At 40.6% G+C, this 121,896-nt stretch overlaps 1 protein-coding gene and 1 long non-coding RNA gene across 9 annotated transcripts; both read left to right on the top strand.

Moving 5' to 3' along the window:
* The first annotated feature begins 282 nt into the window (after positions 1-282).
* Positions 283-94,464, top strand: OMA1 (OMA1 zinc metallopeptidase). 8 transcript variants are annotated; one of them, XM_090146768.1, is made up of 12 exons: positions 284-441; positions 1,010-1,409; positions 1,830-2,058; positions 3,157-3,330; positions 3,418-3,525; positions 4,818-4,946; positions 8,680-8,754; positions 10,303-10,452; positions 63,542-63,601; positions 70,398-70,480; positions 78,953-79,141; positions 91,400-94,464. In XM_090146768.1, the coding sequence occupies exons 2-10, from the start codon at positions 1,030-1,032 to the stop codon at positions 70,431-70,433; spliced, it is 1,341 nt and encodes a 446-aa protein (XP_090002894.1). In that variant the 5' UTR covers positions 284-441; positions 1,010-1,029; the 3' UTR covers positions 70,434-70,480; positions 78,953-79,141; positions 91,400-94,464. The 8 variants fall into 8 exon arrangements, with proteins under 8 accessions (XP_090002893.1, XP_090002892.1, XP_090002894.1 ...); XM_090146771.1 differs by lacking the exon at positions 63,542-63,601; XM_090146773.1 differs by lacking the exons at positions 63,542-63,601; positions 78,953-79,141; positions 91,400-94,464 and adding an exon at positions 61,681-61,804 and having other exon boundaries at positions 70,398-70,456.
* Positions 94,465-113,227: 18,763 nt separating this feature from the next.
* Positions 113,228-116,585, top strand: LOC149916902 (uncharacterized). Its single transcript, XR_016468983.1, has 4 exons — positions 113,228-113,994; positions 114,319-114,407; positions 114,910-114,976; positions 115,188-116,585. It is a non-coding gene; the product is annotated as an uncharacterized LOC149916902 (long non-coding RNA).
* The last annotated feature ends 5,311 nt before the right edge of the window (positions 116,586-121,896 follow it).

The following is a 121,896-nucleotide window of genomic DNA, read 5'->3' as shown; positions in this document are numbered from 1 at the left end:
CCGAAGGCGAGATCTGCGCTCCTTCACCTTTCCCGCGAGAGGAAACGCTTTGAACACGCAGAGCCCCAGGGCCCGTATTAAGCGCCGGTGCCCTACTCTTAGCACACACACTCGTTCCTCACCCTTTCATTTGTAAAGAACGCGTTCATTGTTCTTCACGTCATCTACCCAATGCATGACACATCGTTATCAGTTAGAATTGAGGCCCCGCCGCCGAGCTGGGAGGGACAACCCCGGGGCTCTGTGACGCACTAACGGTCGACACAAAATGGCGGCGCCCGCCCTCAGCGTCCCGCCCAGCGCCCGCCCTGCTGGTGGGGGGAGGGGCGGAGCGGCGGCACCGCGTCCGACCCGTCTCATCTCATCCCGTCTCCCGGTGCCCGCCCTCAGCCGCGGCTCAGCACCGGCCCGACCCCTCCTCCTCCTCCGCCTGCTGGCGAGGTGAGTAGGGGCGGCGGCTGAGGAGGTGTATCCTGGAGCAGGTGGCAAAATAGTCTCGCCGTGATGGCGGAACAGAGCTGATCCGGGAGCCTTACAGTCACACGTCCTCACATCACCCTCCTCGCGTCTGCCAGTATCACGATAGGGCTGGCAGCTCGGGGGGCGCGGGGCTTCTCTCTGAGGGGAGCCCACGGGCGGGAATAGCCGCCGCGCGCGGGGCGGGAGGTCCGCTGGGCTGGGGCTCCTCAGGGAGGGCGGGATTCCTCCACAGCCCTCCTGCCCCCGTTGTCGTTAAAGAGCGAGGGAAAACACCCGAAGCTGTTTTGCTCTCGCTGATAATATAAGGCACGAGTTTTGGTTTTGCAGCTGGCAGCAGCGTCCTGCCCTTGGTTTGCAACAGGATGCACTTATAACTGCGTGTGGGCAAAGAAATACGTAGTAATCTGTTCAGGTGAAATATGGTATCTGTTCAGATGAAGTCATGTTTCCCAGTTTCCTGTTGGGGAGTTTCCTGTTTCTTAATACTTATTTCCCCCTTTTATTTTTCTCCCCTCCTCCTTTGTTTCAGGCGAGCCAACCAAAGAGGTTATGAACATCACGCGTGGTTTAAAGCTTCTCAGAAGGAACTGTCTTTTCTTTCGTTTGGCTTTGACCCCAACAAAAAACTGCAACAGAACCTGTCTTGGTAAAGGACAGAGATGTGTTTCAAATGTCCCAAATACAGAAGTATGGAAGAGTGCACGCCACATTTCCAGAAGGTTTTACTCCCAGTCTCCTCGGTTGCTGAAGGAGAAGATTACATCCCTCCAAATCAGTCCTGTAGGGTTAATCCCAAATCATTTTTCTGCTGGGAGCACTCAGCTCATCAGGTCTTTTCACACATCGCCATCACTTCGGGCTGCACCATTTCCTTTTTTCTGGATAATCATTAAACCTGTTCAGAAGCTGTTTGCTATCCTTGTTGGCAGGTAAAACATGATCTTGCTTTTTCTCTCTCAGAGTAAGGCCCTGTTGTGCAAAGCCATGTGCGTGCGTTCAATCTCTTTATAAAGAACAGTAGGTGTTATTTATTTATAGGGTTTTAACTGTGGTAGATTTGCAAAGCTTTGAAGGGCTGAGGCTTGGGCTAAGGTTTTGTTTAATAAGGAATCGTTTCTTATGTATCTTTTTCCCTTCTACTCCTACACATGCAGAGGGAGATGGACCAAGACACTAAAAGGCATTTCCTCCTCTTCCTCTGAGAAGGAGGAAAGGGAGATAGGTAGGGACCCAAGTGCAACAAAACTTCCTTAAGCTCACACCAGCTGAGAATGTAGGATGGATCAGAGCAGCAGCAGACTCTAACTCTGTTAGCTATGTCCTAAGTTGCCAGTGTTTGTGTCTTACAGGAGCATAAGAAAATGGTGGAAGGCACTTCCTCCTAATAAACGGGAGCTCTTTAAAGAAAGTGTGAGGACAAATAAATGGAAGATACTCCTGGGTGTCAGTAGCTTAGGAGTTTTATTTGTCATGTTTTATTTTACTCACTTGGAAGAGACACCCATCACTGGACGTGCCAGACTGTTGGTGTTCGGAAAGGAGCATTTGAGACAGCTGTCACAGATGGAATATTCTATGGTAAGATTCTGAAGAAAAAAATCAAAATACTCAGAAAGTGCTATGCTTTATTTATTTATTTATTTTATTTATTTATTTTAATGGTGAGATGGACAAACACACCTAGCTGTGTTTAATTTGTAGGAAAAGACTATAGCTGTGTTCTCTGGCACACTTCTTGACAATCAGATTCTCTTAATCCCTTAATGAGTGAAAATTACATGGTATTTTCCTGCACTTTGTGCTCAGAAGCCCTTAGAGCACATCCAAGAGTTATCTTATAGTCTTATCCATTTTTAAGAGTTCCCTTCCCATTAGCAAATCATTCAGGCATCATTTGCCTACAAAATGATGGCTAAAAGCACATAATAGGTAGGTAGCAAACATTTCTAGCAGTGTTATTGTAGTATGCTAATTACAGAAATCCAATAGAGAAGAGAAAAACATAGCTAATAAGCACGTGCTCAGATCTGTCCTTTTTTCTGGATTGATCATTTCCTGGTATTTCTTCAAGGTCCTTTCTTCTATAAGTTGTTACTCCACCCCTGAGAATTTGTTCAGTTCTTTTTTTTTTTTTCTTTTTTTTAATCAGCTCATTTTTCTTTAATTGTTTTCTTTTACTTTGCCCATTGTTCTAATTTCTGAGACTTTGAGTTCTGTAACTTGCTATCCTAATGTCAGTGAAACCTGGTAATCCAGTCATATACAAGTGTCCCTCTATTCCTGTTTCATAGAGAATGTGAGATAACAGAATTAGTACAAGGATATATTCTGATATCTTTTGTATGAATTTGTCTAACTTACAAGTTATGATAAAAATATGGAGATATAGAGGAATTATAAATTCTAATGGGAATTCAGGAAGATACAGAAGTCTGCTCAATTTTGATGCCAAGCTTAGCTGTATGTATGAGGAAACACTAAATATAGGAACAAGGCATAGTATCTTATTTTTAGTTTGTGGGTCTGAAAGCATGATCAGTTAGCTTGAGTTGTATGAAAGAAAAATGTATAAAAAATTAGCTATAATGAAATTGTATGTGGCCACTAAACTAATTTACCAAGTAGTCATTTACTGTGTGTTTGTTCCACATGGCAATCTATCAATTCTTGTTTCAGTGGATGGACAAGTACGAAAGCAAAATGTTGCCTGAGACAGATGCACGCTATCAGGTTGTGAAGAGAGTTGTTGGACATTTGTCTGAGAGCAATAAGGACATCCCACAGGTCTCAGCACTCACCTGGGCTATCCACGTGGTAGATGAACCAGAAGTAAATGCTTTTGTGCTTCCAGTGAGTTGAACCTAAATACAAAAATTATTAGCAATATTGAAACTGCATTTTATTGACCTGCCTTCTGCTTAATTTTCTTATTCACAGAATGGTGAAGTGTTTGTTTTCACTGGATTACTAAATGCAGTTTCTGATATCCATCAGCTGTCTTTCATTTTGGGACATGAAATAGCTCATGCTGTGCTGGAACATGCAGTAAGTAATTAAGAATTTTAGAATTCTTAATTCTTAAATTTAAAATTCTTTCATTATATTAACTAAGATATTTCCTATCACTACAAAGCAAAATTTTGGTATGGCTTTCTAGTTAATGAGAACTTGAGGTTGAAAGGAGAGTAGTCTGATACAGTATATTCTTATTACTCACCTAGTGTTTAGCTGCCAGAAGTCCTATCAGTGTGACTTGTGTTTGGGTTTGTTTGCTGGTTTTATAGCTGTATGGATGGATTATGTCTCACTATTAGGAGTCATTTAGAACTTGGTCTGTAGATGTCTCTCCTCCTATAGCAGAGATAAGGAAGCATCAGCAAGTCAATTTGTTGCTCCTAGACTTGTTCATATCCACATGATATACTTTCATGTATTTTTTGTACACACATGGTACTTTTATTGTACCATGTGTGTACAAAACTATAACAAAGTTATAGGATGCAAAGCTCAAGAATGTCTGGAGCTTGAATCTGCATTTAGAGAGAATTTCACAACCTTGATTATTCTGTATTCTTCATGCGTTGAAATGAATAGTTCTTTTCCCTCTAAACATTAAAGAATGAAAGTAATCATTTTGTTGTGCTCTGTAGGTACAACTATGAAGAAAGAGCATGGTATAGAATTATGGTTCATACTGTTCTGGATTGGGTTGATTCGGTAAAAGGTGCTGTTTTGCCTCCAAAATGATTTCTGTCTCTAAATGTAGTTTTAAAAAAATTGCATCCATTATGTGCACATCAGTTTGAGAAGACATAACGAGAACCTCTTAATCATACTTGCCCTGATAAAGTTGCAAAAGTAGTCTGTAAGTCAGTAAATATGTTTTGAAAATCAGTGAAAATCCAGGAGAACTTCTTTACTGCACATTGTATCATTTGGGGTGATCAAGAATGCTTACATCATAGTTGAGTTTGGTTGAGCTGTTAGACTTGTTAAACCTATTAGAAATAGCTTACCTTGCAATTTGTGTCACTGACCTGACAGAAAGAATGACACAACCTGTCTTGTCAGTGCTCAGATCAATTTGTTGCATGTCGAATGGAAAGCTGAAAAATGGCAGAATTTCAGTTTTATTCTTCACCTTCTGAAGTTGGGAAACACAACAGAAAATAATTTTTAAAAAATGTATTAAGTAGAGTTGCTTATTGTCCCCTGTCTAAATAATGCCTATCTCTTTTTTTGTGTGAACATAGGATTTTCCATTTACCCTGTTCATGTGCCTGTGTAGAAAAAAAATCCAGTAAGGAATGAAAACTGGACCATTTTTTTTCTTTCAGATAGAGAAAGCCAGTCTGGTTCACTTCTTGGATTTCCTATCACTCATCTTTCTCACTATGATTTGGGCCATCTGTCCTCACGATATATTGGCGGTTGTTGGCCAGCGGATCCAGAGCAAGTTGCAGGAGGTAAGAATGACTATGGAATACTTCACACAGCTTAATTGAATACATCTGTTTCTGACATTTATTGCAAATGTGTTGAAATATTTCTTGTTATCCTTCACGGGAGAGCACTGACAGTTTTGGGGGGTTAGTATCTCTAAATAGTACAAATGGGAAAAAAGCAAGAAGAGAAAGACTATAAACAAAAATAAACATGTCTTTGGATGTTTTTGGAGGAAATATGTTTTTATAAATAAGCTTCTGCTTTAGTTGATATATATTCTCATTTGTCACTTTGAAAAACTGTAGATCTCCCTAAATAATGATTGGATTTAGTTGGATGGGCTTTTAGCACTTGCTTGCCAATTAAGTTAAATGAAGGTCTTTTTGAAATGTGCCTCATGTTTTATAGATGCTGAAGTTTTTATTTGAATTGTTGCTAATTTGTTTCTAAACAAACTGAAATATATGGGAAAAGTATCTTTAAATTCATTGCTAATGGTTTTCAAGATAAGGAAGTCGAGAGTCTAAATGTTTTTGAAAGTAGAAACTATACTATAATAAAACATAGTGAAATAAACTTTTCAGGCAGCTTATTTCCAATAATGTAAAATTCAGGGGTTTTTGGTGCTGTTTTTTTTTCCTGCTGCCTAATTTTCTGTCTTATTCTATATAGTTACTCATAAAAATTTTTTTTTCTTCATTTAAAAAAACAATAAAGCCCTTTTTAATAATTTCCTTAAAGGAAATCTTGCTTATTTCATAAAAGTTGAGTCTGGAATGCAATGAAAGTGCTGTTTGGCTTTGACTTGTCTTGATGATTTTCCTATTTCACCCAGTTCTTCAAAAACTGACATGTAGCCAATCTGTTTGCTAGTTCATATGCTAAAGGGTAGATACGTGGGTTATGAACATAAATTACATCCAAAGAGCTTGGATATCTGTACAAGTGGCTAAGAAAGTAATGTACTGATGATTGCTAGTCATCATTTTGAACAGCTGAATTTGGAAAAAGCAAAGTGTGAACCAATCCTCAGACTGCTCATAATAGCAAGATTTAATTTCCTGTCAGGGTTAGGATTGCATTGCATTGGATTTCATTTCTTTTCATTAGGTTGCCTTGCGTTGTGTTCAGTTGCATTTCACTTCATTGTGTTGCATTCCACTGTATTGCATTTCCATTTGGGTAGGGTTGTACTGCATTGGGTCTTTACTGTTAGGTTACTGCAACTGATATTTTGTTATTGTAGATTGGAGTTGTTGCCGGGGTAATTTGGGTTGAAGCTCACAGTTCTACCCTTCTAGATCTGCTGCATGCAGGATATAGTCCAGTAGTGTCCTGGATTAAAGCATTGGTCAGAATTACCTTGAAATAAAATAGAATTAAATGTATCCACATGTAATAATGAATAAATAAGTGGTTAATATTGGCAATGCTCTATCCCATGCACAAAATATGCTGAATAGGAATTCTTGTTTGCTACTCACCCATAAGTGCCATGTCTGCTTTTTTTTTTCCTCGTCACAAATCGGTTTTTACTGTACTTTGGTTTAGCAGCACTTTGAATTTATTAATACTTTTGTTGTAAATTACACTAGTAGATCATATGATTTTTAACGGCACCTAACCATCACTTAATAATCAAATCAGCATTTAATCATCACTTAGTCATTGGTGAATCTAATATGATGATTCAATGAAATTTGCTGCAATCAGAACAGCACTTTAGATAAGTATTTGAGAATGGCAAGTTTCACAGAAGACTTATTACAGAGAATAGGAGTTTCCTAAACTAGCTGTGTGCCTTAAAGACTTTTCCATTTAGGTGAACTACTCACCCCTCCCTTATGCCTGTATGTGCAGCCGAGAGTTTCTGAACCTTGAGGAGCCTGGCCTTTAGTGAGTCACTCACTCTTCTCTTCCATCAGCATATGTGGCAGATGATCTTTGATTTCCAGATACAGTTAGACAGTACCAGATCAGCCCTACTCATGTACTTGTAGCAGAGATGGAAACACAATGCTGGCTTATACTGAAATCATAGAATGGCCTCATCAGGTGTCATCCATGCTCCCATGGACTGTAGTGTAGGTAACTCCTGCAACATAGGTAATCCCTTAACCAGGAATTGCACTAGCACTGGATTTATTTTTCAGAATATAACCATATTTTTGTGCACATTTATAGGGATGCAGATAAAGAGCAATATCCTGCTGCTTAAACATAAGCACAAATAAATCTAAGGGCTAAGAGTTAAAATCGTGATCTTATGATCATCTTCGTGCTGTCCAAAATCTCTGTCTAGGTTACACGTGTATTCAGACCACCAGTTTCTTAGTTCTTCAGCTTCTTACTTTAAATTCTCCTAAATCTCCTGGAGAAGAAAAATCTCAAGTGGTTGTAATTGAAGAAGTAGAAAACTTTCTGCTTGAGCAGATCTGTTTTGGTTGGTGATTTGGGTAGTCATCTTGCCTATTACCAGTCTCTGTTCCTCCCTGTGGAATTATTAACAATTAAAACTGAAATAGTTATTTAGCTAACTGGGAAATAGTCCTTGAGGATTACATGAGACACTAACCAGGGACATCTTTGCCTCTGTAGACTTGCAGGGCAGTAAAAGTATATATTACACTTCAAACTTTACCTACTGAAGATTTTAAAAATACATTTATAACTGCAGTGTTCAAGGTCTGCAAGAAAAAGAGTTTCTGGTATCTTTATTGCACCACTGCTTTGGTGCCCTTTGTATCTACCTGTTTTTCTTTTTCCTGGAACATGTGAGGAGGATCTGCTTCTTTGGCTAAATAAAGAGCAGATGCAACCTTTTCTTCTTCATTAGCCTTGCACATCCTTACTCTCCTCTTTGTTTTTTTCCTAGTTGATGCATAGATCAGAATGCTTTGAGTTATCTCTGCAGGAGAAGGCTGCTTTTCGAGCCCTAATTTGCCTTTACTATAACCTGATAAACTAGGACAGGGTAACCCAAATCTACACAAGCCAGAAGATGTTGGGTTATATGAATTAATAAGAATCTGTCCAAGCTACCACTGTCTTTTTGTGCCTATTAATAAATTGTCATAACCACAAAAAAAGGAAAGTAGCTGGTTGTGTCTTTTCTTCTAATCAAGTTTCTCAAGTGCAGTTTGCAACTTCTGTTGAGAGATAATTGTGGCAAAGGAGTGATTTCTTTTTGAAAATGTTTGATTGCTGATTCATACAGTGGGCTTTTACCACGTAATGTACATAATAATAAACCATAATTTAAAAAGCCTCCGGATTTTTTTTAATTCATTGTTGCTACATCTAAAATTTTAATGTCAGTAAAGGTGAAGAGAGAAAATTCCATTTTGTGCATAATCAGTTTATTTGTCCTGACTCTGAATCTTTAGTGCAACCCTGGTCAGTAATATATTTCTGCTTATAATATCTTAAAGCAACTAATTTAACTTAAGTTGATGTTAACCCTTTGGTCACAGCAAAATGCAGTGACACTGGCTGATGAGAAGAACCATGAGAGTATGTATAATCTGAGTTAATTTCAACTGAAAATAGGAATGTTGAATTATCAATCTACCTACAGATAGATGGATGTAGTGTAATTAAAGATTATATTAGGAAAAATCAATACTGATCACATGCAATGCAAAAATGCTAGATAAAACACTTGTTATGGGAAGGTTAGAAAAATTGCTATAACATTTCAGCTTGTATACATTCAAAAACATGGCACACAGCTCCAATGTGCTTTTTTTGCAGTTTATTTTTGATAGGCCATACAGCAGAACGTTGGAGGCTGAAGCTGATAAAGTGGGACTTCAGTTTGCAGCAAAGGTAACTACAACTGGTTTGTTTTATTACCAACTGAACAGACACTTTTCATTTTCCATTATAACTAGCGGGAGCTTTGCATTTTATACAGAGGTAAACTGTTTGGTTGTTTGTTCTCCAGTTGGCACAGAGAAAGCCAAACAGTGAGTTTACATAAGTAGGCCATATTAAATTGTTTATTGAAGTAGAAACTGCCCTTTAAGCTTTTCCCTTTCACTTAGCGTCCATCTTTTGCAAGAGCTTCTGAGGAATGCTTTGCTATGTTTTAGTGCAATTAAAAATATTCTGATCTGTAAAATCTATTTTCATAAGAATACAGGAAAATTTCAGATCTTGAAATGCCCATGGTTGCTGTTGATTAATGAAGTATATCAATACTTTTCAGGTATTTAAAGTTTTAATCCAAATACAGCCGTGAAAGTAATTTCTTTGCTAAAGTAAGGCAAATTTTGAAGAAATGACTCTTCTTTCATAATTCATTTTCCAGTTACTTTTTTCATCCCTGTGAGTTGTAATTCTAAATTAAACAAAACAGTCAGTTCTAGCAAAGCTACCTGTTGTGTTAGATATCTATGAGAGCAGCACCATCTAGTGTTAATATTTCATAAGTTTAATTTCCCTTTCTTATTAGTTATTAATGTTTCTTCAAGGCAGGATTTTAAAAATGAACTTCGATTCTGAAACTGAAACTTGGGACTGAAACTTCATTTGGAGTTGAAAGTCACCCAGGGGAACTAATACCATCCATGAAAAAACAAAATTGCTGTGTGGGTAACTTGCTGCTTTCTAATAGCAGTGATGCTATAGGATTGTACCAGAAAGAAACAAGCAAAGTGCTTTCACAGCACTTTTCTATTTTTGCAGCTACATTTTTTGTAATAATTGAAAAGAAATAAAATTCAAAGGACAAAGCACCACTCATTTTTATTTTTGAGTGTGGGAGGAGTAATTTTCTTACCATGTAAGTGGTCATCTTTTTCTCTTAAAGAAATGGAAACTGTTGTAAGAAATCCTGTTCTTTTTTCCACTCTACTTAAAGTCAAGTATAAAGGAGTTTATCGGTGATACACAAATGCTGTTTGTATTATAGGTCCATGCCCATCTATAGTTAAATATGGAGGAGATGGGAAAGTTCTTGTTCTCCAGAACTGCTACTTTTGCCTGTTGTGAATTACACCCTTAAAAGATAGTTTAAATCACCCTTTATAAAGGTAATTTAATCACATACAGAACAGCCTTTGCAGCTTGTTTTCAGAGATATTTACATGAGAAGTGATAATAATTCATATTTTAGACTCCTTCATGTATATTTTCTGAACTCTGTGGAAATGGATAACTTGTGCTGTATTGAGCCTAGAAAATATAGTGTGGAATAAAAACGTGATTCAGGTTTATTGAGGTATTTCAGAACAGTCTTTTGTCTGAGATAAACTATTCTAAATAGTCATTGAGTTTTGTAGTTCATGATGTCTGTTGAGGTTCAATATCCATTAGAACGTGTGTTGTATTACCTTAAAAACAGTGGTGTAAACATTTTCTTTCTCCTTTCAGGCTTGTGTTGATGTAAGAGCAAGCAGTGTATTTTGGCAACGAATGGAATTAGTAGAAACCATGAAAGGGGAGCCCAGGTTGCCAGAATGGCTCTCCACACACCCTTCTCATGAGAATAGAGCTGAGCACTTGGACCGCCTTATTCCAGAGGTGAGCAGAGCTGAAGGAAGTGGACCTTTCCCTCTGAGGAAAATTACCAGAATTAGTTTGGTATTAATTGACATGCTATTATTTTTTTAATATCATAGTTAGCTCTCTCTTTATCCATACTGAAATTTTCTATCATAAAAATCTTTCTTGATAATTGTATTAAATGAATAAAAATCAGGATAACACAGGTAAAATGTAATTCCATCTAATGACTTTTGTTCCTGATTTCTAATCAAATTGTAATAATTGTGGTTTTTAATGGCATTTATAATATAGATGTGATAATGACACAGGTTGCATTCTTTTTCCTTTTAAGCAAATTTGGAAGGCAGATTTTAAGCTGGTTTCCTAAACTGTCTCTGAACTGTCTTATCTACCACTACATTGGTAGCTAGCCAAAGACTATCAGATAGAGAACACTCCATTCTATGCTTTCTCTCCCACCAATGTGGAATTGGACACCTTGCATAACAGTGCCTCAAAAAAAAATTAGATCCCCAATAGGAGATTTCTTAATGGCCCTAATTATGATAGGTCTCTGTATAATTTTCAGCCAACTCTTTTTTCTTTTTTCTTCCACTCTGCACATCTCATCTCTATTTGTACCATCACACTGGGGAGCAAACTTTCCCCCACTCTGAGGGACATAGAGCTAATTCACACAATTGCCTGCCGGTCTGCAGTCTGTTCTGTTATTTCTTTCAGATTTCATCCCAAAGGATGCCAAGTACATGGCTGTTTAGAGATGTCCTTAATTTGGTGTGTTACTCACTGGTAGCTTAAGCAAAAATTCTGCTATTAGCCAAGTGCTAGTTTTATATGTGAGGACTGTTCCAAGTTTAGTGATCTTAGCTTGTTTACTGTTTCTTTATTTTTTACACCAGTAAAATAACATGGATTTCTTGCCTAGCGTGTTTTTTTTGTTCTTTGGTTTTGTTAGTCTGTATTTGTACACTTCACAACAGCATTGTTTTTCAACAATCTAAATGGTAACTGGAAATTCCCCTTATAACCAAGCAACTTCTTCTTTCTTCCTCTTTTTTTTTGTTCTCCCATTCCCAGCCACTTAATGTCTTTCTTAACTCCAAGCTGCAGAAACAGCTGCAGATTTATTGGTAGAGAGAGCACTAAAATGCTGAGGTGTTTACTGATTTCAAAGGAGAAGAGATTTTCTTCAACCTTTTGATGAGAATGAATGCAGTAAATAATCTAAATGATGGCATAAATCAAAACAGAGATAAAGTGTAGGATGTTGGAGAATGGCCAAACTGAGTATTTCAAATTAACATACACAAATTCTGTGCTTTACAAAAGTGGGTTGTGAGAATATTTTTGTGAATTCTGTACCACTGAAGAGCAGCTGAATGAAAAATGATCTACATTTTTATGGAGCCTTCGCTTTGGTTAGATGTAACATAGAAGGTTTGAGAGGCTTTGTTTTTGTACAGTTATTGACTGGCTTCTAAAGTGGTGATGAAATAAATTCTTTTCTACACAGAAATTGAGTGAAGAATTTATAGAAATGAACAATAGTGTAGTCTTAGCAGTTGTGTTATTATTTGTTTTATCCCTTCTAGTTTAGCAGGTGCAGCAACTTCTTGTCTATTTGTTACTGCTCTTCCTTGCAAAAGCAGTGGAGGCTAGGAAGTCTTCCACTGTAGTTGAGAATGTGATGTTTTCGTTTGCTTTTTACCTTGTGAGTTTTTTGGAGTAGGATAATAAAGGCAGAGAAGAAGGCTTCCTGTTTTTAACAGAAGTTGACTAGGTAAGTGAAGCTGATACTGCAAAAGTGAAATAAAAATAAAGAAGGTATGTGGAAGTGTTGTTGGAAGCTTCTTGTCTGAAGTAGTGACTCCTTGTTTCTTTGAAAGCTGCCTTCCTGAAGCTGGATTTCAAGCATTTAAAGAGAAATCCAGGGCTTTATTGTTCAATGCCAGTATCTTTTTGCGTACCATATATTGATAGCCAGTAGTGTTCAGAGCCCAGGAGGAGAAGCTGGATATCTGAATGGACCTCTTAAATCTCTTTATGGAGAAACTACTACTTAGACTCAACATCAGATCCATCATAAAATTTGAATCCTAAAATAAAAAAAAATAAACAAAGCAATCTGTTAGTTTTACATTTGTATTTGGTTTTAATATTCCTTCAGTTGAAATTGCCTTTCCTCTGAAGATGTAAATAAGTAGAGCAGCTTTTTGTTGAAGATACTGATATTGTGATTTGTATACTGAATGGCTTTGAGGCTGAAATGCTTTTTTTGGACAATGTTATATGTATTCTTAAACAAGTTACCAGAGCTGAAGGAAACAGAGGCAAGTTTTTGGTCTTATCAGACCATGCAGTTGTTTCTCTGCAGATTTGAAGCTCACAATAAACTGCAATTATATAAACTGAAAAGTTTTTCTTCAGGTAATGAAATGGCTTGTCTCAGTGAGGCAACTTAACAGTCTCAGGAAATGTAAATTAAAGCAGCAATATCACAAGGATTCTCTTTTCACGTAATTAAAAGGCAGGGAGCAATCAAATGGGTTTTAAAGATCTTGCATCTGGATTTCTGAGCAAGTTGCAAGCTACAGCCAAACAGAGGAATTAGTAAATAGAGAACTATAAACAGCTGCAAAGTGGCTGTCTCCTGGAAAGGAATTCGAGAAAATGAAAAAGATTTACCAGAGTTGGAAGGGATTTCCCCCTCCCTTAGGGAGCAATTTTGGTTTTACACTAGGAGGAAAAAATATACCAGCCAAATAAGAACCTTCTTAAAAAGGAAACTGGAATCTCTTAGAATTCCTACATGGAAAGTGGTGAAATACTCAGCAAAGAGTTATTTTCTTTTTAAATAATAAAATCCATAATTTTGTAGTAGTGGGAAGGATGCTTATCGTTGTCCTAGAGAGAAAAATCATGAAATCATAGAGCCAGAGAGCAACTAAAAGGATCTTGTGGTTCATCATTAAACCTTTTATTTTAATGTTCTCTGACTCACTGCAGCTTGCCTACCCTTTTCCTGCTCTGCTATCCAAATAGAACGCCGTACATCAGCTGAAAACTCAGCTATACTGAATAAAGCAGAAGTTGATCAACTTAGCCTTGACTGTGACAAAAAAATTCATCTTGACATTTGCTTTTTTGGCATTGTGTTGTTTGTTCACATTCCATTTTTGATTCACTTAAGCTTCTCTTTCCAACACCTTTTCTTGGAAGTACCACACTGAGATCATTTCAATTTCTTAGTAAGTTGGGACATATCATTTCTACTGCTTCTCTTCTGTTTGTAAGGCAACAAACTTGCCAAAAAGAAACTAAATTAATTTACTTTGGCAAGGTTTGTTGTTATCAAATCCATGTTGATTGTTTATCATTTATTCCTATTGTGTAGTTACTTACTTTATTGCCCATTCTGGTGTCTTCTGGAGTACTGAAGATGTATTTATTTTGTTTTCTTGTCAGGATGGCATATTTACCCTTTGCTAATGATGTGCAGAATACCTCAGGTAGTTCTAATACTAGAATATATTAAGTCAATCAACTTAAAAAACCTGAAGGAAAACAGAAAATGAAAAGTGCTGTCCTGTGTTTCAGTCATCTCCATAAATCTGTTAAATATTTTGTCAGAATTTTTCTTTGCTGTTCCAGAAGAAGCGATGAAAGATTTGCAGTATTAGCATTATGGACCTGTTGCTTTTTTTCCCATCAAGTAACAAATCTATCCATTCTTTTCTTTTAATAATCTTTTTAATGCTGCTTTATTTGTAGAACCTGTTATCTTTTCTATGCCTGCTAATTGTAACTCATTTTGCAACTCTGCTTTTCTGACTTATTTATTTCTTCACATGCTTGTGGTATTCTTTAGCTTTTGTCAGAATTGCAAGATCAGAGCAGAATTCAGCCCCACTAAGGTAATCACCAATAAGAGAAAGAGATTTTAAGCCTTAGCCTGGCTTGTGGACAAGAGAGTGATGCGAGTGCTGAGAGTTGATGGACTGTGAGAGATAGGATGAACTCGAAAAGTGTTCAAAAGATCAAGGAGCAGTTAGCCTGGTTACCTGTGACAGTGGTGTAGGACTAGTACTAAGAGCTAAAAATTCTTTTTCTCTTCTCCTGCAGTGCATTTCAGGAGGTGACTTCAGTTGTATTGATAAGAAAAACAGAATCATCTTTACTTCTTACAGGCAGCAATTTTGATATTTTGGTATCTTCTGAGGCAGTAAGCATGCAAGTGATCTTCATTCTGAACACCAGTGTAGCTTTCTTAATGTTAATCTGAGAATAGAATTACAGTGCTTTTAATTCTCGGGTGCATCTGTGTATTCTCTACTTCATTTCAGTTCTTTCTGTGTTGTTCAGAACACTTGTCAGTATACAGTCAACAAAGCATTTTCTTATTATAATCGATACGCGTATGCTTCATTAAGAATGCTTTTATTTCTCCACTTGCCCAAACTGACAGAGAAAACAGATTATTTGGGGATGTGAAGTTACTAGTGATTTTGAAAATACAGCATAGCTGATAATGTTGGGCTGTTTTGTCTTTTAGAAAATATGTGCTGCAAGCTCCTCAGCCAGGTATTGGTACATCAGTGATGCTATATTGTTACTGGCATAAAGCAAAATAGGCATCAGAGCCAGGGAAAGAATGCCTAAATAAGGTTGAATATTTCATGGCACAAATATACATAAGAAGATTGTTTTCATTAGAATGTGTCCTCATAAGTGTGCTTAACAGTAAGATGATGTGTCAGCAGAACTTTTCCTTCTCATAACTGTAGCCTTTTAATGGCATTTGGGTTGATGGTGGTGTGATAGCTGCCTTCTTTCTCATTTGACAGCCATATATATAGCAAGAAAACAGACTTCCACAGACTAAAAGTGTTAACTCTGAAGAATTGTTTTGGACCTTTGCTGCTGTGACTTTGGTATTTTAGATAAGTGAAACCATGGAAATAAGCCAGGCACTATATAGTGACAACAGCAAAAAAAACCGTAGAGGTTTACAATTGCTAAATTAGTTTAAAAGAAGATTATGTTGCCCTTTTCCAGGATACAGCCTAAATCTTTATATTTCCATTTGCCTTGAATAATGCTGTCTGACATTAATGCAGTCTTGCAGCATTTTATGTTCTGGAAGAGAACAAGAGAAAACTCTTGGTTTGTCAAAAACATCAGTTTGGAAATTAATTGGTCAGCGAGGCAGAAGAGTGCTCAGTGATAGAGTTACACTTGGTGCCTACATGGACAATCACCCTCTAGAAAAACAAATACTGAAAGCTTTATTTGTGGTTTTTATATTCCTCTTGTTAAATTCCTCTTATTTGCATGCCTAATCCAGATTTATGCATTCAGTAACTTACACTTCAGCAAGATGCACTCCTGGAATGCATCTTTTTCCCAAACTGGTTTTTGCCTTTATATTCTTTGTTTCTAGCCATTTCAGTCGAACTCTTATTAGTTCACTATACTAAAGTTAGGGAGAAATATGTTTTGGTACCTCTCCATACAAAGAAATTTAAGAGCTCTGCTCTTCAATTTAATAATCTGCTGTAGTAAGCTATTCCCGGTGTTTCCTGTGGAAGAGTACCAAATTGGTTCATAATGATGCATAAATTCTTAGACACAGGTGGTATCTCAACTGAATCTGGTGTAGATAAAGTAGATTACAATTTTCCTTTTCTTTTTTTCAGCATATCATTCGAACTCCTATGTAAACTCTTAGTTACTTCTTCCTCTTTAATCCTTTTAGGATGAATGAATAACTGATAACTGTCCATAGAAGTGTCAGGAGACATCTGGCTATGACTCAGGGCAGATATCACCATTACTTTTCAAGAACTGTATGGTTATGAACAGATGTAGAATGAAATACACATTTGAACTTTTTCCATGAAAGGATTAAAAATAAAGTTGGATGTTACTCTGTCAATAGGTTATGCTGTTGACTGAGGCTAAGATACAGTTAACCTTGTATAAAAACTACTGTCCCATAGGTGATCATTGAATGATGGTTAATAGCAGACTAATTATTGACTTGGTGTTTTATTTGAAAATCTTGAAGAATAGTTCTTTGCTGAAATGCAGACCCTTCTGAAGTTCTACATATAATGATGTTATATGTAATATACAGAAACTTACTTGGTTAGTTGATATGGTTGTTGTGGGAGAATCCATGGATACTGAAATGTTGATGTACAACCAATTGGAAAGACTGCATCAAAGTGGTTTGTTTGGTACCTATTGTCATCTTAAAAACAAGTTGCCTGTTTGAATGGACTTGTTAAAGCAAGCTTAACTTCACTAGAATGAGCACCAAATTAAGCATCTTTTAAAACAGCTATCTTTATACTGTTTTATACCAATTCTGCAGGATTCCTCTGAGAGATGATTCATCCATTGATTGTCATTACCTTTCTCATATTGCCTCTAAGGCAAAATGATCTGTGGGCCAGAACACAGAGCTGGAGGAAATGTGGCTGCACTAATGGATTTTGATTCTCTGGGAAATCCTTTAAATCCTTTGTGCCTTCACTTTCTAATCTGTCAAATGGAAGCTGTATCACTTTCATTATTTAGCAAGCAGGAGTAATTAGAGTTTGGTCTCGAAGTACTTCTTTTAATCCAGTTAAATTTGGACATTTCAGAGACATTCTTTTCTGAGAATACATGGCAGAAGTATTCAAATGCTTCTTGAAGACAAGATCACTTTTTGTCACTGGACCTTTACTACACTAATCAGCCATCTTGGATCTTTCTGTCAAACAGTTAAATGTCCATTATATTATTGGAGACTTTTCCCTGTTTTTTTTCCAGTCAGATACCTATATATGTCATTCCTTCAATAATGAAACACATTTAATGAAATATGCAGTAATTTCAATTTACATATGAATGTAAATTAGAAAGTAAAAATTACTGATGTGCACAAATATCACACAGAGCACGCTGAGAACTTTGTGCTTATTTACGAAGTATGTTTTAGGACATCTGTTCCTTTGGAGACTGTGAGAAAACATTTTTCATTCTTGATTCTTTTTTTCCCCCCCACATTGTTTTACAATATTAAAAGGTACATCTCTTCCCAGGAAATCTTGGTTTCTGCTGAAAAGTAACAATTTTGACTATTTTATACTTGCTAAGCTTTATATGAAAACGCAGACTTTGCTGGAAAGCCAAATTGCTGACTGAAACCTTTTTTTTGTTTGTTTATCTTACTTAAATGAGCTTGATTTGTTTTCCTATGTATCCACAGGCTCTTAAAATAAGAGAGCGCTGCAATTGCCCATCTCTTTCTGGACCTGACCCTCGCCTCATTTTCAGACTTAACAGGCAGCATCTCCTGGAGTCGTATAAAGCTCAAGAATCACAAAATTCTACAAATCAAGATCTCTCAAAAACAGAAGTGGATTTTTCTCACACTTAAAAAACAAAAACAAAAAGAACCAGAAGACATGCCAGTAACTTTTGCAGTTAAACCTACAAACTAATTATGATCATTTTTCCATTTTATGAAACTTGTGGTTCCTGTAGGTCTATCTTTTAGGGCGCATTTGTCTTTGAACCATAAAGATGATCTAACTGCTCATATTCTATGTTTCTTTTATGTGATCTCTCACTCAAAGCAATAAAGGAGCCATGCCCACACAAGAAGCATCGGTTGGAGCAGAAAGTTTCTTATTCATCAAGGGTTACTAAAATAAATCACTTCTCAGGGGAAAGATAATCTCATACAATCCAGTTGCACAGTATAATTTTCAGCTTTATCAGACTCACCTTGATCAGAGGACAGATGAGCCAGAAGTGTCCCTAAAGCAGAGGAAAATGTGCAATTTTCATCACTTAAGTTGTCTGGTTTATCTTGCCTTAATTTGCGTTAGATCTGTTCAGCTTCGTTTGAGAAATAATGATGAGAGCTTACTGCCTGTTCCACATATAGAATGTTTAAAAATGTTAAGCTGAGATACAGTAATAGCCTATGGGCTAGATACACCTCCACTTTAATTAGGTGGATTTACTGCTGGGATTTTGTTTCTTTCTAAGGCGTTTTAGGATATGGATTAATTCAACATTTTTCTTCAAAGCAAACCTGAAAGGGTTGCAAAAATTTCAATTTAAAAATGAAGCTAAATAATTTTCAAGGAAGTCTTTCTTCTAAAATACTATGTATAACATCTACATGTTTGTAGCCCCTATAATGCTTTGCAGGGATGATTGTGTTATCATTTAAATTATCAGGGTGCCTCATCAGAGGCCAGTTTTACTGCAACTATATTTGATCAGGATATATCACTTTGTACAGAAGTAGTAGCTGATGTGGAATTATGTTAGGTAGTAGACAAATAAATGACTTCTTGACTCTACAGCTTTAGCAGTTGTACCTTGTTCTAGAAGGTGACTGATCCTCAGGAACCAGCATCTGATGCTGGGCATCTAAAAAAATGAAAGAACAAAAATGCAAAAAACCACAACTACACAAGAAGGAAACCCTCCTGCCTCTCCTGAAGCTCACCTTGTATGTTGTGGTGACCAATATATACAATATAGGTAAAGTTCTATCTTTTGTGATCGACTGCTCCATATAGCTTGCATGTTAGTATTCATTTGCAACTGATTGAGTTGCCCTTGGTGAAAATATCAAATGTCGTCTTATGGGAAGATGCAGAAAGAAGCAGCAGAAAAATAAAGCAAAAAAAGGAAAATCCCTTTCCCTTATTCCCTCACACATATTTGCTGTTGTTGTTATTCATTTTGTACTGAAAGAAAAATCAGTCTCATTTATGGTAGGGTTTTACATGGAGGGGACATTCAAAATGTTTTACAATGTATAGTATTTTGAAGTATTCTTTTTTTATGTATGACAGGGGTGAACTTTGTCGTATTTCTTGAATTTGATCAGAATGCAATTTTTTTAAAAAGGAAATAAACAATGTATTCGTTGCTTTCTGTGAATATAGTTGGATAAAATATAGTTGGATAAAATATAGTTGGATAAAATGTTGTGAAACAAGTAATTTCTTTTCTGACTTCACTTGATGATTCCGAGTCCTTTGAGAAATGCCAGCAGCTGCCTGACACATCTCTAGGCAGAGGTAAGATGATACATCTGTAATGTTGACTGCTGATGATTCTAGGCCTGATTATATAGGTCTGGATTGGTGGCATATTGCTTACAAGCTGTTTTAAAATCTTTGCCCAGTCGTACTGGCAAGAGACGGAAGGTCCAGCCTAGCCGTTATTCATCCATCCATTTTTATTCTTAGTGACAGGAGTTTTTGTAACAGACGTTTGGTGATGTGTTAAAGCATTTGGACGTTGTCACCTGAAGGTAAACAGAAAAATACACCATTTAGATTTCCCTGTGGACCTTATAGTTTATTCTGCAACACCAAGACCCCATTGCTGCTGCCTCTCTCTCGCTCCTGTGTCAAATCTTGTTGTGTTATCCAGGGCTCTTGGATGACATCCAAACTGATGTTTATGTCTGCTTGGAGTAAGGAGAGCATAGAAGGGTTTTTATAGCATTCAAGATGAAGCATGAAACTACACACATTTTATATTTCTGCTGTCTTTTTAAAGCTAAAATACATATAAAATCTTAAAGTTCACCAAGGGAGATTTTTTAGAATTTGGATGTAAATGGTCTTGTAGCCACAGTTGTGATGAGAGAGAGAAGTTTTTGAGAGAGAGTAACAAAGGACCTGTGTGCTTTTTTTAATGATACTGGTCTAACAAAAAGTGTCTTTCTTCTTCCTAGCCTTACATTCATTTTTCTTAAACTCTTATTAAATACCGTATGTTGCGTCTGCCTGTGTTGTTTAAGTATTTTCTTTTTTTCTTACTTGAACAGATAAAACTTAATCAAAACGTTGCTTTCCAAAAGTTTGAGAAGTCATAGTAAAAGTTGCACTTTTAAAATTGGAGTTCATACAATGCCTTTAAGTTGTTACAGAGATCATTTCAGAATATATACCTTAAGAAACATTGTGATTGCCAGAGTCTGGTAATCTGTAGGAATTTTGCATTGCAGTTATGAAACATAGTGTGTTACAGGAACACTAGCCCTAGGAGTGTATTTTAAGGAATACAGTAACTGAAGGATGCATTTCATACAAGAAGAACAATAGTAGCTAACATGACAGAAGATAAGATGGATCAGTAAAAATGTGTCTGCGCTACGACTGCCATTACTGCATTCTGTGCTTCACTAGCTTCCTGTAGAAAGAGAAAGTATGTAGTATAAATTGTACTGAATTTCTTAATGTACTGACTGTAGTGGGAGCGTAATGAGCTAGGGATGGACATACAAGACAGTCCTGTAATAAAAAATGGCTTCTTAAAGCTTTTGGACTGTCATACTTACTTTATTAGTATTAGCACTTGAAATACACAAGTGCCAGAAAAGCAAACAGCTGTTAGATGCTCTTTGTTCTTGAATTCTGTTTGTAGTCACTAAAAGAGAACAATCTTGCAAGCTTTACACTTTTCCCATATGTTATGTAGGCTGCCACCGTGGTGGTGGTGGTGGTATCTCAGTACTTCTGGCTGACAAAGTATTTCCAATGTAGTAGTCTGTTAGCTATTTCTCTGCCATTAAAATACTCTCTACTAAAAATCTTTCTTAGTTTTTTTCCAGACCTTGGGGGGGGGGGGGGAGATGCAGAATGATGACAAAATGTGGTTGAAAATAGAATAAGAGAATTCTGTAACCAATTATGCTGTGGCTTTAGAATTGCAATCCATTATTTGAAGTGTGGCTTAGTAGCCCTCTGTGAGGAATAATATTTATAACTCGCATTTTTAGATCACTTGAAGCACATCATAAATGCTATTTAAATTTTTCATAATACCTGCATCATTGAACTTTCTAGCACTTACACTGAGGATACTGAAGCTCAATAAGGTAATGATTTTAGGAAGGTTAGAACTGTGATTCTGAATCATTCCTTAGCTTACTGTAGCATGTCTCACAATGTTGTTGTGTCCAAAGCCAATTTTCTCATAGCTAAGTAAATTGGTAGGCTTTGGAAGGAAGATTGTTATGTTTATGCTGTTTGTCATCTTTCAGTTTGTATCTGCAGAAATTGGATGGGCCTTTTAGGCATACTTAGCTAAGATACTGCATCAGGAACAAATAACTGTTACTTCTTGACTTCTTTCTCTTATGTATATGTTTGTTTTCTGCCTATCATCACTCAGAAGCTGATGCCTAAACCTTTTGACATTTGCCTATTTAATTTTAATATAGTTGAGAATTTCAAATTCTTAGTTCCTCCAAAAAATAAAGGTTTGCTCTATGCCTGCTACCACATTAGCTGTTAAGATAACTGCATAAAAGTTTACTATAAGCCTTTCTTCCTCTATCTTTTTCTTGTGCTGCATGTGCCTCTGCTAGAAGCAGTGTGGGATTCTAAGAGAGGAACCTGTCAGCAGTCAGACTCTGAGGCCAAATAAAAGAGAGGGAGTAGAATATTCTGCCTGCCGTAAGTTTATTGATAGGGTTGGTGATTGTTGGCAGATCTGTAAAGAGAACTGAGCATCTCTGTGTCCCTTGTTGCTGCCCAGCTCTTTTGTAGGCATCCACTAAACTTGTTACCTGATCTCATGGAGCCTAAGTTTCCATGCCAAATACAGGCTAAGCATATTCTTTCTGACTATGTTATTCTGCTAAAGGCTGCTGTTCTTGTTATGAGCCAGGGGCTCTTACACAGATTCATGAATGGATGCAGAGAATTGTTATCTCCAGCAATAAATTCATTATAACTATTAAACTAGGCTGAAATTGAACCTGTTGACCTGGAAGTGAATGGCTCCATAACATTTCATTAATCCTTTGAGATGTTTAATTCTTGCTAATTTGATATTTCAGATACGATCTTCTCTACAGATATAATGGCTTAATTAGTATACATTACATGATGTCTCTTTGCAGTACAGCATGTACAGTAGTTATCCACTAGGAAAGTAATTCAGTAGAGCTCAATTATAATACATTGACTAGAGCATAACTACTGAAAAGGATATGCACAATATTCATTGTATTTTAAGCATAAATATTTTTCAGCCTTTTATAATTTGGTTGGAAATAAATGATCTTAAAGGTCCTTTTCAACCCAAACCATCCCATGGTTTTATGATTTGTTGATATCTATCCCCTTCTCAAAATGGTATTTCTAAATCTTCTGGTACATCCCACAGTATATTTCAATTTAACAACTTCACCCAGTCTGGAGCAGCAGTTCCAGTTTGGTCTGTATGGAAACGAATGATAAAAGGTGGTAGTTTCCATGAGTGGCATCATGGTCAAGGCTCTCCTGTCTCCCTTAGGCTTTTGTCATGCTGAACTTTTCTGCACAGTCTTACGTAGAGAACTCACCCAAGGCCATGAAAGCAGGGCTAGCAAGCTAGCACAGCAACTGGAAAAAGAGTGTAAGGTGATAGGTAATCACTAACAGAAGTTGCTGAAAATCCTAAATGCAGTGAACTTACAGGAAGCTCCAAATTTTTCCTTGCATTTTCTTCATACTGTCAAAGACAACACTCAATATTCTCAAGTCATTTAGGTTAACAAGAGGGCCACAATTAATGAAAAAATCTGCTGAAAAATTAGTAGTTTTCTTTCTCTCCCCCTTCCCTTCCCCCTTCCCTTCCCTCTTCCCTTCCCTCTCTCTTTTTTTTTCTTCATAAATCTTTAGAATTGCATAGAGAATTGGTTATTTGACCCAACTGTCACATGAAATATTTTGTTGAAGTTGGTTTCCTTTGTCAGATCAGCTTGTATAGAATAGTACAAGAATTTAGCTGACTGCTGCCCCAACCCAGATGTTTCCCCACGTGCTGCTCTCTGCAATATAAGGCTTGAGGTAATTGAATTTATCTCTTTTTCCCTTCTAACAACATTGATCTATATTGGATATTTGGACTCTAGAGAATCAGAGCTCTTTATTCCTGCCTAGGATGTGTTGTCTTGAGATTTATTCTGAATGTGTATGGAATAAATAATGAAGAAGTAAATGATGAAGGAATAATGTAGCAAAGTTGCAGCAGAATGATTTGTTAGCCACAAGATGGCAGTTGGGCTGCCTGAGTGAATCCTGAAACTGATGCATCACAATACCTTCATTTTCAGTCTGGCTTTGGTAAATTACCAACGTGATTTTTCCCTTTCAGTGTTAACTGCAATGACTCTTCTCTAGAGTAAACTTGAAACATCGACCTTGTGAGCTAGTGAGTCTCACATGGTTCAGTTGAAGGCTTCCAATTGTTCTTTACCTGGACACTAGAAAACTTTACAGAAAGCTGCTGTCTGTCAATCCTTGCTTCCCTTTAGTAGAAATAATTGGAAAAGAACGGCTGAGTGAAGAATTGTACCATGCAAAAATTAAATATGCACCACAGGATTTTCAGTTGGAGGAGCTGAACACGTGTTTGCTGGATTTTGGAGAATGCCAGGTAGAAAGTTGTCTTCAAATTCTCAGTCTGGGGAAGATCCATATGTATTCTTTAATTACTTTAACAAAATAGCTGAGGTCCTGTCTGCTTTAAGAATAGTTTGCTAGCACTGTGTTTGGTGGGTTATTTTCTTCACTCTGTTGCCATAATATCCTCAGCTGTATCACCTCCATATTGCACTGTTGATACAGTTGAGGGTACATGGTCTGTGTTTCACTGTTGTTGCTTTTTTTTTTTCAGTGTGCTAGAAAGAAACAAAATCCTTAACAAACAGCAAGGTCCAATTTTCCTTGTCAACAGTAAGGCCTGTATTCTGTTTGCGTTGAAATCCCTGGCAAAGGTCCCAATAGTCAGATCTGGATTTCTCCCTCCTTAAAACAATATTCTTCCTTTTGTGCTTTATCCTCTGCTTGTCAGAATCAGCTGATTATGAGCTCCTGCACAGATGACATTTTAGCTTCAGTAAGCAGGAAGGAGGCATGAATTAGGGCTTAGGAAAAAAAAAAGAAAAGTTCAATAATTAGCCACAGAGGAAGGAAAACATCCAAAAGAAAAAAAAAAAAAGCACGCAGAAGGAGTTGACTGACTTCATTTGGCTGGGCTGCAAAGTTCAGCTGTAATGATGGTAGTTAAATTAATTATGATGATTTGGTGACAAGGAAGCTAGTTTGTCTTCAAATGCTGTGCATTATTTTTTAACCAAGAAGTAACTTTGCACGTTGCTGCTGCTCTGGTCGAATAATAGATATCAGATATTCCTCAAGACTTGTAAACTGTGCTTTCATTCAGGGTATGATGCATGATGGCACAACTTGATCCCAAACTAACCCTTAGGCCAGGGTTCAGATAAGCCTGCAGAAGACTTTAAGGCTTTCTCTCTTTTCATTATTTGCTAGACACTGACTTGAACAACACAGTGCGTTGTGACCTTGTGGCATTAAAGTGACAAGTTGTAGGTAGGAGAGGTGTACTCAGGGCCAGGAGTGTCAGGAGTACACCTTATCTTTACCACAGTCTGCAATTGTGAATGCTGCTGATCCTGCAGCTTTTTGTACACTCACACCTCAATTGGAATTCCATCTTGCCTTAGCTACAGCTTTAATCACTGTGGGTGTTTGTGGGCATTGCTATTGTAATATACATGTTGCATATGCCCCTGTATGATACTGGATAATTTCTCAGGGATTTTTCAGTGCAGTACTTAAACGTGCCCCACATTCATTTCCTCATGGCTGTTTGGTCTCTTTGCATTCTAGCAAACAACTTTATTTTTGATGCTAGCTTCCTTTTGACATGCAGATATCTCCTTTTTGTAATCAGTATTGCAAGCAGTGTGGCTGTGGAAGCCACTGAGACTTCTGGCTGTCTCATTTTTCTCTGTGAGCACATCCGAAGCCGTCAGTCTATCCCTGAAGAAATCTTTCTCTCTTCACTTTGGACTTTCAGTTTTATTGTTTAATGTCTCATAGTTCCTGTGGGATTTGTCTGCCAAGAGGCATGTCTGTCACTTAGAAGATGTTTCCTAACTGCTCTGATAAGCTGATACATATATGACTTTAAGGTGGGCTTTGAATTTATTGGGAAAGATAAGGTGAATTAATAAAATGAGCACAACACAGCAAGTGTTCATAAAGTAAAATGCACTGATCATTTCCAGGGGTCTTGGAGCAATTTTGCCTTTTATTGCCACTGATTTGAGATTCAGGGGTCTTTAGGCAATTTTGTCTTTTATTGCCACAGATTTGGATCAGGCTGTAACTCATTACCAGCATCTGTCTGCACAGCTGTTGGGCACGGGTGTGAAGGGCTTCTGATGGTCTGAGTGGTCACACCAAGATCCTTTAATAAAAGCATAGCTATTTTAGAAGAAAAAAGAAAAAAATCTGGCTTTGATTGCTTTTGGTACACCAATAAAAGTGCATCTTAACCATTTGTAACTGTATCTGCATAGGAACACTTCACCATAATGATTTACAAGTTCTTCTATATCAGTAAGGTGTTCCTTACAACATGTGGAGTGGTTTTTGTTTAAGACTGCATATTCAGTTCTGCTGCCTGGAACAACAGTAGTAAAACACACGCATGCAAACAACTTCTACAGAGGCAAATAAGCGGAGTTCTTCCTCTAACACTAGGCAGAGCTGCTTTGTGATCTCTGTCTTCCTCTAAGGCTTCACAGAAGCTTCTTCTAGCCTTCTCTTTGCTTCTTCTTTGCATTTCTGCTTTAAACTTGGTTGCTTGTGGAAGAAAGTAGGGATAAATTTAGATGGCCACTAAAGGAGTAGTAACTTCTACTCCTTTCTGTCAAAGAAAAGCTATGATAGGTCAGAGCCTAGGTGAGATGAAGTGGCTTAACCCACGGGGTACAGCTGTGGCTGCAAGTAATGCATGGCATCTTGAACTCTTCCTATAGAGACTTTCACCCTAGGTGCTGATACATCAATGGCTCTTAATGTGCAAGCTATTAGCATGTTTCAGTGTAACCCTCTAATGAGTTGCAGTAATCCAGCCTGGAGGTCAGAGATGAAAGGGTTGCTGTTGAAGCTGCTTATTCAACTTGATTCACCCATCTTTAGAAGGTCAGGACACTTATCCACCAAGAGAATGACCTTTGCCAGGTCGTGGAGTCTGATGGGCAGGTTGGTGTGTAAGAATCTGAATTTTTAAAACCACTCTTGGAAGCAGATTGGAGTGCTTTCAGTAAGGCAACACTATTTGATATCTTTGTTGGTTTAAAATGCAAATATATATAAGAAACATATATATTTTAAAATAGAATTGAATATAAAATAGAATATTTTCAGACTAGTATACTGATAGTATCTCATTTGAGCTCAACGAGCTGATGTTTTCATGTCTACTCCCATCCATCAAGCTGACCAAGTAAAAAGTTATTACAAAGGAAGCAACACACAAACTGCTGATATTGAGACAATTAGCTTTTTTTTTTTTTTTTTTTTTTTGCTTCTAAGAAAGTATATTAATACATTAAATAGAAAATATCTAAGAAGACTGTCAAAACTACAACTTGCTTGAGCTTTCTAATATCTTAGAGAATATGATGTTATCTCGAAAGGCACCCAGAATTGGTTGAAAAGAAAGTTCAGAAAAAGGGACTCTCCATCTGCACCTCACATTCCCCACAGTTGAGTTTCAGAGATCGAGCAGCAATGACCTTGGAAACTTAATTGTGTATAATTTTCTCCTTTAGTACAAATAATACTTTTAAAACCTCAGTATTGTGGCTAGTTTTGTCATAAAAATGTGGGCTTGCACACTGTGGAACGTGAAGTATCTGAAAGTCCCTGAATGTAGGAAATTTTATTTTTTTGTTCTTTCAAAGCCAATTAGATCTTCGCCAAAGTTTTGTGGGAGAAACACCTTCTTCACCTCATAGACTTCTGCGTTTGTTCTTTCTACTTCCTTTGATTTACACTGTCACATAGACAAATCAAAGCCTATTCTTTATTTATTGTAGCTAGCACAAGTGTGCTGCAGACTTAATTCAGGATATGGACTCAAATCCTTCCCTGGAGCAGAGTACAGTACTTTGTCATTTGCAAACACTTGGAAGCACGGTGCTTCAGAGTTCCTGTAAACATGAATAAATTCAAGGAAAATTTTGAATTACATGTGTAGTTTGAATGAATACATAGGGATCAGAGTAGCACACAGCAAGATGAATCTATCCATCATAGGCATTTAGTGTAAAGCTTGTATTTGCTTTTCTTTACGATCCACATAGATTCGATCAACATAGCAGTTCTGTCATTTGCTAAATACATGGGCTCTGCTCTCTGGGACACCAGCTCATCAGTTACCAAGTGAGCAGCCTGTCATAGGGCCTGCACAGACCATTTGTAACTGTCACGTACCCAGAGATCAGAATCTTCCCATAGTCTGATCCTTTGATGGCTTGGAAATAGGCTAGCTGTACTGATAACCAGCCTTGCTGGTTAGAAGTAGAGATGCCAGACCTGAAACCTAGGCAAGCATGGAATTGGAAAGTTTGGGTCTTTTAAAGTTACAAACTAGGCATCAGCCTGCAGCACGTTAACTTAAAATTTTAGTATCCATTTTGCATTGCTCTCTGAAAACACACACAATCACTTCAGCTCATTCTTTTTGGAATTGTCTCTGGCTTGCTGTGTTTCTTTATAAAGGCTGCAGTAAAATCAGAGAAATAAAAGAATGAGGATGACCACAAGGCATCTTTCCATCTATTCTCTAGTGCACGATTTTGTCAATAGCCGGTAGATAAGGCATTTTAACATCTGTTGTTCATGTGGGGCTTCTGATAACCCTCAGCTGTCTCCAAAAAAGTGAGACATTATTAAATGTCCAGTAAAAGTGAGCTATGGATATGCTGCAGCAGGAGGATGACCGTACCTCTGGGCCTATGTGCATCTTTTTCTAAATGGATATTTTGTTTAGGCAGATCCTGAGTCCTTAAGGTGCCTGGTGAGCTGTGCATGATAATGTTTTCAGCAGGGCTGTAAAAAATCCAGTTTTCTCCTTGTTTTTTTTTTTTTTTCTTCTATTTTTTAGGTCAACTGCAACATATGTTTCATGAGTATGTCACTGCTGTTATGCTAAGCAGCCCCTGGACATTTATTTCTCTACCAGGAATCCCACCATACATAGCATAGATCCAACTGAAACCTCCTTTTTCAAGGAAGACCCTGTCACAGCCCAGCAGATCTCACTAACACAAAACTGTTTCTGATATTCAGATTGATAGTTCTTGTTCTCAAATTTGTGCCATTACACCCAGATCGCTGCCCTAAGGGATAAAACAAGCATTCTACTTGTTTGCACCCTTCAAACACTTGATGGTGACACTGCATTTTCACCTCCCTGTCCCTATCCACACATAGCCTCTATTCATACTGGATGCCTACATTACTGTATTTCAATGCAAAAACATTGATGTTTCCAATGAGTAAGCCAAGTCTCTATGAGTATCCTGGACCTCTCTTAATTGTGTGATTCTGTAACACTGAATTGTTCCAGTAACATTTCCCACTTGGGACTGAAACACCAGACTTCCACAGTGTCTTTGATTTTTGCAGCTTAGGTCAAACCCTGCCTGAACGCTAACATACTTCCTTGCATGTTAATTTTAGTTAATAGCTGTTCAGTAAAACAATGCATCCACCTCAAGATATATGGCACAAATTAAGCTGAACGCCCAAACAAATTTCAGCAACAGACCATGGCCTCAGTGGGCTCTTTAAGTCCAACATAACACGCATTTACATTATTTTATTTCTCTCCAGCACCATAACTTGTTCCCTATGGGTTACATTGAGTTAGTTTCATTTTCACATTGTACTGGCACCACTAGAGTCTTGCATTTAAATAGTCTCATTTCATTTTGATATCGTGACGTCATCCCCACAGAGGTACACTGATACTGTCTGGAGAATTTAGTGCTAATGGCAAGGCAGAGTGAAGCAGCACTTCTCAAGCTAGCCAGTTGGCTAGATGCATTGCTGTGCTCTATACTAAGTCAGCTTCAGCTCCTGAGACCAGCCTTGTTCTCTACACTGATGTGGTTTTATATCACCTGAGTCCAGTTCATTCCAATCTATATGGGACATAAAATCTCTGGGAAAGTTCATAGTGTTGATCAGCAGTAGCTGAGAAAAAGACAGAGACAAGACTGGGTCTCTTGCTTTAGTGTTTTGCCGTGGCTGTAGCCAGTGGAGACTCCTGTATGGTGTTCATACTGATGATTATAGCTACCTGCTGGAGAATGCCATGGGGCAGCAGGGAGGGCTGAGCCCACTGTTCAGGTGCCAGAGGATACGGGTGGCTCTAACCTGTCATCTGGCTGTTCTGGAGCCAAGAACAACTCGACATTAATGCACAGATGCCACCAGAGTCCTCTCACAAACATGCATACATACATCCACTGCCCACTGCAATGCCCCCAGGTACCACGGTAACACAAAGAACTTCCAGCAGTAAATGTTAATATCCTAGTAGCAATCTCAGTGCTTCTGCCTGCATTTTATAAGTGACTCACAACTGGTGTCCTGCCTCATGAGATATATGCTATTCTCCCTCTCCCAACTCAACATAAGCCACTTAGGTAAGAAAGAACCTAAGTTTTACCTGTTAACAATTTGCATCTTATACAAGGACACAGCCCTGCGACTTTGTCCTTCACCCTCAGCTCTAACAAGCATTTTGACTTCACATGGGCAACAGAGCCAATACTTCAGGTCAATGCACTTTTTACAATTTATTTATGGAGTTGTCATTAAATAAGTCTAGCACAGTCATACAATATTTATGGTAAGATTAGACACATGACTGCATCCAAAGCAAATAAAGAGATTCCCGCTTCTCAGTGGAACATTCATTTAGCAGGGAAACCTTAGCTTTAATGGGTGTTTTTCTTCCTACTACTGTAATATTTCCAGGGACAAATTAAATCAGGCTGTTTGACTTTAAAGAAGAATTCTTTGTGGTTAGTATCTTTCTTTTCTTTTAATTATTTTGTTTAAAAAACGAATGAGCTCTGCAGCTGCTGATCTTGAGGGTTAGTGGATTTTTAAATTCTTCTCTCCCAAAGCAGTGAGGTTACTTACTGCAAAGCTACAAAAGTAATTCTATGAAGCTACTGGTTCTAGCCATTTTCAGAACGATGCAAGAATAAAACTATTTGTTAGAGCTACCTCTGGGATCCAGTGCCTATATACATTTGTCAAAGGATGCATTATTGAATGCTTCGTTGTCCAAACACGAGGCCAAGATAAATTGTACCTGGGTGTTGAGACTTCCTTATATAAATCAGTGGCATATCAATAATAGGATTCAGCTTCTCCCTGAAATTTTAAAGTGAATATATTAGGATCCTTGTGGGAAATATTAGGTTTCATTTCATGGACTGCTGCAAGGGGTGTTGTCAGTGGATCCTGCTTTTTAATGTGGTCTATAGAAAAATGGGAAAGTAAATATAAGAAGGCACAAACTAAAAAAGATTGGGATGATGCTTTGGAACAGGTCTTTATGATTGATAAAGCAGTGAGGACATTCAGATTCCCATATAGAACTAATGTAGGTTCTTCAGGATTAGAGATGAGGAAATGAACACTCTTTGAAGATCAGATGAGACTTGGAAATTGAAGTGGGGAAGGAAGACAGTGTATGGAACTGAGTGTTTATCATACTAGTTTGACTTGAGAGGGTTGGGGCCAAATCTACTCCAAAGTCTTAAATAACAATTAATTCGGTGTTTTAATTCCAGTGTTCTCTTTTCACATCAGACAAGTGCGGTTCTGAAATCCATTTTTATGGTTGACATTTTATATTGATTTTAAAGTACTTTTGCTAACATATAAGGTCCTCAGTAGTGTTTTCATGGACTATCTTTCAAGGCTGGCTCTTCACTTATGCTCTCCAAAGAGAATCTGGTAGTTTGCTGTGGCATTCATCTTCATCACAACCTGGAAATGATTAAGACCTGAGCTTTATGCCCCATGGCTTTAAAGCAGTCATTCTCCTATTAGACAGAATGCTGAGCATTTTTTTTTTCCTCCTTAAAGCAAATTTTACAATAACTCAGATCTTCTCAGGACTTTAAACCCAGGTAGGATCACAAGTACCAGTTAGCTATCTACAGGAGGAAGTGTTGCTACTATCCTTATTTATCCCTTACTCAGAAACTCAAGACACAAAGGAGAATTGAGTTGATCTTATCCTTTGTGCATTTTACACATCAACAGTAGGTACCCAGTTGTATATTTCACACGTCAGCCATTGGCACCCAGTTTCTGCACTTGCTTCTGCTGCAGTGAGGCACCATGTAAAGATGTGGTAAGAATGAAGAAAAAGAGAAAATAAAGGAAATGGAATAAAACAGGAAGTCATCCAAAAAGTGGAAGTAGTGATGACAGGTACTAGTGGAGAAAAAAATGTGTTGGAACAGAAGAAATGGAGAACTGGAACAAAGATTGAAAATGTGACAGACTAAGATACTCACTGCATGGTGGATAAACCACCCAATAATACAGATAGCACAATAGGAAAAAAGGAAAAAAGAAACCTCATGAACTGAGTTCAGTTCTCCTCTACAGACTGTCCAGAGGGTGGATGACCAAATAGTTCAGATGCCAGAGACTACACCTGAGAGTCCTAGGTTAATTTAATTGCTTCATCATGGACTCTGTACATAACTCAAAAATAGTCTTTCAGTTGTGCTCCAGTTCAGCAGCAGTGAAATGATATAATTGCCTCTTTGCCTACAAGAACATGAAAATGCACGTGTTACAACTGCAGAGCTGACTGATGACAATAAGAACCAAAGTGCATTTGATGATATTATGGTATTGATCTTTTACTATTTGAATGCAACTTTTTGTTTTTGTTGATTAAAACATGAGAAGGTGATATTGTGGAAGGAAGTTGCTGGGATGCTTAATTTTTTAAATACTGTGATTGGGACCTCCTCTCAAGTCATACTTGAGAAACTTCTTCCATCAGTTCTGTGCAGATATACAGACTGGACCAACTAATTCCTACATACTGTTTGATTCTAAGGTGGTGTTTTACCTGTAGCTGCCTGTCAAACGATGTGGTTTAATGCTTGCCCTCAGTGATTCTACTTACATCACTCTCAAGGGTGGCTTGTAAGATCATAGAGCTGAATGCAACTAAGGAAAGAGAAATCATTCTTTTTCTAATGCTGGGAAATGTTTAGCTGCATGTTTCTACTTTTACAGTAAACATTGTTTTATTCATGCTTATTATAATATTTTTCCCTGGGTAATATCTCATACAATACAATACATCTTCCTTCTCTTTTGTCTTTAATTATATTTATATTATTTGCTTACTGATGGCAAATACTTTCATAGATGAAAGTAGATGAAAGGAATAGATGAATCAATCATAGAAGACAGGAAAATTATGCATTAGCAACAATCTGTTTTTGAAAAACTAGGGCAGGCAAGAACTGAATACATTCTGGTCACACATACTGCTGTTACTGTACAAGAAAGTAGCATAGCACTCTGCACTCATCTTTGCCTCCAAAACTTAAAAGAAGAACTAAATCTATTAGTTGGAAGAAGGTCAGGCTGGTAGGGGAAAGGATACACAGTCCTACAATCATAGCTTTTACTTCAAATACTTCAACAGTTGCAGCAAGAACATGGTGTCTGAACCCTTCTTTGTTTCCTATGTGTCTCAGAGCCAAAAACAAGTGCCAGTAATAGCTATGGAAATTCATTTACCATCAGATGTATTAATTCATCCAAGGGACCAGATGTGGCTTTTGTGTGATCAGCTCCGTATGCTACAGTCGTGAAGCAGCAAACTTGGAATAGTAAAAGCAGAATGCCCACTGTGAAAATCACTAGTCCATACCACATATGTTCCAGTATCACCAGCTTAAGGTTCCTGTAATCAGCCACTACCAAAACTATGTTCCCATAGAGGAACAGATTAATTACCTTCTAATTACATACACAGATTCTTCTGCTATTGTGCATTTGCTTTTCAAATCTGTAATTTCTATTTTATTCTATTTTTTAATCTTGACACTTGATATGTTTAAACATTAGTCATGTAAACATCATTGTTACAGCATTTTGACCTTAATGGTCACGTTATGGCCTGTAAGGCTTTCATATATCTGTAATTTGCTTTATTGTATAAAACTGTTAAATACAACCCATTCCATATATTTCTTGTAAGGTAAGATCTGCTTCACTGAATCCAATACCAAAATTTAAGTCATTGCCAATTTAAAGGACATGATACGTAAATTCTCAAAAGTTTGATTATAGGGATGAATATTGTACCAAATGTGTTCATCACTTTGATGCCTTGCTGCACTGGAGTACAACTCAGTAAGCTTTAACTGTCTTCAGATCACTTTCCCGCTGTTTGTCAATTATCCACTTGCCAGTTAGTAGTACTATATGCAAAAGGGAAGCTGTAGAAACTGACCAGCTTCAATTTCCATGTTTGTCATTTACGTGTAGATACACATGAGCATCCAGGCTGCAAAACAGTCTGGAAATATGTTGTTTTACATGTTTAAGGCTACATATGTAATAAATTTAGTGTTTCCTAAAGTATCCTTAACAGGATTAAAAAAAAATTCTTTCATTTCTCCTTCCACCCAGCATTACTGTTATTGATTGGTCCTTACTGGTGAATAATGGCTTTCTTAGAGTGGAAACAGATTACAAAGTCAAATCCAAGAGCATTCAGGTCAGATCCTGCTTTCACTGACACCAATATAAATCCGGAGGCACTCAAATGGATTACAGATTTACACTGGAGTAAGTGAAAGCAGAATTTTCCCCTCAGTCTTTAACAACTCATTAGGGATAAATAGCCTTTTAGCTAATGAAAATGTAGCATTTTTGTTAACAGCTTCATAATGATATACGCCAAGTGCTGCATTGCCTTGATAATTGGAAAATTTACTTGCCTTTTTTCTTTGGTAAAATACTGATGCTGTTGTAGTTGTTTCTTAGTAAAATAATTGAGCCATAAAGCCCAAACACTCAAAATATGCTCATAGCATTTAGGGATAAGCAAAATGCACCTACACGCAACAAAGCCTTGCTCAAAACTGACTGAAATCATAAATATGACAAATATGACCATATTGAGTTCCCCAAGACATGTATGTGCTCATAATTTTTCCAAAACTCTTTCTGTCCTCAACTGGAATCTTGTTTTGTGTCAGCAAACATGTAATGGACCTTGAAAAGCAAACCACCATGAAAAGAGTGCAAATATTGAGTTAGAGGCAGATTGATCTTTTGTTTGTTTATATTCAATGATTAATTTATTCTCCCACCAACTCTTTTTGAATTATGAGACTTCAGTTGAGACTGGAACCTTTTCCAGAAAATTTCAGCCTCGCTCATGGGACAGCTGTGCAATTATTTGTTTTCCTGTTCTCTGGGATATGACAGATCTTCAGATATGCCCAGATACATCCATCCTTCAAACAGTTTATCTCAGAGATAGAGAAAAGCATAGCTGCTCCTGACAAAGCCATTTCACAGCTGCTCATGGACATGATTAAGCAGAAGGTTGTTAGGGTAGTATGGTTAAGTTGTGGTTGGACTCGATGATCTTTAAGGTCTTTTCCAACCTGAGCAATTCTATGATTCTATGATTCTCATGATCCTCAACTCATTACCCAGCAACAAAGGTAAAGGTGTGTTGAGGGGCGTGGTTTAGTGAGTACTATTGGTGATAGGTGGATTGTTGGACTGGATGACCTTGAAGGTCTTTTCCAACCTTGGTGATTCTGTGATTCCTCTAAAGGAGTTAAGAGCTACTAGAACCATCTCTGGTCTAAAAGTTTGACTGTGTTTCTATTGCTGCCTGGACATTAGAGATGCAAAACCGCTGGGGAGAAGTGAATCAGAGAAGAAACAAAGGGTACAACTGAGGCTTCAAATCAGTATTGCAAAGGGTACAAATCAACGGTTTGTAGATAGACTGGATGAAGAAAAGCAGAGCAAATGCTTCTTCTGGGAAATAAAACTGACTCAGGAGTTGATGAGAAGGGATGAGGACGAACATGAGAACTATCAAAATAAAGAGGTAAAAGCCAGGTCCAATTACAATGAGCCAGTACAGTGACAAAGCAGGTCTGAAGACAAGGCAGGAGGTCAATCCACCGGTGAGGATTGGGCATATAGCGATGAGGCAGGGCCAACATTAAATCTGGAAGCCAGTTTGCAGATTGATATCTGGCATAAGGAGCAGCAAGGTTAGAAACAGGCTGGCTCAGGTTATACCAGAGTGCAGTGCTCCTGATCTGGAGCTCAGAAATTGTGTGGCCAAGACTCCTGATCTCATGGTGTGGGTAGAGGTCCCAGTGAGGCTGGACAGGGCCATTAAAGCTTGTTAGTGCTCTCAGAGGTCTGACACTCTGGCAGCTGTATGATAAGGTCTCTGCTAGGTAAATTTCACTAGGAAATGCTGTATCAGTTCATTGTGGTGTACCATGGTACAATAAATTTGTAACAGTTTTAGATTGTTAAGTACTATTCAGAAGTTGTATTTTGATTCTCACAAGTTGTCACAACCAGTGCACAAAACTGGATAGAAAAAATCACATTACCTTTATGTTTCTTTGATTTCTCCTTTCTTGTCTTTCTTTTTGCTTCAAGGTTTGTTGCTTTGGGGATTTGTTCTTGCTGCATATTTGAACTGTTTTGCCAGAAATTTTATGTGAAAATATGATGTGCTCCTCTACTACAAATCATAATTTGATAATACTTTGGGTAAAACTTGCTAATATGCTTCTGTAGGGAAAAGAATTTCCTGGTGCTTTGATTAACTGGCTATTCCAATTAACTTCTGTGTGTTTGTTTAGGTCTGGGTAACTGAGCTACACATTTATACTGGAATCAAAACCTGTGTGCTTGGCCTTTAGACCAAGCACATTTCATGCTACTGTGAAATACTTCCTCCAAGTATTTGAAGGCTGTAGCAGTTAAATGATATACATACATCTGCCAGTATGTTCATAGAACAAGGTGAACATGTGTTACACTAAGTGCCTTAAAAATGCTTTTTAATCAACCATTTAATACTTACCAATGGCAGCAGAATTGATGCTAAAACTCTGCAAATTCTTTGCACGTTTCTCTGTGGGTTTTCAATCTCTGTGAGTTTTGCTTTCCCATTGTTGGTGTATTATTAGATGTGGAGACAGATAATTCAAAGAGCAGAAAAGTGATTTTGTTGTCCATTTCTCAAAATCTGCTTATTAGTTTGAAGTCAAACATTTCTGCTTTCTATTATATTTACAAAAGCAAAAGAAATAAATGTTGACAGTGCTAAACAGCCTCTGGGAAGAAGCAGCCTACAATTGCTATGCAAACATGCTTTAGAAATTACCTACAGACAATACTGCTGTATTAAAATAATAATCCAAATGAGAGTACTTGCTTGAATACTACTTGTTTTGCTTCCGTTTACATTGAGGAATAATGACAGATCTTGTGCTAGTTTGAATGAAAATATCAATTGGGGAGTGGATTTACATAATAAAATTAATAGAGCATGGAAAGCTTTCAGCATCACTTTCTGATTTTCATCTGTGTGTCACAGAAGTTATATTTAAAAAGACAGATGACTGCAAGTTTGTTTAGGAAAACAAATCCACTAGGCTGGCTTGTATGAAATCTTTGCATATGACAGCAGCTGCTGCAACTCACAAAACACTCCTTTTTCTGTTTCTGTAATGAAAACCTCTGATTGTGCAGGGTGCCACATATGGGTCAAAATATCATGATTTGCTCACTCATTAACACTCACTAGCCTGCTTCTCTCCATATAGAGATACTCTTCTTAGTTGTGCTCTCTGCAGTGCACCTCTCATAGAAGAGAGGGAATCAGACTTCTGTTTTCGGTGCAACGCAAATATGGATTTCTTTGTGCTCATTCACAATGAGATGATTTTGCAAATGATAATTTACCATCAGGCTGGTTAATCATTTCATGGCTATCAGTGCCCGGCCTTCCTGTTACTGCAGATTAAATCTAGCAGTCTTTTTTCCAGTGGAATATCAGCAAACCAAGATATCTTCCTCTGGAATGTGATGGGAAAGAGGTTAACGTTAGAGTCGAAGGGCATAGATCTGGAAATCCTGCTCTCCCATGGATCATTATGGATATATTGCAACTGCAGATTCATTACTTCTCAGAGCTCCAACTGTCCAACTTTACAGCGAATGACAATGGTTCCTTTTTCACTACTTTTGAATATCTTCATATCCAGAAATCTCTGGCTGTCCATAAGATGGAAAGAAGATCTGTTTTGTTGAACCACCTGGCAAAATGATGAACTGGCTAAGCCTCTGCACAGAAAAGCCAAGGGAAGGGTGGTGAGAAGACCAATTTCAACATCCAAGCAGCTGGTTTGTTACATACAGACCCCTTCATTTATTCACCCCTTCCTTTATTCACCCACAATCCTTCTGGAAAAAGATATAAAAGTGTTGTCTAGTTCATTAGCCAAAATGTGTCTTAAACACATGGATGATGCCTGTTTGACACTCCTTTTTCAGTCTACTGTAGTACTGCTGGCTTTGGATTGGTGTTGCTATTTATGACTTGCATCTGGCTCTCTATCTGGGAATCTTAGATGAGATTTTTGTGCTTGTTTGAAACAGAGCTCCTATAGGTGGCACTCAGTTCACTGTCTGCTTTATGAATCCTATTTTAAGGTTCGTGTTGAGCTAAGAATGAATGCTGAGCAATTTGTTAATTTTGAGATAGGGACAAGATTGCAAATAGCTACTAATAGAAACCTTATAGTGCCATGGAGGTGATGAATCAAGGCAGATTTAAGTTTAAAAACAGAAATATGTATTTTTTAATGCTCGGTGGTAGAAAGTAAAAATGTTTTCCTAAATCCCACTCTCTTTCATGATAAACCAGACAGGAAATTTTTGGTTCGTTTCCACTAACATTGTTGAAAACCTACTTAATCCTCAAATTTAACTGCTTTGTTATTCTTACATATAAATTCCATTTCATATCAACATTATTACTTTCCAGGTAGCTCATTTGAGGATGATTTCTGTACATCATAGGTAGTAAAACTCAGTTGGTTTTGTTATGCAATTCAAGGTATGTGAAGCAGACAATTGCCTATAAATCTGATGCATGATGGGTGTTAATGCTTCATTATATTTACTGTTTTCTTTTCATTGCTTCAGGTAGCATGACAAGCTTTTTCCCCAGGAATAAGATTTGCAGAATCTTACACTTTCTCTTTGCAGGATGTTCTTCCTAATCTGACAATGAACATGCCTCACTATTCTCTATACATTAAAGAGAATATCCTCATCATTACACTTTGGCTGAAGGTTTTATGGTGCTAAAAAAATAAAATCTCATTTGTTTATGTGAGAGTATAGAGTATCTTAACAGAAAAATCCAGTTTACATCAGGATTTAGGGATGTGCTGAAATCTCTTCTTGAAAAGATAAGCAATTTTTAAGTTCTTCATAAACAAGGTGAATCCTTGCATAAACCAGTCCCTTATGAGCCAGAGCTGCTCAGCTAAAGGAGTTCCCTGCTAATCTGGCTGGAATTGAATTTAGATGCTGGGATTAAAACAGCCAAGATATTCACCTGTGGATTTCTTGTTTTCAGGGCTTTTCAGTCACAGTTTTAATTACTGTAATTATTAATACAAAAATCGAATACATGGCGACTTCTTCCCTACTACATTGTGATTGTCAAGAGGCTCAGCACATTTGTACTCATTTAAAAATGGAAGGATTACTCAGTGAAAATTAAAAACATCGTAGGATTTATTCCTCTTTAGAGGTTCTACCTCATCCTGTCTATCTATTGCAAAAAGTAAAAACAAGAAATAAGGAGATAAATGTTGCTGACTTTCTGCAACAGTGAGCATTTACACTAAGGATCTAAATTGACTGAAGCAGGTTCATATGATGATACACACCCAGTGGTTTTGAGATTGCGTGGTCAGGGCCTGCTGTCTCATAAATTCCATCCAGGATGCAGATGCTCCCACACAGAACATTGTGTAAACTGAGATATCCTGTAATAATTTCAACTAGTAGTAATCTAAGGCTTTTATCTTAGCTCTTACTTTATTACAGACTTTTATATCTTACACTTTCGTAATGGGAATATGACACTGGGGGAACAAAGCTAGGAGAGATTTCTCCAGTGATAGAGTCCTGAGATAATTTTGGCTTGCTATAAATCCATTCATAAATTGTTTTTTTTTTTTTTTTTTTTTTTGTCTCCACTGGAATTCTTCCAAAGCCCTGGTCCTCTCCTGATTAGAAATCTTCTAGCTGGCTTCCTCATTTTGCTGGTAGCTGATTTATGCCAATAGTTTGGGAACTGATCCTTGCCTTTCTTGCTTGCTGCTAATACCCTGAGGTATTTAGAAAAAGCCTCTGTATCACTTCAACTGTTTTATAAAGCACTTTTGGATCTATCCCACTGATGAGTCTATCCAGATTGCCTACCTCTTCCCTTCAGCTATGATCCATAGTCAACTGAGTTACCCCTCACCCATTCTTTTCATCTGCTCCCTACTGGCAGAACTTTTTGTGAGGAAGATCATACAATCTAAACCTCATCTGGTCACTTTCTACCAAAGCTTAAATAATTGAAATGTCAATAACATCCCATTTAAAATCTATTCTACTTAATCTCCCAGAGTGGTGTGTTGGCAGATAGTGAATGTCACACCACTGATGAGCAAAGGACTTGGATAACTACGAGCTTCTAATCAAGAAATTCATCTAAAATTATATATCTGCGTAAGAAAAGCTGGCACAGAAGGGTGAAATACTCACTAAAAGCAGTTGGGTATAAAGTGATTACTAAAGCAATTCAGGGCACCAGGAACTTTACAGAATATTGGTCTCTGCAGTGATTCAGCTTTCATAAGTCTGTCTTATTCTTTGCTGCTGCAATGCTCCATGAGAGAGGCACTGCTGCAGCATTGGCCTCCAGCTTTGTGCTCACAGATCTGACTTCAGGAGCAGCAGGGAGACCCAGAACTTGTTCCATGCAGGTTGGGCTCAGTGCCATGTTGTCATTGGGCTCTCCCATGGGTGTGCACATCTTCTTGATGAACCTTTGAAGCAATGAATCTTCAAGCCATGAATATTCCCATCTTTCAGAATTACTGTCTCACAGTATCTGCAACTTCAGGCAGGCATCACAGTATCAGCTGCATTTAGAATTTATTTTCAGGATTTTATTTTAAGTGGTAAAAGATATTAGATTCCAGCCAGACATTCACTAATGCTATTTTGGGATTTTACAGTTTATTTAAGTGATTTGAATAATGACTAGGATAACAGTTTATTCTAACCATTTGAAATGCACATCAGCATGGTAACTGAGAATTTATTAATAATGTTTAGAGCTTCAACATTGCATTTCAAAGAGACTTACAAACAGTAGGTAATTAATAGCCTGATGCCACCGATCTGTCTATAAACTTCAGTTGCTATCACAGGTCTTATTTTCTGTGAAGTACAGTTATGATGGCTGAGATCTAAAGCACAGCTTTACAGTAGATCTCAGACATTTCTGTGGGTAAACAGAAAACTTCAACTGTGGACTTATAAGATATGAGAAAACACATCCAGCTTTCATCCCAGTCATTAGCCTGTGCCTGGCCAGCCACAAAAGGGAGTGCTTCATAGTAGTTTTTCTGGCTCTAAGTGCTACCTGACATAAGCAGTTTCTTCTTGATTCTTGGAGACAACCAGGCCCCTACAAAACCCAGCATGGGACTGCAGCATTACTGCTTGGAAGCTGAGTGTTCAAAGGCCTAAACGTGGATGACAACTGTTTTTCAGCACATGCTTTTCAGCACCCTGAAGATGTTCTCAGAAAGGCTGCTGCCTTTTCTACAGCAATATTGCTTAGGGCAGAGGTATGCCTGCCATAGAGTGGATAGAGCCCTAAGCAGCCCCATGTTTCTGCTGCAGGGCTGGAGTCAATGCCACAGCCAGACAGACCTGCTGAGTTGGGTGTGGGTGATGCTGTAGGAACATTTCACCATGTGATGCAAGTTTAGTAGTATAATACAGACAACAATTAGAGGAGAATGTGATGGAAGGAGAGGAAACAACATAACTATAGAACTATCAAGCTGAACAACAATATCTTCTCTTGCATTTCAGAGGGAGGATTGGAGAGAAGTTGACATTTTAATATTTTCTGAATTACTCTGCAGCATGTTTTCTGATGAATCTAATCTGGCACCTCTCCCAAATTGATATTTCATCCAAGAATGTTTAGGTAAATACGTTATTAAACTGGTAATTTAGATTTAGCAAGTTTTATATTTCAGTACATTTAAAAGAAAGACAACCTAATTTCCACAGTTAAAGGAATAGGGCTCATTATTTCCCCATGCATAAAGTTAAATAGTTTTACCAGCAAATCTGTGTTGATTTTCATTCCGTATCTCAATATTGAGTGTTGTTTACACTAAAAAATGCAAGAGAAAGAGTAGGTGTTGAGGAGGCAGGCAATATATGAAAAGAGCATTTAGATTGTGGGAATAAATTTCTCTCTTTCCTGGTGTCACTGATGGTCATTCACAGTTGTGGGGTCACAAGAAAAATTAGGAAAAATCATTTGTTTCAAATGGTCTTGGTAATTCTCAGTAATGAATGAAACCAACAGCTCTTCAGTTTTCATCTGAAGCTCTTTTTTTTTGGCATTGTTTACCAGACCACTCTGAGAAAAGTGACTAACAAAAAGTTAACTGCATACTTCCTTCCCATCTATAAACTCCAGATTACTTTGATGAAGAGGAGAAATATCTCCTCAAAAGTAACTAAATATCGATATTCATCCCTTCATGCACTGCAGTAAGCAATCAGGTGACCTTCAGCAAATTGCTCATCTTGAGGTCTGTTGGTAGGACCCACACACTTAGTAGTCAAGACAGTTGTCTTGAGCCTACTCAGATCTGTGAGCACTCTGTATGGCTGCTGAAAAGTGTAAGGAAGTGGGTGATTACTTCTGCTCTTCCTGGCAATTTACAAGTGTTGATGAATAATACTTGAAGCCATAATGATTGTTGGAGTCTGTTGCTTTTGATTGAAGTTTAAAATAAACTATGTCTGCTGGAATAAGTATTGTCTTACTTTTCTATCAACTGCAAGTTTAGAATTTGTTTATAAACATCCTTTCCATATACTGACAAGAATTACTTCTAAACAATTTGTCACCCTTACAATCTCACCAGCTTTATTTGAATACTTCTTGAAGCTAGGACTAAACTTATTCACACAGTTTTTCTACATGAAGAGTTGTGGCCTCTGCTGCTCATGGGCAGCACCACTGCCTTCCCAACATTGGTGTTGATGCAAGAAGTAGAAAGTCAGCTTACTTGGCACTTGTTGAACTATTGTGGTATGGTTCTTCAGGACAGCTGAAGAAATGGTCAGGTCGGAAGGGAAAAAGAAATTTTGTTTTCAGTAAATGGGATTTTTATACACATTATCTTAGGGTGTTTCATATGTCAGTTGCTGGCAGCTGAATCTAAGGCTGTGAAAATGGTAGGTAATTTAATGTCTGATTTAGACTTACCAACATGCTGGCCTCTAAAAACATCCATAATAATTGTTCATCAAAAGAAATTTTATGACTGTATAATCAGTGAAAATTATATAAAGGAATATTATATAATCAAATAATATTAAGATGCTATAATAATGAAATAAGCAAGAAACTTAGGCACAGCAAGACAAAGAGAATAAATAGGATGCTTACCTGTGTCATAGGCTCGCTCAGGAAAGACCAGTGGAGTTGATCCTCTAAAGAAAGAAAGAGATCCTTCCCCTGGTAGTCAGTCTTAAATGGGTCTAGGAGAGATGGAGCCAGGCTCCACCCCTTCCTGCAGCACAGGTGAATTGCTTTCACCTGTGCTCCCAGGGCTGACTCATTGCTCACCTCAGGTGATCAATCAGAGGTTCAGGCCGTGACTCAGCAGTTCCCATACAATGACAAAGGGGAAAACATTTTAAAGAATTGCTGAATTGTTGAAAGAATGAAGGCCAGTCTGCTCACCAAGTTGAGTTGTTAGTGAAGCTGTCCTTGTTTAGTTATGGAGCAAGCTAAAATTTTTGAAGATCCACCCATTGATTTGTCTACATCCGATGGAAGGAAGGATTTAATAGGCACTGGCAGAGAGGACTGAGGAATTTTCCCTGGCAGTGGTCTTAGCTTGGCATCATGTAACATCAGGTTTTGTGTATCCAAAGACAAACACATTTACTGTTACAAAGCAATCAGTCATTTAATTACTGAGGAAAGGGAACAGAAAGCTCTTCAATGTATCCATAGCACATTAATCTTTTCTTCTGTCAGTTCACTGTTTCGTCTTTGAGCCAGATGCACTGTGTGTCTCCTTTGTCTACTGCATACCCTTTATTTATATTGTAGTCCTAACACTGTTAATCTGCTCAATAATTTATAAGACAGCTGACCTCAACATTAGGTGAGCTATTGAACAAACATCAGGGAGCGTTAAATTCAGTTTAGGTACTGTAGTCTGAAAACCCCTCAGAGTCCACAGGCTCCACCGAGCACACAAAAGGCATGGAACAAATAGACCTACCTGTGCTTGTGCACATCCTTGTCTTCAGTCATTACCCAGCTGATAAATATTTAAATCACAGACTTCAGTGGGTGGACCACTTTTTGTCCTATTGTCTCTTCTTTCACTTCTGTGGCTAAAGGTATAATCTTTGCACACAGACCCTGTTTAAGTACTCTGTTACTAAGGAAACAAACTTGTCAAGCATGGACCATGTGGGAATAATGGTGATTTATTTAGAAAAGGAAAGGTTTGTCATTTTAAGCTCACTACTACAAAATTGCTTTTTGATTACCTTCAAGCTTATTGCATTGTCTTGTCACAATAAACTATGAGAACAAGTGGAAAGGTTAATAATTGTGGGCTTTGTTCTTGTCAGATTTTCTGCAAAAGATCATGCTGGAGACCTGTACCCGTAGCTCAGAGGGACAAATTTCAGTAGAACTGAAGCAGGATCCTGGGCTCTGTTTAATTTCCTAGCTGCCTCCAAAGGCAGCATGGCTGAGATGCACAGATTTGCAGACTGGCTCCAAGGATGGATTCTGTGATACACTGCAAAGGGTAGGCAAGGTTGTAACCACATATTTTTCAGAGAGAAGAAAGACCTCAGTAGGATAGGCAAAGGACCAGGAAATTTATATTTCCTCAGCCCTCTCACTAAGGATTCCTTGTTTGTTGGAAGCAGCATTTTTTTTTTTCTTTTTCATGTAGTCTATTTAGATTTTGATAATCAGGTTGAAAAACAATTCTAAATAACATCAGTGTGCTTTGAGCTCAGTCTGAGCGATATGGTCTCAACAGAAATTATTATGAAGTAAAGAACTTTCTGCTCTAGAAAGTGGATCACCTTATTGCCCTACAGTGTGTTCCCCAGGAAATATTGTTCTGCTGTGAGCTGCCTAAAGGATAAAGCATTAGAATATTTGATGAAGAAAAGAGTGAAAGATTTGTGATTTTGCTCAGTTTGCGAGCAATTTAAGGAACCTTTGGAATTAATAAATCACACTAAAGACTTCTGTGTTTTCAGATTATGACAAACATTTAGGATTTTTAGGAGGATTTTTGAAGTGGAAGTTTGTTAGAGCACAATTGTTGTTATGATTTGGAGTAGTGAACAAAAACAGTACATCGTTTGGAAAATGAAAAGGCTTTGTGTTGGCTTTTCTTCATGTGAAGTGATGAATCCTTTTGGAAGTTTTATTGGAGAGATTTTAAGAATATGTGAAATCTAAATCCTTCACAGGACTGAATTTTTATACGCAGTTCACATTTTGACTTTTTATTCTTATTTGGAGTGACAACACAAAATGATCTTGAAGTACATCACAGTTGAGGAAAAATATTTCCTACATACCTCTTGGAGATCTTGCCACTGTCTCTCAGTAACAGCAGGCTTCCCTGCTTTCCAGAAACCCCTGAGGACTGATGGAAAGAGGGAAAAAAAAGCCTTGTTAATATCTTTTCACAGTCTTTTCCCATGTGAGACTACTTGCCTCACATTTTGCTAGAAAATGAATAATACAGTAGTAAAGGATGCAGCATTAAGTATTTATGGCAAATTAAAACTCATCTGCAGGACAATTTAGATAATAGGAACGTGGACCACACCTGTTCTATTCTTCATGGGAGCAAAGTTTTGAGGAATTATTTATCAGCCTAAGTTATTTTCGTTAGCTACAAATACGAGTAAAAAATAAATTAGTCATTACATAATGGTAGTTATATGTTGTAATTATGAGCAATTCAGAATTATTTGCTATATTAAAGTCAGGCTGGATGGCACTTATAGTTAATGAATGAGTTCCTGCCGTTGTACTACAGAATCTATATTGAGACATCGCATTGAAGCTATGTAATTGAATTCACTGAAATTTGGTCAGTAGTTTTTCTGCAATAATATGTCAGGCAGTAGCAGATCTGTCTGTAAGCTGGGAATGAGCAAAGACATTGTAGGATGTTCTGTAGTATATCAGCTGCTGTGTTCTTCAGTTACTGTTCTGGATCCAGGTTCCTAAATAGGACTTCAAAAACATGAGAATTTGACTCAAGCTTTTGAATTTTTATGTCTCTGTTCTGATGCTGGGCTCCAGATTAAAGCCCATGAGTGATGAGCTTTTTTCTTACTTGATGGAAGCTGCTGTTCTGAAAACTAGGACTAGATGAATGATTGAATTTTTGAGTTTTTCCTTAAGAAATGTAAAATGAATTAAAATCCATTGTCAAGTTAGCCAAATGATTTGCATTTTTTTAAATTAAACATAGATAAATATGTTCTTGAAAATTCAGTTTTAAAACGAAAAGCCAAGAAAGTCATTTGGAGGGGAATGATTAGTATAATCTACGATTTATTCTTGGATCTGGTGTTTGCAATGTCTCTGCATTATGAGAAGAACAGAGACAAAAAGGATGTGAGGGGTTTGTGGAGTGAGCCTACAGCTCCTATTGCCTCATACCATGGCTGAGTGCTGATAAATTTTTTAATTTTCATATTTGTAAGGTATGGTTGACAGCTGATCACAAAAGTAAGCGACTGTCATACTATCAAAGCTCTTCCAAGCACTGCAGCCTTTATCTCTGGCTTCCATTGCTAACAAGAATCAGTTTCTTAGCTCTAGCACATGCTCTTTTCCAAAGGTTTCTTTTCTACACATACAGGGAGAAAATGTTATCTTCCCTCAAGAAGTGGCTAAAATAATCCTCTTGGGAATGAGAAGCTGTCTTCAGAAATGTTGCTGTTATGAGAAGATTTTTCTGTGGTGTTTCTCCTTCGCTTCTGGAGATAATACCTCCCTTCCATTTTTTTTTCCTGTCTCCAAGGATGTATGTCTGACTCTGCTTCATAGCCATGGGCAAACAATGAAATCACTCTTTTTCAGACTTCTGGTTTGGCCTGGATGTGAGAATGTGTGAGCATTCAATTCTAAACAAAGGGCTTTAGGTGGAAGCCTTAGAAAAAAGCCTTTTCCTCTCAAAAACAGCATCCTTCATTTGTTAGCCCCACACTCAATGTAGGACTGACAGCACTTTCCAGAGAGGAGTCTCCAGCCTTTGGCCACGCTTCCAGCCTGGGAAGAACTGCTCAGCCATGAAATGGGCTTCCACTTAAGATGAATTCTAAGCAAAAGGTACTGTGGGCTTGTTAAGTGGATACCAATGGATGATTAAATAACTTGATTTTGTCTGTAGTTTTGTTCAGTCTAAACGTTTTGCGTATATTCTTGTTATGATACATAGATGTTAGACGCAGTTGTGGCAATCATGTCTCAACCTTGTAACTATGCTTTAAAATGCACTGACAGAAGTGATAAGAAATAAAAAAAAAAAATCACTGTTAGGCTTATGAGACACAGAAGCAGTCAGCTATCAGTCTGCCTGCCTTTCAGTCTGCCCAGCCAGTACTTGTACAAATACCTCTTCCCAAGAGATGAACACAACACACTGCCTTGCTTGTTGCTGGAAGCAGAGCCAGAGAGCCACGGCAGCATGGTGAGGACAGTTGCCCTCAGACAGTCACCAAAGCAGAGATTCTTCACCAAAAAGTACTTCTTTGTGCCTTGAAAAAACTGCAGTGTCTACCAGTATTAAAAAAAAACAGAGCACATTGCAATAAAAGAACACAATAAAAAGGATGAACGTCACTTGTGTTAATGGAGGAAGAAACCTCTATTTTCAGTCTTTACTTTGTGACACCGTAATTGATTTATTCACTCAGTGGTGTGGGACTGGCATTGCTCCTGGATTCTCCTCTATTGCCTACAGCTCCTACTGCTCTAATCTCTTCAAGTTACTTTGCAGCTTGATTAGGTCCTGCTGTGTGTGTGTTAGACCTCCTCAGTAGAGCTGCCACCCTTACATTTGATCACGGTTGAATTCCAGCTGTAAGAAACACCCAACAAAGTTGTGTCATGTAGGGAACAGAGTTGTTTGGGTTCCTGTTGCTATAGCTACGATGTCTAAAAAGCCTTGGGAAACCCTGGCTGGAGTTTAGTAGGATGTGACATTACTTAAAAACTACTTCATTGTAAAGATGAAAGTAGACCTGTGAACCCCTAGTGATCCCATCAGACTTAGTCTGAGAGCAACTGCTGAAAGGGACAAATGTCCATATCTGAGAATTCTGTGTGTTTCATGTATGTCATTTAAATTTTTATGTTGAATTCATTATGCAGTAAAGAGTAGAAAGGCAGTATTTTCTACTGATATTTTCCTGTTTCATCTTCAATAGGATATCTTTTATATGGGAGCAGGGATGTGCTGTTCTCCAACTTGTCATTGTCTTCATTCCCCTTTTTGAATTCCCTCTAAAGACAGTGGAAAGAAAAAGACAGCTATGTAGAGAGACTCATTCCATTCGTTTTAAGATTATGTAGTGTTTTAGGGGTTGGCCTATCCTTTCCTCACTGAGTACAGTGAGAACTTAATTTAGAATTGACACCTTACTGAAATGAGACTGAAAATATTAGGTGAGATAAATCCCACTAAGTGCCCATGCTTCCTCACCTTGTCAGCAGCTCCATCTTCGGGGCCAAATGCTGCACTCTGCTGCTCGTGGCATGGCTTTGCTCAGAGGGGAGGCTTGTGGCTTTAGCAGCCTGCTTCTTACTTTTCTCACTGACAGCAATGATACCATTTGCACTCAAGCAGTTCAGTTTAAAGAGCCAAGGATTAATTTTATTTTTTTTTCTCCATAATGGGAAATTTCAGTTTCCTGTTCATGCATTACAGCTTTGTGCTTGAACTCTGTACAGTTTTAGAAGCTGATGCAACATTGCACTGCAAATAAAGTCACAGAAAACATACAGTCGTAGAAGAATATAGTTGGAAGGAATCATGAAAGCTGTTTTTCCTGTTCCAAGAAAATTCTGTACTTAGAATTATGCAGATGCTATCAGCCAAGCTCGAGTTAGAATACTATCACTTTGCAGGGTCTCAGATACCACAGTCATACAAAAGCTTTGTGACTGAATACCCAGGGGAGTCTGGCTGGGAACTCAGACATATTGGCTCCACATGTCTATAGCTCACCTTCTTCTTTAAAAACATACGTTTTCTTTCCGAGTTTTTCTGATATCCAGAACCATAAACTACTTTTCAGGTCTTTCTAACATTATAATTGTTACCTGCAGACGAGAAATGATTTACTGGAGAATAAAAAATTCATCTTCATGAGGTGAGCCTCTGTAAATAACTTAGATGTAATTTCATAAAGGTAGATGGCATCATTTCAATTTTTCTATGCTCCAGTGGCAGTTGGCCCAGCAGAGTGAATTAAAGGGAGGAGATAGGATGTCTTACAAATAAATCCACTTACATTTCTATATGTGAATTGATTGTATTCTATTTACCTAGCCGTAATCCAGATCCTAGATAATCAAGGCTTTGGCTTGCTGCGCTACGTTCAGTTATTCTCAACAAGTTGTAAGGAAGGCATGCAGTATGCTGGCTTATTTTATAGACCTCCGAAGTTAAGAGAGTAAATAGCAAAAGTTTGCTGTTGCTGAAAGACACCCTGCCAGGATTGCAAGTCCTAGAAAACATCATTATAACTACCACGTAGGGAATACCAGGGATCACAGAACGTATGGTTCATGTTAGGAAGTCACTGTTGAATGCCAAATTCAATCTCCTTTAGGTAAGAGTGTTATCAAGGAGATGAAACAAGAAACTTTTCTGGTTTTAAAATAACATGTGTAGTGGTAGAGGGGAAGAGGGCAGAGGCTAGGAGTGTTGGCAAGGCTGGAAATGGATTGGTTCTGATATTTAGTTCTAAATCATTTCTGATAGCCTGAATGGACAGATCATAAAGATCTTAATTTCCAGATGAGTTCATACGATGTCTTTTGTGATGACTCAGCTGATTAACAGGATCACATAGATTGATACCAACTTGACTGCTAATTCATGTACAATTTCTCTGAAATTTTAACCCTATTGCTGCTGACAGTCAGTCTTCATTTTAATACTTTCTACTTTCAAGAAGACTTGAAATGGCCTTTATCTCACATTTCTCCTGTCCCCTCCAGTACCTCCTTACTTACAATATTAGCTTATCTTAAGCGGTGCCATTTTTCCTTGAATATACACAGGGAATTCTCATTTTGAAAATAAGTCCTTCTTACATTGCTTTAATATCTCCTTTTCAAGCTCCCAGAAAAGGTCCTTCACTCTTTTGTGCAAAGTAGTGAGCATTTCCTACTTTGTAAGCGGGCTCGGCACATAAATAAATAGAGCAGCCTCATTAGTGTGTATTCTCTGCTGTCAGTAATGGCTGACAGTTGCAGCTTTGTATATTATAACCTACTTTATTCAGCAAGGGTGAGTTAGGATGCAAAGGCTATTCCCTGCGCTGCTTGAAAAGTGCCAGAACACCTTTAGCTTCCAGCTGGAAGAACCACCAGAGAATAGCAGGAGGAATCTTAGTTTAAACACCTCATTTGAAGGTCAGAACCTCTAACAGTGTAGCAAAAGTACATTGCAGTGTCAGCATTGGTTATGAGCTCAGAGCCTGATGTAGGGCTCAAAACCATGACCTTCTACACCAGAGGCAAGAATGCTACCAGCTGAGCCAATCTGACATTAATTAAACCCTCATTAAAAGTGAGGGCTTTTTTCCTGGTTAGAAATGTGATTTCCACTGCAAGGTTTTATCATGCATATTTTATTACAGATTTTAGCATGTGGACTGTAGACCCTGTACTGATCTCTTGGAACCACTGTACATGGCATATGTTTCATGCAGATGGGAAATAGAAAAGAAAGAGTAATATACATATTCATCTGTTCTAGTTTGTAAGATAGGTGGCTATGTTATGGCAGACGGGGCAGCTTAAAGGTTAAAGTTTATTGTCTATTATCATATGCTGATATGGGGAAATATTCCATATAGTGCTAACAGGGCATAAACATACAAACCTCAAGATTTAAGTTCTTCTGTAGGTGAGTTTGCAGTATTACCAGTGTTTGGCCTTTGGATCTGGGAAAACTCATGAGCCCTTTCTGCTTATTCTCAGTTGCATTTCTGAGAAGGCTGTTTACCCATAAGCCTGATTCACCTGCAGTTTAACAGACATTTTCTTTAAACCAACCAAGACTTAACAGAAAGTAAAGGAAAGCAGCAAGGCAAAGTTCAATATTAACAGTGTCTTCATTTCTATCAGTATCTGAGTGATTTATCATATTCATTTCAGGTGCTGCAGGGATTGGCAATGTCTGGCTATCTGGGTAATGTCTAAGAGCATTCATGCCTGGGTCAGCTTTCATTTTGTCCTTTATTTCCTGTTTAAACTCTGAACTTCATCCAGTTTCCCCACTGGGAAGGTCTTGAAACAACATTATAGCTACATACTGCTTCACATCATATAGCATACATACATAGAGCTCAGTATCAAAGTGCTGCCTGACAGAGCACCCTTCCCTCCTGCTCTGGCACTAAGCTACATGTCCCTAAGTGAAAGGACCTTCAAATTTGAAAGCGGGGAATATGAATTACTTTCAGTAAAGGACAGCACTTCTTCCAGCTCTGATCACTGGTTTACTGTCAGCTGGGCAAGGAAACTTGCACATGTGATGTTTTGGTGTCCACAGAAAGCACCTAACGTAACTAACAATGCCCTAAATAAACAACAAACCTTCACTTTATCAAATAATACTCTTTTAAACAACAATGACTTCAACAATCTATTTTCCTTTGTTTGGATATTTTGATGTTCTCTTCCATCTGAATCACAGCTCTTCAGTTTCAGTTTTACGTTTTCCTCCCTTTAAGGATGCACTTTCCTTTCTTCCTTTCTAGCAGGCAACTCAGAGCCAAACCTCTGCTCCTGTCTTCTTTTCTGCGAAGACAAGACTCATCACCTGGGATTTGTTGACCTGCAGAGGAAAGAAGCTGATCTTTCTTCTCAGCTCTGTGGGAATCCCTAATGCCAAGACACACTTCACTGGGAAATCAATATAAATAAAAAGCAGTGAAATGTCTTTGTTGTGAAGCAACCTCTTTGCATCGCTTGTGAGCTCATGCAGACGGCACATCCCAATCGCCAGCCTAACTGAGCAAGTAGCAACACCATCGATTCAGAGTCCATCTTACTTCACATCCTCTCCTGCACATCGATTCAGCCTTATTCCCCATCTCAGCTTGTCCCCTATGGTCAATTGATTAATCATCAATATTACTCACCAAAGGCAGCTACAATTAAACAGACATTAGATGACTTCCCCTCACATTTAATAACAGTGAGCTCAATCAGATACCTAACACTTTGCCTTCCTCAGAAAATTTTAACCGATATCCAGTTGAAATCAAATTCTGTAAATTTGGCAGGGCAATTGATCACAGTGCACAAAGATTCAGACTACTGAATTTCCAGAACGTGATCCTGTAAGTTAGGTTTCTGTGTAGAGCAGCATTTCAGTTCTTGGAACCTCTATTTGTTTAATATTGTAATGAGATGTACTGTGGCACCGTATAATACAATAATGATGTTGATCACATTACTCACAGCCTTTGTATTTCATATTATTTCTGCAGGTCACATTGTCAGCACGCACAACAGCAAATATTTTAATATCAAAAACTGATGTAACAGTGACTTCAACTCATAAAGGCATACCTGAGCTAGCTGTAAACTAACTAGTCCTCTCCAATTAGCAAAATGCTCTAGTGGCAAAGGCAGCACCTGCTGCAAACCCTGCTGCAAGGCTGGATGGCTGGGCATCTTGTTAAGCAACGGCCTTGATCATCTTGTACCTTCTTGCTATTGACAGTTCATCTGTGAGTTGCTATAACTGAGTTGTGGATGTATCTGGGATCAATTCAAAATAAATGTCTTATGATATAAAAGAATATAGATAAGTGTTGTATGGAACAGGATGAGGAGGACGTGCACGTGAAGGCTTAAAATCTCACAGAGGGGTGGCTGCCTGTCTTCCCCCATGGGTACCAACCATGTGAGACTCTCTAGAGGGTGGCACTGACCACTTCAGCCACTGGCTAACAGTGCTCTGGGAGGGGAGGCCCCCATCCTACATTTGCATAGAAATAAGTATGATATCTCAGGCTTTGACTTTGCATTAATTCATACGTAGATAATAAAAAGCCACTGAACTTCCACCCTCTGCTCTCTGTTAAATGGAGGTATTTCATGTTGCCTTTGGCTAGGTGCAAATGGATGTGTAAGGCAAAGGCTGTGCAAGCTGAGAGCTGTTTTCTTCACAGAGTATTTCGTACCCTCTGTCACTTCCACAAGACTGTTGCAGCTACGTGGCTCGATGTAAAACAGTAAACCCACTCATTTTCTGCAGATGCTGAAATTGTTCCTGTTTTACCAATGGGAGGGTAGGAATTTTTCTGTTAAACTCTGTAGTCAATTGATTTTAATGTTTTTGAAAAAACTCAGAGAAATGGAGAAAAGTATTTTTAGATGGGAAGCGACAAAGCAAATTGTCTTTATCAGAGCCTGGTGAAAGTTTCTTTTCTTGTACGCATTCATCATCCAAAGGCTCACTGTTTTTATAAATTTCCTGCTTGGCAAGTTTTCTATCCACAGATTTCTAAGGGGTTGAAGCCCTAGAACATATATTTAGTGCCTGCCGACAGGTCCCTAATTATGGCTTGATTAATCACAGCAGTGCCTGCACCTGTCTGTGCAAAACATCTTCATTTTTGCTTTGTGACCCGTGCAGGATCTGGGAACACATCTAACAATGGCTGCGGAAACACCCAGCTTTGTTTTCTTCCCTGCTGTTAGTTCTGCTTCTGCTCAGACCAGAACAATTATTTCTGTTTTGAGGGGTGGGAGGGATTCTTCCTTTGCTGCAGTTTCTGGAGAAGCTGGAGTGCACTTGGAAGCATTTCTTAGGAACTGAAAAGGGCTAAAACCTGATTGCCTTCACAGACAATTTTTGTACACCCTTCCACAGAAATGAGCTCCCATCAACCCCAATGACATTGATGGGAAAGCTCACAATTTCCCCTAGATATGGACAAAATATCTCAGTCTTTTGAAAGCCATTAAGCGCATCAGGAAACCTCATAGGTCTTGAATTGCTGCAGGCTTATAGGGATATGCAGAACTCTGGTTTGGCTTTGTTTTCTTTTTTGAGCAAATGCAATGGATTTTCTTTTCCTTTTTGCTTTATTTTGAAAAAGGCCCAGGGAATTGTTAAGGGTAAAGGAGGACATTTTCTATGGTGTAGGACTGGGTAGTTTGCACAGACCTCAGTTCAGTGCCTTGAATAAGGGAAGAAATTCATAGGGCACTTGAGGGGAACGTGAGACTTCAAGCCATTTCCTACTGAGAAATACAAAGACCAGAGAACCCAGTGAACGGACTATGTCAGGAAGGGACTCAAAGAAGAGGTTAGAGAATAGGTTTCTGCAGAGAGCCCTTTTCTTACTTTTTGGAGAAAGACTGAAAAGCAAGAGACACTTGGAAGGTTTCCAGAGAAAAATGAGGAATAAATGTCTTTTTATACCATTGAGATGAAAAGACTCAGCTGAAACTACCCTAAGCAAAGAGTGAGAGCAAAACACGTAAGATTTCACTTTTTTGTTTGGCAGTCAAAGAGTAAACCTGGAGGAAATATACATGGTGTGTATCATACCAAAGTAGATCTGATGTTTTTCATCCTGAAACGAAAACCAGGAAGTTAATTAGTACAAAGCAGAACATTTTTTTGTCTTTGGATTGAAATATTTTCTTTTCAGGGTCTTGTAAAAATAGCTGAGGAAATGAAAGGTTTCATTGACCACACTGAAGGAACTTTGGAACGTCCTTATTTTTAAGACCCAATCTTTTGTCTGCCTGCTCCAAATGAGGAAGGGATGTAATTCTGCCCACATTTCCTCATGTTAGCAATCTGCTCTTGGAAAGAATACTTGGTGAGTCCTTAGTTGGTACTAACATTCCCAGGGAAGGTGCTGGAGCCCGTCTTTAGACTCAGATGCACTCTGAATGTTTCATTTCCTCTTACTTTCCTGACAGAACACTCATGTTTAAACACAAATTCAGATATATTTGGAATTATTCTGAACACCTGCAGCTCTACCACTACAAAAATCTCAGTGCTCTGTTACCTTCATTTTGCAAACTAGAAGACTAGTTTTGCAGTAGAACTTACTTGCTAATATTACATTTCCTTTCAAACAATATGGGCAGTCATACTCCACAAAAGGACTTATGAAGAAAGTAAATTGCTCTACCTGTCACAACACACACTCAAAAAATAAAGCAAAATTTTTCTTACGGCAGCTTTTCTATTTCAGACAGACGAAGGCACTTTGTTACTTGAAATTTGTACAGCACAGAGAATTTGATCTGTATAGGGTGAAGTATGGATGCCAGGACTATTTTGGGTGGCAAACTGAAGGAGTAAAAATAAATATAAGAGAAGACTCTCATCTCTTTGTAGACTGGGATAGAGCTGCAGACACACCACTTGTTAAAGCTGTTGAAGAGAAAATCAATGAAACAACACACGGAAGGAGCACCAAGTTCTGGCTGTTGGGCAAAAAGGGATTGGAGTACTGATATCCTGGATCTTCAACAGCCCGTAGGGAAGGAAGAGGTAGTAGAAGAATAAAGTTATGGAGCTGTGAAGATGAAAAGGGCATGAGCAAAGTTTGAGTTGATGGGACTGAACGAAAGGGTCAAATATTATGGAGAAATGAATTCACTAAATCTTGTCAGCCTGCATGTGAGAAGGAGGTAGAAGAAAAATAAAAAGTAGTGCTGACATTGCTGGCCTGGGAGAAGGGGAGGAAGAGGGAGGGAGGAGAAATTAAGAAAATAATGGAGAAAGGCAGGAAGGGGGAGGGTAGAGGATGTAAGAAATAAGGTGCTCAATTTTGTCCAAGTTGCCCTTGAGCTGGCAGGGGGGTTATGCAGGATGATGTGCTGAAGAGATTTATGGGCATGAGGTAGGGTTGGAAAGGCAGATTTGTGAGTTGTCAGCATAGAGGTGACAGCAGAACAGCAAGAGAGAACCATGAGACCAAGCACAGAAGAAAGAGAGAAGTGAGACCACGCCAGGACCTGGGGGCTTATGAGGAGGACTAAGAAGCAACATCAGCAGGAGAGTCACCAAAGTGCAGGGTGCTCACCAGGGAGCAAGCAGCAGGAGGGACTGAGAACTTAGGTAAGAAATGACCAGAGTTTGGTGTATGGAGGGAGCATGAGCATTTAGATGTGAATTTTGAGAGAATCCATCAGTGTTGTCATTAAAGCTGATTAGTTTTGTAACTCCTAGTGAGGGGTTTGAGAGAAAAACTGATTTTGGGTACCGTCATGGGCTGCTGTTCAGGCTGTCTATCCCATCTGAGGGTGTGAAAAGGCAGATTTTCAGGAGCAGTCTGTCCTTCACATGTTCCACAAGGAAACATACACCCAGGTCTTTGTGAATGCTGGAAAAGGGAACTTTTGGGGAACCCCATTAACAAGGCCTGGTTTTAAGATGTGCTGGGCGATGCAAATGCCCTGCATGCAGTCAGAAGAGTGTGTGGAAGTCACTTAACTGAGAACTTCATGTCTAGGAAGAGCAAAAAATCTCAATAGGTGCTTCTCTGCATCTGTAGGTACCTGAATGCCTTTACCCATCAGGCCCTAGGTAGTAAGATCTAATAAAAGTCAGGCACACGTAGATAGACAACTTGAACTTGGCTACCATACAGACAAAGTGATTTCAGATCATGTATTTTTTAGCTATTTTCAGTAGGTCTTTTTTTTATTTGACTTTTATTTTGAAGGATCTGATTTTAGGCTGTTATTCTAAACCTCACTCAGCTGGGGATTCTGATTGCTTTTCAAACCTTCTATTTTATAACCTTTGTACTCTTATGCATGAATCTAGGCCAAATTACCACCTTCTGTTCGCTTTCCAGTGTCTTTGAGCTTTAAAAAAAATAAAATGCAATTTCAGATTCCGAGGCTGGGATCCTTAGGAGACACCATTGTTGCTGGTTCTTTTTTAACTGGCTGGGACACCTTTGGATGAGTCACCATCCATATGAGTTGTTCCCTACACCACATCTTGTTTAGTTAAACCCAGCTACAATAACATTTGTGTGCTTTTTGGCCTCCTTTGGAGCAGAGCTTGTTCTTAAATGACAGCAGAAAGCAAAGGTGGATGCTGTCACATAGCAAGAAGAAATTTAAACAGGAGCAAGTTATACAGCTCTCCTGTGGTCATTGTTCAAGGAAGAACTCGAGGAGAATTCTCATGAAGTGAAAATGAAACTTTAATTGATGGTCTGATTCTCCATGGCTGTTCAGCCATCCTTTCCTTCTCTGCTTCTAATAAATGTTCTCTGATTTCACCCCACATATGCAAGAAAAATCCATGTGACCAGATAGAGAGACCTTTAAGAAAAGACCAATATTTGCATATCTATTATGGCTATACTCAGTGTTATACTTGTTTCATTAAAATTTCTATTTGGATAATATGTAAGGTCAATACTGTCACTGTTCTGGAAAATTCATTTACTTTAAAATTAAAGCTAAATACAGCAAGTATGGTTCTCCCTCTGCCTCCACCTGTATCAGTCCACTGAGCTTGACAGATTAAGTAACTGAAAGCAGAATTGGGCCCACTGTATGGATGGAGGTCTGCTGTATGGGGACAAAAAAACATGCTAATTACACGAATCCTTATTTTCAAGGTAAATCACTTGTTATAGATGCTCTGAGTTACTCCTTTTTACATTCAAGGGATGGTTGTTATTTCAGCTGGCTGCCTACTGAAGTCCATTAGCTTTTACATACCAGTTGCAGTTGTCAGTTGCTGGGATTAAAAACACATGAAGAAATTTTTAGGAGTCCCACACTACCCTTACCAGCTCTCAAACCTCAAGCAACCATTTTCAATTTTTCTTGTTTGGAAGGCTGAAAATGGGAGTTCTTGTGTCAGAGGAGAGGAAAGATCTGGCTGTCGGATATTGGTAGGGTCTGTGTCTGGTCTAAGTTTTTCTAGAGTGTGGAAAAGGGTCTTTTGTGTGATCTGTTTGTTGGTTTTTGTGAGTGTTGCTTAACAGTCCTTTCTTAGCATGGCATCTGCTTCAATTCTCAGAAATCACAAAAGGGGAAGAAGGGATCTAGGGCAGCGACTGTGGAAGTCACCTTTACAGCCTTCCAAAAATGTATTAAAAGCAAAAGCTATTTTCGATACGCATCAAGGGAAAATGTCTATTAAGATGGATCTGTTCTAACTCTACCATTGCTGCTGTAAAATCGCAGCGTTTTGAAGACTTCATTTTTTATGCAGGAAACTTTGTGTGTCTGTTCAGTCCTGCTGCAATTACAAACCTGTTTGTTAAACCACCACGTTTGTGAAAACATCATAAGCAGATCACACTAGCTTTCCCCCTAAAGGCAGCTGGCTTGAAAGCAATCAGATGGTGTCTGTTACCATTTTCCAAGGTGGTAGTGGTCTCTTGTATGTCAAATGAGCTCAGTGACTTTAATCCCTGTCCCATATGTCCACACCACAAAGGGCAGGATCTCAAGTAATAATCTTTTTTTGTCAGTCTCAACAGACAGAGCCAGAACTACATTCACCCAGGAAAGTAGGTGGCTTTATTGTCAGCAAACAATCTTCTCCAGCAGAATAGAAGGAACATTTAAACCGATGCTTACAGCGCTCAGTCTTTTCTTCAGTGCTATTTCTGAACATTATTTTCATTTGTTGATGGAGTAGGATGTCCGCAGTAAAGAAATGTCTAAACCCACCCTTTTCATTAAGCTTTGGATCCTTTGCGAGTGCTGGTAGTAAGCCAACATTACTGTTAGCAGAGGAGGCTGGTGTGTGAAGGTGGGATTCATCCCACTGGATCTAAGCATCTACCAGTTTAAATCACTCCAAGACCTGCAAGTGCCCCTTATTGTTAATGAGAAGGAATTGGCTTCTCCACAGGGAGAATCAGTGGCAAATAAATTTCACAGGCTGTGGCAGCTAACTCCTGGGTACCTGAAGCTAGGGCAGGGGAATGTTTCTCTGCCCAAATTTGGCAAGGCCAAACAGAAATCTTTAGCAAGGGAAAGACAGGAACTCAACAATCCCAAGCCCGTCTCAGCTCAATTCTGGGCAGCCTTCTTTTACTTAAATTCCTGCTCTATTATTGAAACAAATATGTACAAAGGTTTCATGCACATTAGTGATCTGGGGGACCTGAGAATAAAGAGAGTGCTGAACCAGGTAACCCACATTGGATCTAGCTGTTATGTTCAGGAAATCCAGCAGTGCAGCACTCATCACCCTGTGTATATTCTGCAACCTGGAAGGAGCCCAGAGCAGCAGAAGCTTGCACCTTGCCCATTTTTCTGTCCTGGTGGGAGCAGGGAATTGCTTTCTTTACACAAGGTTGTGCTGGAGATGGGCTGAGCTATAATTTGGAAGGTGGAGGTCTTTGAAAAAAATTCAGATCTCTGTTCAAATCTTGTAATTTGAACTCAGTATCTGTGAAATGTAAAGCCAGAAGTGATCACTTCAAATACACTTTACAGTGCTGTTTAATGATGGTTGAATGTAACTGGCAAAAACATTTAAATAAAACCAAATTCAAACAAGTTCTACTAAGCTGGAATCATGCAATGCTTCTATTAGGGATGTGGAAATTTTCCCTGTAAGCATTTTAAAGGATTTCTATCAGCAAAAAGGTTAAATCTGAGAACAATAGAGCAAAACATTTATTAATGTCATGCAAATAAATGGATTTTGCATCCACCTGTGTATATATGTATTTAGTAACTAGTTAGAACTGATTAAAAGGTTTTTTGTTAAGCTTGATAAATGCCAACCTCTAAAGAGTCCTAAATGGTGGTAAAATGATATCATCACTTTAACATCAGTGAGCAGTAGTTATTAAAATGGTCATTTCTTTTCAATGCTTCGCCCACGAGTTGAGAAATCCAATCTCATCCTTGTAGTAACCAGCCTTAGCCCAGGGGAATAGAAAGGAACATCTGGAAGCAGAAAATCCATAGCATTGACCTGGGGAGGTTGAACTGTGATCCTAGCCAGGACTAGAGGAGAGGGGGTGTATGAGGTCAGAGGCCAGATGTGAATCCTGACAGATTAAATGAAGCTCAGAGAGGGGCTCAGAGAGCAATAAAGGCTTCCTAGCCCTGCAAGCCAAGGCTTTCTGTAAGCCTGCGGCTTGATCGCTCTTCTGGGCTGGGAGACGAAGACTTTGCTGATTAGCATGCAAATGCAACAGCAGTGTAAGAAGTTCCAGATGAATTTATGACTAAGCTTTGCTGCAGGGTAAAACATGTTTGACAATGTGCATTAGAAAAAGAGAGTTGAATGAAATTAGGTGTCAGCCCACTATCAGCCAAATTGAGAAGGTGCATGGCAAGAGGTGCAAGGACACGGGTCATGAGAAGGAGAATCCTGCAAGCAGAAATGCAGGCTGGAGAGGGGAAGCTCTTGCTGTTTTAAAATAAGAATTCCAGCCTAACAAATGCGACTTTCTGTTTGGTACTAATGAAGTAGATTAATAAGGCTGTTGGAGCCCATATGGCCACAGAGATTTCCTAAGACTAAGCACTGCTAATGAATGTTTTCAGAAAGTAGTGTTTACTTTCAGGCATATTTCGTCCTTGGAGTGGCCTGGCATGTAAAGTGGCCATGGTGTTGGTCTTTGTGCATTAGATGCATCATCTCCCTGCAGAACAAATGTTATTTCCATTTTGCAGATGGCAGAGTTGAACAGGGAGAGCAAAGTTCAACATCTGCAAAAGCCATCTTTGATTTCACACAGGAAGCACCACTTAAACAGGCATTCTTCTTCCTCTAAAAATACAGAACTTATAATTACCAGAAGTGGTTTGGTGATAGGACTCCAGCACAGGTTGTCTAAGTCACATATCTGTTAACTCCAGGAGCTCTGTGGGTTTGGCCTCCTGACACACCAGCTATCTTCCTTGTCCAGCACTTCAGAAATCCTGAAGACAGGCCAGTCTTATTTAAGTTCAAAATTAGAGTCTGGCTGCTTGGGTAGCGGCAATCAGATGTGAAAACATGTTGATTTCATTCTTAAATGGAGATTCAGTTGGCTGCTTATTTGCTGAACAAACATATCTGCGAAGATAAGAGGAACAGCAGTGAGAGTCAGCACACAGAGCTCCCTGGTCTGCTTTTTCCTCTCGGAGCTCTCTTGGCTTCCTGTCTTTACACACTTCCCTGTCATTTTGATCTCTGCGTCCCTATGTAGTCCTGGCCAGCCAGGATAAATGGTTTTTCTTTTTTTTCTCTCTAGAAACAGGGAGCTCTAAGCCCTAAATCTCCCTGAAGATAATCCAGTTGTAATCTTTTCTTAAAGATTTCTAAAAGTTCTTGGTCCTGGCTATGCAATTTAGATCAAGCATGTGATGCATGTCCAGACTCTCGTTTTCGTTTAGCTGATTTCATGTGGACTGCTTTGTTTGACAGTGAAACATCAACTGAGCCTGGTTCCCAGTTACACTATTAGGGAACAAGTCTGGTGATGTGGCTGTAAGCACAGACATCAGAATTTTGTGTTTAATTGTTCATAAATACAAATGCATCTTTAGAGAAAAGTTACCTTTGAAAGTCAGACTCAAAGCTTACATTTATCCAGGATAATTAAGGAGAATTTAGGTCAATAAATAAACAGCAGGTGTGTGTTTATGTTTTTGTGTGTGCACCCTTTCCAGAGATAACTCAGAAACACACCCAAGATCGTACACCATTGATGTGAAGGACAAGGGAAGAGCAAAATAGATGCATCAGCTGTCCCCAAGGCGTTACGCTGTGGAAGGAGGGAGACCAACACAGCAGGTATCAAATGTCTTTTTCCAGAGCTTGGAAGAGACTGGTGTGTAGGCAGGCATGAAAAACCCTGCATTACTTTTTTGTCAGTCTGCCTGTCAAACTACCTTGCTAGGCAGGGATAACAGGATAGAAAATAGACTGATATTTGTCTGTGTACGTGTGTGTGAAGGCAACAGTTCTTAGAAGTTTATTATAAAAATGTACTTGGTAGCGCCAAGAATCAAAAGCAAAGGCTCAGACAGACAACCATACATGTGGCAATGCAAAGAGCAACAAAGCTGTTGTCCTTCTTCTTAAACCAGAGCTGCTGATCCTGGGAGATTCGTTCATTCCATTCTAAGCTTTACTTGAACCCTTCCATGGGAGTCCTTTATTTCCTCATGGAGGAGAATGTCCTCCATGCTCACCTCCATGCTGAACTCCTCGCTCTCAGTGCAGGACAGCAGAAGGCAAAAGATGAAGTAACAGGTGAGTGAGAAGAGAGCTAGAGCAGGGCACTTCGTGTATCTTCTGTCTACCATCCCATTGCTAAAGGACAAGAGACTGTCAGGAAAGGGGAGTTCCCTGATAGCAGCTTTGGGCCAGAGATCTCTTGCTTTTCCTTGCTGCATGTGAATGGCAGAGGTTAAAAAAATGGGCCACATTCAGGGAGGTTCTGAAATCAGCTACTGTTTGCTACCCTCTTGCATACCTTCACTTTTCAGTACTGTTGATCATCACAATGCTTGATTTCTTCTCAGGCATTTATAAGTTTATTCTTTCTATTATTCTGAGATAGCGTATTTTTTTTCTAGTAGGGTGAGGTTTTATCACAAAGAGATCAAAGAGCAGATGCTTCAAAAGAGTAAAGGTTGGAAGACTGATTAAGACTTCTGAAATAAAGTTTGTGGTTGTGCATCTAGAGCTGGGTGAGATTGACATGTCTGTATCCTGCAAGTCCTCTTACAGCTTCCAAACCACATTCTCAATCTCTTTTCTTTGGGAAAGGACAATGTTCTCTTTGGGAAGCATTCAGCATCCTCTTCCCTGACATCAATCTAGTAGAGTTTCTATTCCAGTTCTGCCAGCGAGGAGTCAGTAATATGTGACTGAAGTGAAAATATGTTGAGAATAAACAGAAGAGGTCTCTTTTATCAATTTCCTCTGCGTCTTAGGAAGAATTAATATCAATCTGTCTCTTTGAGGCAGGATTGCAGGAACAGTAGGTTTATTTGCATTTAACATTTTGCTGTTGGCAGGAAGTGGTTTTGCATTAAGCATTTGACCATTTGACCAGAAGATTTTGCTAGCAGCATTTAGAAGGAGGTAAACGTTATTACAAACCCTCCTAAGTTAAAATGAACAATAAATATAGGTAAGAATTTGCACAGAGGAATCATGCTGCCCAGCACACATGTCTGCAGCTGGGTGCCCCTGTCACAGGTACTGGTTTTCTATCTGGTTCCCCAGTGTGCTGTGGAATTTGCTTTCTTTCCTACACACAGCATGGTCAAGCTCTCACACTCATTTTACTTTAGGCTCTTTTGAAAAGGCAAATGGCACTGCTGGAAACTAATCAACATAATTTTTTACTCTTCACAGAAGCCTATTAGCAATCATTGCTGCAATCTTGGGCTGAAAATAGGGACGGTCGATTCCTAAATAGAAAACCAGAAATGTTTTGTATTTTCTATATATTTTCTGCTTTGTCCTGTCTCTGAACAGCCTCTTCTGGGGCTTTTTGCTTATTCCCCTTTTCCCTAGATGCTACAGCAGGCTGTCAGAGAAGCAGATGCTTCTGAGGATACTGGAAAAGCTCAAAAGGTAATAAATAGCAAAAAGCTAGCTCTAACATCACTGTTGTTGTGGGAGCCTTGCACAACCTCTTCCTGTGCTCGTATACAGGAAAAGTGAAAATACTGGCTTTATGAAATGAGACACAGACACTTAGTTTTTGTCCTATCTGACAAAGGAGATGGAAATTGGCATTTTCTCCATACAAAGGCAGAGACACAGCTTTCATGGACTAATCTCCCAACTGAGATAAAGTGCTGCAGAATTATCACAGCTAAGTTAAGGAAAGCTGTCCTTGGGGTAGACTTCCTTCAGTTGTATTTCTGTAGAAAATTTGTTGGCCCCAATTTTACATCCGAGGATGTAAAACAAACAATTTGTTCATGGTGTGAGAATGCAACCGAGGTTGATCTGCCAAATCCCATGAAGGTGACTACAGTAATCACTGAATCAAATTTCCTTTTCCTATTGAGTATTTATATTAAAAGTAGTTAACTTAACTAAAGAACACAGATTGGATTAAAAGTTTCTCTGGAACTCAAAGGGAAGCCATTTGATTTCTTTCTTGCCCAGGTTTCTCCGAGAGCCCAGGGATGAAGGCAGTGGTTTCTTTTATACATGCAGCAATGCTGCTTCTCTGTGCTCATTTGGAAGGATTTAAGCCTAAAATGAATGTGAAAACTGAAATTTTCATGTATTACAAGAGCTCATCCATTTATCAGAATAAAAATTATAAGGGTCATTAATCTGTGCATATGTAAATTAGGAACTGTAGAGAGTTTCCTGAGAACCAGTGGCAGCGTGTGATGTACTCTACTGCAGCCGTGCCAGGGATGAAATGTGTTGATTGCCTCCAGAGTTAACCCTGCAGCTTTCATGCAGCGCAAGAGCAGCTTGTTCTGCTCACCATGTGGCACCAGAGCAGGCAGAAAGGTCACACGAGCAATCAAGACCTGCATATCCCTACTCAGGTAGGGACCCCTGTGGCTCTAGGATTAGCTGCAGAGCCTGAGCTGACTTTGAATACATATTGGCTGCTAACTGTCCCAACTCCCTTATATATATATTTTTTTTTTGATTCATTAATCTATATCCATATTTGCCATGAATGTGGACACACGATGGAACAATGCTTGCCATTTCTTGCTTGTTTGTCTGCTTTTCTTCTTTCCTGAGTTTTTGAAATGTGAAAACAAGAGGAATTAAAAGGTTAGATTGTTTTCTTAATGTGACTCCCTGCAGGAGCGAGCTGTAATCTGACAGGCTGCTTTAAGGCCTTTGATGGTGTCACTTTAATGAGGATTCTGCAAAAAAAGGAACAGTAAGCATTTGCAATTATCAGATAATATACATTTTTAAAATATGACTGGAATTTTCTAGAATAGCTGGGGGTTTTAGAGTAATGGATTTGATCAGGGTGAAGAGGAGCTGCACATCTAACACCGTAGCATCACATGTAGAATCTCAGCACATGAATTTCAGACTGAAACAGAATTTACTCTTCCCTTTTCTCTTTACCATTCCCACATTGTTTAGGAAAACAGTAAATGCACATTTGCTTCAGCACCTCCACTGTCAGAGCAATTCTGGGACAAGGGGCAGCAGTCCATCCATGTCGGGCTGTCTCCAAGGCAGAGATTTGTCAGGGAGAAGTCAGTGACCTCCTTGTTTCCTTAGCCCTGGAGATCCTTGCACTCTCATTGCCTATTCTCCCTGGGGAGATGGGGGTTCATATGCCTACCCTGGGAGGAAGATAGCATTTAATCTTATCAGCCGTGTCGGCTGACATCCCTGATGCTGCTGTAGGAGAGCTCTGGGGGCAACCTCCAGCCAGCAGCAAGAGAGACGTCCGTTCCAGAGGATCCTCTAAATGAATCCTCAGCATTTTCATTAAAAAGAGCTGCCCCTGCTGGACAATTATGGATTGTGGCTCCCTCATTTTTCCACAGACAGAGAGCTTATGTAAAAACTGACTGACATTTAAAAATGCCAGCAATCTTATTAATCCTGCAGTTCAAGAAGGGTTTCTTGGGGCTTCATATGCAGAGTGCCAGTCGGAGGGCAGAAGGGCGATGCAGCCGCACTGACAGGACCAAGCTCCTTACACAAATACCAGACTGCTTTAATTCTTCTTCAAAATTGGGTTTACCATGAAACTTCTGATTAACAGAGAAGTGCACCTGCGAAGGTTAAGGCACCTGGTGCCCTGAGAGCCACAGCTGTATGAATACAAAGCTATTTGTGCTCTTTCCCCATGGCTGACCTCTTTCCCATTTGGGAAGAACACCTTCTGCAGGAATTTAAGGCAATTGTTCTGTCTTCTGCTAGCTCAGAGATGTGCTGCTGCTCGTCCCTGTAAGCAGAGGGTACTCATGTGGGTGACTGTCCACCACCAATTTAAACAGAATTGCTGATGTATTGCCCTTATCCCAGGATCACAAGATAAACCAGAGGATGATAAGTGTCAGGACTGTCCTCCACTGGTCCCTGAAGGATGGAAAGGCTGAGCACAGTAACACCTTTGCTGCTTCTTCTTGCTTTGCAGTTTGTGGGAATTGGCATTCCAAAAATGCTTAGCAGTTGTCTGAGAAGAGCTGGGTTCAGTTCAGCATCTGCTAGAAGAAAATCCAATCTTTCCCCCACCTCACTTTCATTATTTGCTATGTGAAGTGGGGACAAAAGGAGCTGACTTCCAGTGCATGAATTACTCTGTGAGCTGCCTTTGCACAGCCTCCACTGCTTTCACTGAGAGCTAAATTCTGCCAAGCCAGATTTGGTCCCAGGCTGGACAGACAGTGCTGTTCAGAGAACAGAGTGTGTTCCCCTTCTAATAATAATTCTGCTTCACTAGTAACTCTGACAGACTGCTCTCTGCTTGGTGTTACTCCTTCATCTCAGAGAGCTCAGTGCTGGGGATGATGACTCAGACTGCTGTTTTTCCAGCACGACTGGGATCATGCATGTTTGCTCTTTGCCAGATGTATGTATATTTTGATGCCAGCTTTGTTATTCTATATTGGAAATCATTCTCACTGCTTGGTATATTGTTTACTTGGGTGTAAATCTAGCTGTGCTGCACATATAGAATCAGAGCCAAGGTTACTTCACTTCTAAATCTCCAGTGACTGTCCAGTAAATAACAGCTTTTGCTGTCCTGGCTGAGTCTATTGGCAGAAAATACAACTGTAGATCACTCTCAGAAGAGTGACTTGTTGCAGCAAGGTTAGGGAGAAGACTATGAAAAGGTTTCCCTGGTAATTTGGTCGGGTTTATTAACACAACAGCTATCACTGCATTAGCAATTATATGTAGTGTGTGTTGAATGAAAAAATCAGGTGCCTTCCAGTTCCTGCCATTGGTATGGAGCTGCTTTGTGTTGAAAATGGTTGAGATATGTGAAAATCATCTCAGGGCAAGAGGTTGTGTGTGCATTAAGGTGACAGCCAGCCTGACATGGTGAGCCATCTTTAAACCATGACTGCTGACTGCACATTGAGAAGACACTGACGATGGGTCAGCCCAAGGTCTTAAATCCTGCTTTTGAGAGCTTTTATTCTTTGACCCATTTCATTGCAGGAGAATGGGTTTCAATTTGGAATAAATTTTGACCCAAATAATTGAAAGTTAATCCCACTTTATTTTACATAATGTTCTATGATAATGCAATTGTAACGTATTTCGTATGGGGCATAAAGGGCAGCAATCTACAGTAGCTGACATTTTTGCATAAAAGGAACCAACAAGAGGTCCTGAGTTTATCTATTCAAACTGATAACAGCATTTGAGAAAATTAACCTTTTAATAATGACTTCCTCTCCTTTATTTACTTTTTTTTTGGGTGTCTCTTGTAGATATTCATTTGTGACACTCAACAATTACCTTATGTTCATAATGGTATAAGTGAACTGAATAGATTTCTAGGTTAAGTAATGCCAGTGAGTTCAAACCAAACCTGTTAAAAAAAATGGAACTGTAAGAGAGTAAGTGCAATGCAGGTCAGTGCTGCTTGAATGAAGCAGTGTATTGGTGTAAGTTGCTAGATACAAAATACTTTCCTTCTTGGGGAGTTATCAGAAAAAATGCACTCAGTGAACTGGAAAACTGTGAAATTGTTTAATAAAATTAATCCTCAGCTGTGATTAACAGAAATGTCAGCCTTATTTTGCATCTAGATTTCCATCCCAGCAAGTACACATTTATCTCTGAATTCTGTTGTCCTGATCTGAACGTTTGCTATATTATATTGAATGTAGTTTTTTACCCAGTCCATGTTATCTTAATGTGTCATGTTTGAATAAGAAATAAGAAAGCATGTTTCCAAATACAATTTATCCCCAAAATATTTGTGTTTAGATAGTGTTGGTTGAAAGTCATATCATTTCATTACATATCCTTATACATCTGTATTTTATTTCTTTTACTTCTCTACACAATCTTGCATTTTCCACAGGGCTACGTGTGTTGTGGAAGGAGCACTGTGGTAGGTAAGAAACAGAAGAGTTGAGGCTTGCAGGTTCTTGTTCTTTGTGCCCAAGCTACAGAACATCTGAGCCTTTTCAGCCTGTGAAAACCCAAACCTTTGAGCCCTAAGACTTTGGGGAAGACCACAGTTACAAGAAAGCTTGCTACTGATCCTCTTGGATCTATGGGTGTCCTCTGTAGCACTGAGAAAGGAAAGCAGTGTATCTCTATTATCATATCATGAGTGCATTGCTTACACACTGCCTCTTGGACACAGAGCTTTTCTAGCTCCTTGCTGCTTGTCAAAACTTCTGTCTGCAGGCTGTAGATTTGGAGCTGGACCTGAATCTTAAGGAGTAGGTTTATAGGTGTTTGTGCTTATAAGCTGCAAAAAACAATATAATGAAAATACTAATGCAAGCCTGCAAACAAAATAAGGAGATCCTGGAATTAATAATGAGTTATACTCATTTGCTCCTCTACAGCTGTGTCCATTCTTTCATCCAGAAGATAAACACATTAACTTCTCACTCCCCTACCAAGGTAATCTTAAGTATTTTCCCTGTCTCAATCTCCAGTTGTACTGGAAGTTGGAACTTTGCAAACCAGTTGATACAGCTTTTCTCAGCTCTGTCTTTGATTACCAGCCTCCATGCCAGCAGCCATAGCTTCTTCTGCTCCTGCCACAGACTGGCAAAGCAGCCCACCCTTCACCAGAGTGAACAATTCCATCGTCTGTATTGTTTATAATGCTATCTCCAGTTCCCACTGACTTGGCCTCCCCAGGCCATCACCTTTAAGAAACCAACCTCAGAATGTTCCATCACAGGGACCCAAAGTGCTGCTAGCCACACCTGCAGCGGCAGCACCCAGTTTGCAATACAGAGCAGATGAAATGGATGTTGGCACCTACTGTGTGCTTCTCCATCTCTACAAGACTCAGGAGTCTCTAGCTTGTGCTCCTTTGGCAGCTCAGAGACGGACAAAGTAAAGGAGTGTTTCTCCTTCACTGCAGCTTGTTTTCTCTTGAAGTCCCTGTAAGTAGCCAGAGCGATTGCAACAACCAGCACACGAAGGGATCTTGTTTCCCCATTGATAGAAAGCAGCGCTTCTGATAGCTTGCCCCTTCCTGGATCAGAGCTTGTTCTTCTTGTTAAACCATGGCTACCCGCTTAATGAGCTGCACACAACCTGCTTGACTTCACTCGCCTGGATCCAAAGGGGCACTCCTGCACTTGGTGCTAGCAGGACTGAAGGACTGGCAACTGCCAGCCCCATTAACTCCTCTCACAGCCCGTGTTGGAGCGGAGGTGACCCGTGTGCATGGCTGGATTCACAACTCCAGCAGCAGGAGCTGAAATCCTCAGCACTGCCCCTGTTGCAATGCTGGAGCTGTCACATTGGTGCTCACATTCTCTGTCCCAGACGGAACAGCTCCCTTTAAAAACTCTCCTTTGAACGCCCCTGTCTCTCATTTTCCCGAGATGAAGCCATTGCTCTGCTTCAGTCAATGTCAAAACACCCCTCAAATGAACAGAACTAGGGCAGAATGGGGAGGGTGCTATTTCCCTGCTTTCATGGGACTGATTTGGGACTGAAACCACCAGAGCTCTTTGAAAGCCGAGTTATTTCCATGCAGATGCCTTAGGAGTTCAAAATGGTATTAGAATATGCATTACTATTTTGATTTTCACCTGTCAGTGCTGACATCAGCGACAGAAAAGGGCACGATGCTGGAAATGTGATCTGCTCCCTTTTCCCCAACATGATGCAGCACAGAGATGGATGATTGTTACACTGCTTCTACTCAGCTCAGTCCCAAAGGGTATTGTATTGCTGGATGACATTGTGCTGGAGTCTCTGTGCTTGATTTTATTTTGAGTAAGTCATACCTCTTTATACATAGATAATGAAGCCCTGTGCACCTGGTAGAGGCTGCACAGCGTTATTTAAAACACAAGTGTTGGAGCATGCCTGAAAGTGAAGTTCCCTTGTAAGTATAAGCTGCAAACCCTTATTCAACATCAAATCAAATCAATGTTAATTTGTGAACTAATTAGCATTTCAGGCTTTTTTTTTTTTTTCCCCAACAGTGTGGTGATTTTGTATATAATGCTATGTGATTGTACCAAAGTACATAATTACAGAGCTGAATACATTGTCTCCTGCTGACATGTTGCAAAAAGAGTTTCTTTCAGCAAAGGATGCTGGCTACATCTAAATTAAAGACACACAGATAAGTCCATGCATCTAACCTGTAACTGAATTAAACTGATGCAGTGTCAAAATCCAGGCACCTTGATAATGAGTGGGCTGACTATATGTTAACTGAATTTACTCATTCTCATTCCTACTTTATTTTAAGGTGAGCTCACAGGATATCATTCGATGTGAGGCATAGGATGGGACATGTATTCTGAGTGGAGAAAAAGCATCGAGGAAAACCAAGTGAGTGTGAAGAGATTTTTTATTCATTTTTTTTAATAAAAGAAGCCTGAAATCTGAGTACTGAGGCATGGGAGCCCTTGGTGCTTGCTCAGCTTAGGGCTCGTTCTCACACAAAGCCCTCCCTCTGGCAGTGACCAACACCAGGCAGCTGTAATGGTGCAAATTCCATCAACTCTGCAGTAGCCACCTCTGTTATAGCAAAACTGATACAAGCCTCCTATATATACTTACCTAGCAGCAACCATTTTCATTTAAATACCACTACCCACATTACAGTTTTCTTTTAAAACGTACTTTTAATAATATTTATGTCCTTCATTATCTCTCTCTTGTCTTTGAAGACACCAATTTTTAGCAGTAACATGGTTAAGATAAAAGCCTCCATTCTACCATCACGCAGAATGCAGAATCTGCTCTGACAGGCTGAACACTACATCTGTCTAATACAAATATATGAAACAGTAATGCAGCCTCACTGCTCTGTACAGTCATCAACTTTGTTTAAAAAAACAAAAAACAAAAAAGCTGTAAAAACATATAGGGTGTACAAAACTTGTGCAAAATGGAAGGGGAGCATGTGCATATAGTTCCCTATAAGATTGCTGTGTCAATCAGGAAAATTTTATACCTCTTCCTAACCCTGTGAACGCCACCCACCTCCAGACCCCAACAAAACAATCATGCCAGCACACCACCTTGCTTTTCTTAGTGCTTCAGCCCAGCAAGTCGCACAGCTTCACATGGCTCATCTGTATTCATTGATTGCAGGAGCACTGGCCCTAGTGAGATCAAACCCTGTTTATTTATTAAACTTCCTCTCTTCCTCAATGAGTCAATCAAAGAAGAATCTCTATTAGAAGTTAATGAAATTAAAGAGTTGATTTTTTTACTTTAAAAGGCCAGGAGCTCTAGCAAAGGGCTAAAACAATGAGCCAAGGTTTAGTGGGCATTGCTCCCTTTGTGAATACCCAAGTCCTGTGCTCATTCTGGACATCCTGCATTATTAGATGCAAACTGTGTGGGAGGAGAATTGGCCTTGATTTTCAGCATTTACCACAACCTTCTTACATCTGTACACTTAGGGCGTTTGAAAGGTTTAACATTTCTTCCAGTTCCATTTTCTGGTTGACTGTACACAGTGCTACCTTTGTGCAAATGCCCCAGTAAACCATTATTTTCAATGCAAACAGCAGAAAGTTGAACTATTTGGAAAAAGAAATGCAATTTAGCCCGAGAACCATGCTAATTATATCCTTGGTTATTTTCACACAGACAAATATTTCAATCTGTGCTCTGTGTTTATATGCTAAAGATGTTTCTTCTTGTCTGAAGTAGCAAATATACCTCAGGGAGCTCTATTTTTGGTTACGCATTTAATGCAGAATATTATTTGCATCACAGGAAGATCACATCTTCCCCTTGCCCATTTCAGCTTTTCCACACCCAACCTCAGGCTTTCCTATTATTTGTAAAATTACTTTTGTTTCCAGTTGGGATCAGATTTAGAAATGGAAAGATGAGAGTATATTAGAATTTTTAGTAGAATGCTAAACCATGCTGGGGAGAATGGATGCACGAGACAAAGGAAAGGGCTTAGAACAAGGTTTTTTGTTATCTGATTGCTTTTACTCTGTAAGAGTGAGAGATTAGCAGAGAAAGAGTAAGGTGTAAAACCAGAGAAATGGAAATATGCACTTAAATGATGTAGATGATGATTTTATACTTGCTAAATTTTGAGGTAAGTGATCTTGCCTATTTGGGAAGAAAGCTGGCATTGGTTTCTTAATCACTTAGAAACCCTCAGGACATGTTTCAGGGAGAAGGTACAGAGAAAATGTTCACTTTTAAATATTCATGGAGAAATTGTAAGAGGGTTCCAATTTGTGTGGCCAGCACTATGTGCTTAACAATTTCCCTGTCATTTCCCTGTTTGCGCTGAATCTACAAACGATTTTTTAATTGGATTCTAATAGAAGTCTCTTTTCTCTGTCTATTTAAAAAAAAAAAAAATCCAGACAACTATTACAAAATAAGCAGCAACTCTGGAGATAAGATCTGCTCTACTTTCTAGCAGCAGCTGCAATATCGAAAGGGTTAACTTAGATCATCAAGGTCTCATCTTCTTGCCCTCTGAGATCAGATTCATAAAGCAGAGAAGATGAATTCAGAAATTTCCAGAGACAAATGGGGGAGACAATCAAGATATATGAAAAAGGGAGTTGGAAAATTAAGTTCTGTCTCAGTGTATGCAGTTACCAACCAGGGCTTGAAATTCACTTAGGTGCAGATAAGGTGTCGAGATGTTTCCCTCAGCCACAGGGCAGTCTTCATCTCCTGGGCCACATTTCAATACTGGTCTGTTCAGCCTCATTTAACAGTTTAATTCTACTGAGATGACATTCTAGCATACTAACATACAAATACTAATTGGTCACTGATACAGTACTGTTCTACCTCACATATTTGTATATGAAACTGACATTAAACCGCTAGCTGATCTAAGTGCCTTGCCCTACTCTCAACATCTCATAGGTTCAAATTGCTGGTTAATTAAGCACCAGTAAACTACCACTGTCTTTGATTAAGCACCATCTTTCTATTAATTTTAGTTTAATCTTACCCTAAATACCTGAAGGGGACCTGCAGGAAAGCTGTGGATGGACTTTTTATAAGGCTGCATAGAGACAGGATGTGGGAAAATGGCTTTAAACTGGAAGATGGTAGATTTAGACTGGATATTAGGAAGAATTCTTTACTGTGAGGGTGGTGAGACACTGGAACAAGTTGTCCAGAGAGGCTGTGGAAGCTCCCCCCCAGGAGGTGTTCCAGGCCAGGCTGGATGGAGCTGAGCAACCTGGTCCAGTGAGAGGAGTCCCTGCCTACAGCAGGGGGTTGGAACCACATGATCTTAAAGGTCCCTTCAAAATATGTATAGTTCTAAACCTTTCATGTCTTAACATGTGAGATGTGGCACTCAGTTATGCTTGAATCTTCCTCTTAACTCAAAAGAACTGAATACAAAGTTCTTGGTGTCCCTACTGGACAGTTATATTGGCAGCACCTGGTTTGCTTTCCAAATTCTGAAGAGAACAACTCCAAAATCTCTTGGTCACATTGCTAAAGCCTGGCGTGTTTGAGGCAGGTTGGAAAGCCTCACAGGGCTCACTGGTTCCTAACACCAGGCTGCAGTGTCCTGTAGTGAAGCTCACTGGAAGTAGTCATGCACCCTAAAGCTGTGGTTATAAAGATGGTCATGATAAACATTATTGCAGAGAGGCATATAATCAACTCTTCTGTGACTCTGGTGGAAGGAAAGGACACGGTGCTGAGCCTAGATTTCAGCAGTGAAGACCAAGTTTGGTATAAAGTACACTTTTAAAATGTAATATTAGTGAAGCACTGGAATAGATTTTCTGTGAGGCTTTGGAGTTTCTTAGGCCTTAATCTATGAGACACCCCTGCAGAAACCTCCAATGTAGAGGCATCTAAATGACTTTCTGCCTATGCCATTGCTTAGGTGTAAAAAAAATAAAATCACAACTGTAGTTTGAAAAGTATTCATGGAGGAATGCAGATACATAGAATCCACGATTAAATTCTGACAGCATCCAAATCTGTTGTCATTTCTGCATTTGCTTTTTATTGTGCTCATGTGAATCCACATGGTTTTGTAAATTTTCTCTCCCAGACACATATCTCTTGTTCTTGGAGGAAAAAGCAGCCAAGAATATCTGTATAGTTGAATTAATTTAATCACATCCAGTCCACAGCCCTCAGGAAGTTGAAACAAAACGTCGTGGAGCACCTGCACAGCTTCTTGTTTACTTAACACAATCTTTAAGATTTGATAGCAAACGTTCTATTTCTGAGCTTTCTGAAATCAACCTTGCCGAGAGAAGACTGCTCAATGCACTACTTTTTGAATTAACAAGTTAATCCATAGCTGCTTGATGAAAGAGGGTGGAAGCAATTACTGCTATGCACTAGATCACCTTAATTTCAAGTATGCATTCGGATATGTCTTCAATGGCCCAAAGAGGGAGTTGGGTTTGAACAGAGAGAGAACAGTGATTAGCCAAAGCAGCCCATGCTCCTTTCTGTCATGAAGTTTAATCAGTTACTTGCTTACATGACATTTTTCAAAAGCTATTCATTACTCACAAAAGGTGCTCGATTCTGTGACAGTGTCAGCTGTGCTGCCTACAGTTGCTGCTTTTCTGAACAGGGTGCTACATGTTTATGTTTCATATCCAAAAAGATACCATTAGCAGAAATCCCAGATTCAGTAGTTTGATGCCAACATGAAAATCACTGATGGTGGCCTAAGGAAATGCTACGAATTAATTACCAGTAGTTGTGCAGTCATTCTGGAAGCACGTGTTACCTGCCATAAGCAACTGCTTTGCCCTCTTATACTGAGCAGCATTTCTGTTTGTGTATTGTTTTTTCTTTTATTAATAGCAGAAATGTTGCTTCCCCAGAATTGCTCTAAATCAGGTATTCTCAATCACTGGGATGTGCACTGCCTGTGGGACTTGAGAGTGTAAAGGTAGGACAGAGGATCCTTCCTTCCCCTGGGACAGAAGCAGAGCATGTGCTATAGCTGGATCTCCCTCCTGCCTTTCTTCCACAGTGTCTGCAGAATTTCTCAGTGCTGCAGGGCTTTTCCAGCTGCATGACTGAGTGCTGCTGGAGCTGCTCCCTCATTTGCCAGGCTGGTGACCAGACCTACGACCCACTAACCCCCTGGTCCCTTCCCTCCCAGCAGCCTCAGAGCTCTGCAGTTTCTAATGGCCTCCTGCCTCTGTTCTCCTTTTGGCTCCGAGGGGCAGTGGAGAGGAAGGGAAATCAATACAAATGGAGCTCATTTTAAAGAGTGGGAACTGCTAATTTAGGTGTTGAATAGCAGTGTGTAATTCTCTAGGCATTATGCACAGAGAGGACAATTTATTTTATTTTGCTTTACTCTTTTTGCATCATGGACTTGTACTCTATGGGCTACATGGGATACAAGGTGTTCCCCGTGGTCACGCAGTGCTTTATCAGCACACATCCCACTCCCCAGACTCAGCATTGGATATAATTTATCTCACCATCCTGTGCCATTACAGAAACCCACTTACATGAGGTTGCATTTAGCCATTAATTTATACATTCCTGGGGTTTCTGGCTGGGTGAAGAGTCTAACATGAAAAATATGAACCATTGAAATGTGGCATTTAAAAAGAAAGGAGCTAGAAAGCACCTGTGGCTGCAAGAAAGGATGAGTGCTCTCCAGCTGCAGTGTTTGAATGGTGTTTATACTGCTCCTGCACGTGGGAATCACTTGGTCACTTTGAGGCAAGCAGCAGCACAGTTGTGCTGTGCCTGGGGATGTGAACAAGAGGGGAACAGGAGGACTGTGTGGTGTGGGTATGGCATAACAGGGCCAAGTGGACCACAGTGGGTTCTTTATATATACAGCCTCCTTTTCTTGCACATGCAACACTATTGCAGTTGACTTGCAGAAATGAAGCTAGGGCCATGAAATTGGATAATAGAGGAGCTGCTGGATAGTAAGTCAATGGAAACTCCTGGAGGTGACTGAACAGGTGTAGGAACAACAGGCTGAATAGTGATAAGGGAGTGCAAAGGCAGATTATTGCTAAAGCAGAAGCAGTCTTTTTCAGAGCTGCTTTTATATTCAGGTTACTTGACAATATGCTGACTAAAGAAGTTTGCTGAGTTATTCTTTTTTCATTGTATGAAACTAGCAGGTGATTCCTTTCCCTTCCCTTCCCTTCCCTTCCCTTCCCTTCCCTTCCCTTCCCTTCCCTTCCCTCCCCTTCCGTCCTTCCTTCCTCCCTCCTCCCTCCCTCCCTCCAACAGTTTCCAAAGGCTGGTTTTCTTTGCTTATAGCAACTGTCCTACCTTAAAATTCAGTTCTGTAAGGCATCCATCTCCATCTTTTGCCCCTGCCTGCACACTGATCTATGTGCTTTTTGATGTTGAAAAAGATATCTCACACAGATTGCTGCTCGCAGTTGGTAATGAGGAGGAGTTATCGTCACCACGCTATTCTAAGGTCTCAGTATGCCTTCTGTAATGTGAGAGGATTATTACTGATGCTCTGCTGGCTCTATTCATTGTTGTGAATGAATTATGCTTTTAAGCTTGGCATTAGCCTAAAAATACCTGCAGTAACTTAAGTGGGGATTATTATTCCTGATCATGTTTATGGTTGTTCTGAAGAGCCCAGCAAGAGCAGAACCTCATTGTGCCAAGCCCTGCATGCAGGATGCTCTCTTCCCCAGTGAGCATCTGCATGATATGATGGCAGGGCCAGGGATGAAGCCTACAAACAGGGTGATTTCACACTGTAGAAAGTTTTCTGCCACACAGAGTAAGGAAGACAGACATCTTTTCCTTCCTAATGCTCTAGCTAGTCTGAAGAAGGGAGAGGCTTTGTACCGTTTTCTGCTCTGGTTTGAGGGGTAAGGCAAAGCCTTCCCATCAGATATTGCAGTGCTCACTTGGTGTTTTCTGCTCCCAGGAGCTGCCAGTATGTTTGCTCACGTTGTGTTTGCCATTGAGGTGGCTCCCTGTTTTCCTTGGATGCCACAGCACTACTATGGGGCAAGGGAAGCTGGGGAAGAAGAGGGAGTGAGTAGGGCTGAGCAGATCCAGCTCTGCCTGTGTTTTTCTCTTTAAGTTTGTCATTGTTCTTTAATGCTGAATTATTGAGCTTTTGAATCCAGCCATATGTTTCACCATAAACAGAGCATTTTAGAGAAGAAAGTAAGGAGTTAGGACTAATCCAGACACTGCCAATAGACAGCTTATGGGGAAAAGTGTCAGTAGGAAACAACACAGACCAGTCCATGTGCTCTCCCATTTGCAAAAATACAGTTGCAGGCTTATTTCTCCCATCATAAAATTGTCTCTTTGAGTTTTCCAGGTGGGTGAATCACAGAGGTCAGAATATAGCCTGACAGGTAGAAATCAAAAGCAGCATGTCTTAGTGATGCTTTGTCAGCTGTGAATAACAAGCAATATTTGGGGGTTTGTTCTGAACATCCAGATGCCATCCATTGTCAGCTCTCAGCTTCTGCTGCCCTGGGCAAACCTGATAATATGTCACTGCAGAGTGTTTGCTGTGCCACGTATGTTGCTCCCATAGATATTTGCCTAATCTGTCTGCATGGCAACTCTAAATCAGGTGTCAAATCCTTTCTGGAATGAAATCTCTATTGCCCGTATAATTTGAAATCCAGAGGAAAAAAATGAATGTGTTCTGTGGCTACTAGGATGATTTATGCTTGATTCCTAACGACTTATATGGCTAATTGCAAGGCATTAAAAGGAGACACAGCATTATGGTTTTGCATAGGAATGCCAATATATAAACAGAAAGTGGAGAGGATGGGAGCTGCAGTGGTCAGACAGGGTGAGGTCACCTCCTCACCCACAGGGCAGTAAGAGTTCTGGGGTTTATGTGCATTGCATGCTGCAATACACTTCCTTTTGTATCACTGAGTATTAAAAAGTATAGCATGTCTCTGTTTGACTGAGCACTTCAACATATATTATGGGGATAATATTTTACCATGTGAATGCTCTGCCGTGCTCATTTCTGTTCTTCTTTTAAACCCCTGAACTCAGATACCAGAAGGAGCAGACTTACCTCTCCTGTCATACTTTGCTCAGAATAGGTTGTACATAGCATTCACTTAGCTCCTTGTACTCTAAGCCCAAAGGGTACTTCTTCAGAGGTGTGACAAAACAAAGCTTGTATTCTTCATAAACAAACATACAGATCACAAGCTTTGTTAATTAGAGTAAGTTTTCAAACTCCAGCCTTCAGCTGGTAAGATGGGAGAATAAGAACAATGAGATCCAGGATAGTGCATTGCAATTTCCCCAAATAAAGATTGGTATGTTTCTGACAAGGCTTGTATGCAGAAACACTGCCTTACTTGTAGAAAACATCCAAGTGAAGTAAATACTTGACCTATCTGACAAACCATAAATGCTTCCATTAGCATGGCATAATTCTAATGCATTTAGTGTGTATGTTTAATGCTAACTGCATTAGCACTTAATGTCAGAGCTTCAGACCTGCTGGAGTCAAGGGGTTAACACAAATTAAGAATTGCAGGAGAGATTTGTCACTCTTTATAGCTCTGTTTAGAAGTCCTAATTTCATTACTGAAACTCTGTAAGGAAAGAGCATCATTTCTGTTGGGCTCCTTTTCTTTCTTTTGTGAGTAAAGGCCCATTACTGCCCTGCCAGTGTTTGCTATTGTGGTAAGATCTGATGGGAGGCCCTGCTGTAACATCATACAAGCTGAAGTCGTGCAGTAATACCTGCAGAATATATTAAGAAAATGCATCTATCCAGCTTAATGAAAAAATTCACATTTTAACACCAAGTCTGCAATTAATTCCTATGTTTAAATGTCATCTTTTGTTTTGTTTTCTCTCTAAAAACAGAACATTTTGATCTTGATTTATGTGGGAGAGTGAGGCCGACACATGAAATACAGCAACCCAGGCTGCAGCCACCCGGAGCATCCAGGAGGTTAAGCAGCCCTTAACCCCTCCACTTGACCTTGCCCATCTTCGTATTTCAGCACAGACAGTGGCACAGCTGCACAGCAATCCTCACTGGGGAGCAGCCAGGTGAGAAATAACATGGACAGGGAAATGGGTGCAAGAGAGGAGCCAGCTTAGAGGCAGGAATGGGCACAGAGGGATGGGCATCAGCTTTGTCATGTGGCTGGTGATCATTGGACTGCTTAGAGCTTGTTTTTGTGCAATTCAGTATGGAACAAGATGCACCTGCACTTTGGATTCCATGAAAAAGCAGCACTGCTTTGGATTCACTGCCTTAATAGTAATTTGAAACAGTAATAGTGTTGGAGTCAATGGGACTGCAAACAAAGCATGAAGAAAACACCAGTCTCTGCAGGGTCAGGAAGAAGAGCAGTTAACACTGATTGACCTCAGGAAAAAAAGATTATTTGATTTTGAAAGGTTTATTTGGTGTGTGAATTTAATTGTATGTGACCCTAACTCTTGAAAAAGTTTTAGAAATCTCAAGACCATCAGCTCCTTGCAGTGCTTTAGTAAGACAGGAGTTGTGCTGGAGGTGAACCCAGCAGGGAAAGCCAGAGCACAGAGATACATGGCAGGAAAGAGAGCCTGAGCTGGCACTTTCCTGCTACTGGTCAAGGGCCTTTGCTCTGCTTTTCCTGAGAGCAAGTTCTCACAGTTGTGTGGTAACTTTATTGGGCCTTGAATGTTTTTCTACTGATAGCAGCTGGATGCACAGAGAGACTTTACATAGTATGTATTGACTCATAGCTTGTGGACTAGGTCCAGCCTGAGGAGTTTGGGTGTGATTCACTGCCTTTTTCCTGAAGAGGGAGTAAATATTTCTGTAGCAGTCAGACACCTCCTCTTGGCAGCCTCCAACTGCCCTTAAACATCTCTTAAAGCTTTAACGTAGCCATAAGATACACCAGGGGAGGTTCAGGTTGAACATTAGGAAACATTTATTCTCTGAAAGAGCTATCAGCCATTGGTACAGGCTGATAGTGGAGTGGTGGGGTCACTGTCCCTTGAGGGTATCCCTAACCGTGGGGATGTAGCACTATGGAACATGGGTGGTGGGTATGGTGGGGTGGGTTGAGCTTAGGATTTTAGAGGTCTGTTCCAGCCTTAATGATTCTCTTATCTCCTATAGAGGTCAGAGGCTCAGAACCTCTGTCCTTGTTTCTGTTACTCTGTGAAGGATGGCCTGAAGATCACAAGTTTCCCCCTGCCACTGCATTGTTTCCCCACCCAGCGTCCCCCATGTCTGCAGCCATTGTTGCCACCAGTAATGAGGGATACAACTGGGCCTTCAGAGGGGACCAAGCAATCATCTTGCTAACTAAGAGGATAATCTGTGTATTTTCTTTCTTTTTCCAGGCATGCTGTGATTCTTAACCTTTTAAACCATTCTTAACATCTGCTCCTTTCAATAAGCACGCATTGCTGCTGGCAGGCCAGCACACTCCCAGCATTCTGGCTGTATGAACAAATCACTCCAGGGGATGCTGGAGAGGAGCTGTGGAGCAGCTAACGTGCTGTGGAGCTGCACTCCATAACCCTGCAGCGGTTTGTTCATGGAGCCATACTCTGATACCAGTCACATTAACCCTTCTGTGTCCTTGGAGTACATTGCTACTGAATGAAAGGACAGCTTTCATTTAAAGAAGTGTTCATTAAGCAGCTAAGCAGCAGAAGTGCTATGATGAGAGGTTTGCTTTGTTCTGCATTTACATTTGGGTAGGAAGTCCCGATGAGAAAGAGAGCTCTGTGATTTGCTGTAGCTTGCACTGACCATCATCATGGAGCCTGAGGGTCTGATTCGGATGAGTTTAGATGATGAAGAAGTTAAATAGCAGCCACAAATGTGCTTGCCTTTCCTGTGCAAATTGGAGTTGTGAAGTAGGGTGTGCCTCTGGCTCTCTCCCTGACGTAACCACAAGGAGGCAAGGCTAACTGCTATTATGAAATGAGACAGTGAGCTGGAGCCAGCAGGAAGTTTGCTCATGTTCTCTAGTGGTCCCTATGATATGTGACATCAATAGATCATCTCCAGAACTGCCTCCTGCAGCAGGAGGGAGGTGAGGGCTGAGGATGCTCAGGTGTGGGCTGGAGTTATTTTCCATCTGCTCTCCTTAACAGTCTCTCTAAGGGTTTCATCAGGCCTGCAGCTTCCACTGCACCTGGCCTCTGGGAAGTGAAATAAGTGCTCCTCTGCTGGCAGCAGCTGAGCTCTCTGCTTTCATTCTGAGCTGCCTCTTGGACCTTGGGTTGTATTTTGATCTAACCTTGGCTGCATCTCTGTTCCCCTGGTGCCTGGCTCTAACAGGATAGCCTGTTTATGCCTTGGCTGCCATCATACCTTAGCCTGCTGCCTGTGATTTGTAAAATGAGACCTTTTCTTCCTCATGCATCCCTGCTTTAGCACACCTTGAAGCTGAAGAGAGTAAGAAATGGAGAGCAGGTTGCAGTCTGGGAAAAATTATGGCTGTCTGAACAAGCATGAATGCAGGCTATGTGTTTCCCTCTGTCCTTTGCTATTTGAAAGGGATATTTGTTTGAACTGAGTACTGATATTAAAATCATGCATTTCAGTATCTTTGTTTACATATTATATGTAAGCTCCAGGATCATTTTCTGCTTATTTAAATTGCATATACATTTAAAATGATCTTAAAATGATTTTAGAAGTACCTATTTCTATACCTGAGTAAAGTCTGGCATCTCAGTTGCTGAGCCTTCAATAGTTAAGGCATCTGTAGATGTTTTTATGCTCTCTTTGGTTAGTGGAAATAGGAACAGTGTTTTTTGACAGTTTTTTTTGTTTTTTAGCATCTCTTGCTGAAAATGCCTCTCTTCAGGTATGTAACTGCCACTGTTGTTATTTATTAAAAACATGCATACATTTTGTTTTTATGCTTACAGCAAATATTTTGCTCTTGGGTTCGATTCTGCTTTTGAAACTTGAGTTTATTGGATGGCCAAGACAACAGTAAGCTATCTGGGACTTACTGCTGCTCTCTTGTTCTGTCACATCTACTCATGTGCTTGGCACTGCCAGCACTCCCAGGCTGGGAGACTGGAGGACTGACCCTCAAGGGCTATTTGTCTTGCTGATCACTGCTGGCTCTCCTGTGTGTTGCTATTTGGCCAGGGACAAAGTAGGGAGCAGGCTTGCTTAGCCCAGTTCAGATGCTCAGTTGAGCTTGTAACTGAGTTAACTAACCTTCATTCACATCAGAGTGAGAGAGAGCAAGTATAACCCTGGAGACTGGAGATCAAGAATGGATTTTAACCCCCAAAGGAGTTCCAGCTTTAGTTCATCTTTATGCAGCGTAATCCTCTTTTTATGCATCCATGTATTTCTTATCTCCTTAAGTGGTTAAATATTTTATTTATTTGCCAAGTGTGCATACAGATTTAATTTATATTTCATGTGCTGTGCACTCTCTGCGTGCTGTAAGTTCAGATGGTGCAGTTGTGCACCTCCCAGTCTGTATCCCTTCCTCCATGCAATACCACTGTATCTATGCAGATGGGTGTTAGCCTTTGGACAGCTGATATTTTCCTCATTAGTCTGCCACACAGCTGTTAGTTACTCTTAAGATTCATTTTTTCCACCTGCACTGTGATTTGACTGCACATTCTCAAAACCTTCCTAGGATCATTCTAATCTATGCCAGGAATGACCCAAAGAAAGGGTTGTGCTCATTTTCTTCCTTGATTTCAATAATCTGTTTGCAGCACAGGCACTTTTCTGTGTGCAGGTGCTTATGGCATCAAGGCTTTGCTGGTGTCTTCCAGGTTCATCCAGTATCAGTCTGAGTGAATTACTGCTCTGTGCAGGGAAGGCAGTGTGTCCTGGCAGAGCAGAACCTCATGGGCAATAATTAGTCTCAGCATCTGTAAATTATTTTGCAAACCACAACCGAAAGGTGGTAAAGAAGCATCTCTACTGGGATTATTAATGCATAAAATGAAAATTTGAATGTTAAATAACTACACAAAACCCAAAGACAGCTGTTAAAGGCATCCTAGAAAGACAATAAATCAGTTGCCTCTAGGTTGGAACTGAGAGTGGAAGCACTGGAAATGCATCTATCACTGAGATAGCTGAAGTAAGCTTATTTCCTCGCTTCAGAAAGAGAAGCTTTGATCACATCTGCCACTGAAGCACTAATTAAAAGAAGAGTTAAAAGCCAAAATAAAGTTTAAAAAAGAATGGAGGATTATGGCTCTGAAAACTTGTTTCTAATGCTGATTTTCTTTCTCTGTTAGTAAAACATTCTAATGAAAGTAACTCAAGGCTCCTAAGATTTTTGAATTTGTAAGTTGTTTCCATCCTTTTCTTCTTCCTTACCTGTCGACCTCATTTCATCAGCTCTTTAAGCATGATATTTCTTTAATCAGTGAGTAGTGACTAACGTTGGGGAACTGGAACTACTCAGACTTCATTATGTTGTGCTGTAAATCAGGTCAAAACAGCACCTGGATATAGAGGAAAATTCTGCTTGCCAGGTGGGTGTTTACCCTGATGTTTTAATTCAGGTCAGCAGTGAGCTTTTAAGGTAATCTCTCATTCAATGCACTGTGGTTCTTGGAGTGCACAAAGTGGATTTCTGTAGCATGAAACTAACTCAGGAGAGATACACACCAGGGGTGCACCTAATCTCTCTGCTAATGGACACCTAGCCCACTCACAGCAAGGAGGGGTTAGCCTGAAGTAGCTGGCCCAAAATTCTGCCATGCTGTGCTGATCTGCTTCTATAGTGCCTATGGAGCTGTCATTCCTTAATTGCATGCTCTGCCTTTTAGTTTCCACCCGATAAAGAAGATGTTAAGACTGTGGGATGTGCTGTGAACCTGTGAGCTTTTCTGGCATTTCAGCTCTGTCCAAAATGGGAACATGAAGGCTTGAGGATGGAGAAGAGGAAGAGGGAATATCCTGTGTTTGTTCCTCACTCCGTTGGCTCTGGTGAAGTCCAAAGCATCATAAAATGGAGTCAGAAAAGGCCTGCTGTGAGGAGTATATGACTCTACTTATTTCTTCACTTTGAAGCAGGGAGAAGTGATTTAAGAGCTGACTGTGAAAGTAGACACAGACATAAAGAAAACATCCTGACACTGCTGCTTCTTAAAGAGAGATGGCAGCTGGGAGTGAATGCTTGGAAGGGTCCTATAAAGAGATGTTTGGTTCTGAAGCTCTTCTTTAAACTCTTCTATGTTTTTGCCATGGCTCTGCACAATAAACAGTGCATGCAGAGTAAAAGATACCTTGGTGAGCTAATAGCAAATTAAGAGCTCAGCTTTGGTTTTAACTGCTTCTTCTAGATATCAACCACCTGCAGCTGAGCATGGAATAGCACTTGCATCTGTGAGAGGTTTGTGGTAACAGTGCTAAACTAGGAGACAAGAATCCTTGCTGCATCCTCCATCCAGCCAATGTGATTCCAGTAGAGCATCTTTGGAGAATGGGGAAGATTCAGCTATAGGTGAGAATTTGGTGAGAAGCATGGAGAAATCGAGTTGATTGCTGATATGACTTGGTATAACTAGGTAGCATCACTTCTGCTGAAGCAGGAGCCCCTGTGTCTGTATGGAGAAGTATCAAGTACTTGAGTTTTGGCTGTGTGTCTTTTGTTTTATCAGTCTCAGATGATGATAATGACAGGTATTAGGAATGTTCTGCTGAACATTGCCTTGAATTCAGGCCAGTATAACATTCTGGCTAATGTGTTAAGTGTTACATCTCTTATCAGATTGTCAGACCTCCTAAAGCAAGCACATATCTTCGGCTTGTGAATATGTGTGAATCCCAGATAATGCTACAAGAGAAAAAATGTAAGAGAATCCATCTTAAATGACATCTCATTTCTGCCTTTCACTTAGTTAAAGCCAATAATAGGCTGAATAGGGAGCAGATGTAAGGTCAGATATGCTGTGTTAGCACTTACAACGCTTATTCAGCGATAGCAGTTGCGTGAATATTTGAAAGCTCTTCTCAGCAATACCCGTGCAGGTTAGCTGCTATCACATCCTGACATCATATCTTCGAAACAGACCTGGAAAGAGAACTGAGTTTCTGTCCTTGAAGACTTCAGAATTTCAGGCTTTCAGTACTGGTGTGCACTTGGCACTGAGGAGTTTAGAATTTTTGTGTGGGGGAAGAAAGATAGAAAAAAGAAAAAAAAAAAAACAACAAAAAAACCTAATTTCCCAAAGATTTGAAACTTCTTCCATTTTTGCCTTAGAAATCAAATAGCAAAGACATGTTGCATTAATCTCACATCTTCCTCAGCATACCATCCTTACAACATGCCCTGTGTGCAGCATGGCCAGGGCTTTGAGCCCTTTAGGGAATCATTACACTGCTACAGCAACAACTCAAAATACAAATCTATGCCTAATAACAATAACTGTTGGTATATATCTTGCATGATATGTTTCCGTGCTGTAAATACAGATTGGAAGACACCAGTTGCAGAGAGAAGGGAGTAAAATTTTTGTTGGGAACTTGTTTTTTTGTGCTTACTTTAACAAAGGGTTCAGCAAACACTGAGGAAGGGAAATTGCCTTTTCTTTTAAGATTGAGTAAGTCAGCATTTGTTTAAGCAATATATTCTGCTACCCTGTAAAAACTCTGTGTGCCCTTCACTCCGAGGGAACAGGAGATGTAGGTTTTGCACTCCAGGACTTACTGCTCCAATGTCTATTTGCTATTGTACACAAGCACATGCCTGCATCTCCAGCGGTGAATTCCAATGCTCTTTTTAAAGACATTTAATTGAATCTATTTAGAGGTGCTGGAGAAACATCCCCAAATCCCAAATACACTGAGTTTGTGTTGCTCTGCCAGCCCTGTGACTGTACATTAAGACTATGGGAATAAGGACACGGCTCTGAGTTTATCCTCAAGATTTTCATTTCTATTTGCTTCTGAGTATTTCTTCCATTTTCAGTTCAAGTCTTGAAGGGGAGGGTGTTATTTGGTAAGTTTAGCAGTAGCTGTGTAAGCTTTCTTTTTACTTAGCTGTGTTATTTCTTTCTTACGACTGTTGTGACTGCCTGCCATCTGGGGGCTTCTGGGCCTGCTTCAATAAATTGTGTTCTGTTTTCCTGTTGCTCTGAGGGTTCGCAGAAGGATAGAAAACTGGATGCATTGTGTAGTGGGCTGCAAGCTGTGGAAGACACGTAAGGAATATATTCCTGGTTTTTGCTTATGTAAATTGTTGTAGTAAGTTGCCACAAGCAACAGCCAAGGAAAAAATCAGTGGCAAAGCAACTTTTATTTGACAAGTTGCTACAGGGAGCTGCTAAATCCTTTTGTGCTGTGATTCTATGGAACATCACTGCTGGCCTTAATGAATGCGTGTGTGCACTTGGGTGGCTCAGCGTGCTGTCAGGATGTACCCATGCAGTGGTCCCTACCAAAAATGCCACCTGCTGGAGGTGCAGCCATCAGAAGCTGCTCTGGAGAGGAGTTCTCAGGAGACCTACCCATTTGCTGTGGCCATATGCTTCTAGAAAATTCTTGCAGCGGAGTTCTTACTCTTAAAAATCAGCTCTTCCCACTTATGCATTATATCTGTGGGGTGTTTTTGTGGGGTTTTTTTTTTTTTTTTTTTGGTAAGTTTTATTTACACCGTTCTTGGGAGCCCTTATTTATAAGTTTGTGTGAAACCACAGTACTGTGTATATCAGCTTTTGTACACAAGAGACCTTGAAGTGACTCAAACCAGCAGCCTTCTGCGGTTCCAGCATCTGTATTTATGAGCTAGGGGATGTGTTTGGTGCAGCATTTCATTTTACTTTGCTTTTTTGTTTTATATACTCATTTTCACTTGGCATATTACTCATTCCTCCCTTTCTCTAAATACACCAGAGCTGGAGATTGCCTCAGTCCAATTTTTACTTTCTCTGCTCTTTCTCCCTGACTGATGGACGTGCTCGAGTCTTTTGTTGGCCTTGGTCACCTTTGTTTTAACTGGCACACTGCAGTTCTTCTGCCAGTTCTTGCTTTCCAAATTACCGTGTTTAATAATAGTAGTTTTGAAATTCAACATCGTCAACTTTGACTGTTCTCTTGACCTCCTTATTTTCCTGGGAGGTTATTGGGATAGATATGTAATGGGAGAATATGTTAAAAGAAATGCTGCAGCGTTCATTATTCTTCCTGTGAACCTTCATTTATAAATGCTGGTTAATGATAACGTAGCTGCTGTCCAATGTGCTCTCAGTTAGCGTATGTCGTGCATGGAAAATAGATGTGCTTTTCTTGCTTCGCTGCAAAATAACTCACTATTTGCTTTCTATTAGAGCAGTGAGAAAGGTACTGTTCTGTCCTCCTCTAACATAATAACACATTTATTATGCAGGTGGATTAGATCAAGTGGTTGGATTAAAGAATTCCCTATGCAAGAAGAACTAATCGTGCTAGGTGCGTAATTAGCATTTGCTTTTGTATTTAATGAGTTTTCCAAGAGTTGTTCTCTTCATAGCCTTTTTTTTTTTTTTTTTTTAAGAAATGTAGGTGTTCCAGGCATTCTCCTGGCGTTCTTGCAACCTCACTGACTTGGTGCCAATGCCTTCTTGGAGAGCTAGAATTAATCAGTATCTGCAGGCTCATAGGACTGATAAGCACTAGAACCAGGTCACCTGAGAAGTACTTATCCATAATGGGAATTATTAAGCAGACTGTAGCAAGTGCTTTAAATATGATAGGGTCAGAGCCAGGTGTGAAGAGTTTTCTGGTAGGTTTCGTGTTTCTGTTTGGAGCAGTTACTCACCCATGAGCATGCTTTTATCTGGAAAAGTTAGACCTTGCATGAAAATTCTCTATATAAAATACACAGGGAAATCTTGTTAGGAGCCCCAGTGACCACATACTAACATTCTTTTGTCCAAAAACTGGGGTAGTTGCTGCTCAGTGACAGGGAAGTTACCAGCCTACAGAATTTTGTCCTTAGTGAAAAACTATTTTCCATCTGTCTGTTCAAGTCTCCACGTATCACTTTCTCACATGCACCCAATCTTTGCAGGTGAAAAGCAATGGGGCTGTAATCCTTTTGCTCTTTGTGCACTCGTGATTATACTGAGATCATCTCCAAGCAGGTTTCCCTGTGCATTGTAGGGCAGTCTGTATCATAATTGTTCACAGCTTCCAAAGGCAACTGCTGGAAGTCTATTTTAAAATCTAGTCCATATTGAGTGAAGTCCTTGGGGATAAAAGAGCTTTATATATGCAAAATATTCATTTTTCTTCTAAGTGGGGTAAAGCTGTTTCCATCTCAAGGGATGAAAAACCTGGGAGTTTTCATGGAATTGAGCCCATCTTTAATGATCGTATCAGCAGAGTTGCCAGGCTGACATTTGATTATCTCGGAACTGCGTAGTGCTGCATTACCACCTCTCCCAAATGGATGTTGGATTGCTTATCCATGCCTTTTGCAATGCCCTGGTTGAATTAATCAACTATCCCTGGAGTGCTTCCAACAGAGAGAATTCACTGGTAACAGCTGATCTAAAAGTTCCCCTTCCAGGACTTTAGCTCAGCCTTTGCACACTGTATTTGTCCTGGGGTGTGTTGTGCTGACTGCATGATAGCAGAAAGCTGCTTCCTGCTTTGCAGTGCATGGGTTAATGCAGTCATTTTTCATCTCTAAAAACAAAGGTCTAAACTGGCTTAGGGTCACGAATAAAGTGAGTTCAGTGGCCCTGACCTCATCTCTAGCAGATATTTGTCTGCAATATAAACCAACCACATGGGTTCATCATGATGGGCAGTCATTTTTTATATGAGATCCAGGGAATGGCTACCTGGGGGTGCTAAAGGCCACAGCTGGGGTGAATTAGCAGAGTTATGTCAAAAGCTAAATTACTTGGCACACCTCAGCTGGTTCCACTTCATTACAATGCGTGTTAAGTGTTCACCAGCCTATTAAAGGGAACTGATGTACAAAAAATGTCATTGGTGCAGTTGAAGTACTGGCATTTCAGTGCACCTGTATGGTGCAGGCCATAGCTGCTGTGCTGGTTTTTATAAAGTTTAAGCAGAACTTCTACCACTAAACTTATATTCTCTTCTCTGTAAGTCTCAGCTTTAGAATTCAGAGTTGTCTGTTCACTGATGTTGCAGAAGGTCTTCACATTGCTGTGGATAGGTTAAACTCTTCCTGCATTTGGATATCTTTCCCAATATATTATTACTATGCTGAACTGTGTAGCTCTGCTTATGACTAATATGACCTGAATGCAGGGCACTTGCAAGGAAAACCTTCATTACTTTTGGGAGGAGCACACCTGAAAACAAGTTTTTCATCCATACATGTCCCACGTCAAGAGGCCTGGGATTTGATCCAGCTTCAAACTTCATGGGTAATGCTCCTGTCTGATTTCTCATTTGTGTCTCTGCCATTTCCATTGGCAGAGCATCAGATCTGAAAGAGCCTCTGACCCAATAAATGCATGAATTATTTAAGACGTGAGTTAATTTTCTTTGGGCATTGTAACAGATTTAAACATGATACCAGCAGAGAGGAATTTCTTTCAAGTATCTTTCAGACATTTTAAATATATTTGCATTATGGTCAATTAAAAAGAGCTGAAACAATGCTAATTGTGGATTTCTTATTACTAATGCTTTTAAAATTCCCAGATTTGTGCTTCATGCTTCAGGGTATAAACCCACCTCTAACTAATGAGTGCTAAGAAGAAGCTTCCCTATGGGCAGATTATCCCATAAGTGCCGTATGGCTGCTGGCTTGTCTCCTCAACTAAGGAAGGGCTAACATCTTGCCAAAGTTGCTTCCAACCTCTTCCCTTAAGGCACTGTTTATTAATTCAGACAAAAGCCTCTGAGAGTAATGCGATACAAAGCTGTTCCCTGAACAGAACAGACTTTGCTCTCTGCCCTCTTTATCTCTCAGCTACAGGGCTAGTTATGGAGGAAATCTCCTTCCTGCACGTTCATTTCACTCTCTCTGGGTTGTTTGAACATCAACCATTCCCTTTCCAGATGGATGACAAAGCTGCATGCGTTAGTCTTGGCTAAAGCAGGCAGGATCTTTCACAGACAGACCCTCAGTCTGGGCTAGTGCACCAACCTTTACATTTCCTTTGTTTCCTTTTTAATTGTCAGTTGCAATATTGAAATGAACTGTGACACTGTGAAGCACAAAAATGTTTCAGAGCCACTTCTACAAAACTGGGGAGATGTGGTTGCCTATCATTCATGTCCACCGTCACTTTTGGCTGTGCCAACAGTGATCGTGCAATCCAATGCCCTGTCTCATCAGAACAGCCTGCCCATGGATCCTGCCTCTGAAATACGAGGTGACTCCAGAAAAGTGAGTTGAGATGGTGTGGGAAAGTCTCTGCTTGTGTTCATCTGCCAAGATCAGGAGGAGCAGGCAGCAGATCTGGAGCCTCATCTCAGCATTGTGGTCCAGCAATCAGTGTGAAATGTGTGCAGTGAGACAAGTTGGGAAGAGCGCCTCTTCACCCAGAAATCCACACAATGTCTAGACATCCATTTTCATACCATGTTTTTTTTCGAGAATTGTTTGATGTGAAGCTTGTCTTCAACTAACATTTATAACAGGCACTCATGTCTGAAATTATCAAGAAAAAGAAGTGTATTGCATTCTAAACTAATTACATAAATCATCTGAATTATTTATCAGGGCTGCTTCAAATCTCTGTTGTGGAAGACCTTTACAGACTGCATGTGATTTAGTATTAACACAACTGAGATGCAGACAGGGCATTAAGCGCTTCTCCTAGTTTTATTTTATTTTGGAAAAAATAAAAAGGTCAGTAATTGACTCTTTGATAGTCCCACAACTGTTGATTTTTAACCTTATTTCAAAGCATGTTTTGAAGGCAGAGTGCAATTCACCAATTCTTGTGTCTAAGTAGCTACCACAGGGACTGGTATCTGAGGCCCTTTCTCCCTGCTGGGGTCTGGAAAATCCCTGAAAGGACACTACCTATAGATGCATGGGTGTAGTTTTGCTGACAGTGCTTGCATAAGGAGAAGCCACTACAAAAGCACTTCATTTTAAATGAACACAGTTTTCCTTGGAAAACAGTGAGGCATCCTTCAGCAGGTGGTGGTGGTACTGAGAACATGGAGAAAACTTGGAAAAATAAAAGTGTACACTTCTTAATACAATTGGTGTGATTTGTGAAAGGATTCACCTATTCTCTAGCATTTCCTACTTTTTTTTTCTCTTCTATTTGTATATTTCCCTGTTGTTTGGAAGCCTTCGTCTCTATTATATTGCCTGCACCAAGAAATGAGGAGTCTTAGCTTACTAATGCTTTCACTGTATGTTCTGTCCTTAGGATAATGCAAGAGAAGATTGAGAGCAGAGATGTGAACAAGCAGAACAGTTTGGGATGGAGAGCGTTTGAAGTGGCCTTCTGCTTCTAGGACCACTGAGCTTCTTTGAGGTTTTGGAAGCCAAACAGAGCTGAATTTTGGAACTCCCCTTATCTTTACAATAAGCCAAATCAGAACCCTGGATCTTAATTAACATTTCTTCATTTAGAATTATTTTTGTGAACACAATAGAGCTGATTATTACTGAGAGCTTCTTCAAAGAAGTTAAATTAATCTGATAAATCAATGTGGCCAATGCAGATAAGTCTTGTGGAGCATTTTCAAGCAGTACCAGGATCTGTCAAAAAGAGTAATGAATATCAGATTTGCAAATGTACACATTTTGGGGGGAAGGAATAAGATAAATGACACGCATTAACTTCAATAACTTGCGTGTGGTAACGTGAAGATGCAAATAGGAAAATTAAACTGGGTCAGCAGATGCAAACTTGGAGACAATAATAAAGGATTCTGAGATTGTTCTGAATGAAGATGGCAAAGAACGGGAAATGATGTATGGGAGTAACGGCATGACATTTGTGTTCCTTCAGATGAATCCAACTCAATAATAATAATAATCCTGCTGTGAATTAAATTTCATTCCCTGTCACATCCAAGTAAGGAGCAGCGCACCGAAGATATCTTGGTGGTAAACTCATTGTAAAACAGGACATACAAAGGCTTCAGGCTGCAGCTACTGCAGAAGATGGCAAAATGAGGCAGGGGCCAGCTCTGTGTTTCCAGCAAACAGTGGGGAGGACTCCAGGAAACATTCTTGCTGCTCTGGGAAAAAATCTTCTTCTTGTGTAAGAGCATCTTATCGCAGTGCCATGCATCACATGATAGGTGTCTTGGGATGCCATGATGCACAGTTGGAAACATCAGATAGAGTAGCTATTTTCATCAGAAGTGCAAGTGATCAATTTCTACTGATAAAAAAGGCATTCATTTCTTCAGATAGAGAAGCAAATAGAAGAGTGTTACATACAGAGAAGTGTAAAAAAGTAAAAAGTCTGGCCTGAAATCAAGAGGAAGAAAGAGGATATACCTGGAGTAAAGATAAAAGGAAATGGCACAGTATTAGAGGAGAGTTAGCATTATAGTCCCAACAGCCCTGACTTGGAGGGCTTGTCTCTGACCTCCCTTGGTGTCAAAGGCCAGGCTTGGCCGGCCTTTTCAATACTCTCATAAGCCTTTCTGACATTAAAGGATGGGAGATAGGCTGGAAAGCACTTAACAAATTAATACGGGACATATATGCCCACACCCAGTGCTGGCCCTTTGGCTTGCTTCTGGGTTACTGCTCTGTTGTACCACACTGATGTGTTGCTGCCCATGGCTGATTCTTCCATGGGCTTCAGGAGGAGTGGCTATGTCATTTATATATGTACATGTAGATTCAAAGGTTTGCTTAATTTCTGTTTTTTATTGTAGTTTTCATGTTCCCTTTGAGTTTCTAGCAGAAGTTTAAGCAAAGAGTCTCAGGAATCTCATGAGAGTTTTTAGTCTCAAGATTTCTGATCCAAAGCATTTGTGTACACATCAGATTTACATTCAGTGTAAACCTTCTGAAAATCAACCCTCGCTGTTCCCTAATGATCAGAGTATGAATTCCTAGTAGGCAAGTGATGAGTTCCATGTGTGTGCCTACTTGGTTTTTTCTTTAAATATTCCTGTGATTTGGGATGATCTCTGTTAAAGAGTCACAGGCAAACCTGCAGAAGTGTTGCTTGGAGCAATTTTCAGACTCGGAGCCGGAGGAGAAAAGCTGCATCCTCTGAAAGACATGTTGCTCTTTCTGCCTTTGGAGTTATGGGACAAGGTATGAGAACTGGTAACTTGTTTACAAGTTTTTCTTCTCTTTCAACTCTTCCAGCTGTTTATGTCACCTCTTTCATAGGTGGTACTGAGACAGAGTTGCCAGCTAGAGCTGAAAGATGAAATAGAGCAGATGAAGGGTGTGTGTGTGTGCAGGGAGGGGGGGTGGAAGTGTTCTCTTTTTTCAGTTCTGTACAGTGACATAAAAAGTGGGTTACAATTCAAAATATTGAATCACGGTTCTCGAGGCAGTTTTATACTTAAATCATAGTCTTGTCAAGTCTGTGTTTGATGTGCTTTAATTAACGCTTCCCCTTACTTTGTGTTTGATTTTGATGTGTATGCAATGGATTCACACAACCTGAAGTGATCAAAAAGAGGTATTTGTCAGTGTCAGAGCCTGTGCTGAGGTCTCGGTTGGCTCCATGCACACCCTAAATGAGGAAGGTGGGGATGGGTTATTAGAGGAATACAGATCAGCCTTTAAGAAATCACCTACAGTAAATGAAGCTAATGCAGTTTTCATTAGGCTGTTTGCAGTACCAGGATCAAATGCATTTGGGAAGTTAAGTCAAGCTGAGTATGACATCCCCATAATGCAACAAGGGGGTTGCTCACAGCCTGTGGGCTTGCATTTGTTCCTTTTCAGCAATCACCATCTGAAGGACCTAGCATTTTGTGAGACTTTGCTAGCACCATTATTATTTGAGACAATGCAATAGGAAGGGGACAGAGCACGTAATTGTGCTGGTGGTGACCAGCAGCGAGACCACACTGAGAGCAGAAAAAGCAGGGAAGGAGCTCAAAACTCTCCGGTGGGGATCTGCTCATGGGTGGAACTGGCAGCGAGAGCAGATCCTGGATCAGTGTCAGCCAGCAGCTCTGGGAGTCTCCTTAATGAGTTCGGATGTACAGCGGAGTGCCACCTTCCTCTCCTGGCTCTGCTGAGTGCCTGGCGATGCTTCAAGCATCCTCAGTGCTCCTCACTTCCTTAAGTGGCAGTACAAGTGATACCTGGTATTTGAAAAGTAGTGCTTGAAGGGATAAAGTGCGTTGATAAACTCGTCGTGATATGGTTTCTAATAATTGATTGACTTTCCTTCACAGCAATAGTGGGATGCTTCCAATGCAGGGCCTTATTCTCAGTGGTGTCACTTGACATAACTCCACTGATTTCATTAATTTATACCCTGATTTCCTTCCCCTCCCCCCTCCCTCCCTTTTTTTTTACTCAAATCAATCACCGTGATAGACTAGGAAAATTGGTTTTATCATTCTTAGTCTCCAAATTGAATAGCTGCAGCAGCTGGATTAGGCTAATCCTCCTTTCTTGGACTTGCATTGCTGAACAGAACCACCCCTTGCCCCCACCCCTTCCTGCAAATTAGGGGATTAAGCCAAGAGGTGCTTAAGCATAGCACGGATTGATACACGTGGTTATGCAAATTGTATCATAGTGAGATTCTTGAAACGAACTTGAATCCTGGAGTGACATCTTCAACATGGAGGATACGAAAATAGCAACAGAATCTAAGGCTCAGTTTGAGCAAAAGAGGTGAACTTTTTGTGCCCAGCCACATCAACCAATGACATCCCATAGCCTGTGTGCCCCATTAGCAGGTGGGGAAAGAGGGTATGTTGCAAACACAAGGCAGCGTGTTGTGCCGTTCACACAGACGTTAAATAAACGATGCCATTGACACAGATACATGGCAGGTGGAACAAAATGGCTGCACCATCTACCACAGGCTACAGGGGAGACTCAGTGTGTGATTAAATAATGAATAAAATATCATCGCAAATGATAACGTTATATTGTAAATAATTCCATTTGTTTGCTCTCTCCTGGCATTGAAGTTCATCTCCCTTGGAGACTTCTTTGACTTTTGATGCTGTTTTGCTTTGCATATGCTTGAATTTTTTTTTTTTTCTGCTTTCCACAGAACCTTCATAAGGGTTCAGAAAATGACAGAACTAAGTGAATAATTCACAGCAAATAATTCCTTGGCTGCATTTTGCATCTTTATTTCTGCAAAACATCCATCCACGTTATGTATGTTTTGCACTAATTTCTTGTTAAATTAAAGCATGACTTCCCCTCTAGCCACCGTCTTCCCATTTTCATGAGCAGGACAATAAAGTCTCATCTGGAAGTAGTTCATTCTTAAAATTAAAATTAATTGTGACTAGAGAAATAGACATCATTCCCACTTCTTTCTTGGAAGGCTTGGTGGTATTGCTGCTGGTATAATACCTCCAAACAACAACAGATGATGCGATTCTCAATATTTAATATATTTTTTTATTATTCAGATTTAAACTATTACAGTTTGATCTCTGAAATGCTTCAGAAGGGGAATAAGATCAGATAAGATCTGTGTTTTCCTCTGGAGCAATCATCCAGAGTAACACATTTGAAAGAAGGAACAGTGCAATTATTATTTATGATTCTTGACTTTCACCATCAAAAGTAGTGTTTTTGGAGGCAACATAAAATTACTTAGTTATTCTTTCAGTGGATGAAGTGAGTGGCTGTGTACACTGTGGTTGTAACTCCAGATTAATATTTATGCCTTAAGTACTAATCTTAAGATTGGAGTTCAGTCTGAGAGCATGTGGTGAATGTTACAGTGATGCAATGCATTTTGTGGGGAAGCATCTCACCAATCCCTTCTGACTTGCTGCCACTAATGTGCCTTCCCACCCCGTTCTTCCAACCCAGGGATAAAAGAGAAATGCCTTCAGATGGGATGATGGGGGCAGAGGGTACTTGGAGCACTGGGACGTGAGGCACTGTGGTGTGCTTAGTGCCACCCCATTCCACACTGGTGGAATCTCTTGCTCTGATTACTGGATCAGGATAGTTTTTTTTTGTAACAGAGGCCAAAAGGAAACCTCCAGGAAAAGCAAGATCTTTTTGGTCATTTATCTAAGGATCCAATTTATTAAAGGATCATTTTGAATGATGCGAAAGCAGCCCATGCTACCTAATCTACTTGAGAGTGCCAAAGAGCAAACACCTCAAATCTGTTGTCTCTGTGGTAAAATTGGGGTATTGGCACATGTGTCAACCTCCATGAGATCTGCAGGTGGCAAATGCTAAAGTAAAAGGATTGCAGTGCAAAAAGTCAGAGCATTTATCTATGCCTATGAGACTTGTGCTATTCCTGGGCATGCATATGATTAAATATCTCTGCCTTGACTACATCAGAGATCAGAGGTCTCTCTTGGTAGGTGCCATCAGAGGACACATGTCTTGCTTGAGAAAGCCAATACTTTCCTAAAGTCATAAAAAAGAAGGAAAAAAAAGCCCTGGCTGTGATGAAGGGTGATGACAGGGCAAGTCAAAATTCTCTTTTGGCAGACATTTGCATTCACGCTCGCCTGGAAGTTACATGTTTGGGGGTTTTTAAGGGTAAGTACACTGGGTAAATGTGATTTCCTTATGGGAATTTTGGGTCAAGCAGGCACCTTAACCTGGGGCACCCTTAGCCATGCATGAGTGCAAAAGGCAGCAGAGTGCATCCCCAGCAGCTCGGGTGGGGGGCCTTTGCATGCCTGGCTCCAGGGATCTTTGCTAGCACCATGGGTGATACTTTGGTTCCAAGCCCATAAGGATGAGAGTTGTAAAGGGAATTTGCACTGCTATGAGTACATAAGCAGGGAGACTTTGATGTCACTGTCAAGATGTGAGGGTGAAAGTAGCTTTTTCTTAACCAGTTCATTACCACATGGGACTTTTTGACTTGCAATTAAATGAACCTCTGAGTTGAGCTGAACAACAGATGAGCAAAACAGAGTCCATGCTGCATGCTGCTTTCTCAGAGCAACGTTTGCTGTAGCTGCTGAGTAACGTGACAGGGAAACCTCATTTCCATGCCAAGCTCTGACTGCCCCAAGCTGAGCACAGCCCGTCCCTGGCTGTGGCTGCAGCATTCCCTCCTTGCTGCTTTCCCTGCCTTGTTCCCAGCTCTCTGCTCCCTGCTGCTTGGAGGCACACAGCCCCAGCAGCTCTGCACAAGCTCACCAGCGCTCTCCTTTGCAGCATCCCAGGGCTTTTTGCTCAGCCATCTGTGTTAAGGAATAGAAATTAACAGCGTTTGCAGACAGATCTCATGCAGTCATCTTTTGCAGACATTTCCCGGCTCCTGTTTGGATGGGATTGCTGATGAGAATTTGCATATTTGATGCTCTTTGTACTGACATGCATGGTTAAGCTGTTTCCATGCAAGCTTCTCATGGAGTCTCCTCCCAAATCCAACTGACCACCCTCCCCGACTTCAGCAATTCTGCTAAAAGTAGGCAGGAATCTGGAAACAAAACCCCCATCTCTTCAGTCCCCCAGCTGTGGCTTAGTCCAATGGCTGGGTGAACCTGGTGCATTTCCTACCAAACTTCTCCTTCCAAGAACAGGTAAGACAGCAGTAAGAAAACTGCTGGGGCCTCAATGCCAGCATCACCACGACTGAACAGTGGAAAAATGCAAGTCTTGAGATTGACAAACGTTTTGTGCTGATTGTTGTAGTGGGGATGTGGTGGGATTGGAGCAGGTCAGGCTGGCATGGCTCCTCTTCCTGTTCTCCTACACCCCAGAAAGGAGAAGACTGGAAGCAACTCAACACGAGAAGGGCAATCAGGCTATGGCTCAGTCTCATAGCCCATAAGGGTGTCTGGCAGCTTTATTCATCTTTCATCATCCACCTGTCAGGGATAACGAAGTGTCTGAAGCACCTGTTGTCAGATGGCCCAGGGCTGGCACCTGGAACCTAACAGGCAGGAGAAACCATCACTGCTGTCATAGATAAGTGGCACAGAAGTGCTGGTGAGAGGTCAGGGCTGCAATAAATGCTGTCCCAGAACCACAGAACCATAGGGGTCAGGAGGGACTTTTGCACTCCCCCAGTCCAGCCCCACTACAGCAGTTCTCTACAGCAGCTGCACAGGAACACGACCAGGTGGGTTTGGATCTCTCCAGAGAAGGAGGGCACCCCACCATTCTGGGCAGCTGGGGCTCTGCCACCTCACAGTAAAGTTCTTCCTCATGTTCAGATGGAACTTCCGTGTTCCACTTTGTGCCCATTGCCCCTTATTCTGTCACTGAAAATGGGTGAAAAGATCCCAGCCTCATCCTCCCGTCTCCTACCGTTAGATATCGATCAGCACTGATCAAATCCACTCTCAGTCTTCCGTTCCCCACAGCCCCGGGGCTCTCAGCCTATCCTCATCAGGAGGTTCTCCAAGTCCCACCACCTCTGGATTCCCTCCAGCAGTTCCCTCTGAGGGGCTCCGGTCCAGCATTCACCCCCCGGCCACCGCCTCCCGCCCCCGGCCGGGCGGGGGGCTGCATCCAAGCGCGGCCGCGCCCCGCTATTAGGGGGAATGCGGTAGCGCGGTGGCTGCAGGGGCTGCAGAGCGGCGCGGAGCTGCGCGCGGGGTCGGCTGCGCGCTCAGCCGCGGGCGCGCGCATCGCTCCGCCGCTACAGGAGGATGAGCGCGGCGCTGCGGGCGGCCGAGGCGGCTGCAGGTAGGGAGCAGGCGGCCGGGCTGTACGGTGTGTGTGTGTGAGTGTGGGGGGGTTCCTGTTCATTAAGGGAGACCGCGGAGAAGGGGAGCACTTGTGTGCAAAGTTTGGGCCGTTCGGAGCGAAGGAGGAGGGAGGGATGGATGGGAGGAAGGAGGGAGGGAGGCGGGGGCTGCGGGCTGCCCGCGGTCGTTCCGTCACGGAGGGGCGGCGGAGCTGCGCGGCGCGTGGGAGCGGCCGCGGGGAGAGCCCCGCGCGGGGGGCGCGGAGTCGGTGGCACCGCTGCAGCCGCCGGAGGAACTTGGGGCAGACGGAGGTGCTCGCGCTCGGTGCTCGCGCTCGGTCAGGTTGGTGAGCAATTAGGCGTAACTCCTTCGGGAGGTGATTCCGTGGCGGTGCGGTGCAGCCCGGCTTCGAGCCGGGATGGGTTGAGCGAGGGCTGCGGGGTGCAGCTGCGGGCACGGCTGGCTGCGGGTAGCGGGAACGCTGCCGTGCCGTCCTGCCCACCGCTACGGTCCCTCCGCCGCCGTTCGGGTGTCGGTGCTGTCTCGGTGCTCCGAGCGGTGCCCGGAGTCGTTGGCATCGCTCTCGTTAAATGACGCCGTTGCTGGATGAGCGCGGCTTGAAGCCGACGTGCCGCTCCTCAGAGCCCACAAGTTGTTTCTGAGCCGAATTTCTTTCTCGTGAGCGGAGAGGCATTTACACTGCAGTGTTACAATACAGCCATATTAAAAAGGTCCTTGGAGCAAATAACCCTCCGGTGCTGCAGCGACGCGTTCCGCGGTTTCAGTACTTCTATGGGAAATAACCGTGCTGGATTTCAGAACTGAACTGACTGTGTTCTTTTAATTGTGGTATTAAACTGCTTGTAAACGTTCCTGACAGCGGTAAGTGCGAGCTGAAACCTGGAAGGGAAACCCCCAAACCACCCAAAGCTTTATTCAAAATCATTTTTTATTTTTATTTATTTATTTTTTGCAACAGGTCCTTCTGGCTTTTTCTTTCTACTGTTAATTAATTGGCAATGAGGTCTTTTCCTGACGTGTATTTCCCTCGCTAAGCAGAGTGCTGTTCTGGTGCTGAGCAGCAGCACACGATGCCTTGGTTGTCTTCTGTGGGTGGTTCAGTGCCTGTGGTGCTATTGGGGATGGAGGCAAGGAGGACCAGGGATAAGAGGGGAAGAGATTTGCTGAGGTGGGAGGCATTTGCAAATTGGGCAGCGAAGGTTTCTTATGATGGTATCTGTGGGGGGTGATACTGAAGTCACAGAACAGGTTGGTGTGTGTCCTTCAGCAATCTCACACCATGCTCTGTGGTGTGCTTGGATGGAGTGAAGAGCAGATGAGCTCTTCACCAGAACGTGAGCTGCTTACCTTCCAGAGTCAATATTTGATGCTGAAACTTTTTAATTTTGAGTGGAAGACGAGCAGGTTGCTTACCTCACTCTGACTGCAGCTCTTATTTCATTACCAGATTTTGTTTGCTTAGTAAACAAAGGTGTATCTTAAAATTAAGTGTAAAACCTGCTTGAACCAGAGGACTTTGTATCAAGTAATAGGTTAAAAAGACACCTGAAACACCACCCTACTCCATGGCCAAAGGTGGTCAGCCTTGGGTCCATTGCTCCAAGCACCATTGCCATGTGCTGGGAGAACAAGGGTGCAGGAGGGACCTGCAGGCTGATGTTTCCTTGACTGCCAAACACTTATCGCAGTGGCACGTGGTGCTGCCTAATTTGGCCTCTCTAATGACTTCCTCCAGCAAGCTGATAGAGAATTAAAATGTTTACAGATGGGTTTTGGAAGGGTTCATCAGGATGCGGAGGGGTAGGGAGGGAAATCCTTCTATTCTTAGATTTCTCTAATCCCAAGCTTCTGTTCCTGTAGTCGTGCTAATTTTTTATTGATTGTTGTGGCAGCTGCTGCTGTGTTGTAGAGAGGAGTAATGCCAGTGTTTCCACTCCAGGCAGAATAGTCCTGGAAGGAAGTGGGAAGGAAGGAGAGACTAAAGAGACATTGTATTTCCATCCTTATTTGGGATGCTCATAAAGCCAAGGCCATTGATGAAACAGCTTTATGCTTTTGCAATTAGGTTTCAGTGAATGGATTAAGCTCACAATCCTGTAGAAATGCCAGTAATTACCTTACCTTGAGCTGGTGTCCTCCAGCTAAAGACCATTTCTCCATTGGAGGAAACTGTGGGAAGGGATAGGAGTATAGCTGAGGATGGGCATCGTTCCCTACACGAATGTCAGCAAAAGAAGATGAGCTGGAGTGAAGACTGGTACCCAGAATGACAGGACAAGAGCAACAGGAGATTGTCAGTCGTTCTTGATGATCAGCTTTCTCCTTACCAGAACCATATGAAGGTCAGGTATGTAGCTGAAGGTCAGGAATGTAGTCTGTGTTTCAGTAACCACCTGATTCTTTCTTAATATTCTTATGTGGATCCATCTGTACTGATCAAATGAGCCTAAACCATGCTTCTCTACTGGCAACTCTTAATTTCACCAGTTTCACACTTCTGTAACATGAGTTTTTGCTGTTGAAGTGCAGGACTCCACATCGCTCCCTTCCACAGAGGGATGTAGAGATGTAAGCAACAAACCCAACCCAGCACTGGCAGGTGTGGATGCTTTCAAAGCGACCTCTATTAAGTGAATTCACTATTAATGGGGGGGGAAAGGGAGGAAATTGGAGGGGTGCTATAAAAATCATGAGGAAAATATGAAAATAATGATGCTTTCTATGTTCATTCTTCCTCTGATTGCATACTGCTTGCAATTGCTCTCAGACTTTAAATGTCCTTCTGCTATTGAAGCACTAGAGAGTGAAGTAGGTGGCAAGTTTATGCTTTGCCAGGCACGCAGAAGCAGGCTGGAGATGAAAACAAGCTATTCTCGTCTGTTGATTATAGTTCTTGGAAAAGAGAATGAAAGACATTCTTCTGAGTAACCTGGAGAGCAGATGAAAATGACCCCTTAAACAGTGTCTATAAAACACCATTTTGGTTGAAATTGTTCTATTACAAGAAATAGAGAGGATGAGAAACCTGAGCAATTTTGACAATCGTTTTGGGATTGTTCTACAAGAAGATCAAGGACTTGCCAGATTTTGCTCTTATGCACATAAATCACCTTTGCTCCTCCTGTTCCATAAAATGCATTGGGTCAGGACTTTTCAGTTTGCCATCACATTATTTCAAGTACCTAACGTATAGTACCCATCACAAATAATAGGAGATCCATGTTTCACAGCACTTAAATCTTTCCATTGGTATGCCAAGATAAAGAACCTCCAAATTTCCCATGCAAGAACATGCGCGCGCACTCCTCTTTTATATCTGCAGATGGATGCGTTCAGCAGGAGCTTCTTTGATTCTTACAACACTTCAACGTGACTGACTCAATGAAAAACTGATGTACGAATATTTATTTACTCCAGTTTTAATGTAGCAGAGATTAAGTTGAAGCAACCTCATCCAAATCCTGCAGCTGTGGATACAGCCTGGTAAAGGACTGCGCTCATTTGCGGGACGCTGGCCGTGGTACCTGTACGATTGCTGTGCTGTATTATACAGGAAAAAAAAATTCCTACTGACATGGCTGGGATTTCTTATTTGCAAAGTTAAATATTCCACAGTGAGAGGTGTAAGGGTATTGCTTTGCCTCGTGGAGCCTTTTCTCTGAGTAACACATCCCAGTGTACGTCGGGATTGCCCAACGCTGATAATTCATGCACCTCTGGAGTGGAATTCGGCAGCCATTGAGGGCTGGGAGCATTATGCAGGAGGGGTTTGGGGAAGAGAGATGAAGAAAAACTAATCCAATTGAAACTGTAAGGGGAATTTAGGAAGCAGAATGCAATTATCCGAGTTGGATATTGGCCAGGACATGTTAGTTAACATTTTTACTCTTGCAGTAATTGCCATGGGATTGTTAATGACGGTGAATGGTCAGGGCTCTGTTTTACACTTCATTTGAAAGCTTCAGCTGAGGAAGACGTGAGTGTTCTGCCTTCCTACAGGGTGTTTTGTTGTGGTCAGTGTGTCATCCACCCATGCACCTGGGCTTTCTGGACACATCTGCCCTGCATCACTATGTAGCGTCCATAGCGAACCAACGCAATGAAGCTTACTGAAAAGTAACTGATGTTTCAGGAGAACGATGCTCAAAACTATTCTATGGTCCTGATTTCCCATTCAGCTGTGTGAACTTGAATCTTCCCTAATAAAAATAGCAACTATTTTTGATTAAAAAGTAGCAGTCTGATTTCAAATGTTCTTTAATGGCAGCGCCTTCTAGTTGGGTAGAAAAGGAGCAGGAGGGCAGTATGCAATGGAGGGGAGAAGAGGCATCAAGTTATTTTGGAGGCTCAGTGATGCTGCTATTACAATTAAAAGTACTGCTTCAGGAACTTTGAGGATTGCTGTGCATCTACTGGACTCCTCCTACCTAATGTCTAATCTACTGTCTATCTATGATCTATCTAATGTATGTATCCAGATGATATATTAAATTCTTACTTAACACAATGTGAAGAGCAGTGTAGTGGCAGAAACTTAGCAGTGTTATGATGGATGCCATTTCTATGATTTTTATTTTTTCTTTTCCAAACTTTTTTTGTTTTCCTGGGAGCTCAAACACAAAGAGGCTTCCAAGCTGCCCACCTCACTCATGTATGATGTGGATAAGTCAAAGATAGCTCTGACGGGTCAATACTCTCCTTACAGCAAAGATTTTCCTATTTCTATAGAAATCTTCCCCCAAAGCTTTCGTGGTAACGTCAATAGCAGTAAATTAAAAACCTATTTCAAAGTCACTCAAGATAAACCTAATGTATAAAGTGACACACAGATTTCCTTCCTGTGTTTTCATCCTTGCAGCCAGTTTATTTAGTATCTGCAGAAGGATAGGTAATGCCAGTATCTGTACCCACGACTGTCTTGAACTTCTGATTAAAAGAAAAAGTTGAGCATTCTAACATGGGTTACGTGGACTTACCTTGCATTCTGCAGAGCATGGGCTCTCACAGTGTAGTTACGAGTGCTTGGGAGAGTCCAGAGGTCTCTCAAAGCTGGTTTAGCATATGAGCAAGTCTTAATTGCACTGATCTCCTCTTAGCATGTGAATCAATATCAGTACTCTGAGCTTTTTTTTAAGATGTTTTAAGTACATAGAAATGAATATTAAACAGCAGATGAATCTTCACCATCTAGAAACATGAGATACAGCCACTTTTCCTTATCTTTGTTGAAATAAGTGTCTTTGGTACAAGGCTGCTTAGATGCCTGTGTAAGGCCAGATTTCATCTGCCATAAATAAAGTAAATGGGCTTAGGGACTTCATATGTAAATAAAGTGCCCATTCCATCTGTCTCGGTGAGGTTTGACCCACAAAACAGCAGCAAATGCTCCTACTGCTTGGAGGAATTTGATGAATATATTATGTTGGTCAGGTGTAAAGCTGTGATCTGTGACATTTCATGCCTCATGTGGGCACTGCTGCTGTGTGGCACGGTGGGCTGCATTAATGCAGTCTTCAGGGACACGGAGAGGGAAAGAATATGGGCAGAAGCTGTTGTTGAGCAAAATAAATTGTGGAGTAGCTCGTCCAGTGTGAGAAGTATTGTGAATGATGCTGTTTCAATCATCTTTTTTTTTTTTTCAGTAATTGTGCTGTTTGAATTGTGACCTACTTTAACAACATTCTATCATTTTTTAATATTTCTTTATTCATCACATTTCATACACGCTCAGGTGGTTTACTGCAAGCTGTGTGGAAATTACAAGGAAGGTCAAGTGCTCTTTGAGAAGATAACTTATTACTGAAAATATTAACTGGTTGTCGTTATTGTTTTCCAATTTGGGATTTTATTTGTCTGGTGGATGAAGAGATGATGCTGGGTTCATGCTAAAGCATGTGATTACTGTCAATAGACCAAAGTCCTTCCAGCCATAGGTCTGAGATGTACATGATCACTGAATAAGTCTCACTTCAAATTGATTTATTTTCCCTACACTGGTAAGCTGGTACAGTCTCTTACTGGAAACATCCTTCAGATCAGGACTGGCTTATGTAGATTTAATGTTTAAATGCCTTCAGTTAGCTGAAGCTAAACTGAAAATTGCAACTTTAATGTTGAAATAACCATGCCTACACAGGGTTTGCAGCTGCTTAAATGAGCTTAAATTCATGCTTTAAATTATATTAGTTCAATTTTTATCTCATGTGGAAAAAGCTGTGTGGCTTGGTCTGTGGCAGCACTGTGCAGAATGGGAGTCGAGCCTTGGTTGGAGCTGAGAGCACTCATGGTTGTTAATGTTGGTGTCACTGCAGTTATGCATCCCCTTAGCAATTGTCCATACAAATGACCTTCCAGCAGATGTTTCACTGTTAGTGGCCATGTAAAGTGTTGGGAGAAGTATGTCCTGGTGTCAGGACATCCAGACCTCTGGCTTCTCAAATCATAATCCCACTTTGGTGCAGTAGGCACATTACTTGGCTTAGAACTAGGAAAAGAGATACTATTGGGGGGGGGGGGGGGGGGGGAAAGCCTTTTGGCATGTCTGTTGTTTTTGCAAAGCACAGTGGACGCATTTGATACTAATGCATTATTTCTTCAACATTACTGAAGTAGTTGACCTTTATGTAACATTACTCTGTGCTCAGTGCCTGAAATGTTCTGGCTTTTATTATGCATATTTAAGGTTACTCCTAAGAGTTAAGTATAGGAAGTGTAGAAAGAAAACCCAAGTGTTGTCGTGAATATTCACTATTTGGGTTGTTGTAGGGGTCAGGGACTGAGGTGTTACCATCTCTGTCATTGCATGGCTAGAACTTCCAGTCTGCGACAACTCCATGGGATGGGTATAAAGGTTTCTCTGGGGAGACCTTGGATTTCATTGGGGACTGACTCTGGTTCTGAGCTGTTACTCTGTAGTAGGGCTTACTTGCTTCTTAAATTTAGAAACTTATCTTGCATTTTGGTGGTGTTCTAAGCTTTGTTCCGTGTTTCTGAGATGAAAACTTCCATTTTCATTATTACTGGAAGCGGCGGTTGTTGGATAATTGCTTGGCTTCAGGAATTAGGGCTTAAGAAAAACATTAAATATCATGGGACTTGTGATAAAATCTTAAGAGTCGACAGCGCTGTATAAACCGCTGAACAGCTGTCGGATTGTAATTAGGTTTGATCGTTATCAGCTTGAGCCAGATTTGCACAGGTTACCTAGACATTAAAGGCAAACACACCATTACTGGTTCCTGGAGCCGCCCAGTCCTCCCATTGAGTGGTTCCTCGATGGCAGTAATATGGAGTTATCAGGTATCTGTTCCTTTATTTTGCTGCTGTAGGCAGGGACACCCCTCTCTGGACCAGGTTGCTCACAGCCCCATCCAGATTTCACTTATTGTAGGCTGCCGCCTTCAGAGTCCAGCTCACAGTGCAAACACAGAGTGGTTTGGTACATGGCAACACTTACACAACATCTGAACTGTGCTCATTAACTGAGTCGGTAGGAGTTCTCTAATAAAAGAGCAACGCAGAAAGGTTCCTCTTGCTGTAATTTTATTAACAGTGTATTTTACAGTTGGCTGGAGAAGTTGGGCTGACAACTTTTCTTTCAATGCATTGTGGAACAAATCAGGAGCTGGGATTTCAGCATTGAATTTGTTGTGTCTGCAAGGGATTTCCTGCTGACACAAAGAGGGTGTGCCCCTTATTTCAGAAATAGAAGTTAGGAAATGGGATGGTGTTTTTTCACTTGTCAGCAGATGTCAATAGACGGGAGTTGGGTTGAGACTGTAGTTGTTGAAGGAGCAGCATGTCCACGAGGGCAGGTCAGTTTGTTATTTCAAGATGTAGCCTGGCTCATTTTCCCCCTTTTCTGGAAGAAGCAGGATGAGTGCATGCTCCACTAATGTGTACTTCAGTATTCCAGAGACTTTCATGAGAGCAATTCATGAACTAATCAGCCTCTTTTGCTGCCGAGATTTCCCGTCCTGCTGTCCATTGGTTCCAGATAGCTCACGTTTTACTTGCAAATGCCGGCTGCTGGCTCTCCAGCTCTGCTCACCTTTCCTTCCCCTGCAGCTCCCACATCTGATTGGGCTCTGGGCTCTGCAGTCGCCTGGCTAACTCGCTTTCTGCTTCATTTCCTCCCAAATGGCCGCTGAACAACATTTCTCTGCATTCAGGTCCAGCTCAACTCCGTGACTCAGGATGCTGCAGAAGCAGCCTGTTTAGCAACTTCTGGTTAGAGGTGTATGACCATACATCTTCTGAATCACAGAGCGGAAGAAATCTAGCTTTGTTGGAAGGAAAGAATGAACATTTGGGAAGGGGAAATATATCACTAACAAAGTTCAGCTACATGATTCAGCATAATGGAGCTAGCATCAACTACTGGGGAATACTGGTATGCTCTCTGTATGCCCAGTGAAGGAAAACAAAAGTCCATGGATACCTGACACATCCTGAGCTTCTGTTGGAAATGCCACACCAGGACACACGTTGAGTCATTTTTGTTGTTCCATCATATTTAAGGTCCTTTTTAAAACCCTGGGTGGGTGTACTGTAACTTTATTGTGGAGAGCACTGGGTTAGTCTAATTTTTGCACTGTCTTAGTAACAGCCACCAAACCTATTGGCTTTCATCAATTTTCCCACCTATCTAGTGGTTTTGTTTCTGGTTTCAGAATCTCAGTTTCTTAAATGCTGGGAAATTTATGGTATTTTTGTCTATAAATACTGTCCTATAAATACTGTGCTAATGACAGAGGGAAAACAAATCTACATAAAGCCAAGTAATTTTATCTCCTTAGCTAACAGGGCCAGCTAATACAGTAAGACTGGGGCTGAGATGTGGCATTTGTGTGCTTTGCCCTGTTGTGCAGACTTCTGATTTTCAGTTTTTGCATTGGTTGCCTCATAGGTGGGATGTTATGTTAGAGCTCAGTACTGAAGCCAAGTAGCTGCTTATGTGTATAACTGTAGGAAGCAAGAGACAACAGAACTGGACGGTGGTCTTGCTCTTTTTCTACTTATTTTTTTTGGAGGAGTCTGAATTTGAGAGAAACTTGGCCCTGCTCCATAGCAGAGGAACTCGCAGTGATGCTGCAGTTTTGCTGGTGCCCCTGCAGGCACAAAGGCCAAAACAAATCAAAATGAGCTGAGAGGAGCAGATGGGGCAAGTGAGAAGTTGGGAAATCATTCAAAGTGTTAGACGCTGAACCATTTCAATTTTCCTGAGACAAGTGGGTGCCGTGGCACAAAGCAGCTCTTTCTGACACTCAACACACGTGAGGCTGTTTTGGAATAGAAGTTGCATCAGGTGTTCTATTTCCAAATTTTCCTGCCTGAGGGAGAGTGCCTGTGTTTGGCAGGGCTGGCAGGGAGAGGGTGGGGGAATGAGAGCAGGCTTGCTGAGAAGAAATGCCTCCTTCCAGGTGTTCTGTGATCTCCTTGAGCACAGCCTGTGTGAGACATGGGAGAGATTTGAAGGCAAAGCTGGACTTTTGGAGGGTGGAAACAGTAAGGTGTGAAGTTGCATGCTCTGAGAGCATCATCTGTACTGTACTCCATCAATAACAAATCCACACGAGTTCCCCAGAATGTGATCTTTGTTCCCCTGTGACATTGTTCTTCTCCTTAAGATTCCCCCTTAAGGGATTTGGCTCCTTTTAAAAGTAGGGAAATGAGATGTAAAGAATTCAGTTCCCATCTGGTAATTGCAGCCTAAACACGGTTTTGCAGTATTTATTGTTTATAACTGCATAAGTAGGCTGTAGATAATTCATGCTTTAAATGCTGCAGGGCAAAGGAAAGTTGGGTGTTGGAGAAATATGTATGGTGAGGCATAGCTCCAGAAGAAAGAAATGGAACTTGAAAAGCTGTTGGATCCTTTCCATCCACCCTACATAGAAGAAAATTGGTTTGCAGGAAATATAGGTCATGGCACTGCTCTGGCATCTCTCTGTTCCTGTTTTGTAAGTACAGTACGTTGCCAGCAGCACAATTTGGGGCTCCCATTAGAGCCGTTCTCTGCTGTCAGGCTTAAAGGCCGTTTAATATCCCTTATCTGATATAATGCACTCCTCCTCACATAGACAAAGGAAATTTAGAAGTTGGTTTCTCTCTCTCTCTCTATTTTTTTTTAATTAAGTTATTGAAAGCCACTTTGGACTCTTCCTGCTGTTGCACACAAGGGTCAGCTGCTTCGATAAGGACCCGAGGACCAGGGATGCAAAATGAATGGGGCAGTGAAACTGAATTCTTCTCTCCGTGGCAGAACACAGAAGAAAATGAAATCTTATGCTGCTGTGCCACAGGGTTTTACAGACATAAGCTTATTATTGGAGAGCTTTGGCTTTTTGAACATGACATTCACCTTTGATTATGAGATTAATCTAATTTCTTTGCGCTAGAAAAGATATTAAAGGCAGATGTATTTTGAGAGCCGCGGTGAAAACTGAAGGGAAAATCTGAGTGAGGAACTGTATCTACACTGCTGAAGTTACAGCCAGTTGTTGCTGCTCGACCTGGGTACTTCCAGGCATGATGAGGATGGAAGAATGCAACCACGGGTTTTTATTGCTGCCCCAATGTATTTCCAGTGCAGTGTTATTACTTCAGAGTTCATTAGCAGCAAACAAAATCAGTGGAAAGCAGAGAGCTCGTAATGCAGTGCTGCACAGCACGGCTCTTCCTCTGCTGTCTGATGGAAATGGCTGAGCTGCGGATGAAGCAGGAGCCCAACAGTTTCCTCTGCAGCTTGCTTGAAGATTTCCTAAACCTCTAACGTGTTTCATTCGTTATCTGCCAGTACCCTTGGATAAGAAAGAAGCATATTTCTCTCTTTTCTTTTTTTCTTAAACAAGCAATCAGCAAAATTCCCTGTGGTGATGAGTAGGTTTTCCTTTTGGGTTGATCCAAGTACTGAACCAGCGTTATTGCATCTTAGCCACTTGATTTCTTAGTTTCTTATCATCTGAGGCACGATTAGGAAGACTAATCCTCTGCATCCTAAACAAGGTGCTTTTTATTTTTGATTTCTTTGATCAAAGAAGTACTTCCGTGCTTCTGACTGGTTGCTGTTTGAGTCATCTCGCTTGGATAGCATCTAGAGGATTGAGGCTGGAAGCCTAAATTACTGACAATCATAGGTGGGGAATAAAGGGAAATAGAGGGACTACAAAGGATGAATAAGGACAATGGCTTGAAGACTTCTGTTAGTGATTGCTTTCATGCACCTGTCATTAAAATTCCATATCTTGATGGGCAGCTCTTTTTGGAAGCTCATTCAGTGTTATGAGGACTGTGAATATATTTTCTCCTGGATTTGTTTTAAAACCAAACGTAACGTCTTAAAATATATTTGATTTTAATGTAATTTTTTTTTATTTTAATGTGCAAGAATAGAAAGCTGTAGTGGTTGTGTGTATCTCATTGAAATACATAGATTCTTATATATAAACTATTGCATTCAATTGTGTGGACAAATAGAAAAGCTGAGCTCAGGACCCCTTGAAAATAACCTCTTTCTGTTAGGCATGCATATCATTTAGATGTATGCTTGTCTGCACAGTGTATAATTTTTCACTGGCTCTTTCAGAGGTAATTTTGGAAGGTGAAATGTGCCATGTGAATGTGGTACTTCATATTATAGAATGCTTCCATGAGAAAATACAGGATTAGTTTGCAAATAATCTCTTCAAAGTCCCTATTACAATTCTGAACTCTCTGGTGGCTTGTCTAGTCTTTGCTATTGCTTTAGAGCAACAGATAATGCTAAAATCATTTACAAGTATTGTCACTAAATAGTTTTATGCAGTTGATCCTTCCTGACACGATGCTTCACAACATGATGGAAAATTCATAAATGTTTTCTTCAATTTGATGTTCAAGTAGCACTTTAAAATGCTTATTTCTCTACAAACTATTTTCTCTCTTTATGTCTGATTCATAGATTATGGTCAAGTGTTGGTTTTTATAGTATTTACAAGAAATGAGTCGAGTCAGCTTGCTCATAACAGCCCTCCCACTCCATCCACCCCCCTCTCAGATGCATCCCTGTAGCATCAGGGAACAAAGAGAATTGAGATTCCGAGCCCTGCTCGGATTTGATTTAGTAGTGCATTTCCCTGTAGTAAATTTTAGGAGGCTGGGTTATTTGTGGTCAAAGATGCTAAGGTTACGTCCATTATACTAAAGACAAGATTAATGGTTAATAAAATTTTTCAACTGCCTAATACTTTAATTGGGGATGGAATTCCTGGCCTTGTAGTTGTGAATCATTTGTCTCCATGAGTGTGTGTTTCTGTTTGTCCCTTACTCAAGCCACAGCTGCCTCTCAGTAGCTGTCTTTCTGACTTCTTGTTCATTTAGTGGTGAAGCATCCCAACTCTTCATCGCAGGGACTGTGCCAATGTCCCAGGTGGAATGGGAGCTGTTGGTGCTGTGCTGAGCTCTGATGGCTGCTGCTGGAGCAGTTGCACTGCTGTGAATTCAGACACCATCTGCTAACTCAACTCGAGATGAAGCACGGAGTGAGGAGGTGGCAGTACGTGTGTCACGTGTCAGAGCTGCAAAGTGATCTCGGGTTTGCAGACTGGAGAGATCTGCTAAATGTCTTGCAGTGCTGAACTGATGGATTTGGAGTAAGAGTTCACAGCTGCTGCGGGGAAGTGGTTTGAATTTCATAATTGGTCAAGTTTGGTCATTCTGGGTAATGGTCTTTAAGGTTGGGTTGGATGTGGGTTTGGAAAATAGATCTGTGTGTGACTCTGGCTATAACTTCAATATGTGAAGTCAGCCTTGCTTTCTGTGTTAGAGAATCCTTCAGTACTTGTCTTGCTTCCTTCCAACATGGGGTTAGGTCCTTACAGCTAGCTGTTTGGAAGGATATTCTATGCTTAATTGGCTCTTACTCTGCCATCACTAGCAAGATTTCTTAAAGTCTTAAAGATCATTTTGGATTATGTGACACATAAAGTCAGAAAGAGGATGTGGGGATCTTGGTAGCATAATTCTGAGTCCCTCTGTCAAATTGTGGGGTCTGGATCCAGCTGATCAGAAACCCCAAAGTCCTGTTTATCCCTTAGAAGTGAACATCCCTGCTTTGTTCCTGGTTTATTCTCTTAGTTAAGGTGACGTGCTCTCATCCCAACTTTTTAAGGAATATTTTTGTGACTAGGTGTGCAGCAGGGACCAAGTGGCTGTAAGGTAAGCTTGTAGGAGCCAAGCTCTTTCTACAGTTTCTCTACAGTTTCTTTAGAGTGCTAACACGTTTGGTTGTCTTTTGGCCTTTTTATTCCCCCTAGATGTTATGTGAGGTGCAGAGGTGTGGAAACAGCACAGCTGACACTGTTAACAGTCTGCGGCTGTGACCAGGGGATGAGGCTGATTTTCACAGAACTTGAGTTGCTTTATGCAACATTAGGAGAGTTTATCAGCCTGTGCACACAGAGCACATGACTGCTTTTGAACCTGGGTTTGCGTGAGGTGATCTCAGTGGTCTGAAAGGTGCCTTAAATAGCTGAACAGGTTCAGGAATTCAAATACAAAAGCATCAGCCTGCTTGGTTACCATAGCAAGCACGGCAGGAGGCAGTGCCAAGGATTAGGATGGTATTTGTTGGGGTACAGCAGCAAAGGAGCTCCTAATCCTGGCTGTACTGCAGCAGAAATAATACAGCTAGCACAACAACCTTAATGAAAACTTCCCAGAGTGCCCCATGTCAAATACAGACCAGAAACATCATCATCTATCAAATAATAAGAGTACTCAGCTCTCTGTAAAGCAGTAGGCAATCTTTTTGGATAAAACCAATGGAAACCAACAGGGTGTTGGAGGAATGAGCAGAAGAAGGCAGCAAAGAGCAGCAACGTGTACTCTGGAGGTGGTTCGCAGCTGGTGATTTTGGTAAGATTTTTACTTTTAATTCTTTCTTTTCTTCCAATCTGATGCTCTTCCCTGAGATGAAAAGTAGCTTCTGTGGTTGCACTACTCCTTGTTCTTGGTGTATTTCTCACTTGCATAAGGATGCCTGCAGCTCAAGGTAGGCGTGCTTTAAAATGTGTATTTATGAATTTAAAATTGCAAACACTTTTTTTTGGTTGTTGTTTTGCTTTTCAAATAAGCCCCATAATGAGTTGATCCTTCAAGTCACTCGCAAATAAGACAGTTCCAGTGAGAGAGGCTGTTCTGCGGGATTGATTTTTGGAAACTATTTAGGGAAATTACTGTAGGCTTTCTGAGCAAATTAGTGAGAGCGTGGAAGGACCACAAAAAGGCTTTTTCCCTTAAGATTTGCAGGATCTTGTGAAGAGGGGGAAGGAAGAAAGAAACATGGTAATTAAATAATTCTTTATAATGAAATAAAATTATGCGAGGTCGGGTTTTGAACTTCAATAAATTCCTAGATGCTTCTACTAAAAGAAATTTTTCTTCAATTTGAGGTTTTTAGTAAGGAAAGGAGATTAGTGTTGCTCCAAATGTATATTATATGTGTGTATTCCTCCCTTGCAAGCTTAGATTCAGGATGTTGAAAAAGAAAACGTACCACTCATGGGTGTGAGATGAGCAAGGCAACTGCTGTGTTGGGCTATGGAGATGTGCAGGGCTCCTCTCATGAGGATTATAATTAGCTGAGTTTCCCTTGAAATGTTCATCCTGGGGAAAAACAGTGGATGAAATCTTTGGGTCTTTCATGAGGACTTCCTAAATATTTGAATTGGAGAGGGGCATGTCTTGTTGCTTGAATTCAGTTAATATTTTGTGGGGACGGTGCTGAGGCAGTGGTGATGCAGGGCATGGGGAACTGGGAAAGCTATTCATGGACTGCTGCTGCTGATCAGATGCCACTTGGTCTGCGTGCACATTTATCTTTATGGTGCTCTTCAGCTTCCCTTGACTGATGCAGAACCACGCTCAGTGGAGGTGATTCTCCAACACAGAAAAGGATGGATGTGGAGTTTGGTGCTGGGGACCACGTTTCCATAGCAGCAGTATCCCTGTGAGGCTCATGGACAAGCTCTGAGGTCATGTTCTCTGAGCTCAGGAAGTCCCAGGGCTGACTGCACTGTTTGAATGCTTCAGTGTTAGAGGAGAGATGCTGAAATGCTGTTTTACTCTCACAGGGTTGGAATCACACCTGGCTCCCACTGCTGCTCACGTATTTCTATGAGCATAGCACACTTCTTGTGGACCTTGGCATCAGGTAGCAGCCAGGCTGAAGCTACTCAAGGAATTATATATTTTTTTTTCTTTTGAGGCTTTGACATGTTTTGCATCAAAAGACAGATGCATAATTATGGTATCATAAACCTGAGACAACTTTGACAATTTTATCTGATTTTAAAACATTTAATTGTTCATCAGCTTTCTTGGGCTGCAGTGGCAACTCACCAGAGATGATGTGGGGATGAAAAAGTGTGTATGAGCACTTGGAACTGCTGGGGAACTTTTTTTATTTCCAGTAATACTTTCAAAATTGTGCCTGCAGCTGCTGGTCCCTGCAGCCTGATCTCTCCTGCCTTTCCAGTGCATTGGGGCATGATGGTGTAAAGCAGGAGGGAAGAGGAGAGACTGAACAACGCTTTTATTATTATTATTTGGAATTGTCTACATCAGGTACCAGCAGGTGATATGGGCAGGTGCTGCCCAGCTTCACAGTCATCATCTTGCCACAGGCTTCACTGCTGGTGATCTTTGCACTGGTGCTCAGGTGGACCAACACGAGGCAGTGGAGATGTGGAAGAATCCCTGTGCTGCTCGGCACACTGAAGGGAAAGGATGCACTAAAAGCTAAATTGGATTTCACAACTTCAGTACTTGAACTCCTTCCTAATCCTTCCTGACACAAATCTCTGTGTGCAGGTGTGGTGTTTCTCCTCTTTTTCTCCTCCTGTCTCTTAACCTGAATGTTGTGGTGGTGGTTGTTTTTTTTCTGGATGGGGCTAGCATAGTATCCTACTTTAAAAACAAACAAGCAACCACCTCCCACAAAACCTCTGAATCACTGAATTTGTCACGATAATTAAGTATGGTAGCTACTGTTCTTGATGCATTTCACCTGCTAAGAGATGCTGCAGTCAGCACCATATGGTAACCTTTTTTTTCTCCTTTTTAACAGACTTAGAGCAGCAATTTGTTTCTCCCATGAGCCAGCACCGCAGCACACGCTGCTTAAGAGATACAAAGTAAGGCTGGTGAGCTTTTCAATTTAAGCTTTCAAGGAGCATTTAGCTGAGCTCCAGAGCCTGCTTTCAGGCACTGTCCTGTTTGCACATTAACCCTTCCACTGTGTGAAAGTGAGGTGCTGAAAGACAGAAGGGCTTGATTCTGACCAGAGACCTCTTAGACCTTCCGTTTTAACCTTCATAAATAAGCTAGCATTTATCTGCCTTTCAGATTTCATTGACAAGGAGTCTTCAATGCCTGTATGTCACCTGGAGCTTTTGGAAAGAAAATGGTTGCAGATATGGAAAATACTATTTTCTTTCAAACGTGGACTGAAACTGCAGGCTGAGTTATGGCTACATCTGTGCTGCAAAAGCCTAGTGTGGGATCCCTGATCTACTTCTGAAACACAGAGCTGTGTTACAGCACAGTGATGCTGTCCCTGAGGACCTTATCCTGAATGGTGCCATGATGAAGTGTCAGTGTTACTTTGAACTACTATCACAGAATCATTAAGGTTGGAAAAGACCTCTAAGATCAAGTCCAGCTGCCAACTGATCCTTACTATGCCCCCTAACCATGTCTTCTGTGTCACATCTTCATGTTTCTTGAATGCCTCCAGGGATGGTGACTTCACCACTCCTTGGGCAGCCTGTGCCAGCACCTGATCATTCTTTCTGAGAAATTGTTCCTAATATCCAACCTGAACCTTCCCTAGCATAGCTTGAGGACATTACCTCTTGCCCTATCCTGTATCTTTGATGTGACTTTGAATGGTGTGATGTACCGTGCCCAATAGGCAGTCGCTGTCTAGCACATCTGCTGGAGTTGTGCAGCCTGGAATGACATTCCAAAGTGGAACAATGGCCCAGTTTCATAGTGTACTAACCTGTAATACAAGAGACTCGTTTCATTTTCCTTCCCTTGCAAACACTTGATAGAAGTCCAGGTAAAGTGCAGAGGCAGGGCAGCAGCAGAGTCCCCTTCCATCAAGGTCTGCAAGAACACGTGCACGCCCCAGTGGGTCTCAGATAATGGAGGATGTGTAAGAAGCAGAAAGCCCATTTCAGGCCTTGTCACCTCCCTAGGCAAAAGTCGATCAGGGTTATGCTGAGTCCTCATTCAGATGCAAGTGCTGTGGTTGTGGTGTCATGCATCCTTCCTCCCTGCCCCCTAATTGGTCCTGGGATCTTGCAATTTGTGATGGCCCACTAATTCTGGATCAATATCTCAGCTTACTTCTGTTATATGAGACAGTGTTGATAAGCCCGTTCTGCAAGTCTTTCTCTTAGTGATAACCACTTCCTCTGCTTAATTAGGAATATCTGCTTATAAATAAGATATGTATCTGGGTGAAATGCAGGTAACAAATGGTTGCAATTAAACCTTGTCTCGTAGCTTTCCTATATCTTGCCTCACTGCATTCTCTTTTTTGTCCTCTAAAGGATAAGGGATGTGATATTTCTAGAGGACTTCTGTTTGGAGTTTGAGATGATCTGAAGTGAAATGAGTTTGAACTGTCATGCATCTAGCTTAGCTCCTGTCCTACATCCTTGTGATCTTTGGAATATCACAAACTTCTAATTTCACAATGCTTGAGAAACAATGCTGTGTGGGTTTTGTTTTGGTTTTGTTTTGGTTTGTTTTTTAAAGTTAACCAGCTTATGTAGAAATCCAATGTGGCTTTTTGTGGGAGAGGTCAAAAAGTTGCTGAAGCAGCACCCAGTGGTACTACAGCTAAATCTCTGTCAGCGTTTCCTTTAGATTTGTTTTAGACAATTCCAGACCTGAGGTGAGAATACAAATTGTCAGCTTTACAGCTGATCAGATTTTCCTTGTAAACACTGGCCTACCTGATTGAGACGAGGGATTCCATTTGTCATCGTACTGTCATTTTTCTTTGCTTTGCTAGCCAAGAAATTACTACTGCATTACCTTACTTCTTACTGAAGGCAGTAATGAAATGGAAGTAAGCACACTTGGCAGTGGTGTTTCTGAATGTGATGTGGAAAAGGTGAGCACAGCAAAGGTAACGTAGTGCCTGGGACTTCTTTGCTCTTCACACTCTTCAGCTTCATGTATCATTGCTGCTTGCTAGTGTGCTCACATACTGTTCAAATTAGTTTACTTTGCACATGTAAATGAACTTGCTAATGCTCTCATTTTAGCAATGCCATATTGAAATACTGATTAGAAATGTCACGTAACGATTTTAATCTATGTGGAATAAGCAGTTCTAGAAAAAGTAGACGTATTTCCTTCTCAGTACACCTCTGTCACAGCAGGAATGTTCGTGCTAATTTTCTTTGCCCTGAAAGGTTTGTGTTCAGCTAGTTACGGAAATAAATGGGATTGGCATTTCTTTTCTGAAGTACTAATAAACTTCTTTTCAGCCAGTTCTGAGCTTGAAATTGAAATTCCTGGTCTGGGAGAAGCCTGGAGAGATGGCTCTGCATCTGCTTGGGAATAAAATACTCTCTTTTTAAAATGATGGTTCAGAGCTCTCTACTATTCCCTACGGGAAGAGCAGGGAAGCACTGTGAGTTTACCCCAGTGCTGGAAAGCTTTGGCTCCCTACAAAGCAATTTGGTGAGCCTGCAATGCTGTTTTCATCCAAAGCATCTTGTAATTACAAACTTTCTGCTCAGCTGTCATTAGAGCTAAGATCTGCTGTTATTTATGACAGAAAGGATACTGCATGTTTCTTTTGCTTGCAGTTCTCCAAGTCAATATTTGTTTAGCAAACGCTGATGTTCTAATTCACTTTGCCATACAAAGTCCTTCAGTAATCCAAGTACTGTTCCCCAGAGTACAAATAAAGAGCTGTTCTTTCTCTTCTGGGAGAGCAGTATTGTCAAGTGTCCCATTTTGATCACAGCTGGGACATGTCTCTTGCAGTCAGCAATACTTCAGCCTTGATGCATATGCAGGTATGTAGCTTAGAATAAGTTGAACTGGGTTAGATGCAAAAAAAACCAGTCTTGCCTTGGTATAATTGCACTGTAGCTGTGCTGTCTGTGCCTTAAATGCAGTGCATGTGCTTGGGTTTTGATAAGATCGTCCTCTGTGGCTGGGGACGACCTGAGCAGGTTGTTATTCATAGGGTTGAGGAGGGACCCATGAGCAAACACAGAAAAGGATGTGTGGCTCGAATGGGTCCTCATCCACTGCTCAGTGGAAGTAGCAGATGCATGATATGAATTAGCACATACTTCAGGGCACTTTTTGTACTTATGTAGAGGAAGGAGAAGATCAAGACAGCACCTTGTTACTGAGAAAAATGACTTGTGTAGTGACCTTACATCAGAATCCTCCTTAAAAAAAAAAAAAAAACAATCTAACTCCTGAAATTCTTTGAGGAAGAAAAAAAAACACCAAAGGTTACAAAAACTCAGCACCAACGTTTTCCATTTAACAAAGGGAAGAAAAAAATGGGTCAGTACATGCCAACGCACTAATATCAGGTATATTATTTCATATGTGGAATTATCCCATGACTGAGACAAATTACTTAAAGCATTAAGAAAATCCCAGAAATGCTGATGTGGGAAAGACCTTGGGAGGTAACTCAGCATGTTGCTGGTGAGATCAAGCATACCTGTCTCACTTCCAGAAGCTGACAGTCTGCCTAACCTCTTCTTAAACCTTGAGTATTGATTTCTCATCTTCCCTAGGCAGCCTGTTCTGGGTCTTCACCACTCCTACTGCTAACAAGGCTTTCATTTTTCTAATATCTCATTCTTTTAACTGCTTGTCCTCCTGCCAGTTGAATGGAGAGCAACTGATGAATGTCCTCTGCTATTTCTGCCTTTTTGGATGATGCTTAGCATCTTCCTAGCTTAGTCTCTTTCTTTTTTTACTGGGGGGGGTGGGGAGGAACAAAAGAGAAAAAACCTTTTTCTGCCCTCTTGTAGATCACACTTCTGAAATCGCTGTTGTTTATTTATCCTTCTGACTTTCCCATTTGTCTTTGTTGTAAGGAGGAGCTCTCAAAATGGAGTATCAACTGGGATAGCTAACATCTGTCTAGTGCAATAGCAAAAGAAAAATAAGCTCCATGATAGTGTTATCTAATGCTTTGGCCACACTTCCCTTTCTGATCTTTCTGTATTTTTCACTTGTGTTCAGTTTGTGGCTCATTGTAACTCACCTGACCCATATCACCTCACACTTCCTATATCTTTTATTCTTCTTTCCAAAATACACATGGTTACAGTGCAGCACTGTCCTGTTTCAGCTGTTGGATGTTGAATCTTGTTCTCCAACATTTTGATGTGCTCTTTCTTTTCTCCTTCTGCTTAGTTTGATGTCACCTACAGACAGGTGTCCAAGTGCTCCTGCCACTTAGTCCTGTTAGAGCAATGGCATATCTGATGTTGCTGCTGATGGTGGCTATGTCAGAGACCATTTATCATAAAACAGACTTCAGGCCTTGAGCTACTTTCTTTGCAGAGCTTTGTATGAGCCTCTCAGAACATCCAATCTTAATGTGTTGAAGAGTAGAATCAGCTTGTAGATTTAGTGCCAGTTATCACTGGTCTGGCACGATTTGTACACAAGGCTCTGCATCTTGTTCCAAGTTGATCTGAATGCTGTTAGTGATTTAGACTTTTAGAACCTTCTGAAATGTGAATGATTTTTCACTGTTGTTCTTCTAACGTTCTACTGGAAGTATTTTTTCCTGTATATGTTTCAATGTCAGCTTTACTCCAGTGAGAAGGACTTTGTTCACATAGTCCTTGACAAAAGCTCCTGCTATTGTCTCTAGTAGCTCATAGCAATCCACGTGCATATAACTGCGACATGTAGTTATGAAGTGATTATAAAGCACTGTGAGATTCTCAACTCTTATAATATTATTGTTACTAAATGCTTTCAAATGCCAAGTGACACTAATGCACTTCATTCGAAGTATCGTTACCTCAGAGTTAATTTTACACCCAAGCTAAAAATAAGGAAAGCACTTTAGGAAATGTTTGAGGCTGTTGCTGTGTTATCTTTCATTGCTTGGAAAAACAAGGGTAAGCCCTCCCACATCATGCAATGCCAGTATGTAAGTGGGGGGGGATCAAGGCATTTTTACAGGGAACTGCATTTATCCCCTTACATGAATTCTAAGGATGTTTACCTCAGTGCACTCTAATTATTCATGTAGTACTTTGAAAATATATAGTGTGTATGATATGATGCACGTAGCGATAGGTTATCCTTATCTTTTATAGAACTCAGGTTCTCTGAGATTATGGCATTTTACAATTCTCTGGATTTGTTTGCTGATGTTCCATGTGATGTTCTTTCCCTGGGTCTCCCTGTCTTCCTTGGGGCCTGCTCTGTCTGTTATTTTTGTGGCTGTATACTTTGATTTTCCCCTTTCCCCCCACTTCTTCTTGGAGCTGTTTGAAAACCCTCAACTCCTTTTTGTGTTTCTTCTGTTGATGCTCCCATCACTTCCGTGTGGCTTCTTGCTGTTCTCTGCTCTCACACTGCAGTTCCCTACCCCCCACAGCAAGATTTCTTTCCCTGTGAGCTTCCCTTTCCTTCTCCTTGCACAGACCTGCACTCCAGCCATTCCTCTCCAATGTTTATCACCTTGCACAGCTCCAATGGATGCCCTCGATGTCCCTGAGGCTGGCTATGCTCCAGCCCAGCCATTTCCAAAGTGGTGCTCCCAGCCCATGGTGATCTTTTTCCCCACTTTTTGTCACTGCTCTATTTGCCTGCCTGTCTGTTCAGCTGGCTGCAGGGTGAGAGCTAAATGTCAGACCAATTTTTTCTGTCCCCCAGACTTAAAGGAGTGCCATGAAATGGAATTTGAACACCAAAAAATTTTCTTTTGCTGGGGGAATGTTTGAGCTGTGGTTTTCAAGTAGGTACTAAATCCCCACGTGATTTGCTTCCGTCTCCAGTGGAAGCAGTTCTCTCCTTAAAATCCATCTTAATAAACAGGGAGACAGCTTAAGAGACTGGAAACACTACAGGTGGAAATGCAGTAGGTGAACTGATGACGTGAGAGCATTCTCTTTTGTTCTCACATCATGGCTCTCTTTGCTGCTGGCAGTGTGGTAAGATGCTTGCAAGTAGTTGCAGTTTGCTTTTCTCTCTGGCTATGACACTTCATAGGTGATAATGTTTTGCCTACACTTTGCATCTTTGCTGCGCATCCCCTGCTAAATTTTAATTTATTCAACTGTAATTGTGGTATCTTTCAATAAGGAGACAACAGATCATACTCATGTTCTCCTGAAATCTTACTGGGTGTTACAAATGAGAAAAATAACGTGAAGATGGCTGTGGACACCAGCCAGTAGGTTTGTCTGACCAACTGTGACCAAGAAAATAGGACGAGCGAGACTGCAGATGATGCTCAATGTTGCAAATCGATCCAGCAGTGACAGGCACAGGAGCTTAGTTCTGGACACTGGGAAAATAGGCAGGAAAGATGAACAACTTGTGTCAAGGGGATCAGGGGTTTGTTTGCCTTCAGCTGGAAACAGTAAAAACAGTTAAAAGGAGGTGGTGGTGGATGTAGTGGGGGTCTGGTTGAACAAACTGCCTTCATGCTGGCTCTTCTTTGAGCAAGAGTTGGCATTTAAGGTCCCCTGTGCCAAGCTGAGCAATGTAGAAGTGACCAATGATGTAGGAAACATTTGGTCCTTGACTGGCACTGTGGCAGCCCTGTTGCATGTGGGGGCATGTGAGTTAATGGCTGCCTGAGGGCTCTGCTGGGCCTGGGCAGGGCCTGGTCCTTCCCAGAGCTGCTCTGTGGCTGGGGGACATCAGGAGAACAGTGTGTGCTTCTGAGCAAAACTGGGTTTTTATCTGCTTTATATTCAGGGACAAAGTGCTCTCACTGCATCATTGAGCCCTCTCTCTCATAATTCAAAGCTCTTCTGTATTGCTCTCCACCGTTCACAGTTGCTTTATATTAAGATAAGGATCA

The sequence above is a fragment of the Phasianus colchicus genome, chromosome 9 (genome assembly GCF_987193195.1).
Source record: "Phasianus colchicus chromosome 9, bPhaCol1.hap1.1, whole genome shotgun sequence".
NCBI classification, from domain to species: domain Eukaryota; kingdom Metazoa; phylum Chordata; class Aves; order Galliformes; family Phasianidae; genus Phasianus; species Phasianus colchicus.
This window is presented reverse-complemented; position numbering and strand designations above follow the sequence as displayed.

Coding starts and splice junctions, on each gene's coding strand:
- OMA1 (XM_090146766.1), top strand. CDS start 1,030: ATGAACATCACGCGTGGTTTAAAGCTTCTCAGAAGGAACTGTCTTTTC. Junction 2,059..3,156: donor CACAGATGGAATATTCTATG/GTAAGATTCTGA, acceptor TTCTTGTTTCAG/TGGATGGACAAGTACGAAAG. Junction 4,947..8,679: donor TCCAGAGCAAGTTGCAGGAG/GTAAGAATGACT, acceptor CTTTTTTTGCAG/TTTATTTTTGATAGGCCATA.